This window comes from Juglans regia, chromosome 14, assembly GCF_001411555.2.
Source record: "Juglans regia cultivar Chandler chromosome 14, Walnut 2.0, whole genome shotgun sequence".
Lineage (NCBI taxonomy): Eukaryota > Viridiplantae > Streptophyta > Magnoliopsida > Fagales > Juglandaceae > Juglans > Juglans regia.
The window spans coordinates 17,796,932-17,936,948 of NC_049914.1; the positions used below are offsets into that span (position 1 = coordinate 17,796,932).

At 37.3% G+C, this 140,017-nt stretch overlaps 4 protein-coding genes across 6 annotated transcripts; 1 reads left to right on the forward strand and 3 right to left on the reverse strand.

Annotated features, from left to right (window-relative positions):
- The first annotated feature begins 2,983 nt into the window (after positions 1-2,983).
- LOC109014056 lies at positions 2,984-3,999 on the forward strand. The gene has a single exon (XM_018996361.2). The coding sequence runs from the start codon at positions 3,278-3,280 to the stop codon at positions 3,761-3,763; it is 486 nt and encodes a 161-aa protein (XP_018851906.1). The 5' UTR covers positions 2,984-3,277; the 3' UTR covers positions 3,764-3,999.
- Positions 4,000-10,430: 6,431 nt separating this feature from the next.
- Positions 10,431-35,787, reverse strand: LOC109013998 (E3 ubiquitin-protein ligase RHF2A). 2 transcript variants are annotated; one of them, XM_018996294.2, is made up of 9 exons: positions 35,562-35,787; positions 34,929-35,063; positions 34,789-34,835; positions 22,547-22,609; positions 22,353-22,461; positions 21,890-22,266; positions 21,647-21,751; positions 21,188-21,548; positions 10,431-10,876 (listed from the first exon to the last, which is right to left on the reverse strand). In XM_018996294.2, the coding sequence occupies exons 1-8, from the start codon at positions 35,565-35,567 to the stop codon at positions 21,236-21,238; spliced, it is 1,155 nt and encodes a 384-aa protein (XP_018851839.1). In that variant the 5' UTR covers positions 35,568-35,787; the 3' UTR covers positions 10,431-10,876; positions 21,188-21,235. The 2 variants fall into 2 exon arrangements, with proteins under 2 accessions (XP_018851839.1, XP_018851838.1); XM_018996293.2 differs by having other exon boundaries at positions 21,890-22,269.
- A 12,608-nt stretch (positions 35,788-48,395) lies between these two features.
- Positions 48,396-53,429, reverse strand: LOC109013999 (succinate dehydrogenase subunit 6, mitochondrial). The gene is made up of 3 exons (XM_018996295.2): positions 52,945-53,429; positions 50,294-50,396; positions 48,396-48,814 (listed from the first exon to the last, which is right to left on the reverse strand). The coding sequence occupies exons 1-3, from the start codon at positions 53,137-53,139 to the stop codon at positions 48,660-48,662; spliced, it is 453 nt and encodes a 150-aa protein (XP_018851840.1). The 5' UTR covers positions 53,140-53,429; the 3' UTR covers positions 48,396-48,659.
- A 45,342-nt stretch (positions 53,430-98,771) lies between these two features.
- Positions 98,772-131,014, reverse strand: LOC109014000 (replication factor C subunit 1). Of its 2 annotated transcripts, XM_018996296.2 has the most exons (23): positions 130,710-131,013; positions 130,531-130,593; positions 130,156-130,251; positions 125,984-126,451; positions 125,826-125,893; positions 125,241-125,316; positions 125,100-125,161; positions 124,871-125,004; positions 123,876-124,039; positions 123,575-123,763; positions 123,342-123,463; positions 122,775-122,982; positions 113,297-113,350; positions 112,666-112,835; positions 111,713-111,803; positions 109,634-109,815; positions 109,484-109,523; positions 109,062-109,186; positions 103,847-103,919; positions 103,649-103,741; positions 103,321-103,567; positions 99,331-99,387; positions 98,772-99,185 (listed from the first exon to the last, which is right to left on the reverse strand). In XM_018996296.2, exons 2-23 carry the CDS (start codon positions 130,531-130,533, stop codon positions 99,043-99,045), a joined length of 2,865 nt encoding a protein of 954 aa, XP_018851841.1. In that variant the 5' UTR covers positions 130,534-130,593; positions 130,710-131,013; the 3' UTR covers positions 98,772-99,042. The 2 variants fall into 2 exon arrangements, with proteins under 2 accessions (XP_018851841.1, XP_035541264.1); XM_035685371.1 differs by lacking the exons at positions 98,772-99,185; positions 99,331-99,387 and adding an exon at positions 100,818-100,885 and having other exon boundaries at positions 130,710-131,014.
- Positions 131,015-140,017: the final 9,003 nt, after the last annotated feature.

Below are 140,017 nucleotides of genomic sequence, written 5' to 3' on the forward strand. Positions count from 1 at the left end.
TTGTTAGGATGATTTGACCTCAACTTTGGCCGTAGCGAGGATTTGAGAACCGTGAATGAGTTGATGGCTACACTATTCCGACATCACAAATGACGATGTCATGACCACTTTAAGAAGTTTGAGACGTTGGAAGAGGTTGCGCAGTCTCATTTTCAGCAGATGAAGTTAGATGATTGGAGAAAGTGTTGTGATCTTTTCGCATCTCCAGATTATCAGGTATTTTACATTTATATCTTTTAATTATTTACATTCATATTCGTTCTATATATTATATGTATACATATTACAATTAACATTCTTAATATATTTTGTAGCACTTGAGTTTTACAAATGCACATAATAGATCCGCTCTGACTGTCCACCATCATGCCGGTTCAAGGTCATTCCATCGTCTTGCTGAAAAATGGTAATTAAAAAATTCTAGAATTCATTTATTTTCCTGATATTCTTCTATTTAAGTACTAACATTATCTTTTTAAAATTGCTAATGTTGCTTTGTTAGAAACGTGATGATCCTGAAAATGTTTTTCTCATTTATGTCTGTGCTGCTGCTCATACTAATGAGTATAGTGAGTGGATGGATTCTGTCGCTGTAGATAATTATGTAAGTAGTGTTAATTTTGTTAAATAAATTATTTATATAACATTTGAATATTTTATTTCTTATTTCTATTTCTTTTAATACGCTACTAATTATTTACGATCATTATCTTTTAAATTGCAGGGAAAAATGATGGAGATGCAGTCAGCTTCTGAGGAATCCTCTCCTAGTGACATAGACATATTCAAGCAAGTACTCGGGCCGCAGTCTAGTATGGCAAGAGGTTTGAGACGATCTATCAAGCATAAATGTTCATCCTCATCAACCTCAACGGCTTCACAAATTAATAATTTTACGGTAGATTTAGAAGCTGCACGGCGTGAAAATGAGTATATGAGGTCGAGACAGCAAGAGTTAGAGTCTCTCTTAGAACGACAGTCTCATTTAGAGACACATTTGCAGGACCAACAGAGAGACCAGGAGGAAAGAATATGCAGTGAAGTGCAAGAGCAAGTGCAACGGGTGATGATGGTGCAAATGGAGCGTGTTATGTCGTTGCAACAGAATCACAGTGGGCAAGGGAAAAAGAATAAATAAATTTTATCAGTATTTATGGCTAGTTTTAATATCTAATTTTATGCTTTTATAAGACATTGTTACTTGTTAATTGATGGTATGTAATATGATACAATTGGTATTATGTTTTTAAATTTTATGAAATTAGTATTTCTGATCTGTACATTCGAATGTAAATAAAAATCGTTCGAACGTTGGTTCATATTAGAACAAACGTTCGAACATAAATGCATAAATTGGATCGTTCGAACGTCACTCTACGTTCGAACGTCTTCACACTAAAACGAACAAACCGTTCGAACGATAAAGCGATTAACGTTCGAACAAAGAACTTGCATTCGAACGCTCATTCGTTGACATTCGAAATAACGTCTGAACTTTAAACGCGTTACGTTTGAACATTTACGTTTACGTTCGAACAAATATTCGAACGTTTATTGTAATTAACGTTCAGACGCATTAACATTTGAACGTAAATATAATACGTTTGAACAATAATCAACGAACGTCAAATTCTCTCATTCGAAGGCCAATTGGTCGGGTTAACGTCTAAACGTTTAATTTTATGTCCGAAAGTGACTTTCTGTGACAGTTCTCAATCGTCACAAAAAAAGGAACGTTCAAACATTGTATTGAACGAAACACTTCCAACCGTCACTAAAAATATTTTTTGTGACGGTTGAACAGTAAACCGTTACCAAATATTTTATGTGACACACTTTAGGTGACGGTCGTGGTGACCAAATATCTTTAGTGACGGTTTGCTATGTTTTTGTGACAGTTTCCTCTGTCACAAAAGACACATTTTGTTGTAGTGTCTATTCATGACGAACCTATCCCATACCTACCTACCCAACTGCTCGTTTGGAACTTTTTTGATTATGAAAGATGAATTATATTTGTAATCATAGAGTGCGTAAGTATTGTATACTTTTTTTTTTTTTTATAAAAGTGAGTAAATATGAGATCTACATGAAAATTTTAATTTTTTAATTGTAGATCTCACTCTCTTTTAAAAAAAGTGCACAACACTTGCACAATCAATATTGTATCTAATATAAATAATTCTATATATAACCGTGAAGTGCGTAAACATGACGTAATTGCTTTGAAAAAGCGTGAGGTTCAATGTTAAAAATTTCATTTTTTCATATAATTTTATTCACTTTTTCCAAAATAATTACATGATAGTTGCACAATTAACGATTGCAAATATATTATCTCATTTAACATATATTACCCATAAATGCTACTCGTTATACGACTTTCTCAGTTTGGAAGTTGAAACCGATAAATTCTAATGTGATTTGTTGGATACAATAAAATTACAAAAGAAAAATGATAATTGATCATTAATGGTTGGAGATTTGTTTTACTTCTTTCCAGAAACCAGACAGATCAGACAACAAATATAGTGTGTTTGCATTGAGTAAATTCTTTTAATAATATTAAATAATTAATTAATATTATAAGATACACTTTATATAAATATATATATATATATATTTATATTGTTTCTCAAGAGTACAGGAGATCCAACTCATTTCGAATGGACCATAAGGGTATGATAGAAAAATAAGATGGAGTAGAACTGTAATTTTGTTGAGTAATGGAGCGAGCAGTACCCACAACATTTTCCCTGGAAACAAACAGACGTGTGCGGTGGCCACCTCACAAAATCTGTCTGTACAATAGGTAGGTTTCTGCATGCAATAGAACGTCAGGAATCAGTTACTCTTTTGACACCTCCACACCCTTCCAATGGTCCACAATTAACATCGCTTGCAATCTTTCTTTGTCCTCTACCTTACCCTTTCCTTAAATCCCGGTTGTTCCTCTCTCTCTCTCTCTCTCTCTCATTGTAATTTTATGATCTCCTAATTAAAGGTATTTCCTCTCCATGCTTTCTGTCGTTCTCTCTTCTCGAATCCCATGCCAATTATAGAATTTTCATAGCACGTTCAAAGAAATGAGCTGCCGACTGTATTCTTCCGGGAATATCTGGTTGTTCTTCCAGTTGGAGTTCCCCCTCTAGTTTCCGGCCATGTCCTTCCTCAATTAATCCTAAGTAAATCGGACATCTTTACCGAGACTAATATTGTTTTCCATTTTTGTTTTTATGTCTGGGTGTTGACTCGCTGGCCCTGAGGTCGACTCACAATGAATCGAGAGGTTTTGTGGCGATCTTATGCGGGCCGGAATCGGCAACATCCACTGCTTGCGGATCATAAGGAAAATGAGGGGAAAGAGAGACGACGAGTAGGGGAGGTTGCAGGAGGGACGACAGCTGAATGCGCGGCGATATGTTGTTGTTTTCCATGTACCGTGATGAACCTACTGATATTGGCGGTGTACAAGGTGCCTGCAGGACTGTGCAGGAAAGCTTGGAGAAAGAAAAAACTGCAGCGTTTGAAGAAGAAGAAAACAACGGGGCTATTGACAAATAGTGGAAACAAGCTCGAGGAAGGAGATAATTTAGAGCTGGTGCTGGAGCTGGAGATGGAGACCGTGAAGGGGGGGAGTCTGATAGGGATGAATAATAACGATGCGGTCAACTTGGAGAAGGAAATGTGGGAAAGGTTTTCTCAAGGCGGCTTCTGGAGGAGCCCTTCTGAGAGAGAAGGACCTCCTCGGCCTCTTGTATGAAATATAATCAATTTCCTGCAATTAAATTAACTTTGTTTTCTTACTAAGGATCGGCCATTCGAATTGGATTAAGAGTTCAAGATCATCAGGGCTAGCTGATCCGATCCAGTCTTACATATATAACAATTATATATAATTACAAACTACATACTTACATACGTACTACATTATTTCTCTCATCACCAAACATAAACCTTAATTTTGTTTTTCTTCTTTTGTGCGATCGATTGAGAAATTTTAAAAGCAGCTTCTAGTTTTTTTTTTTCTCTTCTTGGCAATTTCTTTTCATGATATCAAAAGTAGAAAAATCCCCTTCTTGATTATCGATCATTCATAGTTAGACAGTTTATTTTCTACATCATATTGATCTATTTGTAATGTTTTAAATCGATTTTCATGTCAAAATGTATCATATCAATCAATTTGGTTCTAACGAGCAATTTAAAATGAAGAGTAATATTGATCTTAAAATTACAATGATTCACCAGGATGAACTGATCATGATATATTCTCAATTGTGTGATTTTATTTTTTGTGATCAAGGCCTTTTGAGTTACTAGCATTAATTGTTAGTAATATAATTCTTGAAAGAAATTAATGGGGTACCAACTAATTAAGGGAACACTAACAATCATCTAAAGGGTACTAGCTAGGGTTTATTTGAAGTTCTTGATCACTATACTATGTTCTAAGTTGTAGAGTGAGAAAAAGATAGAAACATTACCACATAAAAGGAAATAATGAGACAAATGACTTTTTTGATGAAAAAACCTGATTGTCACAATAGCCCCATCACGTTCAAACAAAATAAAAAAAATGTCCAAATGTAAACATTCATGAGATCTCATAATCGCTGGTAAAAGTGTTTTACCTTGTAGTGAGATGTTTTGGAGTTGACATTAGAATGCTACTATTATTTATGTGTGAACATAACTTAAGACAATATTCGAGCGTATGTGCAATGAAGTTCGAAAGCAGATGTTTACACTCGAATGTTGTGTCACAAATGTGAACGTTGATTCTAGTCGTTCGAATGTTTAACTATGTGTACATATTCAATGGCAAGTTCAAACGCAAAACACTATTTGGATGTAACATTAGCATATTTGAATGAAATGTTTACGATTCAAATATAATTGGAATTTACATTTAAACGTAAAATTAGATATATTTCATTTTAATGAAAAAAGTTATAGAAAAGATAGGTTATATATTCCAAATTGTGCCATAACTTGAAAATAGGAAAGATATAGCCCTCAAAGTCTCTCTCCCTCGTTCTCTCTTCTCTTCTCATTTTCTTTTCTAGTTTATTTTTATTTTCTATATGGTATCATAGAGGACACCATCCTGGTGCCCCTAGTCGCTATTGCATGTGTCCCCTTTTGTAGTAGCCATTGGTATTCCCTTGTTGTTTTCTTGACAGTCCATCACGGTTGCTATGCTGGTTCTATACTTCTATTACACTTGACAATTGTCGCTTCCTCATACTTTTTGCTCCATGTATGCTTATATTTTCGACATAATCAAAGCAACCAATCTCCTAGTGACTCTTGCATCATTTTTTTTTCATTCGTGATAGGTATCGTATTCAACGTGTTATTTGGTGTTCTTTTCCATTCACTACATGTCCTCTAGAGACTTTCTACGCACTTAACAGATCGTTGTTCGTGATAAGTCTTATATTCAACGTGTTATTTGTTGTTTTCTTCCATTCACCACAAGTTCTCCAGAGGCTTCCTACGCACTTAATGGATCGCCGTTTGTGATAAATCTTATATTCATTGTGTTATTTGGTGTTCTTTTCCTTTCACCACACATCTTTTAGAGGCTTCATATGCATTTAACATATTGTTGCCATCCTTTTCATCATCAATCTCATATGTCAATTTGTTTATGCCCACCGTCCACTTGTGCCACACGCCACAAAGACACTTTTGTCAGGTTGTCAATCAGATCCCCAAGTCTCATCTACTTGACCGGCAACGTGATCTTATTTACAAACTCAAGACAACGTCTTCATCATCATCCTAAGATTGAGGGAGGATGTTAGGATATTATGATACTTATTATAGAATATATTCATAATATATTAATATGTATGGTAATATGATTTATTCTCTACCATATTTAGTTTATTGTGTAAATCAATCCGGATCATTAATTTATTTTATTTTCATTATTTCTCTAGCCTTATTCATCAATAAATAGGGACATATATTATGTATTCATGAACAACTTGAGAATAACAAAGACGTAGCCCTCAAAGTCTCTCTCCCTCATTCTCTATTCTCTTTTCATTTTCTTTTCAATTTTATTGTTATTTTCTACAACCAAGTTTTGAAAATGGTGTTTAGATCCATAAAAATAGAGATTGAGATGAATAACCTAGAGAAAATGAATTGAGGCTGAATTTGAAAAGAGGAATGTGGCCGAGTTTCTATTCTGTTGTTGCCTCGACCCTTATTTTAGTATCCAAGAACAAATGCACTTTTCCACCATGAAATCACCATGTGGGATGTAATAATGATTAGAATTGACACAGAAGAGGGTAAGGGCTTACTTGGTTATGGATTGAGGTCCTCACAAGTCTACAATAGCAATGACCAAAGGGGTAAGGAGGTGCAACCTAGGTTTGGGTGGTTCGGATGTGAAGTTGCCGTGGTGATGTAGTTGTGGCCTCTCATGATTGTTGTGTAGTGAGAGAGAGAGAGATGGTGTGAGAGGAAGAACCCAAGTGAAATAACATGCTAGACCGATGGGGCTTAAGGTGGTTGAAAACCTTGTGCGGTGGTGCACAAGAGCGTAACAGAGGACTTACCTCGTGCTTCTTGGCTAACCTGGGAGGAGCTAGGACCATTCTACTAGGTAACTAGAGGTGCACAACTTGATTGAAGTGTGAAAGGGCGGCTGTAGTGGTAACCCTAGATGAGGAAGAAGGAGATGTGTGTGTGTAATAATGCGTGCATGGTTTAGGTTTCAAGTGAACAGAGTCTAGTGTTTTGCACACATTGGTTAGGTCATTTTTGTGGGTTTGACCATTGGGTTCTAAAGTTCTCTTAGGTCTTTGGTTAGTCCATGAGCCTAAACTACTAACTTAACCCAAAGGCTAATTCTAAACCTCAGTTAATTAAGGATCTACTACTCTTTAGGGTCTAATTCTAACCTCCCTTGATTAACCTTAATAACAATAAATTTAAGCCTAATTAACATTTCCAACCAAGCTTGACCTCTTGAATTGAAACCCTAAATAAAATAATCATTATTAGCTCAATAAATAGATATATAAATTAATTAATTAAAAAAATAATAGATCTCTCTAAAATATTTTAGGGTGTTACAAAACCAAATGTGGGTGATGTGTATTGGATACTAATAAGCTCATGTTGACTCAATTTGGACACTCTGTAAATTTAATATATGAGGATGTACACTTAAATGATTGGATGGTATAGTTTCTTTTCCACTAGAACATCTACAACTATGAAGTGGCTGGAAGGTGCAAAATGAAATATTATTTAATTGTGAAAATGCCACGTTAGGTGCACCTATTAGAATCGTCCTATACGAGTAGTAAGTAAAGTACTATAGAGAGCAGTGGTTGCAAGTTGTTGACCAACGAAAAGTATGGGATATTGAAATTTCTAGTAACTTGGAGACCCATGAGGAGATTATTGAGCCGAGGGATGAGGGAATGTCAACTCCGATCAGTGCCAGCAATTTGTCTAATTCCAATGGTATAAAGCCCGCAACAGCCTCTCTTGTACTGAAATTATTCAAAAGATTTAGTAGCACAAGATGACCATAACTAAGGGTTATCAATCCGATGTCTCAACAACCTGGGTAGATACGAAAGAGGGAAGCAAGGGGTGTCACACAACCTCAGCCGCTGCGCACTCCACCATAAGTCAACACCAAGTCCCAACCAATCACTTCCCCTCTCAATGTGGAAACATCAATTGACATCAATATGTACAATCCTATATTTCACAAAACTCACAAACATCTCACCCAATTAGGGTTGCGTGCACATCACCATTAACTATCCATATATTATTCGATTTTACCATCATCTCAAGCACCCTCTACTCCACTCAGTTCACTCATCATTGACTCATTCTTTAGACATGATCCTAGGAATTTTAATGAAGAGGAACAATGCAAAGGATATAGGGGTGTTTTGCACCAAGGGTGTAAACCGAGCAATATATAGGACTCCTTGCTTGGCAATGATGCACTTGGGGCTTGAGGGGTCGGCAACGTGGCGGTGGTGCACGGCAAGGATGAGCAGTAGCTAGCATCCCTTATGGCACAAATCTTAAACTTCTTGTTTGACCAAAATTAAATGGGTTGAAACCTAATAATTTCTAATCCCGGTTAGTTTTCTAGAATTAAAACCCTCTCTTGACATGGTTGCCAATGGGTAGTTGACTACATAAGATAATAATAGAAAGTAGTAATGGTTCCCTAAAGCACGTTGGGGTACTCCTAAGATCTTACAAATAATGTAAAGATAGCGATCGAGTTTTTTCAAATAGTTATCAAGGAGTGTTTACACGCATATTAAAATGAAATATATAATAAATGTGAAAGAGAATCAAATCATTGGTTAAAACTATATCACTTTGTTTCACTTGCTTCTTTTAATTGTATTCTCTTTATTGAATAGGTAGAGCCCTACTCACCTTTTGGGGCTCTCAGTGTTCCTCACCCAGTAGCAAGATTTTGATGAGTTTTCTGTATCCTCTTGATCCGACATAGGAGTTGTAGATTATCCCCATCCAACTGTAGGTTGAAAAGTAATCTTTCCACTCTTCATTTGTCCAGAGAGCCCTATGTTAGTATTGTTTAAATTAATGGACCTACATAGATTAGGAATTTCATATTGTATAATTGCCTAATATAAAGTTTGAATAATGTTTGTAAGGCCAAATAAATGTGATCAATAAAGTGACATAACAAGGCCAACACATCTCTTGTAGCCCATGATTTTGGTCAATTCATGAGCATAAAGTGGTACATGCCCAATTCATGTGTAGAGACCCATTAAGGACCTATGTAATTCCATTGTTTTACAATGGGCAAAACTGGAATTATGGGTGTTATATGTATAAGGTTATGGTCCCCACTCTAGATTCACTTTTTACTTTACACATCCTATCATTGTGAGTTTTTATCAGATAGTGAATATTGGACGTGGAAGATCATACCTTTGTGCTCTTCCATCCAATGGCTACAGGTACACACTTTTATTATGTTTTCTACATGGATTTGACAAGAGATTTTGGAGTTCTCGGATTTTATGAAAAATCCAACACCATACACTATGAATTTCCATCTCCAACTGTTGAGTAAGTTTCATTATTTTGTTCTTTTCATGTAGAGTATTGGAAGTGTCATTCCCAGTGACATGGAATATAAGTAGAAAACTTCTATACAAGAATATTTTTATATGCAATTGATTTATTTCTTTCAAAATATATTGAAATGTTTATTTAAAAAAAAAAAAAAAACTTAATCATGATCAAGAAATGGTCTTACAGTTTTCCCACAAGTGCTTGATAAGTTGTCTCAATCGATCGGCGTGGTGTGTGTAGTAGTTCTCGTACAGGGAGCTAGTGAATCTGAACACGTTATATGTTTTGATAATTAAATTATTTATATACCCTAAACGTTTAGATTTTTACATTCTGCCCAAAAATTTTTTATATTTACACTTTGACAATTAACTTTCGATATTGCCCATAAATTTTCAGGGTTTACATTTTTGAGTGAATCTCTCTTAGATTCATCTGTGTTTTTGGTTTGTTGTATGCACGATTGCTCAGTTTCTCCTAATCGGGTATTACAGTTTGTACAACTCCCACCTATAGTTGATCGATCCTCCGTTATTTTTTGACGTTATTCAACTTATTTTAATCGCCACCACTTTGGCTTCACTGTCATTTGTACTTGTTACCACTGCTATTGAGATGTGCATTAAAATCCGCTTCTTTGTTTTCTCCAAATGCTCTGTTTGTTGCACTTCTATCATTTATCGATTCACAATGTCGATCGTTTCCTTCGTTGAGTGATCGAGGTTGGGATCAATATCGTTTGGGATGGTTTCCAGTGTTCTATTTTGTTTATGTATGTAGGATTAGATATTTATGTACCCACAAAAAAACACCAAGGAATGGCCTATGGTTTGGAGTTTCGGGGTGGTGAGATGGCAAATGGGTCTGCAAACAAAATGAAGAAATTTAAGTAGATGGTTTATATAACGGGGTGTGGTAGCCAAGATCCTTCAAATCAATTGGCAACACCTTGATTTTTCACTAAAAGTAAATTTGTTTTCAAAAAACATTTCATCTCATCTAATCATTACAATTTTCTCAACTTCTAATACAAAATAAAATAAACAATTCAACTTTTTCAAATCTTAAAACAAAAATAATATTAAAAAATATATTCTAACAATATTTTATTCAACTTTTTAACTTTAATTTCAACTCATCTCATTGGTGAAAATAAATGAGGCCGAACCAAGGATCGAATCCCCTCCCCCCTAGTCCATGTTAAAAAAAAAAAAAAAAGTGTGGTAGTCACGAGAGAAGCCATAAAATGATCAAACCGATAAATCAAGGATCATTTGAACTCTTATTGGTCAATGCTAAAAGCAACCCCAGACAACTAAGGTAAGAAAATCCACGGCTTGTAGCCTGCACTAAGACAGTTCAATCCAAATATCAAATACCAAATCGAAGTAGAATTTCTTTCTTCCCCCCAATACAAGTGCATACGATGGAGAATATATTATATCAAATATGTTCCAAAGTGCTCATGTAGGCATAAAACATTGATAACATCCCTAGAATCAGTGCAGCTTTGTAGAATATATCCATGATTAAGTCCTTCTTAATATATATATATATATATATATATATATATATATATATATATATATCGATTTACAAACACATTGACTGCAGGAGCTGTCGATCTGGTGTCTTTATTCCAAACAGGGTATCAATCGCCCTAGGCTCTTTTTCACATATACAGGATAATCAAATGGCCTGAAGAGGAAGGCCAGGCATCATACGCACAGCATCTCATATCAGGGAAAGGGAAGTCTACCTGAAATTAAAGAAGTATGTTCCATCAGAGTTACAATTCTATGCAGAAATTGCAAATGTGAGGTCATAACAAGTAGTTACTATAGAATCAGTGAAAACTAGGATTCTCACAATGGATAGGACCTATATAATAGTGGTTCGCTTCAAGTTTCTGGAAACATGTATCGGCATTGTGTATTTGACAATCCTTGCCACAGATTGAATTTTTCATTGGCAACTAATCCTATCCATGCTCAGTCCACACATACAGAATCTTCATGGGTACTGCTTGAAAAAATTATTTATTTTTCATTTACAATGTTGAACCTCACCAAGGCAGGTCCTTTCGATCCACCCTAGAGGGTAAACCTCATAAACACAAGGAAAATTATATATATAATCCTAGGATGGGCAAGCCACACACAGAGACATTGAAAAAAAGTAGGTCACACTTGGCACTCACATGAAAATTTTCATTTTTCTCAAATGGATTGTGCGGGACTTGCACACTCTAGAATTGTATCTAGTATTACTAACCTTGTATCAGGTAATCCAGAAAACCCTATTGTGGAATCAAACTCGAGATGTCCAAGTCTATAGTTCATCCCAAGCCTACCCTTGGACTACTAAGCTGCACCCTAACAAGTAACTTGAAAATTTTGTTTATGAAGCGTATGAGCCGATGGTGGTCGAGTCAGTGACTACGTTGGCGGTGGCACTAGATCCCAACGGCGATGAGAGATCCAGCAGCAGCGATGCCCTTGGGGCTTCTGAAGTGGTTGCCGGCGCACCTACACCTTAGGAACCTGCACAAAACCACGCGATGGTGGTTGTGGATGCGTTCAAAGCCCTTTGTGAGCCTGAAGTGGTCACCAGCACATCCCCACCTTTAAAACCTGCACAGAACCATGCGATGGTGGTCGTGGATGCATCTGAAGCCCTTTGTGATACTGTAGTGGCTGCCGGCACCTCCCCACTTTCAGAACCACGCGATGGTGGTCGTGGGTGAATCCACGATGTTTTCTCAGATGCGTAGTCCATCGGAATGTGAAGTTCTAGTCAAAGGGGCTGGGCAGAGATGGGATGTAGTCTCGGATCCCCCAACCGACATACTAGACCAGGAAACATCACTGAAAAATGGAGGGGGCAATAAGAGAAATGAGTTGTTCCCTGTGGAGGGGGGGTCAAATGAAGTGGATCTACAGTTGGCTGTTTGTGAAGGGGCTTTGTTTCGATGGGGGGATGCTGACCCAATACGCATGCTCCCTCCTAGCCCCAACCCAGAAAGGTTCATCCCGGAGTGGGTGTTTAAGAAGGTTGAGGAGATGCAAGCTTGCGTTGAGGTCTCTTGCATAGGATTTGAAGAACAATTCAGAGCTCTCCTTGTGGCCATTGAATCTTGTAGATCGAAGTCCGCACAAAGAGAGATAGGGAACTCAAAAGGCTCAAATGTTCTATTAACTACGAAGCAAAGGAGGGAAATGGTGGAAGGGATAGATTGAAAGGGAGGGGGGCCACTACTGTTAATGAAACCTAAGATCCTCTCTTAGAATGTGAGGGGGCTTAATGATCGCAACAAGTGCGTCTGCATTAAATCTTTATTGCGAATGTGGAAGGTTGATGTGTGTTTTCAAGAAACAAAATTGTGAGTCATTGATAGAAGGATAATTCAAAGTTTGTGGGGGTGCTCGTATGTGGGCTGTTCATGTTTGGCTTCGTCCGAAGCATCAGGTGGCATACTCCTAATGTGGGATAAAAGAGGAGTGTGTTGGTACTTTTTTGGTTGCTAGCCGCTTTAAAAATGTGGTAGATGGGTGGGAGTGGGCTTTTGTAGGCATTTATGGGCCATACATGGACAGAGATAGAAGAAGGCTTTGGGATGAATTGGCGGATTTATATTGGTTATGGGAGGTGCCGTGGTGTATGGGTGGGGACTTCAACATCACTCGCTTTTCTAGCGAACGATCGGGGAATCATCGAACCTCCTTAGCCATGGAGGAGTTCTCAGAATTCATTTTTTATCTAGATCTTATGGATCTCCCCATGGTTGGTGGCGAGTTCACTTGGTCTAATAGTTGGGGTTGGTCGCGATTGGATAGATTTCTCGTGTCTCCTTCATGGGAGGCCCACTTTCCGGAATTGTGTCAGAAGAGGCTGCTCCGTATTTGCTCGGATCACTTTCCCATCTTGTTAGATTGCGGGGGAATCCAGGGGGACGCCAGTATTTTAAGTTTGAAAATATGTGGTTAGCAAATGCCGGTTTTGTAGAGAGGGTGCGCCATTGGTGAGCTTCCTATCAATTTACAGACACCCCTAGCTTCATTCTTGCAGGCAAGCTTAAGGCCCTGAAGCTAGATATTAAGAAGTGAAATTTGGAAGTCTTTGGTAACATTGTTAACCAAAAAACTACTCTTACAAAGGAACTGCAAGAGTTAGAGGAGAGAGAGTTGATGGGAGACACCTTGGAGGAGGTATCATTGAGAAAGAGCTCGATAGTGATAGATCTGGAGAGGATACTATTGATGGAGGAGACTTCTTGGCGACAAAAATCCAAGGCCCTTTGGTTGAAAGGCGGCGATGAACATACAAAATTCTTTCATAAGGTGGTTAATTCACATAGGCGCAACAATGCCATTGAGACACTTCTTTCAAGTACTCAAGTGCTTACTTCCACCTCAGAATTAGAAAACTATGTTGTGCATTACTATAAGAATCTCCTCACGGAACCGGCTTGTTGGAGGCCGAAGCTTGATAATCTGTTGTTTGAGTCTATTGATTCGCAGAGTGCGAGTTGGCTGGAAAGACCTTTTGATGAAGATGAGATTTATAAGGTCATTCTTAGCATGGACAAGGACAGAGCACCAGGTCCAGATGGCTTTTCGATGGGATTCTTTCAAGCCTATTGAGATGTTATAAAATGTGATGTATTGCAGGTTTTTGGAGAGTTCCACTCCTATCAAAAATTAGAAAAGTGCCTCAATGCAACATTCATTGCTCTTATTCCAAAGAAACATGGGGCTACAACAATTGAGAAGTTCCATCCTATAAGCCTTGTGGCCTTGTGGGTAGAGTATACAAGATCATTTCTAAGGTTCTTGCTAACCAAGCCTAGTATTGGAACAAATTATCTCTAAGCCTCAAAATGCGTTTGTTTGGAGGAGACAAATTCTAGAATCGGTCCTTATTGCCAATGAGTGCTTGGATCATAGGCTGCGGGAGGGAGTTCCTAGTATTCTATGCAAGCTTGATATGAAAAAGGCTTATGATCACGTGAACTGAGATTTTCTTATATACTTGCTTGGGGGTGTGGCTTTGGTGATAGGTGGATTTCCTGGTTTCCACCGGCCAGTTCTCGGTGTTAGTGAATGGCACCCCTGCTGGTTTTTTTAATAGTTCCTGTGGTTTGAGGCAAGGGGACCCATTATCCCCTTTCTCTTTGTAATAGTTATGGAGGTACTTGGTTGGATGGTAAAGGCAGCTGTTGGAGGTGGCTTTCTTTCAGGATTTTCAGTGGGTGAGGGTATTAATGTTCTATCTTCATCTCACATCTCTTATTTGCAGACAATACTCTTCCTTTTTGTGAAGCGGATCACGGCCAAATTCAATCTCTACGAGCACTCTTATTATGCTTTGAAGCCGTGTCGGGGCTTAAGGTGAATTTGAGAAGTCCGAGATGGTTGCGGTGGGTGCAGTGCCTTGTATCAACAGCTTGGCAAGTCTCTTGGATTGTAAAGTGTCCTCGTTGCCAATGAAATATTTGGGCCTGCCGTTGGGAGCGACTTTTAAGGCTAGAGCCATTTGGGATCGGGTCGTGGAGAAAATAGAGAAAATGTTGGCTGGTTGGAAACAGATCTATTTATCGAAATGTGGTCGACTCACATTACTAAAGAGTACCTTAATGAATCTTCCCACCTATTTTTTATCTATCATTGTTCCCTTTACCTCAGGGGTGGCGAACAAGATGAAGAAATTATTTCGGGCCTTCTTGTGGGGGGGAGTGGGAGAGGAGAAGAAATTCTATCTCGTGCATTGGAATAAAGTTTGTTCCCTAATTTTGAATGGGGGATTGGTAGTGTGCAACTTAAGGACCTTTGATAAAGCTTTGTTGAGGAAATGGTTATGGAGGAATTAGGGGGAGTCGTGGTGGAGGGAGATTATTGATTGTAGACACGAAAGTGCTTTTTTTTTTTTTTTGGGGGGGGGGGGGGGGTACAACGTGGGCTTATGGATATTTATTAGGAAGGGTTGGACAAGCTTTGTAAGTCATATCCATTTCGTGGTTGGAGAGGGTATTAGAGTAAGGTTTTGGCATGATGTTTGGTGTGGGGATTGCGCTCTTAATACAGTTTTTCCAACTCTCTATCATATTGCAGCTAACAATGATGCTACTGTGGCAGAGTTGCGAACATCGTCTCATGGCCCTCCCTAGTGGAATATCCTCTTCAATCGGGATATTCATGATTGGAAATTACCCTCTGTTTCAGATTTTTTCAGATTGATATACTCTATGGGGAACACCACAACACAGGGGAATAAGATGCAGTGGAGGTCTAATGGTAGCAAGAAGTGTACAGTCAAGGAGTATTACAAATTATTGAGATCACAAGCTAATGTTGATTTCCCTTGGAAGAATATATGGAGGTCTCGTGTGCCTTCTAAAGTGACTTTCTTTGTATGGACTGTGGCCCTTGGGAAGATTTTGACCACATACAATTTGAGGAATAGGGGTTGTGTCGTGATGGATTGGTGCTAATTGTGTAAAAAGAATGGGGAATCTATGGACCACCTACTGTTGCATTGTGAGAGAACAAGGGTGTTATGGGATAAGATCTTTAGAAGAGTCGACGTCGCTTGGGTAATGTGCTTCCATATTACAACACCATAAACCCCAAGTACGTCCCTAGAGCACCATCCCCCCACAAGCCTCCATACTTGAAATCAATCACCGACTTCCATAAAGCTTCCTGTTCCATATTATAACGCCAGAACTATTTTCCAAGTAAAGCCCGATTAAACACCCTAAAATTTCTAATTCCCAAACCACCCAAAGAGATTGAGGAGCATATCTTATCCCACTTGACCAGATGAAATTTGAATTCATCCCCAAGTCCACTCCACAAAAAATCACAATGTAATTTCTCAATTCATGTTGCCACACTTGTTGGAATTGGGAACAAGGATAAAAAATAAGTTGGTAGATTTGATAGAGGGCTTTTGATTATGATCATCCTACCACTTTTCGAAAAACACAACTTCTTCCAACCTGCCAATCTACGTTCAGTCTTCTCAATGACTTCATCCCAAATGGGTTAGCCCTAGAGGCAGCCCCCAAAGGAAGACCAAGGTAATTAATTAATAGGGAAAGAGGAGACTTTACATCCGAGTGTTAGCCAACAGCCAGACGTTACAAACGTTGCCAACTAGGTCCAACTCTGACTTAAATAAATTCACTTTCAACCCTAATACAGCCTCAAAGCAAATTAGAAGTACCCTTAGTACCTGAATCTGGTTTTGATCTACCTCAGAAAAAGGTGTTATTTGCGAACAAGTGAGAAATGTTAAGAGTACTGCAGTTTATATCACCAACTGAAAATCCAGCCAAGAAACCATTGTTTGCCATAGCTGTAATCATTCTGCTCAATACCTCCATGACTACCGTTCACCAAAACTGTGAACCTCACTGTCGATATACACCACCTAATCCATGAGCACCACCTCTCCCCAAAACCACACCTCCCAAACAAGTACAACAGGAAATCTCAACTAACATGATCGCAGGCCTTCTCCATATCCAACTTGCATAAAGATCCAGATTGCCAGATTTTAATCTATTATCTAGGCATTCATTGACGATGAGTACTAAGTCCAATATTTGTCTTCCCTGTACGAATGTGTTGTGGGGTTTTGTAATGATCCGCCCCAAAACTTCTCCTAGACAATTTGCAAGCTCTTTGGAAATGATTTTATACACCTCATTCACAAGATTAAGTGTAATAAAAGTGGCACTAGACTTTTCTCAAATTTTCCAACTAAAAAAAATTCATCAAATACCTTCATCAAATCCTCCTTCACCACTTCCTAACAAGATTGGAAGAAACCCAGAGAAAATTCATCTGGACCAAATGCTTTGTCTTTGACCATCTTCTTCACCACTTCATGAACCTAAGTCTCCTCAAATGGCCTCTCCAACCAAGAGGCATTCTACTACTCAGTGGACTCAAATGCTAGCCCATCAATCTTCGGCCTCCACCCCTCTGGCTTGGTAAGCAACTGTTCAAAATAACCAGCAACATGTTCGTGAATCACAGGTATCTCTGTGCAAACAGCTCTATCAAAATTCATCATCTCAATGGCATTAATTCTCCAACGGGAATTGGTCATTCTATAAAAAAATTTTGTGCTTCGATCACCTTCTTTCAACCACAAAGCTCAAGATTTTTGCCGCCAAGATATCTCCTCCAATAAGGTAGCCTTCTCTAGTTTTGAAAGTAGTTTTGTACTCCGAGAGAGTTCCTCCAAAGCAAGGGCCCATCCCTCCTGTGCCCTCTCGACCTCTTGAAGCTCCTCCAATAGTGACTTCTTGCGATTGCCTATATCTCCAAAAAACTTCACATTCCAAAGCTTTAGATCTTTCTTTAAAACTTTCAATTTACCTGCAAGAAAAAAACTAGGCGTGCCTTGGATCTGATAAGAGGACCACCATTGCCTAACCCGTTCCACAAAGCCTTCAGTTGTTAGCCACATATTCTTGAACTTAAAGTATCTCCATCCTCCTTGAATCACAGTCCAATAGGATGGGAAAATGGTCGAAATATAGGCGAGGTAGTCTTTTCTGACATAATTATGGGTAATGAGTTTCCCACTCAGGGAAAACTAAGAATCTGTCCAATCTAGACCACATTTGGTTATTGGACCACCACCCATGAGAGGAATGTCCACGAACCTCAAGTCAAAAATACAGTCCCGATAACTCAACATTGCTGGCCACAACCTGCTATCTCCCGATCTTTCACTTGGGAATCTTATAACATTAAAGTCCCCTCCTATACAACAAGGTAGGTCCCACCAGCTGTGTAATCTGACTAACTCCTCCCATAGAATGTTTCTACTATTGTCCACAATCGGCCCATAAATTCCAGCAAAAGCCCACCTAAAATTATACTCCACATTTTGAAAAGAACAAGCCAGAAATATAGAGATACCCATTTTATCCTCCACATTCCAGTACTACTCCATGTATCTGTTCCAAGCTATCCATCTTCATAAAATCTTGAGGAGCGATCTTAAAGATGGATAACTTGGAACAAAGACATAAAGTAGTAATGGAATGGTGTTGTTCGAGCAAGTTAAATGGGATAAGCATGATCTTCTACTACATTGTGAGTAGGCTAGGAACTTATGGGTTGCTATATTGAGCACTTTTGGAATTGAGTGGGTTATGTCCAAGCTGGTGGATTTGTTGGCATGTTTGTAGAATCCTTCCGAGAGTCATAGAAATGTAAGAGTTCGGAGGATGGTTCCTATATACTTAATGTGGTGTATTTTACAAGAATGCAATGCACAAACTTTTGAAGATTTTGAGAGGAAATTACAGAGTTAAAAACCACAACACTCAAGTCCTATGTTTCCATGGCTGCTCCCAATAGCTCTCAATTCACTAGCTTTCTAGATTTCAATGATTTTCCTCTATTTCTTCTTCTTACTAGTTAGGTGTCCTAATGTATATTCTAGGTGTACTTGGATTGCTGCCCACGTGCTTTTAATAAAAAAAATTTTTACTCACTAAAAAACAAAAGCATCTTTTGCTTTCACTTCACCAGTAGCATCCTGAAAAGTGTTGTGGGATTGTTAAATTTTCTGTAATTACTGTATCGCTTGGAAGTAGTTTATGCTATATTTTTTTTTATCAATAAATAAGAATTTTATTGGAAATAAGCGAAGCCAAATACACAGGACATATACAAGAGCCACACCTAGGCATGACTGTCTAAAGCTACAAGAAAATCATGTACATTCATGCCATTAAAGTCTATTACAATTGACCAATGGAATAAAGTGTGAAGAAAAAAAATTCTAAGCTCGTCCATTGTCCGTTCACGATCCTCAAAACTCCAACTGTTCCTCTCCATCCATATGCACCAACATAGGCAGGTCGGTATCATCTTCCACATAGCTGCAATTTGAGAGTTACCCCATATGCCTTGCCAACTGGCCAAAAAGTCAACAACCCTTCTTGGCATTACCCAAAAGAGTCCCACTCTTGCAAAAATCTTGTTCCACAAGCTCCTGGCTACATCACAATGCAATAATAGGTGGTCCATAGACTCACCACTTTTCTTACACATGCAACACAAATCCAATACAATAAGTCGGCGTTTCCGTAGATTATCTAAGATTCTAATGTGAGAATCTTCCCTAATGAAGTTGTCCATACAAAAAAAGAAGCTTTTGGGGGGCCTTAGTCTTCCATGTGTTCTTCCATGAGAATGTTCTTGTAGAGTGTGTCATAAGAGACTTATGGTACGACTGTACAGTAAATTTCCCCTTCTTGGATGGTAACCACATCATCTTATCCGCTCCTCCAATCACTCTACAATTGTACACAACATTGAAAAAATCTGTAAATTTGTTAATTTCCCAATCTTGGGCAGCTCTAAGGAAAATAATATTCCATTGGGGAGAGCCACTAGAGATATCCACAAGCTCTACTACTGTAGCCACCTTTCTTTGTGCGATGTTGTATAGTATTGGGTAGGCTTCTTTGACGATTTGATCTCCACACCATAAGTCATTCTAGAATTAAATTCTTGAGTCATCCCCAACTACAAACTGTGTTTTCGATGGAGATTGGTCCAGCCTCTTCTTATGTGTTTCCAAAGCCCCACCCCATGTCGTCCGCTCAGCTCATTCAAGCACCATCCTTCCCACAATCCACCATATTTTAAATCTATGATCACCCTCCACAAAGCTCCTCTCTCTTCGTGATATCTCCATAACCATTTACCCAATAAAGTCTTGTTGAAAACCAACAAATTCTGAATTCCCAACCCACTTTCACGTATTGGGTACAGACCATAGTTTATGCTATATATTATTAAGCAAGGAAATCCTAGAAGGATTTTTTTATTGGCACCGGGTGTCCAAAAACAAAGTCCGAACTAATCCCGATGGTGCACAGGCTCTCGGCAAGGAGTTTCACGCAAGTGCACTACGGGAAATTCAAGGGGAAGTTCCCCCAGTCCAACGGCCCCTAGAAATTGTTTGCACCCAAGAGGATTTGAACCTCAGACTTGGAGGGAGCATACCATCAAGACTAAGGCCTTTAACCACTTGAGCCAACCCTTGGGGGTTTCCTAGAAAGAAATTAAAAACTGAAAATTAAAAAAAAGGTGATGGATCCCTACAACCATTGTGGTGGAGGGTACCTTCACACACCGCTCGCAAGGTGAAGGGCTTCCATCCATGACAGTGAGTCCCTCAACGGCAGAAAGGGTAAGACAGCCCATCCACCACTACTCAGCAACCAGAGGTGGGGCATATCTCCCTGCCACTGCACAATGTTGGAGCAAATCTCCCTTGCATTGTGTGCTGGGAGATCTTCCCCCATTGTGTGGCAGTGGTGGCAGGGTGAGTGGAGGCAAATACATGCCCTCTTGGCTCAATATCAATGGATCTGCCACTCGCTACATCAGGAGCAGGTCTGCCAGCTTATGGCATCACATGTCTCCCTTCCGGTGAATTTTTTATATTCAGTATACAGGGTGTGGAAGTTGTTCCTTTTTCAAAATAATTTTAAATTTTTTGTGTTTGGAATTTTTGTTTTGGTCAAATGCACCCTAAGATGCTACTGATTTCGTATAAATCAGTCCAAGTGTCCTTTTGGCACAAAGTCTCTCACGGTCCTAATGCCTTGATGAGCTTTCAGCTTTGAGTACATTGACCAATAGATATCTGAAAAATGGTGATCTTGAAAGCAATCCTGGCATCACGCTCATACTCCAAGCTTCTAAAAAATGTTTTCTAGTATATTTTCTCAATCAACTCCCATTATCATCAAGCAATATATTGAAAGAGAAATAGCTGAAAAAATAGTACTACAAATTATTCGTACTCCAAGCAGTATCACACAATGCCACTAAAAAACGATAAAGCATAAAGAAAAAGACAATAAGCAAGGAAAACCGATTATAAAGTATCAACCATGGGGCAGGATGAGAAATATGCAATGAAAACATGCATATAAAATAACTAAGTGGTTTAATAAAATTTGGATAAAAACTATAAGCATTTGCATATGCAGTTCAGTGCAGAAAAGTTGAACTTCACAACTTACCTTTATAAAAGGAAATTCTTTACGTCGATACAGTTGCAGAACTAATGCTTATGTTGAACTGGAACCAGCAGCATCTGAAACTTGCTTATTTGTGTCCCTCAAAGAATTGTCACCACGAGTCTCTAATGTATACGCATTGTCTAATTCTGCAACTGAATTATTATCTGAACCATTTGACACAGAAGCAGCACTTGTTCTACTATTGTCTCTAGTTTCCAGACGCTCCATCATGCGTGATACAGTTGCAATCCCTGCATTTACCTCTCTTTTAACTTCAGAACCAAGATCTGCCATAGAAGTATTACGTGAGAATAATTTCTCCCTCCACCCTTTCGTGCTTTTCGAAATGGATTCTTTGTATCTGAAATGAATAATGAAATGCAGATATACACCAGCCCTTAGAAAAACTCAGCAGGTTTATTGACCTAGCACAAATGGAATGTTTACTTAAGTTAGTACCTGATTGACACTGCATTTAGTCGAGACTTTATTGATTCTGACAATGATTGGAGGTCTGAAGGTCCAGCTCCGTCTTGACTACTTGGAATTGGTTGAATAGCGGTCCTAGTGGATGGAAATTGATGAAATGCACAGGAAAAAATTCAAAGTCAAAGAAGTATGCATTTATTAGATATTTTAACTAAGGAATGGAATCAGAGAAGGAAGTTAAAGAATGGCATTGATGTAGCATTAAAAAAGTACCTATCTGACCCATGTTGGTTAGCAGCAAGACTACTTGAACCTGATGCTGAGGCAGAAATCAGGTCAGCTTGGGGAGAAGGTACAGCTGAAGTCAGTTGTGAAGGTTGTTCTCCCACAGTCATATTAGGTGAAGAAACAGCAGCCACAGTGGATTCAGGAACATTTTCACCTTCCTCCCTCTGAGCTGGAGCAGGAGCAGCAGGGGGTGCATTATTATGAGTTGAGAATACCAAGAACTGAGGACGACCCTGAGCTGATGACCTATTCCTTTGGCCTTCCCTTCTTGCAATGTGGCGGGCTCGTCCCATCGCAGCAGCAGCAGCTAAATGCTGAATTATACGCTCTTCAAGTTCAGCATCACTTGTGCCCACTGGTAACTGCTATAAACCACAAAAGCAATGCTTTTTATATGAACCATTTAGCATTGACAAGACCAGGAAAGCAGCATAAGTAGAGTACAAACATGTTGTAACTCAAAATCCCCCAGAGTTGGATGATGAAATATAGTTGCATTTCTAGATGGATTGAACCTAAAACTCCTCTCTCGTTCTACTGCTTCGAGCAATTCCTGGCTGAAAAAAAATAAACAAACAAACAAATAAATAAAAACTTTCCACCATAAAAAATTAAATTAATAAATAAATGAGCAGGGAAAACCTGGTGGGATCCTTCAGGCTGATAGATTGCCAACACATGGGACACTGTGAGCTTCTCTGGCACCTACAAGATTGCAATAAAATTTGAAACCCAAGTGCATTTTGGCTTAAAATTTCTAATAGGCTTCAATATACCATGAGAGCCTTAACATGATAATTTTGATCAGAGACTCTGTCAACTAGCAAGATCTTCTAAAGGGAAGTTAGGGTTCCAGGGACAGTTGAAACTAAAAGAGCTTGTACAAAAATCAACATATCTTTAGACATGGAAGAATCCTGACCATGTCAACAATGCAAAAATAGATAAACCTTGACCAAATATGCTTCACTAAACAACTAGGCCTGCAATGAGAAGTTTATGTCTCTTACAAATGGTACCAGTCAACATGACTGAAAGAGAAACTTAGATATCCCTATAATTACTGGAGTCAAATCAGTTTGTAATGCAACAAATTTCAAGAGATGATAAAAATCTCGAGCATGTAACTGATTTAAACCAGACCATGTTTGAAAACAATGCAAGTTCGTCAGCTTGGGATGGACATCAAATAGTGGCATTCCAAAACTAGATGGTCACAATTTCCCCTCCCTTCTACACATGAAACCAATTTGCTAGGAACAACCTCAGACATCTTTCCAAGGCAGCCATCCAAACAAAGTAAAGAGACTTTGGGGACAGACCAAACATGTTTCTGATGAAAAGCATCACTATGAGTTGCAGAAAAAAATAAATACTTGACCTCCGATATCTCAATCCATTGCAAACTCAAAACAAGCACATGTTCCCAAGTTGTCAGGTATCAGCCCCAGAAAAACTCTAAAAATACACAATTAACCTAACTCTCAAAGATTTAGCACCCTCAAGGAGGAGTCCCATTAATATTTTTCCTGCATCCTTCCAAGTAAGAAGCTACTAAAACAGCTATACCATCTGAGATCATAAATGCATCAACATCCTATCCCCACCACCAAAAAACATGCCACGAGAGGGCAAATTGGCTCCTTTCAGCTTTAGATCTGTGAAACTTTAAAGATCCCACCATTTACTTATACCCTTTGTAATGCCCCTAAGAATTGAGAACAATATCCATGTATGATCAATTGATAGGTTTAGCATGTAGAACAAAATGGAATTATTTGTAGGTCCAGATAAGGAAACTGTGCGGAGTAGGAGAGTAGTCCAAGTTAGGTAAGTGTTCAGACAAGTGAAGTACTCGGATTAGGAAATAGGCTATAACAAGTCAAACACTTACAATTAAAGTACTCAGATTAGGGAAATTACAATAAAACGTTATCTTATTCATTTTCCAAATTGAAGTAGGAAAAAGGAGGGTTCCCAAAAATCAAATTTTGGCAGAAATAGGAGAAGAACAAAGGGACTTAAAAAGCCCAAGCTGCCCACCTTGAAGGGACCTAATTCAAGAAGCATACGATATCTATGAGAATTCCCCACCATAAAATTCAGTCTTTTCCCCAAGTTCCAGCCTCAAGAAAACACATTTATGGCCGTCATAATCTGGACTAGCCACCCTCAAGCAGGAGTTGCTGGAATTGTTATAAGTCTTTAGAGGATTCAACTACCTAGGTTTTTAAGAGGTAATACCCTAGGCTTTCTTTATTTTCTTTTGGATTTATTTAATAAGTTTTCATCAGTTGTTTCTCACAGTAATCACATACATATATTAGATTTACAAAGGTGGGGTGAAGAGTCAAAAGTTTGAAGGTTCTTTTTGCAAGGATTCAGACAAGGGAAAGTCTGTATTACTGATTATGATCTGTATTGGGTCCGTTTTCTTGTTGGTTAGGGTAACATAAATGACATTAGCTATGATAACATGGGGCGACAAGTGGATGCATAGCCAACAAACACTTGAGGTAGATAGTGTTGTGGACTGGTTTGCACCTAAAAGTGAATTTGGTTTTGATTGAATCCTAGTGACTGATCTTGATGAGTTGAAGCACAAAATACTATAGTTAACCAAAACTGACATTTTAAAGATGTGAAAAACCTAAAAGGGTATCTGCACAGCCATTTCAAAAGAAATTTTTAGGTCACCAATTGTAGAAGGCATTGCTGAAAATAAGGATGTCCTTTGATAATAGAGACACTGATTTGGGAATGAAAGAACAAGGTTTACCTCTCTTAATGAGGTTTCTAAATCTGGATGGAAGGTAAAATCAAGTCTCAAGAGTCTTGATGATAGAAGAAAATAGCAGTGAAATAATAAGCAAAGAGCGTGTGCACCAGAATAATTTAGTCCCACATTGAGTGAGTGCACCATGATGGGGTTATGACTTTCAAGTCCCCCATTGGTTCTTTACTAACAAATTTCTTTCTTTGACTGAATACCTCCTCCTATTCCTTCTCATTCATTAAGTAGTCAAAAATAGCTTACACCAAATCAGCCATTCGAAATCTGACTTCCTATCCTATAGGGATTCAAATCTTGGATAAGATATATTTCCCATACTAATCTACTTAATCTAAATATTCAACTTACAAATCATATAAATCCTATACAGCTGTACAAATATATCTATACCCGAAATACATAGATAACATAGGAATTAATTCAAATAAATATAATCCACTAATATCCCCCCTCAAATTGATGCCGGTGTATCTACTAGCATCAATTTGCTAACTAGGAATTGATGCCACTGTCTTGTCATTGCATTTGTGAATATATCAGCTACTTGAAGATGAGGAAGAATCATAGACATAGCCTCATAGGCTTGACGAATATAGTGACAATCTACTTCAATATGTTTGGTATGTTCGTGAAATACTGGATTGGCAGCAATTTGAATGGCACTAGTGTTGTCACCATGAAGAGGAGTTGGCTTGTCTTGCGAAAAACCAATCTCTTGAAGAATGCCCCGCAACCACATCACCTCAGAGCACGCTGCTGACATAGCTCTATATTCAGCTTCAATAGAGGATTTAGAAACACACTCTTGCTTCTTGCATTTCCAGGAGATGAGTGAATCTCCAAGAAAGATGCACCACCCAGTTGTAGAACGCCTAGAATCTGGGCAACCAGCCCAATCAGCATCACTATAAGCCATAAGTTGTAGAGAAGTGCCAGCAAGAAAAAATAATCCATCGTTAGGAGTCCCAATCAAGTATTTGATAATACGACGAACAGCCACTAAATGCAAGTGCCTAGGAGTGTCCATAAATTTACTGACAATATGGACAGCATATGAGATATCCGGACATGCGATAGTGAGGTAGATTAGACTACCAACAAGCTTCCTATATAATGTAGGATCAGAAATTAAATCACCCTCATCCTTCCGATACTTCACATTGACTTCCATAGGAGTATCAACTGAAGTAGTCTCCCCCAACCCAGCCAATTGAACAAGGTCCTAGGTGTATTTATGTTGATTAATAAATAACCCATGTGGCTGATTGTGAACTTCCAGCCCCAAGAAATAAGTCAATAGTCCCAAATCTTTCATATGAAAAACCCTATGAAGATGCATCTGAACCCTTTGAATAAATTCAATATCGAATCCAGTAATAATGATATCGTCCACATAGACCAACAGAAAAACAAAACCAGAATCACTCTTATGAAGGAACGAAGAAGCATCATATGCACTCTGAGTGAATTGAAACTCAAGTAAGGTATTGCGGAACTTCTCAAACCAAGCTTTGGGAGCTTGTTTAGACCATACAATGACCTTTTCAGCATACAACATCAGTAGCTGAGGAAAGGGGCATACCAGAAGGAAGTTTCATGTAAATATCTTCTTTTAAATCACCAAGAAGAAAAGCATTCTTCACATCCATCTGATGCAATTGCCAAGACTAAGAAGCGGCAATGGCAAGAAGGAGATGAACAGTCGTCATCTTAGCAACAGGAGCAAACGTCTCGTCATAATCAATCCCATATTCTTGTCTATTTCCCAAAGCTAGCAAACGAGCTTTATATCTTTCAAGGGACCCATCTGATCTAAGCTTCACAGAATGCACCCACTTACTACCAATAGGTGTCACAGAAGAAGGACAAGACACAATATCCCAAGTGTCATTGACCGCTAGTGCATCCATTTATACTTGCATGGCATGCATCCAACACTCATGTTCCATAGCCTGCTTATAAGAGGAGGGAATAACAATAGAAGAAAGTGTAGCAGACATAGAAGAATGAGATGAAAACCATACCAATAAGGGGTTTGGAGACTCTAGAAGTATGCCGACAAGGTGGTGGATCATAAGATGTGTCAAGGTATTTGAAATCTCTAGTTCGAGTTGAAATCTCCTAGTTGCATTATTCTAAGTATACAGCCGCTTGAGATGATTCCACATATCACAAGCATTCTTGAATGAGCATAAATTCAAGATAATAGGGAGATCAACAGATCCAAGAATCCAACAAATGACTCAGGCATCCTTGCTTTCCCAAGAAACCCGCTGATCTTTGTCTTATGGTGCCACACTACTCCCATCAATATGACCCCAAAGTTCCTTTCCTTTCACTAAAAGTTGAAACTGAAAAGACCACGCAGCATAATTCTTTCCATTGAATCGAACCAGAAGAGAATCTCTAATTTCAGAAGACATGATAGACAAGAAACCCTAGCCGCAACAAACCTCGCCGAGAAGCACCAAATTGCTCCAGATAAAGCCGATAGTCTGAGAAATTATCACCCACACGCAATACAATGTATCACAGCCCAAAAATCATTCATAGAATGCGCCGACAACCTCAAAAATCCACAATACACTCTGAAACAGAGTGTCGATAATCACCTCTATAGATGGATTTTTTTTTTTGAAACAGACTCCAAAAATCGACGCAGACAACGCTGATAATGCACAAGAAACACTCAAGAGGTTGCCGAAAGTCACAAGGAACCCCAGCCTTCAACTCAGACAACACCGATAGTCTCACGAGAGGCCAAGAACAAACAATGAAGGCACCGAGAAGCACATGGAAGGCCAAACACGAACTCAGCCAGCGCCGAGAAAGGAAAAAAATTCGTAGAAACAAAAAAAATTATGAACCTGCTCTTGATACCATAACAAATTTCTTTCTTTGACTGAATACCTCCTCCTATTCCTTCTCATTCATTAAGTAGTCAAAAATAGATTACACCAAATCAACCATTCGAAATCTGACTTCCTATCATAAAGGGATTCAAATGTTGGATAAGATATGTTTCCCATACTTATATATTTAATCTAAATATTCAACTTACAAATCATATAAATCATATACAACTGTACAAATATATCCATACCCGAAATACATAGATAACATAGGAATTAATTCAAATAAATATAATCCACTAATATTTGCCAGGTGTCATAGAGCTATATAATGATTCCTGGGAGATTGAATTGTAATCTTGGAAAACATAGTTTCTAAGTCCTGGTACACTTTCTCTCCGTACACTTTAGCCATTCTCTCCATAAACTTTTATTATGGGTAGTCTGTTCCGGTGACTCCTTGCCGGAATAAGTCCCCTTTAGTCTATTTTTGTGTTTAGCATGAGGTTCCTTAAGCATCCCTTAATATAGGCAAGTTTTTGTTTTGTCATTGGAGGGAGGAACCTTTTGCAGAATCACGGCGAGGGGGAGGAAGGTTACTAAGGAGCTATTGCTCAATCTTGCTAGTGCACGGTGGCTGGCAAACTCTGTACAAGATTGTTTATTTTCAGGGGGGAGGAAGGTTTTTTATAAGATGTATAGGGATGGAGCCAAAGCTCTCTTTGCTCATAGGCGCTCTTAACACATACGGGCAATTCTTGGAAGTTACAGATTATGATAGTGGCACCGGTGGTCATGGGCTGTTAGCAATCCCGGAAGGGATGGAAGGCAAGGGCTGGAAGTTGCTGGCCATGGAGCTGAAGTCTGCTTTGTCAATGGGGGCTGCCTCTAAGCGGGCTCCTCTTTTGACCCCATGGCTAGACAGAAAGGAAGGCAAGGGTAAGGAGAAGGAGAGGTTGTCATATGTAGAGCGTTGGGTGGTGCAGGTAGCAGAATGGAAGATCATGGAAAAAACAAAAAGGGGTGCTTGGTAGGGGAACACTCAGACGAAAATGCAAAGGATGGCAGAAACGTGGTACCTAAAATGGATAGTGGGTCACTGTCAAACATCTATGTAGTGGAAAGTAAAATGCAAAGGCTCTGTTTTATTTGAAAGAGGAAGTTAGTGGGGTAAAGGAGGAACTGAAAACTCTTAGGAAGGAACTGAAAACTCAGTTTAGAGAAAGGCTAGACTATGGGCTTGGGCCACGGCTTTGGGTCTCAAAAAGGGAAGAAGCCCTTTAGGCCTGTTATAGGAAAGACCAAAGTGGGGATGGGCTAGAGAGGCCAAAGTCGGGTGAGCTGGAAGATGAAACAGGTTGGGCCCTGTTTTGAAATGGGCTCAACTTCTGGGCCCATTACGCCTGAAGTGAGGTCTGAGGCCCCTCTGGGAGTGAGGCCACATAACCCACCTGTTGTGTCGAGGGGGCCAGTGACCGTGCCTGGACCCGTGACTGTGACTGGGCCCATGGACCCACCCCCGAAACTCAGGCCGAAGGACATACTCACCTCGACGACGGCAACCCCTCAAGCCGGCAACGCCTTCGATGCAACTGGGCTTCACATACGCAGATCTACCCTTTGGAGCACGGGGAGCAAATGGTTTGGCCGTCGGCCCTTGTGGTGGCGCAGACTTCGTCGCCGGCTTTTCTGGCCTACCTCCCACCTCCCTAATGGCGACAAGGCTCCCGGAGTCGACACAGACTTTCACGCTGTCGACGACTGCAGATTTGGGTGGGCTTTCAGGGCTCGTGGTGTCACAGGTTTTGTCGTCGGCATCTACTAGGCTGTCTCCTGCTACCACGGCGACAAAGGAGGCGGTCCTGGCGCCGGAGCAAGTTGTGGGTCTGGTTTCTGAGGACATTAGTGTTTTCGAACATGCTAGGAATGTGCAGCAAACAGTGACGAGCCTAGAAGGTGATATGGCTGGATCTTTGGTATTGTTTTCAAATAACAGGGATGGGGAGGATGATCCGACTCCCCTCAACTCTTTTCATCCCAAAGCGTCAGATTGGGTTATCAAGAAAGCAATGGATATTAGGCACTTGGTAGGGATTTCTTATGGGGGTTTCGAAGCTGAATTTATGGCCTTACTAACAGCCATAGAGGTTGTGTATGATCAATCCAAAACCGATAAATCCTTGAGTCTGGGAAAAAAAAAAAAAAAAAAAGAGAACTCAGAAAGCTAGCTTGGGCAATGAAAGAGGATGGGGGCGAGAAGAGCTCCAATCGGGAGCATTGCAAGGGGAGGGGTAAAATGGTTGTCCCATGAAGCCAAAAATATTATCTTGGAACGTGAGGAGGCTGCATGATCTTAATAAGCGGCTCCAAGTCAGAAACATACTTTGCCAATGGAAGGAGGATATCATATATTTACAAGAGACTAAGTTGGAATCTATTACTAGACAAATCATTCACAACCTATGGAGAGGGCAACATGTCAGGTGGTCTTACCTTCCATCAAAAGGAGCATCTGGGGGAGTTCTAATTATGTTTGACAAAAGGGTGGTGGAAATGGTGGAGTATGTGGGTGATCTTACTGTTGCATGCTCTTTTGTAAATCTAGAAGATGGCTTCAAATGGGCATTTGTTGGTATTTATGGCCCAAATATTGATTTGGAGAGAAGGTTTTATGGGAAGAATTGGCGGGAGTTCTTAGTTGGTGGGAGCTACCAAGTTGCATTGGGGGAGGGGGGGGCTTTTAACACCTCGCGCTTTCCAAGCGAAAGGTCGGGTGTATCTCGTATCACTCCACCCATGAGAGATTCTTCTGACTTTATTTCAGAATAGGAACTTGTGGACATTCCACTATCAGGAGGCACGTTTACTTAGTCCAATAACCGAGAATCTCCATCTTGGTCGAGGATTGATAGATTTTTTATAACTCCTGATTGGGAGTCTCACTTCCCGGATGTAGTTCAAAGAAGGTTGCCCCGGCTATGCTCGGATTATTTTCCCATTATTTTAGACTGTGGAGGCATCCAAGGAAGCAAAAGGTATTTTAAATTTAAGCATATGTGGCTTAAAAATTACAGTTTTGTAGACAGGGTCAAACTATGGTGGACTTCTTACAGTTTCTACGACTCCCCAAGTTTCATTATGACAAAGAAGTTGAAAGCCTTGAAACAAGATCTGAAGCAATGGAATGAACAAGTCTTTGGCAATGTGTTTCGGCAGAGGTGTGCTCTTGTAGAGAGCTACAGGGCCTGGAAGGAGAGGAGGAGGCCAGATTTCTTTCTGAACTTGAAAAAACTCGCAAGAGTCAAGTAGTAGCAGAACTTGAAAGAGTAACCTTGATGGAGGAGATTTCGTGGCGACAGAAACAAGGGAGCTTTGGCTTAAGGGGGGGATAAGTGCACGAAATCTTTTCATAGGATGGCTAATTCCCACAAGAGGAACAATGCTATTGATACACTGATGGTAGATGGGGCAATTTCCTCGGATTAGATGGTAATCAACAACCACATTAAACGATATTATCAACAACTCCTATCGGAAGAGCACAATTGGCGACCGAAAGTGGATGGTTTGTCTTTCTCTTCATTAGACCAACAGAGTGCAGGGTGGCTAGAGAGGCCATTTGAAGAAGAGAAAGTGTATAGCGTAATTAGAGGTATGGCAAGTGACAAGGCTCCCGGTCCGGACGGGTTTACCTTGGGTTTCTTTCAAGCTTGTTGGGAGGTGGTCAAGGAGGATCTTATGCAAGTTTTTCACGAATTTCATACTGACACTAGATTTGAAAAGAGTATCAACGCCACCTTTCTAGCCCTCGTTCCCAAAAAGGTGGGGTCTAGGGACATGAAAGACTATCACCCCATTAGTCTTGTGAATGAGGTGTATAAGATTTTGTCCAAAGTGCTAGCAAATAGATTGAGCATTAGTAGTGGAAAAACTAATCTCAAAGCTGCAAAATGCATTTGTCAAAGTAGACAAATCCTAGATTCGGTACTTATTGCAAATGAGGTTTTGAACTGTTGATTGAAGTCTAGAGAACCTAGGTTACTTTGTAAGCTAGACATGGAGAAAGCTTATAACCATATCAACTAGAAGTTCTTACTTTACTTACTTGACAGATGTGGTTTTAGGGGGAGATGGCAGAAATGGATAGAATTTTGCATCTCTTCAGTTCATTTCTCTATCTTGGTAAATGGTTCACCAGTAGGTTTCTTTAACTCCTCTCGCGGCTTGAGGCAAGGAGACCCGCTTTCTCCTCTCCTCTTTTTATTTGTCATGGAAACTCTCAGTAAAATGATTGAGGGCCTGGTGGACGGAGGGTTACTCTATGGATTTCTGGTGGGGAATGGCGAGCTCAACATTTCGCACCTGCTTTTTGCCGATGACACTCATCTTTTGTGGTGCACACCTTGGTCAGGTTCAAGCCTTGAGGGTGCTACTCCTTGTTTTGTTATAGTATCAGGGTTGAGCATCAACCTTGCAAAGTCGGAAATAGTGCCAGTGGGGGTTGTCCCCAATGTGGAGACGTTAGCTACTACCTTGGTATGCAAGATATCTTCGCTTCCTATGAAGTATCTTGACTTACCTTTGGGTGCCTACTTTAAATCTGAAAGGATTTGGAATGATGTGGTCGAAACGGTAGAGAGCAGATTGGCTACTTGGAAGAGGCTATACCTGTCAAAATGCAGTAGGTTGACTTTGATTAAAAGCACTCTTTCAAACTTACCCACCTATTATTTGTCTTTGTTCTCGTTTCTTACAAAAGTGGCTAACCGCATCGAGAAGTTACAAAGGAATCTCTTATGGGGTGGTTTGGGGGAAGAGTTCAAATTTCACCTGATTAATTGGTCAATAGTTTGTACCCCAATCACTGGGGGAGGGCTAGAGATTCGCCACTTGATGAAATTCAATCAAGCTCTTTTGGGTAAGTGGCTGTGGAGGTACCAAAACGAGAGGAAGGCCTTATGGAAATCTGTTATTGAATTCACAGTTCGGGGAAGCTTGGGGAGGTTGGTGCTCGAATGAGATACGAGGCACTCATGGAGTGGGGTTGTGGAAATACATTAGGAGCCTTTGGGGGACCTTTCGAGGACATGAACATTTTGTTGTGGGCGATGCTTCGCGTGTCCGTTTTTGGTTTGATGTATGGTGTGGTAACCATTGTCTACAAGATACTTTCCCTGCTATCTTTGCGCTCGCTAGAGAAAAGGAGGCATCGATAGCCGAACTTCTTGTTTTTTTAAACGGTACCCCTCAATAGAATATTGACTTTATTAGAGCAACCCAAGATTGGGAGTTGGAGTCTATCACGGAGCTCTTTGCTGCTTTATATTCCCCAAGTATTTTAGGGGGCACCGGTGACAAGATGCATTGGAATCATTCTAATAAAGGTACTTTCTCTGTCAATTCTTTCTACCAAAAGCTTACGAACTCCGGAATGCCTATGTTTCCGTGGAAGAGCATTTGGCAGACGAAAGCTCCTTCAAAAGCAGCTTTTTTTGTTTGGATAGCATCTTTGGACAAGATCCTCACTGTAGATAACTTGAGGAAACGACGGGTTATTGTCCTAGATTGGTGTTGTATGTGTAAGAAGCATAGAGAGTCAGTTGATCATCTGTTTTTACACTGTGAGGTGTCCAAGGTTATGTGGGATGATTTTTTCTCAAGAGTTGGTTTGTTTTGGGTTATGACTTGTAGATTAGTGGATTTCCTAGCAAGTTGAAAAAGACTACACGGCGATTCTCAGGTAGCGGCAATTTGGAGATTGGTACTAATATGCATGTTTTGGTGTATTTGGAGGGAGAGAAATGCAAGAAGTTTCAAAGATCAAGCGAGAACAATGGATGAGGTAAAACTTTTCTTTTTTAAGTCATTGTTCTTATGGGCGGGGGCTATAGTTTGTAATGGACTTAGTGTCCATGATCTTCTTCTTTCTATTGTAACCTCTAGCTAGGCATTCTTCATGTATACTTCCTGTGTACCTAGGCTTTGCCTATTTCTATGAATATATTATCTTTGTTTACCTATTAAAAAAAAAAAGAATTGTAATCTTGACTAGGCTTGCTTGAGGACACGAAAAAATATGGCAAGCACTTCCCTTTGGTCATTACAGTTGGTATTAGAGCCACTTTAGTTACTTCCTATGGCATTGGGACCCTACCAGAGCGACAAGAGCCCTGATAAGAACACCTGGGTATTGAGTATGCGCAATTGTCACGCCCTAAAATGATTTAGTCTCACATTGGGTGAGCAAATGATGATAGAGGAATATAAGTCTTAAGTCCCAAGTAAGTTCTTCAAAGTGCAATCAGGCTTTATGACTAGTGCTTTATGACTAGTGCATATATGACTAGTGCTTCCCTTGGATCGTTACAGATCAGGGAGCTGTGAGATACTACGCTTGTAATATAATTGTTATTTTGTTGAATTAATTTAGCAATACTCAAGGAGCACAAAAAATTAGTAGAACTTAGCAAACAAGAAAGGTAAGTGGGCTGATTAATTCTTCAAACATCATAAATAAACTAATAATTCATTTCAAAGCTCTATCTAAGGAACAAGAGGCAATCATGGCACCTAGAACCTTAAAAACGCATATTATAGACTTCATTGCAATCACTTGATTTATATTAGAGTGGCACAGTACAACTATCATTATGGAGTCATGAGTCAACATTCCCATCTCAACTCAAGACCATCCAAACCCTTGGTCATTACCAGCAATCACAATAGTGGAAAAAGAAAATAAATTGATGCTCTAGTAACTGAGCTCATATGCAGCATAATTCTTCAAAAAATTAGAGAGAAATGCTTAGTCTACAAAATGAATTACAAAAACCTTTTGCAAACTAATGTATCTTGATGTAGTACGTGACATTGTAAAACTCTTTATTGTAAAGTAAATTTGATGTACCATATCAAACCAGATCATTTTGTAAGTTTTCTTCTCATAATTGTCTTTGTAGACATATCACTTCTGAAAAATAAATGTCAAAGCCATGACTAAGGAGCTAGAGGCAAGGCCAGCACCAAACACCTTACAAAGGCGTAACAAGGGATCCCAAATCTTACCTTCATGTCCATCACTTCACACTTATTTATGTAGTTTCGAAGCCCAATTATTATCTTATATATAAACACTCCCATCTCAGCACCAGACCATCTAACCCTTGATTATTACTAATGATTACAATAGTACAAAAGCAGATAATTTGATGCTTTTGAATTGCAGTCGTAGGCAATACCATTCAAGTATACATTGCAAATGAAACTCGTGCTTGCAACTGGTCACCTGTGTAAAGAATAAAGACAAGGTGTATTAAATCAGCATATGAATACTAGCTCAAGAGAAGATAGGTACAGAAATGCAATAGGTATATAATACCGTCGAAGGATCACTATCACAGAAGGATTCAAGGCAAATGCTGCAAGCATCATCGCAGGCTTCCTGGATTCCACCCTCCACAAAAGCTGCAGCGGATGTCAAATGGGCCTCAGACTTATTGGTCTCCTCCTGAACCTAAAAAATCACATCCCTAAAATTACTTGTATGATCATTCAAAAATTGTCATAACTAGAAACAAACAATTAAACTATTATATCTTTTCTGGGTTGAGACCCATCATTGGAAAAGACAATAAGACCTACTGCAATGTGTTGATTTGTGTAAATACAGATGATAAACACACTACAGGCATGCAAACCTATAAACCATCCACGAAATCGGATCATATTTACAACAGCCAAATCAAAACTAAGCAGCAAAATAACCAGAAAATGAAAGGGCATAACTAAAAGAGGAAAAAATGTTGGAAACAAAACCCCACTGGGAACCGAAGGTTTGACCAGAAACTCTGTTGCTGAGAAACTTGTATGCAGGAATATGAGAAATCGGAACCTCAAAAATAAAATTTTAAAATTTTTAGAATTTCCTTCACGTCCGACGATTCTCTGAGCAATCCAACGATAAAATTTTGAATAAAAACTAAACACAACCATCAAATCCCAGCGAAATTACCTCCATAAAACAGTTGCGACAGATTACGCGTAACAGATCGTCGTGAAAAAGGACACACGATCGTGCTCAAATTCGAAGAACCAAAGATTACATACAGAAAGGGAGCGAGGCTGCGAAGACTAGACTTTGGTGAGGCAACCAGTAAAGGGCAGGGAAGCGAACCATAGCTTGGTCTTCCACTCACTACAGTTCGACCACGTGGCGTTCTTAGGGAATATCTTTCAGCTTTGACCATCCAGTCGGTCTCCCCGCCCCGTTACATTATACTATTTAATATTTTTTGTTGGCGGAAAATATATATGTTAAATTATTTATAAAAATAAATAAATACGAAATTTATATAAAAAAAAATATTATTTTTTAATAATAAATATTACTCTTTTACAAAATAACTATCAAATATTTATACACTCCATGATTATATATAATATTATTTTATTACATTATTTGACTTAAAAGATAAACTAATATATATGTTGTAAAATTAATGACAAATAGTAAGAGAATTAAAAATTATTAATATATGAAACTTATTTTTTTAAAATTGAATATTATTTATCTCAAATTCTTTGTTTGTTATAAATTATGATTTTTATGACCCTTTTATAAGTAAGTATGAGAGGATAAGAAATATAATACGGTAATACAATACATTATTCAATTAAATTTAGGAATATCAATGATTGTTACCTGAATGAGCAAAATTTAATGTAGTAACTCCGTCCAATATTAATAAAGTCAAAATATAGATAATTTTATTGATCTCAAATTAGGTTGAATAAACCATTTTGAATAAGCTGATAAGCTATTATTTATTGATTTTGGTTATGAATTTTAATTAGACTGATGGGCCCAAAAATTTTAAGGCTTCTCGAGGTTTAGTGGATGGTATTAATGGGTCAACATTGTTGTCAAGCCAAGTTGAGATTTATTAAGAGATTTTGAATAGGTCATAATCCCAAAATTTATTAAGAAGAATTAAGGATTTTCATTAGACTCAATAATTGAGGTAAAGCCTATTTATTATTTATAGAGCAAATGAGCCTATATTTATTGAGTAATAATCCTGGAAATTTATTAAAAAGTTCAAAAGGTTTTTATTAGACGAGTAGACTATTTTTAAAATTTAATAATAGCCCATTAAAGTTGTTAATTGAATTGGCCCATAAAATTATAGGCTAGCCCTATAATATAGTTGAACCCATTAAATAAAGCAATCCATTTGTTAGAGCCCAGACAAGGACCTAAGAGAAAACCCCATGGGTTTAGCATATAAAATGGCCCTTGAAACTCAGCCCACACATGAAACCAATCTTCATTGTATATGTTAGTGAAATTCACAATAATAAAATGAAAAAATTACAATAAAATAAAAAATTTAAACGAAATCAGTTTGGACTGAGGCACTAAAATCTCGTTTTATTTAAAGATATTCAAGCCCTCTGTAGCATGTAAAGTTTCAATTGAACCGGTGCAACAAATCTTCTCTTGACTTGTCTCCTCCAAAATATAATAGTTCAACTGATTGTCATATAGCTCAAATAAACTCTGCACAAGATATTGAGCTCAAATCTCCTCTAAAAATAACACATCTCTTTTGTCTAGAAACTCTCAATATCTCAAAACACTATCTTATTTTCTTTTCTTTCTCTCTATACGTAGCAAGTTGAAAGAATAGCTTCAAGCCTTTTTATTTTTTCTCTCTACCTTGTCGTGCAACCCAAGCCACCTTTATATAGAATTTTTTTTAAAAGGCAAAAACTAAACGTTGGTGACCTAGTCTTCTGAATAACAAACATTTGGCTTTATTACGGAACCTACTAGTAGAAGTTGCATTCCAAAATATGCTCCTAGATTCCAAAAATTGAAGAGATACAAAACGACTACTTTTTCATCCGTTAAAGCCGATTTGACTAGGATTATCAGCACGGGGGTTGATGGAGTCAAAGATATCAAATCCAGGTTATGCCCTATTTCAAAAGTTCAAAACTTGAATGGAAAAAACGAAAAAACAGAAGAGACGGATGAAAGACAAAAACTAATATTATCTATTAAAAAATATCAACAATATATACGTTCACGCACAACAGCCATATGCGCACGACCGTCATCACTACAACAGCTCCTTGGTATCTCTCCAACAAGTCAGCCACAACCATAACGCTGCCAGCCTCTCCCCTTCATCAACCATCACATCCTCCGCCCACCTCTTGTAGTCCAAGTCGTAGCAAACTTCTCTCTCACTACTCAGAGCCATATATGCACTAAGGGAACCAACAAAGACCACTACCAACTCCATGAGAGAGAAATCACAAGTCCAAATAAAAGCATGTTGCACCACCATGAAACTCGATATCGCCACGCCCAGTTGAAGGAATGATGGAAGCCACCGCGACACCAAGCAAGTTGCTGTCTCACACCCCTTTCGGCCACCATGCATCACTACAACAGAAATTAGTTTTTGTGACAGTTTGTAAATTGTGACAGTGTCTAAACTATCACAAAAAAATATTTACTGTAATGGTTTGTTGAAACCGTCACTAAAGGTAGATGAGAAATTACATTAGATTCGAACGTATACATATTTACGCTAGAACGTGCCTTGGACATTCGAACATGGAGGCTATTTATGTGTGAACGTGGATATTTTTTGCGCCAACGTTCGAACATTATTAATTCTCACGTGTGAATATTAATTGATTTAATATTAAAATTGGATATTTCAAATTAAAAAAGATTGACAATTGAAATGTAGTGATTTAATATTAAAATTGTATAAGTTAACATTAAAAAAGATTGAGAATTGAAATTAAAAAACAGTAGATATATTAAATAATATTGTCCATTACATATGATAAAAATAAAGTATAAAATACTCAAGAACGTGTTGGTTATATATTTATTAAAATCGTCAGTCAATGCGTTGATGTTTGTGTTTAGGATATTTATCCGATGGAGAACATTGGTGACAAGATCTCCAACACTTTGTTCTACTAACGCGATCTTTGGGTAGATGTGCGCAGTAATATTTGAGATCATCGCATCAACTCAAGCAGGTCGCGCATCTCTCATAGATGTACCCGTCAACGACTGACTAGCACTCCCAACACCGGGCTCAGACTGGGTCGGAGGAACAAGATCTGGTACAGGACCAGGCTGATGTCGAGCATGCCCCCTCCCCTATCCAATGCTCAGACGATGCGTGGTCATATCGATGGGGCTCATCTGGTCTGTCGTCCACTCCTCCATCTTAGGTTGCACACTCTAGGCCAATAGTAACTTGTTAATGAGGATTCCATATGGGAGGTTGTCCTGGAGACGACGCTCACCTAGTAACAAATCCTCTAAAAAATATGAAGTGACAAGTTAATGGGTTCTCCATGTGCCATTCGTATAAGGAACTGTGTGCGAGTTTGGCTAAATGTGGTCTTATGTCCCACATAATTTATATTTGTTGCAACAATAAGATGCAACATGTGAAAAAAACGGAGGAGTTGTACCTGGCTGAAGGAGTTCTTACTATCGATTCGGCCTCGGTCACTCCCAGTAAGGATGTAGAAATCCTCATCTCGACCACCATCCTCCTCATTAGTATACCCAGCATCCGACTGGTCAACTAGGCTAGTAGATGATGCATAAGTGCCTACATCTGCATCTAATCGGGATCCATCCAAGCTGAGCATCTCCTGCAGTCGATATCTCAGCTACGCGACAGATCCCCAGAAGCTCTATGATGACATCCGCCGAGACCTCAAACTGAACGCCGCGTACTGTCACGGTGTGAGATGATGTATCCTTAAGCATGGAGCACATCCCATATAAAACTCCTGAACCATTGAGGGGTATACTCATAGATGTGCAGATACCCATCTAGCCTCTCGTAACGAACAAGTCTCGAACATTATTTTGCTCCCATATGAGTTCCTGAAAGTGGTTGATCATGATTTCTCATTCAGACATCACTGTTTGAGCCCCGATTCGAGACGTGTCCTCGCTTGTTCCTTCTCTTCCTCTTTTCCTGGTCATCAGAAGATGAGCTATATTCTGAAAGAAAAAAAAAATCGAGCAATATTAATATTATGATGCATGTTATGTACTGTAATCTAAATTATTTCAAGAACACGTTCGAACGTAACATATCACGTTCAGACGTTAAGCTTAAACGTGCGAACGTTTTGGTTTTTACGTGCAAGCAGCGGTATGTGATGGAGGCTATGGATGGATATTTGAGAAAAATTGATTTTGTGCTGTTTCGCATTATGACTTAAGCTCTTAAACACATAACTTTCGAACATTTAAGTGGTAACGTGCGAACGTCAAGGGATGAGTAAGAAAGGCATCCGAATGTTTCAATTCTAACATTTGAACGTTCAATTACTAAATTCTCGTGACATGCGAACGTTATGTCATTACGTGCGAATGTTTGTCACTTAATGTCCAAAACATGTGAATATTATTAGTACATTCGAACATCTCTAGAATAAATTTTAAATAATTTATACTAAATAATATATTATATATACACTATACTTATGCACTATGTACTAGTATATGTACTATATATACTCTAGTCTAGTGTTTTTATTTAGTTTAATAAAGTGTAATTAACAATTGATGTTATGTACTAACATATTATAAGCTAATAATATATGTTATACTAATAACATTATATACTAGTATATAAGTTATACTAGTACATAGTACGTTAGTATAGTATATATACTATATATACTAGTCTAGTGTTCTTATTTAGTTTAATAACATTGAAATTAACAATTAATGTTATGTACTAACATATTATAAGTTAATAATATATAAATATATAAACCACTATTGTTTAAAAAATATATAAATATGTGAATCATGTTCTAACAATACAAATTTATGTTCGCACGTTTTATTATGACGTGCAAACGTGTTTAAAAATTTGGCGGGATCTTTTCCCGCGTTAATTGTTAGAGAAACTGAGCGATATTTATGTTCGAACGTGTAGAATGTAACTTTCTAACGTAAATGCGTGGACGTGTGAACGTGAATGGAAAAATTGGTGAGATCTTTCCCGCATGAATTATGGGTCACCTCACCTGTGAAATCATCAACAAAACGTCAGAACGTTTTGAATGATACGTTTGAACTTAATCCGCATGATATGTGCTTGCTATAGGGATTATTAACGTTCGCACATTAACTATTGTACATTCAAACGTTTATAAGTATTAAAAATTAGGCGGTTCTTTTAGTGGGAACCAAGATTTTACGTAACGTGCGAACGTATATTGTGTGACATTCGAACTGACCGCTATTTTGATGCAGTGACTTTTCATTTAAAATGTCGTTACAATAACTTGAAGACGCCTTTAAAACACTGTTGTTCGAGTAAGGAAGACCTATTAATTCCAAAAAATTTGAAAAAAAAAATACAGACATCCAAGACAAGTCTGGGGCATCTTTAATTGCATGGGTTGAAGGCAATTTATCCCATTTGCCTTCAACCCGTGCCTAGTAGTGAATATTAGAGTGAGAGAGAGAGTGATTGTGCGTAAGAGCGAGAGAGAGTTAGAGGGAAAAGAGCTTAATATTGTGAGGTTAGTATTATGTATATATATTTTTTATTTTGAATTATGTTGTGATTTTTCTATGTATTATTTAGTTTGAACTAACTAGTATTGTGTTTTTATTTGAAGGATTATTTGTTGGAGATTTTTTAAACTTGTCATTTGTAAAGGGATATTGCTAGGCATATTTCTAAATTTTGTTAGAATATTGTTGTGAAAATGTGAGTATGTGAATATGTTTGGGATATGTGAATATGTTTGGGTGTTGTGAATATGTTGGATGATAATTGATTGTGAATATGTTTGGATATTGTGAATATATTAGATAATTGATTTTGAATATGTTTGGATATTTATAATAGTATGTTAAGTATGTATCTTTTTCAATTATGGATGTAATATGCATGGATAATTAAATTGTTTATGCTTATTGCTTCATGTACAAAATGTAAAAAGTTGTATATGGCTCATTATGCATTAACTTAGAACTATTATAATACATTGACATACTCTAAATTAGTAATAAAGTAATAATTAACATCATCAATATAATTATAACTAAACTAAATCACTATAACTATAATTATAATTTATAACTAAATCACTATAAGTCTATAACTATAAGTCTACTATCTATATATAGTATTAATATCACTATTAGTATAGTATATTGTATTAATAATAATCTAGTATCAATGTATTATTATATAATATATAGTATTAGTATCACTATATCATTATAATATATATATATACACACATATACTATATGTAGTAGTAACACTATAATAGTATAATATATAGTATTAGTATATATTAATATATTATAAAAGTTATAGGCTTATAGCATAATATATGTATAATAGTATAGTATTAATATCACTATAACTATATATACCTAATACAATGATTTATTAATCATATACAAATGTAAAAACTTAAAAGTTTAACATATTGACAATTATCATAGATTCATAATACATTGACATACTCTAAGTTAGTAACAAATTAGCAATTAACATTTAACATTATAAATATAATTATCATTAATTATTTTTTTAATGAGTTAATGAAATAATTCACATTAAATAGTTTACTTAATTTTAATTTTACTAATTTAAATAATTTGTTTTAATAATTTATGTGTCAAAAAGATAAAAGAATCACAAGTAGATAACACATTATTTGCCAAACAAGAAACGACGCCGTTTAGTACAAAATTGGACTAAACGGCGTCGTTTAAGTCACCGTAGGATGAATTATGAAACTGGGTTGCATGAAACGGCGTCGTTTCTCGTAACCCAGTTATTTTTTTAAAATTAACGTCCTTGAAACGACGCCATTTGGGTCCAATTTCAATCCAAGCGGCGTCGTTTCATTCCACTCCCCAAACTTCGTCTCTCGCGGTCAATCCCCAAAATCAATTGATTCATTTCCCAATTCCCCCCTTCCGTAAGAAAACCCTAGCGCCTCATCCCCCCTCTCCAGCCCTTCCGTCGTAGGCTCGCAGCATCGTCGCAGCCCCCAGGTTGTCCTCTCCAACCCCTCCATTTAACTCTCTCTCTCTCTTGCTTTTTTCTTGATTTTAAAGTGTACTTCTCAAGAGATACATTTTCAAGATGCGATTCATGTCTTGATTTTGTTGGCATTTATAATTTTGTTTTGTGTATTATGACCTCGTTGCAAATTTGTTATATTGTGGAATGTGGATGCAGTGATGTAAGAAAGAAATCAAGTAAATGTAATGAAAGGATTTAGATATGGAATAAGAGCAATGCAGGGGAAGTGTTTGACATAATTCCTCAACTAAATGTTTGACAGATTCCATAATGTCCTTTTCAACTACCCCCTTCCCTCTATATACTTGAAGACACCCCTCCTATAAATTATAATCGCGAGCCACTAAACTTACATTTGGAAATGATTGAAATATTACACAACTTTCAATAATATGAGATTTCTTTATTTTATTTATTCTTGTGAATTCCACATAAATTATTTGTATTTCAAAATATATCTTACAATTTTCTTTTACTGATTTTCTACTTGTTGAGATAAAAATAAATCGCTCACCCCCACCCCCACCCCCACCCCCTCTTAGTAAATGCTTGGTTGTTTATTTTTCTATATGGAGTCCTCTACAAATGACGTGCAAGAGTCAACACAAAGTGGTAGAGTTAGGTCACTGGATTGAGATCACTTTACAAGAATATCAAAAGATGATCTCACTAAACCTAGGGCTGCATGTAATTATTATGGTGCTCGTATGTAAGTGCTACGAAGACCAACAGTACGAAACTCATGAAGTATCACATTGAGAAGTAATGTAAGAAATGTCAGTTTAAGAAGACGGATAAGTTCCAGACGATTCTAGGTTGGAAGGTGGATGAAGGAAGTGGTAGTGGGGGACTTGTGCCCATTGCATTTAGTGTTGAGGCTTGCCAACAAGCCTTAGTAGAGATGATTATTCTTGATGAGTTGCCCTTTAGGCATGTTGAAGGTGAGGGTTTTAAGAAATTTATGCTTGTGGTTTGCCCTAAGCGGGTAGGGATTCCATCCTGTATGACGATTGCCAAGGATTGCTTTAGTCTGTTTATGAGGGAAAAAAAACTTGAGAAATGCTCTTTTTAGGGCAATGAATTTCTCTTACCACGGATACATGGAAATTCGTACAAAATTTCAACTATGTGTCTCACAATACACTTTATTGATGATGATTGGAAGCTACACAAGAGGACTCTTTCTTTTTTTTTTGTTGAAAATCACAAGGGTGATACACTTGGTAAGGACATAGAAATGTGTTTGTATGATTGGGGGTGACAAAAAATACTTGCACTCATTCTTAGTAATACTAGTTCTAATAATGAGGCTGTTTCTTATTTGTAAAAAAAAAAATCAAGTATAGGAGGGACACAGTTTTGGAACATGAATTCTTGCATGTTCGATGTTGTGCCCACATTTTGAACTTAATCGTCTGAGAGGGGTTGAAAGAATCTGAGGAGTCTATTGCGATGTGATGAGTGTTGTGAAATATGTTAAATCCTCTCCTTAAAGGTGGAGTACATTTAAAAAATATGTGGGGTTAGAAGTGATTCAATCCAAAAGTCATGTTTGCTTAGATGTACCGACTAGGTGGAACTCCACCTATTTTATATTGGAGTGGGCTTCAAAATTTAGAAATGCTTTTGATCGGTTGGAGAAAGAAGATCCGGGCTTCCTTGATAGTATTGAAGATGATGATGATGATGACAATGTCGATGATGAAGATGTGATGAATAGGAGAAAGTCAAAGAAGTTAGAGCCTCCCAATGCATCTGATTAGGAGAAGGTAAAGTTGTTTGTGAGGTTTTTTCAATTATTTCATAATGCAATTTTGTGCTTCTTGGGGAGTGAATATGTAACTTGCAATGTTTTTTTTTTTTCTTCTTTCGGAGTTGGTTACTATTAAAGATACCATTAACATAGAGTGTGAAGAAGGAAGCCCCTTGGTGGGATTAATGGCCACAAATATGAAGAGAAAGTTTGAATAATATTGGGAGAACTTGAATAATCAGAATATATTGTTGTATGTTGGGATTCTTTTTTATCCTCGCTACAAGATGCGATATCTTGAGTTTGGATTGGGACAAATGTATGCACATGATTATACAAAAACCATTGATTTCAGTTGGAAGGTGAAAAATACATTTATCCGCATGTATGAGGCATACATGGAAAATGAAGAAGGAAGTTGTCCTCAGTGCACAAGTTCCCCACATGAAGATGTAAGTCATTCAGCTAACAAGATTGCATGTAGAAAGGCACAGTTGATGGCCTGATTTAAGCAATAGTTATAGTCAAAAGATAGTTTGGAAAGCAAGTCAGAGGTTGATAGATATCTAACTGAAAGATGTGAAGAACAAGATAATAGTTTTGACCTTTTAAATTGGTGGAAGGTGAATCAATTAGATATCGCGTACTTTCAAATGTTGCACGCGATGTACTTGCAATACCGGTATCTACTGTGGCCTTTGAATCTACATTTAACACTACGAGTCGTGTACTTGACCATTTTTTACTAGTTTAAATCCGATGATGGTTGAGGGTCTCATTTGTGTACAAAATTGGCTTCATTGTTCTTCTACTCCAATAGTCTTAAGATTTTAATGGATGAAGTGGAGTAATTTGAAAAGCAGCTGGATAAATGTATGTAATAAATTTACTTTTGATATCTTTTGTAGTTTATTTTGTTTCATCTTCTATGTTATATAACTTTATTTAACTTATTTTATTTTAAATTTTTATGGATAGAACTTGTTGGGGACTTTCCTGATTCTATGGAGGCGTCAAATTTAATGCCTACTGGCCCTACACCCAATGTTAATTAAAGACTAAAGAACTGAGAAGATTGTTGGTTATGATTTCTGATATTGTTGGTTTTTTAATCCATTATGATTACCTTTATCCCTGGTTTTAAAACTCTACTCATATGTATTGAATCATCATTATTTATACAGCTTATAGATTTATTTTGCTTTTACTCATTGAATCTGACTTGGCTTGGTTTTTAGCATTTTGCAGATAGGTTGCTAAGAGACTTGACTTTTAGCATTTGAATTTGCTTCGATCATCCTATAACTGTTTTATTCTTAGTTGTTAATTATGTTAAGTTGTTAACTCATCTTATTTAATATTAGTATCTACATGTGGACACTGCAATATCTTAGAGAGAATGTTTTGGATTGTCATTTGTAATAACTTTTGTGTTATTCTTTTTTTTTGGGTTTTATAACTTCTTCTTTTTTTTTTTTTTTTTTTGGACTCTTGTAATCTACTCTTGCAAATTGCATTATTATTATTTTTTTTTCTACTTCTTTTTTATATAGATTATTTTTCTTTTATCATTTTTTTTTTCAAGATCAAGTTTTTTTAATATTGTTTAGTTTAAAAATGTACAAAATGTGAATTGGGCCAAAAATAATTAAAATTGGGCAAAAAAAAAAAAAAAAAAAAGATTTGGATTAGACTGAGTGGCCCATTTTGGGCATGGTCTAGACCAAATGAATCGATCGAACCACACCAGACCGAAAGGGACCAGTCTGGTCCGGTCCTATGCAGTACTCGGTCCGGTTCAGGATAGAAAAATCTTGAACCGAATAGGTCCAATCCGGTCCACAAAACCCCCTAGGAACCGACCGAACCGAATCGAGATTACCCCTAGTTGTCAGCTATCTTTGATTATAAATAAATCACACTTTTCTCATATGTGTTAAGTTACTGATTAACTAAATTCATTCACATGTTATTTCATAAATTGCAATAATTTCTTTGTGATTAAAAGAAATAGTAACTAATGTTTGCTTAATAGATCTCTTTAAAATAGCAATACCACCACATATAAATAGATATACCATTTTTAAGCTTTCTTGGTGTGGACCAAAAAGGTAACTCGAATATGCATAACGAACTAATTGCAACTTCAATCGTTTTGGATAAAATATCAGGTTGATTGCAATTAGCAAAATACATCTTTATGCACCAAACTTACGCAATAACTTGATTTATGTAATATGTTTTGGTCAGCCTGGTTACCAATAAAATACACCCTTCTTATTAAAAAGGTTACTTTCAATTTACATGCATAACATAATACCAAATTAGATAGAAGGTAACACGCTTGACCGATTGAATAATATTACTTGTCATCTCAATTCTCATCATCCTCCTATCATCCTATGATGTGTCATTAGATGATTAAAGACTATTTATTATATTTCACTTATGAACTTATCATCTAATGCCACATAATGAAATGATAAAAATTAAGATGAATAAATTTTTTCTTTAGTATTAAGGATAAAGTTTCCTTCCATTAATGATGTCAATCCAATGCAACATGATTTGTTTCGAGAAGTATGGGACCAATTAAGTGAAAAACTACCAAATGCAGAACTTGAGGTGGCAGGCTCAATTGCTAGACTTATATGGAATAGAAGAAATGAGGTAATGCATGGCAAGGAATTCAGACACTCTAACTCTATCCTCTATAAGGCCTACGAAGACACAAGACTGTTCAAAGTTGCAAAGGCCCAGGTTAATCCTCTTGGGGTGAATTCCTGCCCTGAAGATAAACTCTCTTGGAAAAAGCTTCCTAATGGTAAGTACAAATTAACTGAGATGCTGCTATAAATGTGTCTTTGGGTGTGCTAGGAATCGGTGCCATTATCAGAGACATCCAAGGCATGGTCTTAGGTACTATCAGAGCGAGAAGATTTACAAAAGTCTCCCCTTTTGAAGCCGAAGCTTATGCAATGCTGATGGCAATCATTTTGCAAGGATACGAGAGTTACTAATATAATGCTTGAAAGGGATTCACTACAGGTGGTCAAACAGATGCAAAAACCTGTCAAGGATTGGAGCTAGGATGGTCTTATAATTGAAGATGCCAAAGCTATACTGAAGTCCTTTCCTGACTGGAGCATTGGTCACACATAAGAAGGGATGCTAACATAGGAGCTCATGTGCTGGCCAAAGACGCCCTCAATAGTGTTGAAGATTTGGTTTCCCTTGAAAGCTTTCCAATATGTATTGAGCATATCATTTGTAAGGAACTCGTGTAACCGTTTGGTGTAGCAATACGAATATGACCTTTGATTTCAAAAAAAAAAAAAAAATGATGCCAATCTATGGCATTGGAGATTGGGTAAAATTTTGAACTTTTGGGCCCGTAAGAACATGAAGAGTTCTTAATCTGCGAATCATATCTCAAGGACAATACGACCAAATCGCCTTTTAATGCAAAGCGATATATATATAGATTTATGATTCCCAGCGTCTAGGCACGTAACTTCGACTTACCAATCTTAGAAAATATACAAAATAATAAATGAAATTTAAAGTTATTAAAACAAAAGGAAAAAAAGTAAATAGTGAATTTATTATATATTAAAATGATTTCCAATATACTCTAATTTTACCGTTACGTTATGCCGAAGTCACCAATTTCATTATTATACATAGATCAAAGCTGAGATGTTAATGATATAAAGATAAAATACCCAACTTTATCGACATTAATGGACTTATAATTAAAAGTTAATTCCAAAAAGTCACTGAATTTTCAGACGATTAATTCGAGCAATTAGCTCCTTGAGTTTTAACACCTTTGCAATTAACTCCTGCCAATTTTACTAATGGAATGATGCATATAAAAATAGTAATAAATTAAAAAAAAAAAATTTTACTAATGGAATGATGCATATAAAAATAGTAATAAATTAAAAAAAATAAACAAGAAATATAAACAAAGATAAAGAGCTATTAAAACAAAAGGGCTATAGCAGAAAAGCAGCATCAACTTCAACATGTTAAAAGAGAAATAGATGCAGCAGAGAAAAGGCTGCAACAAAGTCACTTTGGACTGTTGTTTTATGAAAGATAAAAGATGAAATACCTCACTTCTATGGAAAAGCGAAGGTACTTCAATCGACAGTTACGTTTGTACCTTTGGATTCTTATTGTAGAAAAGGGAACAAACTTGCGCATCTTCCTTCGCAAAATTCAGTTAAGACCGTCCCTCACACTTCCTTTCCCACCACTCCATAAACTTAACCTGTGCAGCCATGGTGTCCAACCTGTAAAGTTGCAGCCAGTGGTTTGCAACTTCGTGTCCAAATGTCCAACCAAACACACCTCCGGCTAGAAAGGATAGCCCAGCACCTGTCAAAAAGAAAAGAGGTAAGAAGCTTAAAACATAGATAGATTACAAAAAATTCTTCTCAGGTAGTCTTGACAATAGCCGGCATTGTGCTCATTTCAAATAGTCCAAATTAATCACAATGGAGCCATTCTCCATGCATCTAGGCACAAATTGCCTCCTGGTGTACCTCTCCACACCGCCATTAACTCCATTATGACATCACCCGCTCAATCCAAAGGAGGTGAAAAAGTGACCCCACAAGGCCGTAGCCACATCACAATGAAGCAACAAATGACCGGAAGTTTCCATATTCTTGCTGCACACAGAACACCAGTCCATCACCACAAGACAACATTATCCTGAGTCAAAATCTTCCATAGAGCTATCATCCATATAAAAGAGACAGAAATGGATTCCGCAGCATGCATCATGCTATATATGAATTCTGGATCCATTTCCCAAATCATATTTAACTTGAAAAATTATGCCCATCCTAGATGAATGTTCTTCCAAACCCTTAAATCATGAGATCCATTTACTGCATTGGATAACCATCCGCTCCACGTATTCCCATATTTAATATCCACCACATAAGCCCCTCTCCATTACCTAATGTCACAACCACTTGTCCAATAATGCCCGGTTAAGACCAAAGATCCATCTACACCACCCCACGAGAAATCCCTCTAAAGCTTCTCAATCTGCTTGGCCAAGCTGAATGGGGAAAAGGGAAATAAAATATATAGGCAATTTAGAGAGGGTGCTCTTGATCAATGTAATTTGACCTTTTTTAGACAAATTGAACAGGTTCCATCCTGCCATATTGACTTGCTTTGATTGGCACCCTCAGAAGTAAACCCAGATACTTCATGAGCAAAGATGCCATCCTACATCCAAGAATGCAAGCCAATACCCTAATGTTTGCCACGCCACCGATAGAGGCCATTTCTAATTTGGCCAAGTCAACCCTAAAATGGCCTAAAAAGCCATTTCTAATTTGGCCAAGTCAACATCCAAACCTGAAACGGCCTAAAAGCATAGTAGCAAACATCACAAGTGCTGAAGGTGCTCAAGATCAACATCACAAAATGTCTAATTTAGTACTTGCTATAATTTAGTAACAGTATATGCAAAAAGAGCAATCTTTTGTGTAATCTTATGATTCCTCAACAAAGCTAGGTTTTGGTGAAACGTGACTGTAAAAGTCATTCTTACCCTGCAAAAAATGCAAAAGCTTATATAGTTCATCTTTAAAACAAAAAATAGCTTTTGACAAGTATAAATATTGTCATTTTAAAGATCAACTACAAAAGCTTTTGCATTTTTTGCAGAGTAATTATTAATCTTTTTCCAGAGAAACAAAGCTTTAAACAACTAAAATCAATGACTTATTTCAGTAAATAGATCTGAAATAATGCACAGCAAGAAACAAACTCATCCTTAGGCAATACTTTGGTACAAATAGGTTCAACAATATTATAAAGAGGCAGCAGACTTGCCATGTAAGCTCCTCGAATATTTCCAGGTAACACCTGCAGTAGATACAGCTCCAATAACACTTCCAGTGAGGCCAAAGTTAACGGCTTCCCTAGCAGTTTGCAGCTGAAGAAGGAAAAGATGTAAATCAAACCTTTTGAAGCAAACTACATGGTGGTACAAACACCATGGAACCATCAGAACTGAACAAAGATCCTATTAGAAAATATCTTCCCTCTAAAGATCCAATATTTAACAACCAATGACTCAACAAAAGTATTATACAGTCAATAAAACTTAAAAAAATTACCAAAGTTCAGGAAAAACAGACACAAGCTCGGTGAATATTAACAAGAAACTTCATGACTCATCATGTAAAGGAAAGATCAAAATGGCAAAAGGGCCCATCATGCGCTATGTTATCATTTTTTCTATCTGCTATGCAGTTCATTATGTTTGGCTTCCAAAAAGCCATCAATAGAAGTAATTTCATGTTGTTACTTAGTTGAGATGGGGGACAATCAATAATACATTTGGAGAGTCATTGATCTTATTTATCTGTAAGAAGAGATAAGATATGTCTTCCATATGCATGCACTAAGGGCACATTTGGCAAACATGAGAATTTCGAAAATCCTTAAAATTCCTCATAACTTTATTCCCAAACATCATTCAAACACAAAACACTATTCAATTTTAAACTTTCAACTTCATAACTTCAACACAAAACATTATTCAATTTCTCATAACTTCATTTCCAAACATCACTCAAACACAAAAATCTACCTATAAAAAAAGCAAAAAACTCAATCCAACTTTTACAAACTTCAAAATAAAAAAAATATTAAAAAATTACACTTAATTTTTTTTAACTTTATCTATTTACTTTCACAACTCCAATACAATATTTATTTTAAACTATACTTTTATTCAACTTTTGCTCTCTTATTTCCCAAAACCCAATAAAACAAAACATCTTCACTAAAACCATTTTACTACCATTCAAAAAATTTTGAGATACTTTAAGCATCAAAACAAGCCCTTAATCGTCCCCAATTAAGAATTCTAAGGTTCCTTGTAATTTGAGTATCGTAAGAGCAGACAAAAAACTGCAAATTTAAATCAATGTCATAGAAATACTAGCGTTACAAGGTGGGAGAAGGTCCTAAATGTTAGCCATGGATGGCTGGTGGATTACATGAAGGAACAAATCATTGTTAGTAGGCCCTCCAATTATAAAGACAACAAAAAGGAGCAGGCATCCTAATTTTGCCTGCTCTTTCCTCATTCTCTTCGTTCAACCAATGCAAAATGAGTGCAGTCCAATGGCATCACAGAGTGAAATAAGTTCACGAGTTCTCCACTTTGATACAATTTAAATTATAAGAGCTCGAGCACTGTCTTGAACAATACCAGAAAAACTCAGAACATTATCCCCTTTACGACTCCTGAGGGAGGACTGAACCTTATTTACAAAAAAAGTCAGTATAGATAGCAATTACAGACATACAGGAAACTGACGCTAGGGATAATTACTATTCCAGGTTTTACTTTTAGTTCTTTCTGATATGTAGCTTTAACTTCTAATTATATGCCCGGTAAGCCACCTACGGGTCCTCTCGCTTATTGTCATTGCTGATGATTTTGAAGAGACTCTGAAACAACTGAAGACAGAAGGAAGAGAATGCCAGAGGGAACGGGAAAAGTAAAAGGTGCACTTAAGCACCACTAAAGTCTCCAAGTGCATGGCATAAGTGAGGTCTGTGCTTAAATAAGCCAATAACATGTTTCAAAGGTACCAAGAAAATCAACTTACATGAGCATGAGTGATTACATATTTACGTAGACTCACCCGGAAAAACATCGCACACATTTTAGTAAATAACATACAGCAGTATCAACATTGGAGGAAATGTCGGTTAGTGCCCATCTCTCTCTCCCCCCCATTTTTACCAAATACAATTCTTCATACTTCTCCCTCAACTATTAATACTCAAACCCGACTTAAAACCAATTACAAACACGTCAAGATAGCATGGGTCAAAAAACTTAAGATGCCATGAGCAACACCAGAACTAGTCATTCATCATCAAAGACCATTGCCAACTTAGAAACGTGGAATGGAACGAAAGCCAGAAAATAAGTTATACTCACATGAACTTTTCTTATTCTGCAATCAGTTAAATTACAACAATCACTAACAAACGAGTAAGGATAAAGAGAATACCAAAATAAACATCTCCCGCAAAAATAACTTATAAAGATCACCATAAATAATATAAAAAAAACTAGGTATAACCATCAGTTATGGTGAAAACAAACAGTAAGGCATAAAATAAAAAGGAAAAGGCCTAAAACGATCTACCCACAAGAATATTCTCTACTCAAAAACCAAACTCTACCAGAGATCATAAAAAAGAAAAAACAAAGAATAGATCGAGAGAAACTAAAATAAAACAAATTAACGGTGTGAAAACTAAATCAAACGCGGAGCAAAATAAGCCATACCCAGACGGACATCCTAGAGCAAAAGCCAAAAACAATCTCCGACAAGAAAGAGATGAATAACGAGAACAAACAAAGCGGATCCACAAAGTGAAGACAAAACATCAAATCAAAGAAAAGCCGAAACTGAAGAATTCCAAAAACGATTGAGAGAGAGAGAGAGCGCTACAGTGGGGCCGTGAACAGGGTCGGAAGCAATGAACTCTTGGACATCGAAGGAGGACCACGAGGGGAGGGGCTTATCACGCTTGATGAACCTGGAATAGTTGTCCAAGAAGGAAAACCTCTCTGCCCAGAACTCCTTGTAGCCCTCCCAGTGCCTCCTGAAGAACGATTGCTGCAAGTCTTCTGAAGATTCCCCCATTATTCTTCAATCAAACACTCCAACTTGTAATTTTGCTCTTTATCTCCCTAACCAATCTAATCCAACTCTGTCCCTCTCTCTTTCTCTCGTGGATTCCCCTCCGCTTTTCTGAAACTAATGGGGCGATGAGGGCTGGAATTTATCTCAGTGACCTCAGCGGCGCCATGTCCGATTGTCAATCACATGCTACCGCGTGGCAGCATTATTCAAATAATTTAATTAAAAAATGAACCCTCAGTTTTACCCCCTTGCAACGAGTTTTTTAAGTTGAGTTTTACTTAATGGAAAATGATTTACCTATAACACCTTATACAACACCTTAATGGAAAATGATTTACCTCACCCCGTATGGAGCGAGGGATGGGGTTTTCACCCCCATCTCCCGCCTCGGAGATACGGGGGTGGGGTGCGAGGCGGATTTCCAATCCATCCTGTCTCTTTTCACTTAAAACAAAACATTATATTTATTTTATTTAAAAATTATTTATAAGTATAAAAATAATTAAAAATATATTTTTAGATTCAAATTATATATTTAAATTTTGTAAGTATGACTATAATTTAAAAATTATGTAATTTTTAAATTTGTTAGTATATATTTTGTGTAAATTGTAGTATATTAATTTTTAAACTATGTAATTTTTAAATTTGTCAATGCATATTTTGTGAACAAATCTAACAAATTGTAATATATATTTATATATACAAAATTTGTAAAATATAAATAGATATTTATGTTTATATATATGTATATAATATATATATATATATATATAAATGGGGACAGGGGCGGAGCGGGGGAAATGCGGGGTGGGGTTGGGCCCTCCCCGTCACCCGCCCTGGCTAGGGCCCCTAGATGCGGGGTGGGGGGCCCCGCCCCCGCATGGGCGGAGCGGGGTTGCCAGCCCTGCCATGCTGGGGCGGAGCAGAAGCGGGTCAGGGCAGCGAGGGTGGGGCCTCGTTGCCCACCCCTAACTCTATTTATTTTTAAATTTTTTAATATTGTTTTTAAAATTATTTCAAATTTTCTATTCATTATTTATATAATAAATATTTGATAAAAGAAAAAAAATTAAAAAATATAAAGTATAGAGTGTGAGAAGAATGTAAAGATTTATTGTTTTAAATTAAATATTTTTTAAATTAAATATTGAAAGATTTCTTGTACTTGTAAGTACGCTCAAATACTCCCATTGAAATCAAATTGGTCCCAACCTTCAATGAGAGTATTGGTATTTACTTCATCAAAAGTTTAGTCAAATATAAAATATAATAAATTTCATCAAAAGAAAGCTGCATTGGATTAGCCAAAGAGATAAATGTGAAATTTTGAGTTACAGTAAATGAATATGTTTCTTCAAATTTGAAGGGCTACTGTTCACTAATCAAATCTATTTTTTATTCACGTTTAATATCCAACCATCTTATAATAATAATGTAAGAATCAAATTAAATTATTAATTAATATAATAATATATGATTAATTAGTATAATTATAAAATATGAAAAAAATAATTATTATTAAAAAAATAATATTATATTATTATTTTGATGAATTCAATAGCTAATTCAATTTGGAGTTATAGAGAAAGAAGTTTTAGATATATGAAAAATATGTATTTTTCATCAAATTTTAAAAATAAATTTGATGAGTTCAATGCTAGTGCTCTAAGTCTTCCATCGCCAAATAGTTATTAATTTTTCATCAAAATCAATGATTGTTTGACACATATTAATTGATAGGTCAAATGTGCACCGATATTTAAAATTTTAGAAAAATATTTTAACTTTAAAGAGATTATATAAAAATAAATTTATAAATTAATGTGTCTTGATGTAATACGTTAGTTATAAAGTTATTTTTATTATAAAATAGATCTAACAGATTTTATAAAATTACATTAGTTTGTGAGTTTATATTATATAATCTTTTTGTATCTATAACAGTTTTCAAAATTTTAAGACAGTACGAAAATTTTGAGAAATATTTGAAATTCAAACAAAAAGAAATTAGCTAAGAAAAAAACCTTAAAAAACTATAAAAGTATTAAAACAAGAAAATGAAACTTATTAACTTAAAACCCAAAAAGAATGAAAATAAAAGAAATTATAAAAACATTAAAATCGTAAACTAAAAAATGCACTTTTAGCAAAGCAGTAGAATTTAGAAATGGAAAATACTAGTACGACTTCTAATTTTTTAATTTCTTTTTAATTTTTTAATTTTTTTAAAGGTTAAAAAAATGACTATTAATAAATTTGTATTTTGTTTAATGGTAAAAAAATGTTTAAAATGCTTAAAAGAAAATAAAAGAAAAAATGAAAACTATTTACATTAGTGTGCATATTTGGGTGTGGACCCTAACATTGTTCTTTAGAAATTATTACTATAGAAGGGACATTATTTATAACCAAATACCATTCCATAAAAAGAAAAAAGAAATATAATATTTTTTAAATTTTTCTTTACATAAGAATGTATTATATTTTTCAAATTCTATTACTTATTACTTCAATTTAAATCCATTATTTCTCAAATTTATATATATATATATATATATATATTTTCTTTTTACTTCTCTTAACCTATTGAAGGATATTTCCAAAATATTATGATTAAGGGTGTAAATTTAAACCGGTAAACCGGAAAATCGGTCCGGACCGGACCGGTTTTACCGGTTTTGAATTGGTCCGGTCCGGGACCGGTTCTTAGAATGTGAAAACCGGCCAATTCCGATCTGATTCAGGTTTAGAGATTTTTTGGACCGGACCGGATTGAACTGGACCCGTTGATAAAAAAAATATTTTTATATATAAATTTTATATATAAATTATATATATATTAAATATTAATATATATAAGTTTTATATATAATGTATAATTATAAATTTATACATTAAATGTTAATTTATAATTTCATATAGGAAATAATTTCATATTATAATTTATAAATTATTACATTAAATATTAATACAATATATAAGTTTATAAATAATACTAATAGTCTAATATAGACTATAGACTATAGACTATAGACTATAGTTATACTTATAATTAATACTAAAATTTTTTACTAAAAGTTTATAACTAATACTAATATTAAATATATAATTTATAACTAATACTAATATATAATTTATAACTATACCAATAGTTTTAAAAAAACCGGAAAACCGGATCGGACCGGACCGGACCGGACCAGAAGTACCGGTTTGGGAGGATAATCGGTGCGTAATCGGTTTTGGTAAATACAAAACCGGTATATACCGGTTCAATCTTAGATTTTATCTAAAACCAGACCGGACCGGACCGGTTACACCCCTAATTATGATGTAATTCCAGTTTATCACGAAACGTTTTGCCAGTAGTTTTTATTTTAGTATTTTTGCCAGATTTGCAAATATTGCTCTATTTTTCTGCTTACCTATATTTAATGAAGGAGCATTTATTTATGATTTAATTCTAAAAAATATACCACCTCTTGTAACTGCAACCCCATTTGTCTCCTTTTTTTTTGCTTTTTTTTTTTTAATTTTTTTTTTGATCGAAGCTTCAATTAAAGAGCTCAACCCCTTAGTACAAAGAATAAATATGGAGATATGTGATCCTCTTACCTTATATCTCTTGTAGGCATAATGGTCTCCACAGACTGTCCATTAAAGAGAACCGAGTATGTCACTAGATAACACACTCCATGATAAGTGAAATCTACCTATTTCCAAATCCAACATTTTTCATAATTTATTCCAAAAATTTTCACTCAATTTGGTCGTATGCCTTTGACATATCAAAGTGCCACACTTCTTTGCCTTTCTTTCTAGTCTTCATGGTGAGCAAAGCTTCATAAGTAATCATCATCTTGTCAATGATGAGTCTCCTAGATACAAATGCACTTTGGTTGTTGGATATAATGGAGGGCAATACTTTTTTCAACTTGTTTGCTAGCACTTTTGATACAAGCTTATAAAATACATTACATAAGCTAATTGATCTAAAATCACTGACAATAGCTGGATTATTCACATTTGGAATTAAAGCAATATAAGTGAAATTAATGCATGGATCTAAGTTCCCCAATTTAGAAAGCTTAAGATCGCTTGGCATACCTCATCTTCCACTGTGTGCTAGTAAGTTTGATTAAAGCAGGCTCCAAATCCATAAGGACTTGGGGACTTTAATGGTGCTATCTGCTGCAATGCTGCCTCTGTCTCTTCAGTTGTGAATTCCTTTTGCAAATCCATATTCATTTCACTGGTCACTTTATGCTCTACAGGGGCAAGGCACTCTGCTATGGCCTCTTAAGATGAGTTTGATGAACTGGATATGTTCCAAAAGTACTAATTAAAAGTTGCATCAATCCCTCCCTGCTTAGTCATTGTTCTTCCTTGTAGATCTTTAACTTGCTAGATATAATTCTTTTTCCTTTTTTTTGACTAGCACAAACATGAAAATACTTTGTATTTTTATCACTAAGCTGATACCAATTCCTTTTAGCTCTTTGTTTCCAATTGATATTTTCCTACTCAAGAAGAATACCAGCTTAATCTTGTAAGGCTTTGATGGTGGCAACATTGTGGGGCCCCTCATTCAACTGTTCTTGTTTGAATTTTTTGGTAATCACACCAATATCTCTCTCATTTGATCTTACTTTCTGGAGGTTCCACTTGGATAAAGCCCCCTTCATGCCTGAAGTTTGCTTTGCACTATTTTGAAAGGATCTTGTCCAACAACATTTCTTTCCCAAGTTTCATTTATAACAACCCACTATCATCTTCCAATGCCCATTTAGCTTCATACCTGAAAGTACTCTTCCTTTTTCTCTTTAACACACTCTTCATTCAATGTTAAAAGTAGTAGCTTATGATCAGAACATCTGGCAGTTAAGACTTCTATCTCCCCATTTCCAATTAGTTTTGACCATTTTAAGTTAGCCACACCCCTTTCTAATCTCTTCTTATTAAAGGTTTCATCCTCATGTCTATTGCTCCATGTGAACTTCTCACCCTTCTATCCCAAATCAACAAGGTTGTTTGCCTCAAGAGAATTTTTGAAATCTTCCATTTGACCTTCAGGCCTTTGTCTTCTAGAATTTTTCTCAGCTTGGGAGGTAATTTCATTGAAATCACTTATCACACATCATGTTTGGTCTGGTTATGGCCTTAACATTGATAACAGATCCCATGTTGATTTTCTCTTATTACTATCAAGGTGTCCATATATGCCTGTGAGGAACCAGCTAGTGTTTTTTTTTTCTTTTATTTCGCATAAGGGATTCTGGCATGTATATGGTACTAAGAAAAAATTATGATTTCAACTTCAACTTCTCCATTCCACAATAATGCCAAACCCACACTTCTGCCTATCGGATCAACAACAAAACAGCCCTAAAATTGCAACTTCTTTTTCTCTAAATCAAACTTTCTTGCAGGTAATTTTGTCTTAAAGAGGAAAATTACTTTGTGTTTCTTTTCCTTCACCAAGTGGTAAAGTTCATGAACTGCTCGAGGGTTCACAAGTCCTCGACAATTCCAGCATAAGGTATTTGTAATGATTAGCGAGGCTGACACTTAGCCACCACCATTGGTACAGAGTTTTTAGTGTTCTGTTCCACCCCATTTCCTCTTCTCTTTTTAACAGGTCTTTCTTCACTACTCTTAGCTTTAGGACTGTAAATGAACCAGTCTATTCGATAGCCCGCTCAGTACTCACCCGGTTAAACTCGAATCAAACTCGACTAGTAAAAAAAAAAGTCCGCCCATGAAAGCAGATACCTGCTCGATTAGTAAATGACATACCCAACAAAACTCGACTTGACTCGGCTAAGGCTCGTTTAAGCCCCATTGTTTATGCCCGAGTTGACTTGTTAGCTCGACTCAATTAAAGCCCATTCTTATATTGATATAAATATATATACACCTATGTATATATACATATATATATGTATTAGCTAATAATATAAGCATAGCACTTTTATAATTAAATATATAATATGTAATCTAATTACTTATGTTTATATATTGAATATACTTCATAACTATATTTTATAATGTGTATAATAATTAGTCAATAAGATTTAATATTTTCATGTACTAGTACGTAGGAACTATAAATGAAATAGATATAAGCTATCATCGTATGTGTATGTACTAATAATTTATGTAGGCATATAATATATTGTTATTATGGATAGATATAAAGTAGTTAAATATTAATTATTTATAAATTTTTAAAATCTTATAACTCAATAGATGTTCTACTTGTTAGTTGCACAAATTCAATATTAGGCTTTTTATTTATCTAATTTATTAATTATTAAATCTTATTCAAAAAAAAAAAAAATAAACAACTCGAGTTGACTCGACTAGAGCTCGTTTTTGGGACGAGCTTGAGATCGAGCTAGAGTTGGGGATTTAGCTTATTGAGTCGAGATCGAACAAAGATTATTAAATAAGAATCTCGAACTCAAGCTCGAGTTTTTTAAGTCAAGCCGAACTCGGCAAGTCAAAAACTGGCTCAGCTTCGCTTGATTACAACGCCACTTAACCTCAATCCTATCACCATTTCTTTTATTCACTTTGCCAAAAGAAAATTCAGAATAATTACCTTTTAGCCGAGATCTTCTTTTCCAGGTTCCATTAACTATATTCCTTCTCTCTCTGTGTTCCTCAACATTTTCTACAAGGCACCTGTTCATTCTTGTCATGAGAGATATCTGTGTTTGGATTAATGAGCCTCTGAATTATTCCCCTTTCCTCTTGCCCCTTTCCTCCACAGTTTCAAGATTTAGATAGTTTCCAACCATTTCTTCCCTGATCATCACCTCCATATTACTCGCCTGATCATGACTTTTCAAATTCGAAAGTAGCATATCTTCCAAAAGACTAGCACTAACAGAACACAATCTTGAACTTCCACCATCTTCATAGTCAGTTATTCTCCTCTCAGTGGACTCTCCACTCTTTGTTCCACCGTCTGTCGTCATCGTGGATTTAGTTGGCAGCCCACCACACCCTACCTTGCTCTAGTGTGAATCCTCACCACACTCTGTAGATGGCTCTTGTTCTTCTTTGTGTTCAAAGTTCCTCTTTTTATGAAACTTTTAAGCTCGCAACCATGCCCCAAATTGATTCTTTCATGTCATATTCTATGGATCCTTTGAAGTTGAGTTGTTGCAACCTTCTTCCCCAAGGACCAGTCATCCACATTACAAAAAAACTCTGAGGAGTTTTTCACATTGTAATAGTACCCATCGATTAGTTCCCCACAAATTAATTGTTCTTCCCTTAGATATAGGCTTTCTCGAGTCAATTTCAATCTTGACTTTGAGGTAGTTGTTGGGTTTGCTCCTTTCCTAAGTTCCACCTCGATGGGGAGTGAGGGAAGAGTCAGGGCCCATGGCCTATAAATAAGAGGGCTTAGCCTCTAGATAAAGTAAACCAAGTCATAAGCTTAATTAGTAACTTGTAACTCTAAGAAAATTCCTCTATTAGCTTTTTCTTGTAAAAAGGAAAGATGTGAGAGTTAAAGTTTTACTAGTGGGGAAGTTTTGTTGGTGTCATTTGGGATGAGGAGAAAAATAGTGTGATTGTAATAATTTTTTACATAGTGTATTTTCTTCTCTAGGTTTGGTGGTTTTTTCTCCTGTTTTTGAGAGTTTCCACGTAAATTCTTGTGTTGTAATTATTTCTCTATTTTTCTTCATATTTCACAAAAAAAGTGGATTCTAAGAGTGAATTTGGGAGGTCCAAATTCCTAACAAGTGGTATTAGAGCCACTAGGTTCTTTTTGGTAGGTGGAGCTTTGGTGGGGTAGTGTGGATACGTACAGTTTAAGGAGGTTCTGTCTAGGAGATTGGTATTTAAGTGGTCCAGTGTGATCCTCCAATCTTTCCTGGGAATCTTGAAGTTTTGTCTAGGAAAGAAGAATCTTTCCTGGGAACTTACTTAGTGAGTACCATTCATTTCTATAGTAAAATTCATTGAGGCAATGTCAGGAAGTAAAACTTCAAATCCTATCAGATATGAGGTGGAGAAATTTGATGGCAGAATCAATTTTGGCTTGTGGCAAATTCAAGTCAAGGATGTTTTGATTCAATCAGGATTACACAAGGCGCTGAAGGGCAGACCAACCCCTGAAGTCAGCAGTGATACTAGCGTGACTGATGAAACAAAGAGCAGATCTATAATGAGCAATGAAGATTTGGAAGATCTGGATTTGAAAGCAACAAGTTCGATACGTCTGTGCTTGGCCAATAATCTTCTTGCAAATATACATGGAATATCTACGGCAAAAGAACTCTGGGAAAAGTTACAAGAGTTGTATCAGATGAAAGACGTCTCAAATCGGGTGTACCTGAAGGAGCAGTTTCATATACTGCAGATGAGTGAAGATACGACTATTTCAGATCATTTAAGTGTTCTCAATGGCATTGTCTCTGAGTTAGAATCTATTGGAGTTAAAATTGATGATGATGATCAAGCCTTGAGACTCATCTGGTCTCTTCCACCTTCCTATGAGCATATGAAGCCTATTTTGATACATGGGAAGGAGAAAATAATTTTTTTAGAGGTTACCAATAAACTCTTTTCTGAAGAAAGAAGACTAGGTGGTGGAAGAAATGGTCCACTTGGGAACTTTGCATTGGTAGTAGCTGGTAATGGGAATAAGAATAACTCCATGAAGATGAAAGTAGTCTATTGGGGGTGTGGACAATCTGGGCACGTCAAGAAAAATTGTCTAAGAGCTGGAGCAGGTTCGGCAAGTGGCTCTAAGTCAGTAAATGGAGATACTGGTAATGAAACTAACGTTGTGTCTCTCTCCATGGAAGACGATGTCTGTTAAAGGGACATGTACATCCTCATGGCATGCCGCTAATTCCCAAAGTTGTCATGATAGAAGATGTGTTAATGTTAGCAGGTCCACAAGTTTGTACACAGGCATTGGTTTGGCATTAATGCAGGATGTGGTGGAAATTTATGTTGATGGTTGATGAACTTCCAAGAAAGCCAAACGTGGAAGTTGCACCATAATTTTTCAGCAAGGTTATTTTTGACATGGGCCGAAATTGAAATGCTTGGAATTGGTTTATTCTGAGTGGGTATGCTTTTATGGTGGAGCATGATAGTAAAAGCTATGAAGATCTTTATTGCGGTTGAGCGTGGTTGTGGGATCAGCCAAAGTCGCAAGGTAGAGATTATTGGGTTTGCTCCTTTCCTGAGTCCCACATCGATGAGGAGTGAGCAAAGAGCCAAGGCCCATAGCCTATAATAAGAGGGCTTAGCCACTAGATAAAGTATACCAAGTCATAAGCTTAATTAGTAGCTTGTGACTCTAAGAAAATTCCTCTATTAGCATTTTCTTGTAAAAAGGAAAGAGGTGAGAGTTAAAGTTTCGCTAGTGAGGAAGCTTTGTGGGTGTCATTTGGGGTGAGGAGAAAAATAGTGTGATTGTAATAATTTTTTACATAGTGTATTTTCTTCTCTGGGTCTGGTGGTTTTTTCTCCTATTTTTTGGAGTTTCCACGTAAATTCTTGTGTTGTTATTATTTCTTTGTTTTTCTTTAAATTATACCAAAAAGTGGATTCTTGGAGTGAATTTGGGAGGCCCAAATTCCTAACAGTAGTGTCCACATCCATCCCTATAACACCTCGTTCCCGGAGATCCGGAGAGTTAACTCTTAATACCTCAAATCAACTTAAATAGTACAACTATAAAATCTGGAAAATCCAATAAAATATTAATCAATTTAATCAATCCAAATATCTAAATTCCTCCATGGGGACAATAAAGAAAATCTCAATAACATAAATTAAAAACTCTCCAAAACTCGAAATTATTCTTAACTCATCAAATCAAAATACCCGAAAAATAAAATCAGTTTACTAACTACGACTCTCAAATAAACACTTGTACCTTCGGACACTTATTTCACTCTGATCATCACACCTGCTAAAACTTCCTACTCTTGTTCTCTAGCTGAACTATAAAAAATATCTGAAAAATATATGGAGATAAGGGGTGAGTTATCAACAACTCAGTAAGTAGAGAACATATACCAGTGTGTAAATATGATCATTTACAGAAATTAGAATGTAGAACAAAATATTTTCATTTTGAGAGTGTGGAAGCAAAACATGTTATCAAAATATCAGAGCGAAGATTTAGAAATAATTTCATTCAAAAATATTCTTTGGCATAGCATAAATGATGATGATGATCATCAGAACATCATATCAGAACATAGGCCATGTATAACACCCGTGGTAGGGTTGTGCATCTGCGGATAGCCAAGCAGAACATAAATCACTTTGTCATCAATGTGTGCACTCAAAACAGAGACCACTACTATAACCCGTGGCAGGGCCGTACCCACTATTATTACCCGTGGTTGGGCCGTATCTACTATTATTACCCGTGGTTGGGCCGTATCCACTATTGTAACCCGTGGTTGGGCCGTATGCCACTATTATCACCTGTGGCAGGGCCGTAACTGAACAGAGTGGAAACAAAATCAAATTCAGAATCAGAGAGTCATGCCAAAGGTTTTCAGAAATCACGTCTTATCCAAACAGAGTACTGAACAAAATCTTCAGAATAGAACAAAATCATATCACAACATAATTTATGCACAAATTTCATATTCGATCTCTTTTTCAAAGTTCAAAAATATAATGTAAAAAATAAGCTCATGTCTACACCAGTCATGATAGAAAATACTTTCTTCTTAAACAGAATCTCATGAGTAATGCAGAACAAATAACTGAGATAGTTCAAATTTCTTTTCATAATCTGATATATATATTTTTCAGATATAACCTCAGCTCATTTTATTTTAATGCAAAGTCTAGCATAGGAACCCCACTTACCTGGACTTCTTAACTTTTCAGGAATTTCCTCAAAATGCTGAACAATTATTAATTGTCACCTAAAACATAAAACATAATTCTCATAAATTTTCAATCGAACACAATTTCAATATTTAAGCCTAAGATGCTAAAATAACATATTTTAATTCTTCAAAAACCTAACTTCATGTAACTCTAAAATATCGTCACATTTTCTAAATTCATCAATGTCCCAATAATCAGTCTGAACAAAACATAAAACTAACTTATTTACTAATGAGATCAAATTATAAAATTTAATTCTAGCTAATATATTTATACCAAAATATTTTAAAAATTAAATAGTTAAAATTATAATAAGCAATATCATAAAAATAAACACAACATTATTGTTTACTCTTTGAAAGAAAACCTTGTTTAATACTAATTTAATTTACTTAAAAGGGTTTATGTAAACATAAATAAATTTGAGAGTATTAATACATAATAAAAGTTTAAAAGCACATTAATACAACAATTAGTAAAGGGTACTAATGTAATTTCATATAATTCTTTGAAACAAAAACATAACCTGCGTGAAAAAAAAAACTTTGCATGGCAGGGGCTTACGCAAGGAGAAATCACGTGGCAGCGTGCGACGGCTGGACTGGGTAGGCAATGGCGACGCGGTTGGAGAGCAGGCGAGCGGTGGAGATGCTGTCTACATAGGGCTGTGAGAGCGAGAGAAATGCGAGAGAACGAAGGGTGAGTGCGCGAGAGGAAAGAAAAAAATAAAAAGAGCAACATGAGAGTGACTCACCGAGTGGGACAAGGCGGAACTGAGGCGGCTCGAGGCTGATGGAAAAGTGACAACCAGCAGATTCTGTGGCTGGTCCGATAGTTTTCCTGTCGTACGGTGGTGATCAACCGGATTTGTGGTGATGCTCTGTTTTCAGTATGGAAAATAGAGGATTTTAACTCGGTAAAAGCCGTGGGTTGCTGTTTCCCGTGGCTATCGAAAGTGTTTTCCGATGGTTGCTCTAGGCGTCGGTTTTACGTGGAGATGGAGGTTGGGGGAGGACAAACCGGGCAGTAGGGGTGACGAACACGTTTGGGTTTTCGTGAGGGTGTTGGAAGGCAACGGGGATGGCTGAAAGGTGCAAAGACGATTGTGGGAAACCGAGAGGAGAGGAAGAGAGAGAAAAATCACAAGAAGCGGCTATTATAGGTTTTTCGTCATGCACACTAGTGGTTGGCTACGAGTGCAAGGTTGACGAGTGCTAAGTCGAGGGCTACGGGTTGCTGTTTGTGAAGGAAGGAGTTGCTAGCAGCGGCAGTGAATCGTAACGAAGGTGTTCTCTACGCATGGCTATTGTGTGCATATAAATATGATGCGAAAACCCTAGAGATAAGAGAGATGTGTGTGCGGATGGAAGGCTAAGTCGTGTGAGTGCATGCATGCTGTGGACAGACGGATGCGAACGTGCAGAAACGTGGAGTCTGAAATTATTTACGGGGTATGGCACTTTAACCCAAAAACAATTGTCCCACGACTTGGATCTTGAATGAGGTTAATGCATGGCCTTTTGTTTCTAAGTTTTAGACCTCAACTCAACCTAAAAAAAATTACAGTAGCCCCATAAATTTTTCGAGTGAAATTCTAATTGGTCCATTAAAAGATTTTAAACCTATCAAAAAAAGAAAAATTATAATCCGCCAAAAATAGTTTTGGCCCATACTCTGTTCCAAAAAATTTTACTCGAAATTTCAAATTGACTTTTCATACCTATAAACTCAAAACTTTTGTAAAGCAACTTGGCTGGGCCCGGGTGTTACAATCCCCATCCAATGCAATCTTCCTTTACATCAACTTCATAAACCTTACTGATCATCTTTCCAATTCGCATTCCAATTTCACTCGTCATACACATTAAGGGGAGATTACGAACCTGGGTCCAGAAAACTTCTGAATCGAAGTTCATTAGCTTCGATGGGGTTAGACCATCGAATGTCTTGATTATGAACAACATATTATCAAACAACTGTTCAAACCAGTGAAACAAGAGTGTAACACAGGTGCTTGTAAGAATGCCCCAAAGAGAAATTATATTAATAAAAGTGTTCTTCATTTCATTACATGTACTACAGTAGCACTAGTATTTATAGCAGAAATATACACAAGAGATTTATTCTAGAAGGATCTATATTATTTCATAAGAGCCAGAATCGGTTATAGCATGCTATTGAGAATGAGCAGTAGAGGAAATGGAGGTGGCATTCTGTTGAGGGTGCGCTGCGGATGCATTGGACTTGGCTTGTGAGGAGTTATCCTCTAAGGCAGGTACACATGCTCTAACATCCCCTCGTGATTCAAGCGGTACCGATAAGATGGTGAGGCTTGAATGTAGGAGTGCAAATCGTGCCGAGGAGAGCGGCTTAGTGAAAATATTTGCAATTTGTTCTTTACTTGGGACAAAAGAAATAGTAAGAGTTTTGTTAGTAACACGGTCTCGTACAAAGTGATAATAAAGATCCACATGTTTAGTCTGTGAGTGTAAAACTGGATTCGCCGAAAGATAAGTTGCATCAATATTATCACATAACAAGTGGGGTGCTTCAGAAATAAAAATTTCCAATTCTTTTAATAAGGCTTGTATCCATAGAAGTTCACAAACAATATTTTTAACTGATTTATATTCTGCTTCAGTAGAGGATCTAGCTATTGTCGATTGTTTCTTGGAGCCCCAAGACACTGGGTGAGACCCAAAATAGACACAAAAACCACCCGTTGATTTCCGATCATCCAGGCAACCAGCTCAATCAACATCTGAAAATGCTGTTAGTTTAAGGGAAGAGACAGAAGAAAAAAATAGGCCAAGATGGATGGTGAGTTTGAGATAACACAATATGCGTTTGACAGCTTGCCAGTGAGAGTGGCGAGGACAGTGCATATATTGACAAACTTTATTGACAACAAAGGAGATATCTGGGTGAGTGAAGGAAAGATATTGGAAACTACCAACGACACTTCGATAAAGCTGAGGATCCTTAAAGGAGGATCCATCAAGAGCTGAAATTTTTGCAGATGTTGACATTGGCGTTGACATAGTTTTAGACTCATTCATATTAGTCTTTTTCAATAGATCAGAGATGTAACGGGACTAAGATAAAAAAAAAAGTCCTTTAGCCGTGCGACAGACATGGATTCCTAAAAAAAAATGAAGTGAACCTAGGTCTTTGATAGGGAAAGATGCAGATAGAGATGAGATAAAATCAGTAATGATAGAAGAATCAGAGGCTGTAACAACTATGTCATCAACATAAATGAGAACATATACAGAGTCAATAGTAGATGTGAATATAAAAAGAGATGAGTCAGAAATGGAAGCATGAAATCCGAGTGAAATCAATTTCGAACTAAGCTTAGCAAACCAAGCCCTAGAGACTTGTTTCAAGCCATAGATAGATTTTTTCAATTTACAAACAAAATGAGGAAAATCAGAATGAACAAACTCGGTAGGTTGCTGCATAAAGACATCTTCTTCTAAGTCCCCGCGCAAGAATGCGTTTTGTATATCCAATTGATGAAGGGGCCAGTTCCGAGACACTGCAATAGAGATCAAAAGTCGTATAGTAATAGGCTTGACTACCGGACTAAAGGTCTTAGAATAGTCAAGTCTGACTTGTTGATGGAACCCTTTGGCAACAAGACGAGCCTTGCGTCGCTCAATGGTTCCATTAGCAAGCCGTTTGGTCTTAAGAACCCATTTTGAACCAAGAAGAATTTGAGAAGGATAGGGAGGGACGAGAGGCCATATTTCATTTTGGAGGAGAGCTTCAAATTCACTGGCCATGGCAGCAAGCCAGGCAGGGAATTTTGAAGCTTTTGTGTAGGAAGTGGGTTCGTAAGGGACGGAGGAAGATGTGGAGAGAGCAGCACTGTGTTTCAGTGGAGGCCATAAAATGGTGCCATCTTGTCGATGAAGGGGTCGGGTTATGAGTGATTTGGACTGAGTAGTCATGGAATGAGTATTGATGGAGGTCGAATGAGTGTTATCTGAGAGAGAGGAGGGCTGGTTTGAGGAAGATAGCGCAGGAGAGGACATTGAAGAAAGCGGCGAAGGAGGGGTCTGGGAGATATTTTCGGAAGGAGTGGAGAGAATAGAATTAGGGTTTCAGTTTGTGGGCTCATGGGTTGAAATATTATGATTGGGAGGAGATAGAGGGATAGATTGAGGCGGGTTGGGCTAGATGAAAAGGTGAGTATATGAGGTTGGGGTCGGATTAGATAATGAGGGAGAAAAGGAATTGGAGGGAGCGGGCTGGGCTGGGCTGAGGAGGGGGCCTGGGTGGATATTTGTTGAGCATAAGAGAATGGGAAATGAGTTTCATCAAAGCGTATATCACGAAAAATGTAGATTCTACCAGATGGAATATGTAAACAATTGTACCCTTTGTGATCAGGAGTGTATCCTAAAAAGATACAGAGCTTAGATCTCATGTCTAATTTGTGATGATTGAAAGGACGAAGATTGGGCCAACAGGTTGAGCCAAAAACAGGTAAAAAATTATAATCAGGTGGAGAATTAAAAAGAGACTGAAAAAGAGAGAAATGATGAAGAATGGGTGTGGGCATTCTATTTATGAGAAAAACTGTTGTTTTAAAAGCATCAACCCAATATTTGGGAGGAGCCGAAAATTGGGCTAGAAGAGAGAGCCTAGTTTCAACAATGTGGCGATGACGCCGTTTAATGCTACCATTTTGAGCATGAGAGTATGGACAAGAAATTCTATGGGAAATGCCAAGTTTTTGTAAAATAACATGAAAGGGATGGAACTCACCCCCCCAGTCTGATTGAACAACTATAATTTTTTTAGAAAAAGTATTGCGAACAAATGTAACAAAATTTAGAAAAATTTGAGAAACATCAGATTTTGCATATAAAGGAAAAAGCCAAACATACTTCGTAAAGTTGTGAACAATAGAAAAATAAAATCTAAAACCACTGGAGGATAGCACAGGCGCAGGTCCCCAGACATTTAAAAATAACAGCTGAAAAGGAAATTGCGATTTAGAGGGTGAGAGTGGATGAGGAAGAGCATGAGACTTGGCTTGAAGACAGGCCGAGCAAGGTGACGAAGTGGATGTGGAAGTGATTGGAAGATTATGATGTCGTATGGTAAAGGAGGTGATCCGAGGAGATGGGTGACCAAGACAAGCATGCCATATGTTTGGTGAGGTCCGTTCGCCAATGAAAGCATGCCGTGGGGGAAGAGTGACATCCGCATTATCAGTTGGAAGGACGTACAAGCCATTCTTAACGGGGCCATGAATAAGTACTTCCTAGGAACATAAATCATTCACAAAAAAATCAGAAGAATTAAATTCAAAGAAAACAAAATTATCCAAACAAAATTGTCGAACATATAATAAATTTTGAGGAATTAAAGGAACATGAAGTAGTTGATGGAGAAGAAAATTTCCAAAAGGTGTTGGAAGCAAGTGAGAGCTAGAATTTTGAATAGCAAGGGATGATCCATCTCTAATTGTTACTTGATCTGGCCCTTGATAGGGTGAGGACTCGAGATTAAGTTTGGAAAAATTAGTGGTGAAGTGAGTGGAAGCAGCAGTGTCTGGAAACCAGTTTGAAGATGGTGTGGACGGATTTGAAAAATTGGTGAAATTAGCTGAGAGAGAAGGAGGGGGTGGAGACTGATAGCATGATCAAACCTATGACAACAGGAAATAACTATGTGACCAATTCGATTACAGAGCTGACATGTAGGTTGATTGGTCTGAGAAGGAGAAAAAAAAATTAGAGGGAGATGGAGAAAAACTTCGACCACCCCGTCCACGCCAAAAACCACGGCCACGGCTTCGGTTTGGAGGAGTAAACGAGCCACGCACAATGGTGGAGTTGGCAGTGAAGGAATTGTGTGGGAGAGGAGAGATAGTGTTTGATGAGCAAGACGTGATTCATGATTTACAAGAAAACTATAGACCTGAGAAATGGAGAGAGAGGATCGGGAGGTATAGTGATGGAAGACACAACAAACTCGAAATCGGATCCTAAACCAGTCAAAAAATAGATGATGAACTCAGACTCAGGGAGAGGATGACCTGTGGCATTGAGAGACGTAGAGAGTGCTTTGGCTTTGTGAAAATAAGTGGAAATTGAATCGGGCCCTTTTTTGAGAGTTGCAAGTTGAAATTTAGTGTACATGAGGTGGGCGGTGGATTGAGCCGAGTATAATTCATGAAGGGTTTTCCATATTTGCTGGGAGGTGGAACAATCGAGAATTTGAAAGAGGACAGTCTCGGTAAGGGAGGAATAAATAGCCGACATGATGAGTTGGTCTTGAGTACGCCAGGAGATATAGTTTGGATTAGGAGCATTGTCAATGATGGAGGGAGGCATAGGAGTGGATCCATCGACATAGCCAAACAGTTGGTTGCCGCAGAGGTGATTTGAGCTTGCCAGAGTAAGTAATTTTCGGTAGAAAGTTTAATGGTGATGAGTTGTGCAGCGGAGTTGGTGATAGAGGGATTCGAAGAAGGGTATTTGGGTGGTGCCATGATGATCGAAGAAAGAAAAGTGGGCGTTGGCCCTATTTAGGCTCTCGATACCATGTTCAAACCAGTGAAACAAGACTGTAACACAGGTGCTCGTAAGAATGCCTCAAAGAGCAAGTATATTAATAAAAGTGTTCTTCATTTCATTACATGTCCTCAGTACAGTAGCACTAGTATTTATAGCAGAAATATACACAAGAGATTTATTCTAGAAGGATCTATATTATTCCATAAGAGCCAGAATCGGTTATAGCATGCTGTTGAGAATGAGCAGTAGAGGAAATGGAGGTGGCATTCTGTTAAGGGTGCTGCAGATGCATTGGACTTGCCTTGTGAGGAGTTATCCTCTAAGGCAGGTACACATGCTTTAACAACAACCATGGCTTCCCAGCTAGAACTCTTTCTCGATCCATCGCCTTCTCAAAAGTTATGACAAATAAATTTGGGTTTATCTCTTAAAAAGAGAAAGGTTTGCTCGATCTCCAAACTTTGGCCGTAGTAGATCGAACCACTTCACTTCCAATCACCCTATCCGAACATAATTTAACAACCAAACTCTGCTCCACCTTCCTAATTACCTCACCCATGTGCTCTATTTTCAAATCTGTCACTGAATTCTCTTCCTCCAAAAGTCTTAGTTGCTTCCATTTTTTTTCTAAATCATCCATCTTCCACACAGTCTTGTAATTACTAGGGATCTTACCTCTCTTAATCTGATGAGTAAGAACAGACAATTAACACTCCACCTTTCCTTTTCTCTTGGGAAAAAAATGTTAGAGGAGACTCACTACACTCTGCAAATGATTGTGTTATATTTGAAAGGGCAACAACAAGTGAATGGAAAAAGATATAAGATATCCTAAACAAGTATGAGATGACATCGGGGAAGCTTCTAAACAAATAGAAAACCACCATATTGTTTTTAGCTCAAATGCTGCAATGAATGTTAAAGAACAAATTTTGTAAGTGGTGAGAATATCAGTTTGTGGTAGCTATGAAAAATACTTAGGTTTATCATCTATGGTAGGTAAATCAAAGTATTACACTTTCACCTTATTAAAAGAGAAAGTCTGAAAGATAATCAATAGTTGGAAAAATACATTCCTCTCTCAAGCAGGAAAAGAAGTGATGATAAAAGCTATGTTGCAAGCAGTTCCCACTTATTCAATGAGTGTGTTCAAGCTTCCTTAGAGATTGTGTACTGAAATATCTTCTATGCTGCTGAGATTCTGGTGGGGTAAAAAGAAAATAGTGAAAAGAAGATTATATGAAGGAGTTGGACAAAGATGAGTGAAGCAAAGAAAAGATAAGGATTAGGATTTAGAGACCTGGAAAATTTTAACTTGGCATTATTGGCCAAAATAGTGCTAGAGGTTGATGAAGAATCTTAATTCTATGGTTGCTATCATTATGAGGGAGAAATATTTTAAGCAAAAGAAGCTGCTAGAAGCAAAGCTGGGATCAAGGCCTTCATTAATTTAGAGAAGTTTATACTCGTCTCTAGATCTGGTGAAAGCATGTATGGTGTAGAGAGTTGGGAATGAAAACCAAGTTAAAATCTGGAAGGATAAATGGTTGCCAATACCAACTTCTTATAGAGTTGAATCACCTGTTAGAATCCTAGACAGTAGACAATGACTCCAAAGTTAGTGAATTGATAGAGGAAGGGTGTGGTCAATGGAAGGAGGACCTAGTGAATGAAGTATTTTGCAATGAAGAGGCTGCTATGGTTAAAAGAATCCCATTGAGTAGTTTGAATGCAGATGACAGAATAATTTGGGGACCAACAAATACAAGAATTTTTACAGTTAATAGTGCTTATCACATACAATATTCTAGAATGAGAACAAGGAAGAGGGAATCTTCTGATTCATCAAAAAAAGGAAGTGAATGGGAGTCGATCTGGAGGCTAAGAGTGCAAAATACAGTGAATCAATTTTTATGGAAGGCAGCACTTGATATACTTCCAACTAGAGAAAATCTTTTTAAGAAAAAGATAACAAGAACATATTTGTGCCCAATTTGAGAGAGGGAAACATAATCTATAATTTATGCATTATGGAGTCGCCCTGCATCAAATGATGTCTGGATTGAAACAAATAGTCCAGTTCAAAAATAGTCCAGTATGAAGGTACATTTCTTAGAGTTATGAAAGAGATTAAATGATGGATTACACATAGAAGATATTGAATTGGTGGCTCATACAATGAGGAGGATCTGGTTTAGAAGAAATTCCCTTTTGTTTGAAAACAAGTTTGAACACCCAAGGCAGCTATTCTAGTCAGCAAAACAAAGTTTGGAAAAATTTGTTCTAGCACAGAGAAACAATAAGGTAGGAAACCACTTAGGAGGATCAAGGAGACAACATACCACTTGGAAGAAACAACTGAGATGATGTACATGACAAATTGGGATATTGCAGTGGACAATAGAAATAAAAAAGGGGGAAGTGGGGTTGTCATCAGAAATAATGAAGGTGAGCTCATGGCCTCTCTTTGTCAAAAAATTAATCACTCAATGAAACTTGTAATAGCTGAAGCATGTGGACTTAGAAGGGCAATAACTCTGTGTCAAAACTGGGACTATCTAATGTTTGTTTTAGAAGATGACTCAAATGTGGTGGTAACAGCTACAAATAGCCTAGAGGAAAATAATGCAAATTATGGTATTGTGATTGAGGGTGTACGCAGTATAATTGCAGAAAGACACAATTAGAGCATTTGTTTTACTTTTAGAGAGGCAAACAATGTTGCTCATATGCTAACTTGCTGTTTCCATTTCAAGTGAAAGGGTGTGGGTTGAGGATGGACCTATGCAAATTATTCCTTTAGTTTTGAAGGAAAAATATTGTAATGATTGATTATTTCATTCAAGAAAAGTACTGTGCTTTTGAGATTCAAAAAAAAAAAAAGAAGTCAAAAATATTTGACCATCGTTTTTTATTTTTATTTTTATTTCCAAAATGTCATTTCTTATTTTTATTTTTTATTGTCCTCTTCATTGCATTTAAGCTTGGTCGTTGTTTGAAAAGATAAAGAAAAAGTGGCTGGCGTTTGGCATGTCAATATGTACTTACAGTTTTACTTTATAATTTTATTTATAAACTTATTTTGTTATATATATTTTTTTAAATTTAAATTTAAAATTTCATAATTTTTACCATATCAATAACTCATACGTAAAGAAGTAAGTTTTTTTTATAAATTTTTATTAAAAACATTTAGCATTTCTATTTTTTAAACAAGTCTTTTTTTTGTATGGCTGGCTTTATTGGTGTATCCTGGCACTGAGCTAATAGGGCAATTTCGTCTATTAAAGAGAACTCTCTAAATACTTGAAGGAGAATGTAAGGGAAATTCAAATGTTATAACTCTATTACCTGATTCATTTACAACAAGGGTGCTGCTACTTACTCCCTCAACTTGTTCCCTCAAACGTACTACTAGTACATTTTGATTTTTTTTTACTGTTGAAAAAAAATACAAATTCTTTAGTGATAATATTTTTAAACATTAAAAAAAATAAATATACTAAAAGTACACTTGAGGGGACAAATTAAGAAGACAACCTAGCATTTTCCTGACGACAATAGGCCCACTATGTTTCCAAAACGTCTGAGCCATCATAACGCTATTTATTGGATAGATAAATTATAATTGTTGTACCTTTTCTCCTTATTTTTCAAACGTTATTCACATCTTGATGTTGCCTTAACTTATTTATTGCATTGTCGTGTGCCGCTCCTGTATTTAAAATGTTCGACGTTTTGAAATTTTTTACCCAATATACATATTAGTGAATGCTCAACCTTTATCGACAAAAAAAAAAGAGGTTTTTACCTAATAATTACGACTGTTCGTTTAGATAGGATTTTTTTTTGGCCTAGTCCAGGTCGAAAATTGGGTTGCAAAACTTGAATATACTCAGCGGTAATCCGAATTTACAACCCAGTACTTTTTTTTTTTTTTTTTTCAATTCAGTTTGAATGTTTTGATTTGAAAATTATTGTCCATCTCTCCTTTATCTTTCATTGTTTGAATTTTAAGTATCAGGAATTCCTATCATTTTCACTTATGAGACATGGGTCTATATTAAATATAATATAATCATCTAGCAGGTACTATGCAAGCTATACTTCCACTTTTGACATGCATACTAGTTATTAGAATTGTTTATCCGGGTTTTGGCCAGGGAAATCGGGTATACCCAGACCGGAACCTGGGTTTCAAACCCGGGCCGGAACCCAATTGAATCCGGATTGGAAATTTGGAACCTGAGTTTACGACCCGATACCTGGTTTTTTTCCCCACTTTGCGTCATGCTGTTATCCAGGATGAGCCTCTCTGGATTGTGTTCAAGCGGGTGAGACATGGTTTAATTGCCAGAAGAGCAATAGTTTCATCTTTCCATCTCTAAAAATGATGAGGTTTGGGGTTTTCTAAATCTTACCATGTACAGAGAGTTGTATGCTTCTGCGTTGAATCTTGCAATATGTATTCTCTAGACGCAATTTCATGGTTGCATTGTTTAGTTCTCATGAATAGATTCAATGCTGTAGTGCTTTTGATACCACCGCTTTGACATAGGTTAAAAGAAGGAAGCTGTTATGGGCACTTTACGTTATGAGAGACCCTTTCTTCAGCAAGTATACCAGATGCGCATCTCATCTTTAATATATTTAGATTATTTTTTTATATTTTTGTAAGGAGTAGAAACAGTAGGGAACTGTACTATGATTATCATATCTATGGTTGTGATGTTTCAGGCAAAGACTCGAAAGCACCAAGAACATTTCGGAACCTGTACCGATTATTAGGCTTCTTATTGGTGTGTTTGATATAGTTTTTCAATTCTAAAAATCTTTCTACTTTCAAGTTTGCGAGATTGATAGTATGTTTGATATGTTAACATTCAAACTTTAAATAAAAAAAAAGAAAAAAAAATCGGCTACCGGGTTGTAAATTAAGAACCCGGGCCAGAACTTGGAACCAAAATCTGGTTTTTGGAGTTCCGGACCGGGCTAGGGAAAAACCTAGCTCGGATGAACAGTCCTACTAGTTACTACTTCATTTTTAATTACCAATGTTTTTGAAAGTTTTTACCATCTTTTTTGGAAGCTTTCTATCTTCTGCATTCCTAATAGGTAGAAGTTTACTTTCTAGTACATTTGCATTTAAAGAATTTCCAGATAAAAAAAAAAAAAAAAACACTTAAAGGAACAAAAAAAAAAAAAAAAATCAAAACATTCAAACTGAAAAAAAAAACCGAGTATCGGGTTGTAAATCTAGGTTCCTGATTTGAAATCTGGATTCATCCAGGTTCCGGCTCAGGTCTGACCCGGGCTAACCTGGTCCGGATTTTAGCTCGAGTTTGAAACCCGGATTCCAGTTCGGGTATACTAGGATTTCCGGGCCGGATCCCGGATGAACAGTCTTACTAATAATAACATTGTTCATGAAGTCAATTCTATCCACATTCACATACTTCATACATATAAGATACGTAAAAATGAGCTATCAATTAATAGGTTTTACATACAATAATACTTTGTAAAGCATGACATGAATAATGAGCATTCGTTTATAAAATATATTCAACATTTTCCCTAAAAAATATGCAATTTGAAAGACATGATCATAATTTGTGAGGACCACACTGAAGTAAGGGAAGAGGTCCCCTCCCAAGGATAAAAGGCGAGCGACAAGGAAGTTGCCGGGTGAACAAAGTGCAACTAGTCTAGGAGAAGGGCGAGCAACATTATGTAGAAAGCCTGGTAGATATGATTCAACATTGGGCAATAAAAAACTTTTTGCCCCACGCTAGGCGAGCAAATGATGTGCTAACCGTACTGAGGTGAGCAATGGGCAAGGACAAGCTTGACTCAGGCATGAAAGCTCTTTGAGATAACACATTGGTGCTCAGAGGGCAGCATGTGTCATACACAAAGGCCTATACTCTATAAGAGATTTCATATTTGGAGTAAGCCTGCAAAAAAAAAACAAAAAAGATCATGAACCTGCTGGCCAAATCGTCTGATCTCAGGTTATGGTCCAGTGTCGCGTGGAAGACCCTTATTAGGGGAAGGACTATAGGATGGGACCCACGGCAAGTCGCAGGGACGTGCATGCCTTGTTCCCATTAGTCTCTGCCATCCTTCAAGGATAGAGGGCAAATGGATGGTTGAGATCGAAGGTCCCTCATTAAAGCATATTTGAAGTCGGACGAATGTCAAAACTAGGATTGACAGTCCCACAGTATAAAAGGCATTGGAGAAAATCCAAAATCTCACTTTCAAGATCGTTAAGTGTTTACCATTTTCTCTACTTGGAGTCTTAAAAAAAAGCAAGTGATTCAAAGCTTGCGACGGAAGGATCAATATCTACACTATTATAATATTTGAAGTACTGTTCAAGTAGGTTAGCTCCTACGACCATACTAGGAATGTGGAGTAAAAGTTTATGAGTATGTTGTAAGTTCAGGATTTGCATATTCTGTAATTCACTTCCTTCTTACATGAAAGTACATTTTTCTTCATTATGTTTATCGATTACCTTTATCTTGTGATTTTGAGAAGATGATTTTTAATTATATGAATTGATGATGATGTGATTTTCGAGTATTGAGTCTTACCGTGTGTCTATAATCATGGATGGGTTAAGGAGTTCCCGCGCCATTCCTACAACATGTTTCTACTAGTTTCATATGTGTAGAGTGATTCCCCATGACGATCAGGGTGGAACGTCTTTGTATTGGCCTTATTTGATAACACGGGTAGAGAGAGTCCCTGGGTTGATCATGCATGGTGTCCTTGTGTGTGTTGACCGGGTAGAGTGATTCCCTGTGTCGAACAGGTAGAGCAATTTCCTATTGGTACTTATATGATGAGATCTTGTGGATTTTATGTGAATTAATAAGAGGGTGGTTCCTCGCCTTAATAATGACTATGCATATATGAGATTTGCTTAGAGGGTGATTGATTGCAATGATTCAGGCTAACAATTCCTTTTCGTAGGTAGATAAGAGTAGATTGTTCCCATTTAAAGCTTTGTTCAAATAGGCAATGAGCCTCCCTTCCTGCATGAGGGCAACTCCAATTTCTCCAAAGGGATCCAATTCAATCACAAAAGATTTGGTAAAATTTAGTATGACAAATACAGTGGGTTGGCCATAGTTGTCTTAAAGGCTTGCAAGGCGTGTTGAGATTTTTATTTCCAGGTAAAGGAGTCATTTCTTAGGGGTTCAGCTAGAGGGATTGCTATGCTACTATAACTCTTTGTGAATTCTATAATACCCTTTTAGCCCTAAGAACCCTCAAAGTGGTTTTAAGGAACTTGGAGTTTGCTAATTTTTCATGCATTCAATTCCAAAGTTGTCTATTTGTACTCCATCTTTAGAAATGAGGTGCCCTAACTAATCTACTTCAATAAATCCGGCCCTAAACTTAAAGATTTTTATGTAGAGTAGGTTATCTTTCACCATTGTTAGGGCATCCATAAATGTTCAAAGAGTTCTAGAAGGCTTCTACTATAAATTAGAATGTCGTCAAAGAATACTAACTTTTAAGGTAGGGTGTAAAAATCTAGTTCATGGGGCTTTAGAAGGTAGATGGGGCATTTGTGAGACAAAAGGGCATAATGAGGAATTCATAGCATCCTTCATGGGTTCTAACAACTGTTTTAGCCACATCCTTTGGGTAGACTTTACAAATAGTCTCTAAGTCCCATTAGCCTTACTTAAAGACAGAGGATGGGAAAGGGACTTGGCTAGCTCGGATTATCCCAAATCTTAGCATATTCCATGTACCAACTTCTTAATTTCCTCCTTCTAGTGGTATGGGTACCTATAGGGTCTCACACAAGTGGGTAAAGTTCCTTCCTTATGGTTGATTTGTGGTCATGGGTTCTAATAGGTTGATTTATGGTCATGGGTTCTAATATGGGAAGGCTTGTGGGTTCTTCGAATAAATCATGAAATTCCTTCAATGATTGTTGGATTGCAAACTCTTTGGGAGAATTAGCCAAGGAAGGTTTAGTACACGTTAGGTGTAAAAGAATCCTTTTGGTCTTAGTGAGTTTAAGCATATTTCTATCATCTACCAAGGTGTGAGTGGTAAAATGTAATCCATTTAATGAGATTTTGTTGCCCTTCCAATCAAAGGTCATGGTCAACTTAAGCTAGTTTATTATTAAAATAAAAGTAATAACTCTCTGGGTAAAGCCATAAGTCCTTAGGAGATAGTATCGGAATTTAGGAATGGAATGTTTGTACTTTATTAGGTTTGAATTTTTGAAGTATTGGGTTAAGCACGTGAATCTGATACACGTGAACATGTGTTTCACGATGTAACATAGGTGCATGCCAGAGCACACAAAAACCCTGGTGGGGACAACAATCAAGAGGAATAGAATCCTCCAATGGACGGAGGACAAGGCATGATGGAAGGTTGCTGACTGAGGTGCTCAAATAGCACTAGCAACAAGTATTGAGGCATTGATAGGAAGTTAGAGGATGCTCCTATGAGAAATTCTTGGTGTACCATTATCGAAACTTCTTGAGCAATAAAGGGCCCATGAGGATAGATTAGTGGATGATCGACCTAGATTGGACATACAAGATCTGTGGAATCATCAAAGATCTGAATAATAGTATGTCAGGAATTATCTACAATGTGAAGCCGGTATATGGTGGGATACCCGAAGGCAGCTTCTAGTGAGATAGTTGGGAACCCTAGCTGCCTTCCTGGAGAAGATTTCGGGAGGAGATCGACTACAAATTCTTCCTAGAATCAATGAAGCAACAAAAGGCACAGGAGTTCGCGTCTTTGGTGCACAACAACATGTCGCTGGAGCAGTATGCTGCTAGATTCATAGCATTGGGGAGGTTCACACCTCACCTGATCTCAATTGAGAAGTTGCAGGCCCATAAGTTCCAAGGAGGGATGTAACCAAGTGGCTTGCTTTAGGCTCGAGAATTACCAGGAATTGGCCAATGTAACTACAATTCCAGAAGCTGAACATAAATAAAGGCTTGGATGCTCAAATTAATTCTGAATGTAAGAGAGCTTTTCTATATGCAACTGGCAGAAGTGCAGAGAAGAAAAGCCCCCAACATCCAATTGGGATGGAATGAAGACTTGAAGCGTCAGGACATGCAACAGATGATTACATACCCCCATTCATGACAGTTAATATGTAATGCATCTTAGTATGCAACTAGCAATATGCAATAATCGTAGCAAAAAAAGAGTGACTTCTAAAATTCTTGTGTCAAAATGAACTAAACATCCCAATATTCAAGTTAAACATAAGTAGTGCCTTACTTAAAGAGGTTCAGTTCATAAGGTATAAGTTCAAACACAAAATGGGAGATAGAATCTCCTTATTACAGATAACTTCAAGATAGCTTAAATCTTTTTTCTAAGGCATTGCATGGTAATCAAGACCATCTCTAAAAAAATTACAATCAATGCCTCCACATCTTCACGACTACTAGTTCTAGGTTGTGGGTGGGGTAATTCTGTTTGTGGTTCTTTAATTGACGAGAAGTGTTGGCGACAACTCATCCTACTTGCATAAGCACACATCCAAGTCCTAATTTAGATGCATCACTACAAACCACATAAGGCTTATGAGGTTATGAAAATGCTAGTATTGGTGCATATGTCAAATTCTTCTTAAGTTCCATAAAACTTTGCTCACACTTCTCTGTCCAAACATATTTGACAATGTTTTTGGTTAAAGTAGTGAGCGGCCTCGAGAGTTTGGAAAATCCCTCCACAAACCTTTTATAATATCCGGCCAGTCCTAAGAAAATACGAATTTCATGCACATCGGTAGGGTGCTACCAATTCATCACTGCTTCAATCTTACTAGGATTGACTGTGACTCCTTTATTCGAAATCACATGCCTTAAAGATTTCACTTCATGGAGCCAGAACTCACATTTACTAAGCTTGGAACACAACCTATGCTCATTTAACTTCTACTAAGGTGTTTCTTATGTTTCTCATCACTTTTTTTAATATATTAGTATGTCATCAATGAATACGACTGCAAAGCTATCTAGATCAGGTATGAATCTCAGTTCATCATATCCATGAATTCTACAGGAGCATTAGTTAACCTAAAAGGCATCACTAGGAACTCGTAGTGCCCATATCGTGTCTGAAAAGTAGTCTTAGAGATAGTTTGTTCCCTAAACTTAAGCTGATGGTATCCTAATCGAAGATCTATTTTTTAGAATACTGATGCTCCCTACAACTGATATAATAGGTCATCAATACGTGGTAAAGGGTATTTGTTCTTTATCGTTACCTTGTTCAATTCCCTATAATCAATACACATCCTCATCAACTCATCTTTCTTCTTTACAAACAACACTAGTGCACACCAAGGTGAAGAAATAGGATGAATAAATCATTTTTTCAACAATTCTTGGATCTGATTTCAATTCCTTTAACTCGGATTGAGCCATAGGGTACGATGCTCTATGGATGGGAATTGTGGCAGGTCCCAACTCTATAATAAACTCTGTTTCCCTATTAGGAGGCAATCCTGGTAAGTCGTCTGTGAATACTTCATGAAAACCCTTAACCACAGGTATTCCCTGATTTTCCTTATTCCTATTGGACTCCTCAACAATCAAGGCCAAATAAGCTACAACACCATCAACAATGCAATTCCTAACTTGCAAACTGGAGAGTATTGAGGGAACAACCTTTACAGTTCCTCCCACATAACGAATCCTATCAACATCAGGTGAGTTGAACATAATATCCTTCTTCTGACAATCTATCTTGGCATAATGTTTGGATGACCAGTCCATTCCCAATATCAAATCAAACCTCAATAGCAAAAGACAATAAGATCTGTTCCTATAGTTTGCCCTTCCAAACTTATACAACAATCTCTAATCACTCGAGTACACCTAGTTGCACTTCCATCAGGAATTGTCACTACTACGGTCGAAGGTAGTAATTCTATTGACAGGTTACACATTCGTGCAAACGTTGCTATACTTAGTGGTGAATCCAAAGAAACTAAACGTTTATTAATAATGAGGGGCTTTTAGAGTAAATACCAGTAATGACTTATGTTTCCTCAACCTCCGGTGTATCGATATTGAAACCTCCTGGGGTAATAGCATAAACTCGGGCCTAAGCAGGTGGTCTCTGATTTGGTTTGTTATTATTGGAATCTCCTCCTCCTTGCATATTCATACGACAATCCCAAATCATATGGCTTGGTTGACCACATTTGAAGCACGTTCCTAGCCTCTATCTGCATTCTCCACCATGAGCCCTTCCACACGTGTGACATGTGACAGAGGGAGCGGACATCACATGATTTCCTTTATTTGCTTCTCGCACTATTATCTTTTTATTACCAATTTTGCCAACAGTGAAAGGGGAAGCCCTCTTCCTTTCCAGATTAATCTGAGTTGCCACACTCCTTTGCTCAATTTCGGTAATGGCAGCCACAAGAACCAGTTCTTGAAAAGTTTCGATACGAAAGCAAGTTACGTGACTATGAATTCAAGGCTGCAAACCTCCTTGGAATTTCTGGACTTGCAATTTCTCAGTGGCTATTAAGTGTGGAGTGAACCTTTTCCAAGTTCCATGAACTTTGCAACATATTGCTCAACAGTGGAATTCCCTTGCACCAAAGTCGTGAACTCCTGTACTTTTTGCTATTTAGTTGTTTCTAGGAAGAAGAAATTATCAAACTCTTCTTTGAATATCTCCCATGTTAAGGTAGCTATGTTACGTAGTTTTCTTATTAGTAACTACATTTTGCTATCCCACCAAATACCAGCTTCTCCTTGTAGTACATGCCTATCATACTACACCTTTTGTTCTTCAATGCAACCCCTAATCTTGAATGTCCTTTCGAGGTCAAGTAACCACTTATTAGATCTTATAGGTCTTTTAGTACCCATAAAACTAGGGTATCTATACACCAAAAATCTTTCATAGGAGAAACCCCTAGTCTCCACTCCTTTTTGACTTTTTGCTTGGTATTGCTGCTGCTGATGATGATTTTGTCTTGAGAATCAACTCCTCCTATTGTCTCAGTGTTTCTGTCATCTGATAAATTGCTTCAGGTAAAGCATGTCCCTTATCCAATGGGTGGTCTTACTCTTTCTCGGTATTCGAACCTTTGTTGTTCCTTTCTCGTCCGTCATGTGCGATTTTACTTTAAACTTCCAATTCCTGAGATGCATGTGTATATTAGAACAAGTTCCAACTTCCAGATTCAATAAACTAATGATTCAAACCTATATTCTAGCACAACATTCCTAGGGACATGTGATTTTTCCCAGAGACATAATTGCTCTAATACCACCCCTGTGACGCCCGCAACCTCTATTTGGGATGAAACAAAAACTTGGAGTGTCAGGATGTGCAATACATGGTTGCATAGCTACTTTCATGATAGTTAATACACAATGCATACTGGTATGCAATAATCGCAATAGAAAAATGGTGACTTCTAAAATTTTTGGGCCAAAATGAACTAAACATCCCAATATTCAAATTAAACATAAGTAGTGCCTTACTTAAATTGGCCCAATCCGTAAGACATAAGTTCAAACACAAACTAGAAGATAGAATCTCCTTATTACATATAACTTCAAGATAGTTCATTTCTCTAACACGTTGCATGGTAATCAGGATCAACTCTAAAAACATCACAATCAATTCCAACTTGTGGTCAGGGTCGGGCTCATCCTCAATCATCCATATACAGGGGTTGGAGTTCATCACCATCTTGATTGCCGAGTTTGGTCCTGCTACAAATTCTACCATTTCGGAGGGAATGGTAGTTGAGACTACCACAGTGATAATCCTTGAAATCTCAGTAAGTTAAATAACCAACTTGGAGAGAAATAAGATATGCATGACATATGATAAATACAAGATGTATGCATGATATAAAGAAAACTGTATTTGCCTTTCATCCAGATTCCTCAACATCTTTAAGAAAAATCTGACACATTTTTTAACAGAGAACATCTTTTTAAAATATACTTCTTGTTATTCGATCCATTATCACATAACATAAATAAGATATTATCACAATTCCTCATTTTTGCCGAGAGTACCTGCTGGTGATCGTAGCATAACTTATGTTGAGACTACGTTATTTGCGCAGATATATCTTTCGATTCATTGACATTAAAAATTTCATCATCATCATAACATATCATCATAATCATAACACATGCACCCACCAATATTAGATGCCATATACAACTGCGCTCCAGAATTCTTTACAAAGAATCCATTTGAAGCCTGTTAACGACTCATTGTCAACCCAGGGTTATCACTCCATTTTTATTCACTCCAGAGTGGATAGAGGAGTTCCACTAGAATATCCCCATCCTAGCATTAGGTCTTGATAAAACATTTACATGCTGTGCTTCATGACAAAATACTTCATGACATGTGTTCATTTCGTACATTGACACTACACATGCCATCTATGCATGTAGCCAAATGTTCAATGATGTATCATATGACGTTTCATGATCAAAATAATATTTATAACATAAATGTGACGTTTACACAAGAATCATAGATAAATTATTCAAGAGTAAGTTAGAAGCTAACTTACGAACTTCCTGAGTTTTAATAATCGCGGCTGAAATAAACTACGTACTAGTGTTAGGAAGTATGAAATTTTCAGAATTAATAAACTAGAATTAGTATTTGTAAAATTGCCCCTTAACTTTTCCGAATTGTTATTTGGGCCCTAAACATTGACTATTTGTATTGTGGCCCAACATTCTACCAAATTGCACAAACTTCACATAATCCATATTCTTATTCCATATATGACCTTAGAATTTTAAACATCCACCATGGGAATCTCATGCAACTTGTGGCATGCATATGGCTTGATTTACACCATATGTGATTTTAAGTCTATAATTCCTATTAGCTCTTTATAACCAAACATTGGATATGAATTTATTAACATGCCAACAAATTGGATTTAAACTATATGGAATCAAATCAACACCCATGTGATGAACAAAATCAAACCATCATGAATTCACCAAAACCGAGTACTTAGCATAATGTATCTAACTTCTCTTTAACATATGAACCCTTATAGCTCTAAAGTATCATGCATTCTAACTCATAACATGATTATAATAGGCTTCTAGATGCTTATAACATATGCTTTGGGAAACATAATCATGATATCAGAAGATAACCTCCAAACATTAGCTAAGCTTAGGGCATCATATCAAGCCATGTCATGGCTAAAATTTCACATAAAAACAATTTATGCATGAACAACTCCAATCTGAATCAAAACATTCTTCCCAAAGATTAAATTCATATAAGTCAATCCAAATTTCATTCTCATACCATAAATCAAAGCCTAATATGTGATTCTAACATTCAACAAAGCGATATGGTAGAGTTACTCACCAATCCGTGGCTTGTGGATGTGGAGCGCTCAAGATCAAACTCACTCGAAAGACTTCACTCTCACTACTTGATTTCGCTCACCTCTATGGATGTTTTGATCTCAAGGAAGCTAAGGAAATACTTGAGATTGGCGTGGCAGGAAGTGAGGGAATGGGAGTGCTATTTAAAGAGTTTGTGTGAGGAATCAAAAGGTGCAAGTGGGTGAAGAGGTGCAAGGAAGCAAGAAGAACGAAGAAATCTATGGGATACCCGTAGTTGAGGACATTCCTGAGGTTTTCGCTGACGAGTTACCTAGATTGTCGCTCAATAGAAAGACTAGATTTGGAATTGAGTTGGAACCTGCGATAGCTCCAACACACAAGACACCTTATCACATTGCTCCCATGGAATTGAAGGAGCTAAAGGCACAGTTGGAAAAGCTATTGGAGAAAGGATTTATTCATCCGAGTTCTTTGTCGTGGGGTGCACTTGTGATGTTCTTGAAGAAGAAAGATGGATTGATGGGGATGTGCATTGACTATAGGGAGTAGAACAAGGTGACGATAAAGAACAAGTAGTCATTACCGTGAATCGATGACCTATTAGATCAACTACAAGGAGCATCAGTATTTCCAAAGATCTTCGATCAGGATACCATCAGCTGAAGATCAAAGAACAGGATGTACCAAAGACTGCCTTCAGGACAAGGTACGACCATTATGAGTTTGGTGATGCCATTTGGGTTAGCCAATGCTCCAGCAGCGTTTATGTTTCTGATGAACAAAATATTCAGACCTTACATGGATAGTTTTGTTGTCGTGTTCATTAATGACATCCTGATTTATTCGAATAGAGAAAAGGAACATCAAAGTCCCCTAAGTATGGCTCTGACCATACTCAGAGATCAGAAGTTGTATGCGAAGCTCATGCAAATTCTGGCTTTGTAAAGTGAAGTTCGTGGGTCACATTATTTCCAGTAAAGGAGTAGTAGTTGATCCTAGTAAGATTGAGGCAGTGATGAATTGGCAGAGATTGACCAACATGCATGAGATTCGGAGTTTCTTGGTATTGGTCGGTTACCATAGGAGGTTTGTGGAGGGATAAGTGCGAGACTAGTTTTCTCAAGCTAAATAATAGATTGACAACGACACCAGTACTGACACTACCAGAGCCCTATAAGTCTTATGTGGTGTATAGTGATGCATCCAAAGCAAGACGGGTACGTATTGATGTAGGAAAGATGGGTAGTCGCTTATGCTTCATATCAATTGAAGGACCATGAGTAGAATTATCTTACCCAAGATTTGGAGCTAGTTGTCGTGGTTTTTGCTTTGAAGAGTTGGAGACACTACTTGTACTGGGGCATTGATGTTGTCGACACACCAAGGACATCTTCTCATGCAAGGGCAAGTACTCGATAGTGACGAGGAGGAGGAGGAGGAGGAGGAGGTTGGGCAGTAGGTTGACCATGTGCATTTTGCTAACATGATCTATGACTCCAACAACAATGCACTATACTATCTACCTTAGAATACAACCCTAATGGATTCCGACTTACCTCCACCTTCATCACCCAACGATTCTACAGCCAGCGATGGGCAGAGTAGCTTTGTGAGTATTATTCCTTCTTTTGTTGTGGTAGTTAGTTATAATTTTTGTATGCGCACAAGGATTTCAATGACAAAGTCTTCTTTTTAGGAGGGTAGGATGTAACTTCCTAAAGGAAATTTGATAGATGAATTTCTTTAGACCTTACAAACTTCATAAAATCTGGAAAGGGTTTCACGAATCTATCGATCTATTGGGACCTAGTAGAGGAGCTAGGCTTAGTAAAGGAAGAAGTGCCCCCGTCAAACGAAGATTAACCGTGAAGAGTTATGGCCCGCCACAAGGGCTGAGATTTGCCCAAGGCCAAACCCCCAATAAGGCATTTTCTTTACCACCACTGATCGACCCCTTAACGAAAAGCCGCTTAACAATAGGCCTTTAACAACAAGCCTTGAATGGAGGCCTAATGAAAAGGACCTAGAAGAAACCAAACAACTTGGGTCAGGAAGAGCCAAGCCAGTGAAGAACCCAAGCCTAGATTCCCTTTGGAAAGAAGATGGTTGATCTTTTCCTTCACCTTGAGCAACCCAGTTCTCATTACCAAAAGTGTGCTCTTCTAATGATTCTCAGGCACATCACCTTCAGGAAGGAAAATGCCAACAACTATAGCCAGATGACGTGCAACCTGATTGGTTAAAGGGCCAGACCCCGTAAAAGATGACTCACCACTTTTCCATAATCACCCAGATGGCCACAATTAGCCTGAGAAGTTGAAATAAACACTTGCTTAACCAATACAGCCTTATACAACAACACCTGACCTAAGGAAGAGCTAAACTATGGCCTTCTAACTTGGGCTTGCTCCCCTTTCGTATCGAGTCACCCTCTGATAGATGATTCTAAACCTATTTTTCCATTCAGTAGGATTGGGGATGGTAGATGACAGAAATCCCTCAATGTATGTGCAAAGCCTACCCACTCTCCACCTTGATTTCTTCATGTAGGACCATAACACTATGTCTTCCACCTCCTCCATATACCTCTAATGACAAGAAATGATTGTAAGAGTTCACCCAACACTAGGCTAAAAAGGTACGGTTTCCTTCATGAATGGTTTTGAGAAATTCCTTTTGGTCTCCCATCGAAACTTTGCCTTCACTAAATTGACCAACCAAGTCGCCACTCTATTTCTAAGAGAAATGAACTTTGTCAATCGCTTGCCTTTCTTAGTGATTCTGAAAAACCCCTTATCCTCAACGGAAAATAAAAACAACTCAGCATCCACCTGTAAACTCCACATCATTCCCCCATGCTACTTAGAGAACAAAAATGATAATAAAATAGACAGAAATAGAAACGAGCAAAAAAGAGGAAGAATTTAAAAAGTCATTTGAAAGTGAACCGCAAAATAAGGTTATTTCCGTCGAAAAGCATTGGAGATTGATTGGTGTGTGAAGAAAAAATCACTAAACAATATTTTTGAAGTCTTAATATTAATCTTAAAACTTAATTTTAAACTTCTCTTACGAATCAAATATTGTCATGCCAACGGTGTGAAAGATGTGTTACGCCGATTCACAAATAGGAGGAATCCACCCACAAATGATCTGAGCTAGGATGCGGTATCCAGCAGGAGCACATGACCCTTGGGTTGTCATGGAGTAGATAAGTGGATGATCAACCTAGATCGAACATTCGAGATCTGTGGGTGCATAAAAACTCAGAAAATATTGTATGCCGAATATATGTTGCAAGGAGAAGCCAGTATATGGTGGGATACCTAAATGCAACTTCTAGCAAGGGAGTTGGGAACCCTAGCTACCTTAACCTGTGGAAGATTCTGGGAGGAGTTCAACAATAGATTCTTCACAGAATCAGTGAAGCAACAGAAGGAGAAGAAGTTCGCGTCTCTGGTGCAATGCAACATGTCTGTGGAGCAATATGCTGCCAGATTCATGGAATTAGAGAGGTTCACACCTCACCTAATTTCAATTGAGAAGTTTAATACCCAGAAGTTCCAAGGAGGGCTACAATCGGGAATCCACAGTCAAGGGTTTGCTTTAGGATTAAGAATTACCAGGAATTGGTAAATGTAATTGCTATTTCTTAAACAGAACATAAAGGCTTGGCCGCTCAGATTAATTCTTAACGTAAGAGAGTTTTTTGGTATGCAACTGGCAGAAGTGCAGAGAAGAAGAGGCCACTTACTGGGCCAGTCAAAGACAAGGGCGTCATTATCAGAAGACAGATACCGACCTCAAACCCATAGTGTGTGAAGTGTGGCAAGTTTCACGCTGAGGAATGCCGTTTTGGAATCGGGGCATGTTTCAAGTGCGGACAGCCCGGTCATATGATTAAAGAGTGCCTTAATGCAGCTCAGGGTGGTGGAGTCGCTTCCAACACTAATAAGAAGCCGAAATCGAGACCCGACATATTAACACGAGTGTATGTTGTCGATTGGGTTTTAGTTTGTTAGAATATTCGGATCCTGATCCACTTTAGTGACAGACTTATCTTTTTAATTAATTGTGGCATTTAGGAGTATAACTTTATGAAACAAATTGAAACAATGGACTCATATGAATATTTAAGATTTTATAATGCAATAAAAAGTTTCGAGTTTTTAGGGTGAATAGTAACCCTTTGGGAGGGTGCCACGGGGCATCTATTTTCAAACAATTGTCAAATATTCATGTAGGATGTCCAAATCCACTTAGGATCACTAGAAAAATTTTTCTTGGATACATGGCACAATCCTAGCCATCCACATAGAAATCTTAGGGCACTTGTTAAGATGAGTGTCAATCAAGCTTGTCATCATGTTCTCTTACACCATTCACTATTCCATCTAACAAAATATTAGTTTGCCAACCAAAAGAAAGTTTCAATCCTAACAAAACCACAAAAATTTGGAGGTAAACTAAAACCCCAAACGTGGAAGACGAAACCCCAAATCCTCCCAAACCCTAAACATGGCCAATTTGTAGGTAAGTGTTTTCCCACTTGGTAAAGTCACTTTCACAAGCAACCAAAAACTCAAGTACACACTCTTAAGCCCTCATCTGCTCTCTTACACCTTGGTAATTATATCTAACCAAGAAAACTTAGATTGGAACCAAACCTTAAGTGAGACCCCAAATGAATGCATTCGGTTAGCCCCATCTTAGTCCCACCGAAACTAGCTATTCCAACCAAGCTTCTTTAACATGTTTCCACCATCTTACAAGGCCATCCCTCGGCTTCCATGCAACCTCATTTGCTGCCACAAAATAGTGCCATTTATGTTAACTCAAACAAGCAACCAAATCAGCACCTCACCCACTCGGCAGTAGTAGCAGGACAGTAGGCCACTTCAGCCTTTTCTCCTCGCTTTTCACAAACCAACCCCACCTCAGTTGTCGTTCATTCAACCACCAAATCAGCCCCATTCAGCCCCCTTCCTATAGCCCATGCCACCCTCACTTTCCTTCCTCACTTATTGCTTTTCTTCATCCATTTCCAGGAGCAAATCGAGAGAGCTAGAGAGAATATTTTATGGGCAGCTTTGCTTCTTGCTTGGTTCCAACTTTTGTAAGTATTTTCCTTAGCTCAAATATCTTTCATTTTGTTTAGTAATGAGTCTAGCTTACTTGGGAGTGTGTTGGTTAATTTTCCTTGGAGATTTGTTGGATGAAACTTGATGTTGGTGGTGGAAGGGTTTGGCTTGGATGATTATTGATGAACCTGGAGAGTTTTGTGTTATTTTGATGAAAAATTGTACAGATCTTGGTTTTATGAAGTGTTAATATGATTATATGCAAGTTTATGGCTTCATTTTCAGCATTGTAGACTTTGATAAAATGTTTTTTCATGATCTTTGAAGTGGTAGAAATCGATTGGTTTAAAATAAGTTTTGCTTGGCTTATATTGTTATTTTAGCTTCAGGATTTTGATTCAATAGTTATTATTTTTTAAATATTATTTTAAAAGCCTTGATCTATGGATTAATAATGAATTTTGAAGATTTATAACTTAGTTCTTTGATTGGATTGTTGAAGAACATGCCATAGTTTGATTTTAAGCATGAACTAGAGGCTCTTGGGTGTAATGTTTGTTTTGATGGATTATTTGCTATGACATACTGGATTTGATGGTTAGATCAAGTTAGAACTTGAAAGTGATGTACATGATGGTATTCTATCAAGATTTATTGCATGAGAATTAAGGATATAATCACTATGTTTCAAGCCAGAAAGCATGCAAGATTTGGTTTCATTGTTTTCATGCAAACCAAATTGTCATATGTTGTGTTTTATGATTTTTGAAGTTAGTCAAACATGCTATTACATAAGTTTGTTTGATGAACATATTAGAAGTATTATTTATGGACTTTTGTAGTCCTTGGAGTTAATACGAAAGTGTTAGACCAAGAACACCAAAATTTAGTTTTATTTGACTATATCATGAACTGGGGTATATGACCTTATGTTATATGTTTTGACGCTTCAAACTCCATCAAATCTCAAACGGAGTTTGGGGGCGTCACAGATATTGTTGTCAAGTTTGTGGAAATAGCCAAATAGATAGAATTCTTTGTAATCCCAAACTGTCAAGTTTGTACAGTTTATATAATATATATAAACTGTACAAAGAATTCTATACATGGAAAGAACTACATATATGCTAATTCTATCCCTATACAATCTGTCAAATATTAAGCTAATTATTCTGAAGAGTAAATCAACGAAACAAATATGGAAACAAGTATGGAAACAAATATGGACAGCTTTGCTGTCCATTGACAATTGCATTCACTGTTAACAAGCTTTTTCATTCTTGCATTGGCTTAAGCTCAGTTATTGGCAGTATGCCAAGCGATTACTGCGCTATCCCAAACAAACTCTGGCCTATTGACTTGAAATTCACAAATGTGACTGCTCCTTGCTGCAAGCCTTTTTAGACTTGACCAGGCTAGGTCTCAAGACCGCAAGCACTTTACTAGAAGATTTTGTAGTTTTCTATGTAAAGATCTTATATCTTGGAAATGGGAAAAACAAGTAAAAGTCGATAGCTCAAACATGGAGGTGGAGTACAAAGCCTTGGCTAACAGAGCAAGTGAAATTCAGTGGTTACTTTCTCTCACACGTGATTTGGGTGTTTCAGTCTCTAAACCATTCTTTTTATGACGTGATGATAACATTGGCGTCACATTGGGGCATGTCAAGGATATCCCAAGTTTAGTCACTCACAAACAACTACTACATCTTCAGGAAATAATGGCTTAGCACGTCACGACCAAAGCACTAGGAGATAAGTGTTCAAGGAGTATGAGAATTTTTTTTTTATTATTATTTTGTACGTGAGATTATGTATTATAGTGTGTTCTAGTCAAAACTTTGTAATTATAATCTACTAATAAACATAAGTCCACAACAGCACCGTGATTGATCAGGTGAACTGAAATCATTCAAACCTAAACATCTTTTATTGATACCTGAATATGCTGTTTTGTACACCTTCATATTAAGTAATATTTGCATGATGCTACCCCGTGAAAAAGTAAACGAGTGATTTTATTTTATTTTATTATTATTTAAATGAGACATGCCATTGCATCCTGATTCTAAGAGAAATAGAAATCGGTTAATACCCGATATCTGAACCAATAATTTTGAAACCACATAGAATGTTCCGAATACTGACCCGACACTTTTTCAGGTCGAGTCAATTCGGTTCGGAATAGTTGGGTTGGGTAGCGAGTTTTTATTTATTTATTTAAAAAGAATTATATTTACAAATATGAACACGCTTTTTAGAAGAATGATATTTAAAAATATGAACATGCTGTCTACCTCCACACCACTTACATAGCATGATTAATTTGGTTTAGAACAAAACTGATTTTTTCTATTAGTAAAAGGCATAGCCCAAGTATATAGAGAGTACACAAAATATGCTTAAGTACCACTAAGCACTAGTGATGGATACAATCAAATTATGAAAATTGTTCTCATTACAAATAATAACCGAAGTCCAAGAAAAGAGTGTATTATAAAAGATTCTCGTCTGCTCTTCCAAGGAATGCTCCTGTTATCTCCACCCACAAACACCACATAATACAATGAGAGATCACTTTTCACACAGTGGCAATATGAACATTTCCGCTAATACTTGTCCAACATTTAAAAATATCCAAAACTCTTCAAAGCATAACTCATGCCACACCAACCCGATGAAGGATCTCATTCTAGAAAAATCGAACCACCTCACAATGTAACAATAGGTGATCCACGGATTTCTCATTTTTCTTACACAAGAAGGACCAATCCATAATGATGAGTCCATGTTTCCTCAAATTGTCAGCGATAAAGATTTTTCCAAGGGATGCAGTCCATATAAAGAAAGCAAAGCAATCTTATGAGGGACTTTACAACTCCAAATAGTCTGAAAACAATGATCATTATGCAATCTGTAGAGGGCCTTATAATTGGAACGTACCAAGAACCTCTTATCGCCTCCCCTCCCCCCACCAAAGGAAGTCCAAGTCAAGCTATCCTCCATCATATTACCAAACGACAACATATATATAAAAAAAAAGGTTCCAAGTTGCCAATTATGAGCCGTTATAAAAAAACTAACATTCTAATGGAAAGAACTATTGGATTCTTTACTGAAGATCCTCAAATTACGCACCCCCAAACCATTACGAGGCACCGGAGAACAAACTTTATCCCAACCAACAACTTGAAACTTGGCTTCCTCCCCAATACCTCCCAAAAACAAATTACAAAAGGTTTTTTCAATACGAGAGACCACACTTGCAGGTAATGGAAATAACGAAAGAAAGTATGTGTTGATATTAGATAAAGTACTTTTGATAAGAGAATCTACAACCCTTTGACAAACAAATTATTTTCCAATCTGCCAACTTTCTATCAATTATTTCTAAGACACCCTCTCAAATAGATTTCGCCTTAAAAGCAGCTCCCAATAGGAGACCGAATGTATTTCAATGGAAGCGACGAACCATTACAACCCAAAATGTTTGCCAATCCTTTAACATTATTCACATTACCTGCAAGAACATAGTAATAAAGCCCTAAAAAGTTGAATATGACCACGATCCAGCTCACAAAAAAGTAAAGTATCATCAGCAAAGAGAATGTGATAAATATTAATACCTCCCACTGAAAAGCCAAAAAGAAAACCTCCATTAACAACTACTCCCATCATACGATAAAGGGCATCCATAACAATGACAAACAGAAAAGGTGATAGGGTGTCCCCTTGTCTAATCTATGAAATCCATCTTCCCCAAGACCACATCTCCCAAGTAAATAACACAAAAAATATCAATAGACATGATCAATGTCTAGACATTTATTGGCAATAAAAACTGACTCCAAATTTGATTTCTCTTCACAAAAGCATTTTGGGGGTTTTGATATAATGCTACTTGTAACAGCACTAATATGATTGGCAATGACCTTTGAAATTACCTTGTACACCCCATTAACGAGAATAATGGGTCAAAATTTTCACCTCCACTACCCCGACTCTCTTAGGGATAAAGGTAATAAAAGCCACATTTAGGCTTTTTTTGAATTTTCCAAATGAATGAAGTTCGTGAAAAACCTTCATAAGATCCTCCTCCTCCCCAACCACATCCCAACAATCATGATAGAAAGCCATAGAGAACCCATCTGGACCCGGGCTTTATCCATAGCCATCCAACGAATCACCTCAAAAATCTCATCCACCTCAAAATGTCTCTTCAACCAAATAAAGCTTGACTAATCGATAGTCTCGAAGGGCAAGCCATCCAGTTTGAGTCTCCAAGGGAATTTTTCTATAAGAAGGTTTTCATTGAAGTTGACAATATGACCCTTAATAGCATCATGATCCGAGCAAACCAATCCATCAGCCTGAAGCATCTCAATTGCATTATTCCTACAATGACAATTAGCCACCCAATGGAAGAATTTAGTGCATATTTCCCCTTCTTTCAACCAAAGAAGTCACAATTTCTCCATGAGATTTCTTCCATTAAAAGCACATTTTCAATCTTTGAAGTGATAGCTAGTTTCTTGCAAGATTCATCCTCAAAAAGAGGAGCGCTCACCTCACTACCCTCCAAAACTTAGAAATCCTCAAGAAGGAATTATTTTTTACTATCAATATGCCCAAAGACATTTCCATTCCACATCTTCAAATTCCTCTACGATGCTTTGAGTTTCCCAACCAAAATAAAACTTGGTGAGCCCTCGAAGAGATACGAGAACCACCACAACCTTATTTGCTCTACAAAACCTTCAACTTTCAGTCACATATTTTCAAACTTGAAATACCTATTATCCTCATGAATGCCTCCACAATCAAATACGATGGAAAAATTGTCCGAACAAACACTAGCCATCTCTTTTGGAGCAGAGTAGTGAGCCTCCCATGATAGAGACACCAAAAATCTATCCAAATATGACCAGGCCCGATTATTGGACCAAGTATGCATACACCAACAAGTGGTAGATCCACCAAATCCATATCGAAGATAAAATTAGAAAACTCATTCATTGCAAGGTTTCGCCGAACTTCTCCCAATCTTTCACTAGGTAACTAAGTGATATTAAAGTCTCCACCAATGCACCAATGTATGTTCAACCAATGGCCCAAACCATCAAGCTCATCCCATAAATCCTTCCTATTATTGTCCACAATTGGCCCATACACACCAACAAAGGCCCAACTAAAACCAACCAGAATGCTCTTAAAAAAACAAGCCCCATCTAACTTCCAAACACTCCTCAATAAACTCAACCACTCTCGTATCCCACATAATAAGAATACGGAAGCAAAGTACACCTGACCCATAAACAGACAGCCCCAGAGATTAGTAATGATCCTTAGATCAATGAACTCGAGTTTGGTTTCCTGCAAACAAACAATATCCAATTTTCAATGACGTTAAAGATTTTTAGCTTGAAGATGCTTATTGGGATCATTAAGATCCCAAATATTGCAAGAAAGGGTTTTAGGCTTTATGGGAAGCTACAACATTTCCCTTAGATCTTCCTTTCCTAGTACTCCCCTCCAGGCCATCACAATTAATCGAACAAGTGAGATGCTTTAGCTCTTTGTATTTTCTAGAGGCGGATTTAGGGGATAGAGTACGACTTGCCTCAATGGCAATGAGTAATGCCCTAAATTGCTCCTCAAAGCCCTCACAAGAAATCCCCCACACAGTCCTGAATATCCTTCACTTTTTGAATCACCCAATTCGAAAGTAATCCACCCATTGTAGGCAAAGGAGACAATGTGCATAACGGTATTGGATCCACCTCATCCTCCCTAAACACCATTTGAAGATCACAATCAACCCCCTCAGACTCAGTCAAAGTGTATAAAGGCACTAACTTCTCCCCACAAAATTCCAAACTACTTTTGACACCACCTTCCCCTTGGATCAGCTGAAGTTCCTCCTTAGAGTCAACATTGTTGGCCGCCATAGCATGCAAAAAAACAGAGCAAAGAAAATCCCTATAACCAGGTGCCATAATATCCTTCTAAGGAACAGCCTTAGACAAGGGCCTAGCAGTGATGATGGGAAAATCACTAAAAGAAGGCAAAGAAAAATCAAGACCTACGTGGGGAAAGTCAACTTCGACACCCTTTAGAACCGTGAGGCACTAGAGGCACAATAGCAGTCACCTCCATCCTTGATACATTCGATGCCCTAGAAATTGGAGGGAAAACCCCTCGCTGCACGTTAATGCCACCCTCACACTGCAACGACACCACATAATGGGAGGCCGAATAAAAATCAGCCAAGATAGAAGCATCCTGCAACACTTCTTCGACAATCTCATTCACCAGCGACAGAATCGACAGGATAACGATGGGCAAACGTTCGAAGGCAATTGTCGGCTAGGTCTGGGTCAGACTCGGTGGCAGTGGACTATCCATTGACGAGCTAGGCCTAGCAGAGGAAGAAGAGCCTCCGTCAAATGAAGATGAACCGTGAAGAGTTTAAGGACTCGTTTGGATTCGTAAGTGATCTCAGCTCATCTCAACTCATCTCAGCTCATCTCAGCTCATCTCAACTCATCTCACTACTATTCAGCAACTTTAACTCATAAATCTCACTACTATTCACAACTCATCTCATTACTATTCACAATCCATCTCAGCTCATCTCAGCTCATCTCAAGTCATCTTAAGTCATCTTCGAATCCAATCATCTTAAGCCTGCCATACGGGCCGAGAATTTACCCTAAGCCAAACCTAAGGCATTATCTTTACCACCACCAATCGACCCCTTAACAACATGCCCCTAAACAACAAGCCCTGAATGGAGGCCCAGTGAAAGCGCCCAGATGAAGCCAAACAACTTGGGTCATGAAGAGCCGAGCCCAATGAAGAACCCAAGCCCAGGTTCACTTTGAAAAGAAGAGCCCAAGTTCACTTTGGAAAGAAGACGGTTAATCTTCTCCTTCACCTTGAGCAGCTCAGTTCTCATTGCCAAAAATACACTCGTGATTCTCAGGCACAACACCCCCAGGAAGGAAAACGCCACCGACCATAGCTAGAGGACGTTCAACCTGATTGGTTGAAGGGCCAGACCCTATAAGACACGACTCGCTGCTTTTCCCATAATCGCCCCAATGAAGACAATCACCATAAAAAGTCGAAATAGACACTAGCTTAACCAATGCTACCTTATACAATGACCACTAACCTAAGGAAGAGCCCAACATTGGCCTTCTAACTTGGGGTTGCTCCCTTTTCCTATCAAGTGTCCCCCTAATAGATGATTCTAAACCTTTGTTTTCATTCACTGAGACAAGGGATTGTAGACAATAGAAATCCCTCAACGTACGTGCAAAGCAGACCCACCTTGCCTTGATTTCCTTATGGTAGGAACATAACACTACCATAAGGATTGTGAATAGTAGTGAAATTATTGAGATGAGTTGAGGTGAGATGGTTTTTAGATTAAGCCTCTTTGTTTTGGGAAAACATCTCATCTCATCTCATATAATCATTACAACTTTCCCAACTTCCAATACAAAATAAAATAAACAATTCAACTTTTTCAAATCCCAAAACAAAAATAATATTAAAAAATATACTCTAACAATATTTTATTCAACTTTTTAACTTTAATCTCATCTCATCTCCGAAAACAAACGAGGCCTAGAAGTGAGTTGAGATGATTTTAACTTTTTGGAGATGAGATAGATGTGGGTCTCACAAATTATTGCATAGTATTTTTAATAAATTTGTTTTATTTATAAATATATTTATTCCTTAAGTAATAATAATTTATAAATTATCTACCCAATTTTTTATTTTTTATAATATATTTTATAATAATATTTTCTGGATTACAATATTTTTTTTCTAACGAAATTTGTTTGTAAAATATTAAATACAAATTGATTACAAAAAATTGTTTTAAAAATGATTTTTAAATTGTTTCCAAAATTGTTAAATAATAATTTTAACTATTATATATAAAATAATTTTTTATTTTACACCCGTGTGAAGGAGGGCTGGGTGAAGGCGTGGGTCTTCATTTGCATTCATTACACTGGTTGCATAGAAAAGTAAAACACAACATAAGCTATTTTGTCCTATATGAAAACAAATAAAAAGTTTGGAGAGAATTTGCTGGGAAGAGTTGAAATGTTCTGAAGTGATCTTCGAATCCAAACCACGCCGTACATCTTCCACCTCCTCCATACACCTCCAATGACAAGAAACGACCATAAGAGTTCGCCCAACACTGGACTAAAAAGATATGTTTCGTTCACGAATGGTTTTGAGAAATTCCTTTTGGTCTCCCATCGAAACATTACCTCCATTGTATTGACCAACCAAGTCGCCACTCCATTTCTTAAAGAAATGAACTTTGTCAATCGCTTGCCCTTTTCAATGATTCTGAAAAAGCCCTTATCCTCAACGGAAAATACAAACTTAGCATACACCATAAACTCCTCCACATCATCCCCCACACTACTCAGAACAAAAAATGATAATAAAATGGACAGAAATGAAAACGAGGAAAAAAGAGGAAGAATTTGATGTCCTTTGAAAGTGAACCATAAAAGGTCATTTCCGACGAAAAGCACTGGAAATAGGTTGGTGTCATGAAAAACTCACTAGACATTATTTTTGAAGTCTTAATATTAATCTAAAAACTTAATTGTGCGAAAGATATATCTACACCAACCACAAATGATCCTAGCCAGGAAGGTAATATCCCCGGAACAACAGGATCTTCTAATCAAGCTCAATGAACGGGTAATTAATCATAATCTTAGTTTTACTCACAAAGACTATTCCATGTGTTTAAATCGATGACAAAAATAGCATTTTTTGAAAATTAAGTAATAGCAGGTAACGCCTTCCAACGCTCACATGAACCCACAAAAACAGTGCAAAGGAGGAAAATCTACAATTCTTTTTCAAATTACTACGCGGCAAAATGAGGTAAACCTACCTACAACGATTATGAACAAAGCAAAAACTTATCCAAGCCTCAAATTTCTTTATTTTTTCATCTCTTTCTCTTGGCACCAGCCCCTGCAGCTCGCCCACCTTTCTTCTCTGTAGGTCCGGAACCACCTTTTCCTCTGCCAACTGGTGTTTTCTTAGCACCTGAGTTTCCTGTGCTCTTCAGATCCAATTCTACTTGCACTCCTGAAATATGACATAACGCACAGACAGCATAACTAATTACTTATTCTCATCCATTCAAGAAAACCAATCCAGAATAATTCAAAATGAAATTAGTATTTAGGTGAATACTCAAGACATCAAGTGCAAGTGGGGTACTATTACCAACCTTTGGAATTCAAACTTTGAAGTTCCAACTGCAACTTCTCACCATTGGCAGTACTGTCTGACATAATCAAAAGGAAAATAAAAGACGTTAACCATTATTCCATGATCAAACAAGCAGTTAATATACTAGGAACCAGGAAGAATTATTTCCATAAATAAATAGATGAGACAAAAAAAAAAACATATGGCACATTTTCTTAAATGTCTAGAAAAAACTTCCTAAATTAATATAGATAAGGGATAACTTCAACTCTTTTCATAAATAAGGAACCCAGAAAATTTCAATCTACATAAATAAAGAATTTGACAAGAATTTGATAAATTGTAATTTTTTCATATTTCTAGCAAAGAACTGAAAAAAAGGAAAACTGAGAATCAGTTCCATGATTCCAAAAGACAGGCGGCAAAAGCAAACAGGTCCCCAAGTTAGTTTGAGGCATGGACTAACAGTTTGCAAAGAACTCACATATGCGCTAGGCGCACTTAAGCACAAGGGCCATTTAGAGCCTAGGCACAAAGCACAGAGCTCAAGCACACGCCTGATTGAAGTAAAGCACATATTTTTAAAGTTTACATACAGTAACAAAAAATCCACAAAATGCAATAACAAAAGGTTTAGAAAACAAGATGATAATATATTTAACCTATTAACTCAATTTATTAGAGTATTCTGCAATATGAAAACCATGTAATCAACTAATTAAATAAAATTTAGGGAATATTAGTGAAACACCCTTGTGCTATAGGGTACTTAGATTTATGATATTGTAACTTTTCTTTTTTGAGAAATAACCCATATAGTATGAGTTAATTAGAGAGGACCCTCTATTAATTTTGTGTCCATCAAAGTTAATTGAAAACATATCACCTTTAAATTTTTCTTAAATAATTTAATTAATTTTCTAAAAAAAAATAATAACAATTAGTAAATTCTTCATATAAATAAAAACAATTTATTATTTTAAAATATCAAACTTAAAAAAACGGAATGACCACCCACGTGGTGGCCAAGTTTTACTTAAACATAACATTTTATGTAATTCTCATGTGCTTTACTTAATATCAACATGATACTTGATAGCCACTCATAAAAAAACTTATTTGATAGCCATAATCAAATTAAAGTACATGGCTAAATTAAATTAAAATATACCAAAATGGCCACGACCAAAAAGCTCAAGAATTGTAGGCATTGACTTCCATGCTAACATAAGCAATTAAATACCAATCCATCCAGAAAGCCAACTTGGACTTTTATATCGAGTTCAAAGCATATACATCATGTATGACAATGTGTGGCACCATAGTACATAAATAACCTTCAATATCAACTAAATACTTGAGAATAGGGTCTTAAAATGATATTTTAAATTTTTATTAAAAATAATAATAAAAGTGTGCTTTGTTGCACTTTAAGCTAACACAAAATGCCCCAAAAAGCACGCTTAAAGCTCACTTTTGTAAATGCTCTTCGACCTTGGGGCTTTGTGCTTAAGTGCACCTTTAACAACACTGGCTAAAAAGGTACCTCACATGTCTGGGCTCATACTTCAGATCTATACCAAAACGAGAGTTTCAGTAGACCATCTAACAATGATGGTTTAAGCGCAAAGTGCCAAAAGCAAAGCATAGTTACACTAGAGGACTTTTAGCGTGTGCTTAAAGTGCCATAAAAGTGCGCTTTTGCAATTTGAAATAAAAAACTATAAACATTAGTTCAAGACCCAAAAAATGATACAAACAAATATTCTTACGTATTTAGTTGATATTGAAGATGATTTACGTATATCATGAAGCCACATGCTGCCATATGTGATGTATATGCTTTGATTGAACCATCATTCTTGAGCTTTTTTTGGTCACTTTGACTGAACCATGTACTACTTAATTATGGCTATCAAATATAAAAGATGTAAATTTAGTAAAGCACAAGAGAATTTAGAAAAGGTAAATTTGGTCATACACCCCCTATGCAATGGCTCACAAGACGGGCGTAGCAGAGGGGGTGTATAACCAAATTACCTTTAGAAAATCTGGTTTTGGTTTAAATAGAAAAATAGTCCTTCTGGTTTGCCTCAAAATCAAATTGCTCCCTCGGCTTTTCAACTTGGCCCCTTCATTAAAATCAGTTAGTAAACTGCTAATCATGCTGTCGTGGCATAACACGTGAAAGAATATTAACAAAAAATGTCAAAAAAATTGTAAAACGTAGGTTAAAAATTAACAAAAAATGTGCGCGAGGGGAGCATCCCCTCCTGCCGCCGACCACCCTGTGGTGACCACAAACTACTGTGACATGGAGGGAAAAAATCACCATGAGAATATCAAATTTTATTTAGGACTATGACAAAAAAAAAAAAGGTGCAAGTATGGGAGAATTGTTAAGAAAACAAAACAAATCTTGAAATTTGAATAAATAATGATAATTATTATTTTTATAACAACAATAAAAGCAAAGAATGCCGAGGCACAGGAAAATTGTTAACAAAACAAAAATACAGAAAGTTGTGCCTTTGGGGGGGGGGGGGCAGATTACCATGTACTTAGTACATGGTAAGGTTTTTTAAAACTTTTTGCGGGGGCCCATCTATATGGTTCCACCCCTGCCCATCGGGGGGGCTTGGGGCTTTCCTTCATTTTGTATTTTCTAATTTCTTTTCAGTTTTATTTTATGATTTGAAGTTCTTGTATCACTCGACACTCATGCTTAGGTGTCGCTCTTGTATACCCGTGTGCATGGGCTATGCCTACCTTTATCATTAATAGAACTCTTTGTTTACTGATAAAAATAAATATTTATGATTTGAAGTTTTATAATTATTCAGATAACTAAATTTTTAATTTAACTTTATTTTTAGTTTTTTTCTTTATTGATATTTTTATTATTATTTTTTAAGTTTAAATTAATTTTTTATTTTTTGGCATGTGGCATGCCATGCCAGGCTGCCAGCACGAGTTAGTGAGTTACTAACTGAGAAGTAAAATATGATGTGGAGTGAGAAGTTTTAGGGTTTTTAAGTAATATACCACGGGCGGGCGGAGCAGATAGGATACCCCCCGTGTCCCATCCACTTATATGTATTTTAAGTATTGATCAGCCTACCTGCCCAGTACAGTGCGGGCTGAGCAAATATGCCGGGTGGACTGGGTTATGGGGGCCCGCTTAACACCCCTGGGCCATCTTCCCTACCGTATGTGACAGTATTTAACCCTCGTCCACTAGGGATTTTCAACCAGCCAAATAAATAGCAAACTACACAAGCAGAAAAGTGAAGGTAAGGGATGCAACTTCAACCATATTCCCCCTCATCATTTCCCATTGCACGTCATGTTTTGTATGCCTTACTACTTTTCGTTTCCTTTCTTTTCTGTTCCCTTTTTGAGGCTGTGCAGGGAGAATGAAATATAGACACACTAGATAAGAATGACTGCTATTAAAAGATCTAGAGTTTACTGTTTGTTTATAAGATGAGAAGACCTGTACATAAATAACTCAGACAGAGACCCTTAGAATAAAAATTTGAGCAACATCAATCAGTTTTTCCCCTTTTTGCCTCTTGTCGTGGGTGGTTGAGATGAATTAAGTTGACTTTTGATTTTTCCATCACTTTAGTACTCGAAAATAAGTTTTTTTTCCTGACAAGTATAGAGTGAACTCTATTGGCATACCTCAAAGTAGTGTTAGAAAGCCAAAAGAAACATAAAAAAGAAAAGAAAAAGAAAGTATCAATTTTATCGGTCTTTAAATCTAGGTGTATTTGTTTTTTCCTCTTTTCCTTTTCTCTCTCTTCCTGGAACCCAAGGGCTGCCAATCATACTTCCCTCTTTTTTTTTTGTCAAAGCATGTGGCACGTTTTAATTCGAAGGGATTATATATTTCAGCGCGGGTGTGGAAGGGGTGTTGCCCTTGTTTATCTGTATACTAAGAATGAAAAGCATTGACCATGTGAGGGAAGATCGATCAAATCCTGCATTAAGTGAGGAAGCTTACCTAAATCCTCTGTATCTGAAGAGTTTTCTTCTTCATTTTCTGCCAATGTGTCAGCATTGACATCAGCAAATCCATCACCAGATGGCTCTAGCATTGCTGCGATTCGCTTTTTAGGAGCTTTTCTCATTCCAGGAAGCATAACCAAATCAGCGGCTCGTACCATTCTTGACTTGCTTCCTTCTTTGTAAGCCTTGGTGAGAGCAGCTTTCACAGCAGGCTGTATACCATCCAGTGGATTTGGATGTCCCTGATGCATAAAGATAATCATGAAATAATACCGTTATAGCAGTTATGATAATCATGGTGCAAGCAAAGCAGGTAGGGGTACCCGAAATTTTGATAGCTCCACAATAGTATCAAAATCCTCCTGGGTTATTGAGTAAATATTCATAAACTCAACAACCTTTTGAACAGCTTCATCCTGGTCATCATTTCACATTGAATGGATGTACACTCAACAAATATTCCATTTAAACTTCACCAGCTTTTTGTAAATTAAATATAGTAGAGAAATAGTACTTCCAACCTTATGCAGCACTCGCAGTGGCTCAGTCAACTGTTTAAGAAGAAGAGTAAGGTATTCTACTCGTAGGTTTTCCCTGTAACATTTAGACGAAGGGGCAATTAGACAGCTAGCAATGGGAGAAAACGAGATTTACCAGCATAAACAACCACCAGAAAGACTAATAATACAAATTTCACATTGAAACAGAGAGAAAGGGTCAGGGGCATGGAGAAAAAAATACAATAAATATTCTCTTATGTTAAAATACTTTTTTACTAGTAATGATCATTTCATATAAAAACGCTAAAAGGTGCATTCCACTTACAATGAGATGTGTACAAGAAAATCATCTAACTAGAAATAGAAAGAGAGAGATACAAGATAATCATTAAGAGTAAGACCATTAAAGTTCATGTATGTTGCCCAAAGTGTTCAAAAGGAAAGTCTTGAGCTCCTCTATTGTCTGTTCCCGATCCTTTTCTTACATTATTCCATGATTGTATCACATATGGTCCTGACCTCATTAGAACAACACCCACCACACAAACATCCCTACTTAGCATCTGCAATCATTCTCCACAAGGCCTCTTTCACATTCTGATCGTGCCAAAGCCACTTCCCCAAGAGTGCATGATTAAATAAAATCAAGTTCCAAACTTCTAACCCACCTCGGGGATCAGGGAACATACTTTGGCCCAACTTACCATGTGAGATTTTCAACTCTTCTCCTAATCCAACCCAAAGGAAATCCCCCTACAACTTTTCCAGGCGTTTAGCAACGGCAAAGGCAGATTGGAGAGAGTAGTCTTCAATTAGTAATTTTCAGTCAGTAAAGTACACGTCAAGTCAAATGAATTAGAGATCCTCATTTTTTTTTTTGATAATTAATAAGAAATTTATTACCAAGAATAGGCATAACCCAAGTACACAAGAGGTATACAAGAGGAAATACCTACATACAGTAGCTAAAAAGACAGAACAGACTAAAATAAATCCAATTGGGTATACAAGAGGAAATACCTACATACACATCAAGTCAAATGAATTAGATATCCTCGTACTAACACAAGAAAAGTGATTTCTGAACCCTATGGAATCTACTTCAAGTTTGAATCTAACAAACAGGAGATGAAACACATAAGATATTAACTAGATAACTTGAGTACCATTTAAGCTTCCATGTTGAAGAAAGCACCACAATAAATTTTACATACAAAATTTTATATAGAACAATAACTGCTTGAGCAGTAGCAAATTGTATAGTGAATGCCTCAGGTTGAAGCCAAACAGCATTATAAAGTGCCTACATATTTTGTACGGTTAGCATCCACTCTGAAAGATACACCAACGGTAACTTCTTTATGTGAACTGAGAAAACAGGAATTTGCTACTTCATTGTATGATTGCTAACGATCTTTAGCCCATTGGCTTAACATAATTTTGGGATCAAATTGGTAATTGATTTGTACTTTTCTTTGAAAGAAAGTAATTGATTTGAACTTGTAAATTCTCATTTCTAAGGACATAGTAGTGCTCCGATGCATTTGGCAATGTTTCTTCTCATAATTTGCAGAACTCATTGACTGTATTTGATAGTTTACAGGATTTCACCAGCATTCCAACTTTATGTTTTCCTGTATTCTTTGGTTCTCCTCTTATTAATATAATTCTCTTACTAATCAAAACTAAAACAGGAATCTTACAGCCATTCCAACCTCAAACAATTATAAAATTCCGAAGTTTATTTTCCTCAATCCATCTCCTCAGTAACTAAGCAGTATACATAGGAAACAGATGTGTTCCAATTCATAATGAGGTAAGTGGCCCTCGTGGGGCGGACCTTTGGAAGTTTAGAAGAGGTTGGGATACATATTTAGATATACCCGTTTTAAGGTGGGTGATGACACGGTGCTCAAGGAAGTTTACTTAGAAATCTTCAGTATAACGAGAATGCAAGAAGCCTTGATTGCAAACCTTGTAGACCTATCCAATGGTGTCCTCCAGTGGAAAATTACATTCTCTAGAGATGCGCAAGATTGGAACGTTGACGCTTCTTGGAGTTCTACTATATAGTGTATTATATTCAAATGAAATGGGGAAGTTGAAGATAAGATTTCTTGGCATCCTACTAAGAAAGGTAAGTTCACCGTCCGCTTATTTTACCAGTCGCTTTCTACACATAATGCAAGTCCATTTCTGTGGAAGAATATATGAAAGACTACAGATCCTCTAAAGGAAATATTCTTTGTATGGATGGCTTCCTTTGGGGAAGATCCTCACCTTAGATAACTTAAGGAAACGTCAGATCATTGGGTGTTGTATGTGCAAAGTTGTGCACGAGATTGAAGAAATCTGTAAATGTTTCCCAATCTTGGGCAGCTCTAGGGAAAATGATGTTCCATTGGGGAGAGCCATTAGAGAAATCCCCATAAACTAAGGCCGCCTATCTGTGTGCAATGTTGTATGGTATTGGGAAGGCTTCTTTGAGGATTCGGTCTCAACACCATAAGTCATTCCAGAATTTAATTCTAGAGCCATCCCCAACTACAAAACGTGTTGATCGATGGAGATTGGTCCAGCCTCTTCTTATGTGTTTCCAAAGCCCAACCCCATGTGGTTCACTCACCTCATTCGAGCACCATCCTCCCCACAATCCACCATATTTTAAATCTATGATCACTCTCCATAAAGCTCCCCTCTATTCATGATATCTCCATAATCATTTACCCAATAAAGCCTTGTTGAAAACCAACAAATTCTGAATTCCCAACCAGCCTTCACGTATAGGGGTACAAACCTTAGCCTAATTCACCAAATGAAACTTGAATTCTTCATCTATTCCCCCCCATAGGAAATCTATTTGCAATTTCTCTAACTGGTGAGCCACCTTGCATGGCATTGGAAACAAAGATAAGAAGTAGGCAGGCTAGATAGAGTACTTTTGATCAACGTAACTCTACCACCTTTGGACAAATAAAGCCTCTTCCAACTCACTAGTTTGCGCTCCATTTTTTCCAACACCCCATTCCAAATAGACTGCGACTTAAGGAGGCACGCAATGGAAGACCAAGATACTGCATTGGCCGAGTGGAGACTTTGCATCCCAGGATATTAGCCAAGCTTAAAACACTTGAAACATTTCCAACCGAAACTAATTTTGACTTGGTAAGATTCACTTTCAAGCCCGATGCCGCTTGAAAGCAAAGTAAAAGAGCCTACAAAGCTTGAATGTGATTATGACTAGCCCCACAGAATACAAGAGTGTCATCAACAAATAAGAGGTGGGTCATCTCAAGTGTGCCGATTCTTGCATCCCCAACAATAAAGCCAATCAGAAATCCCCCTTACATGAGACTTGTGATCATTTTACCAAAAGCTTCCATTATGAAAACAAATAGTAATGGAGATAAGGGAAACCATTGGGTACCATTTACCAAAATAGAGAAACATACAGTGGAGATGAAAAATTTGGTCCAAGAACACCATCGCTCCAAGTCCACACCTCTCAAGCATGTGTAACAAAAAGTTCCAGTTTACACGATCATATGCCTTCTCCATGTCAAGTTTGCAGAATAATCTCAGTTCACCCGACTTGATGCGACTCTCCAAACATTCATTGACAATGAGCACCAAGTCAAGAATTTGCCAACCTCATATGAATGCATATTGGGGCTTGGATATGATCTTCTCCAATACCATACTCAACCTATTAGGATTTTGTACATACCGCTTACCAAGTTAATAGGACAAAAGTCCTTAATCTCCACCACCCCCGACTTCTTTGGAATAAGAGCAATGAAGGTAGCATTTAGGCTTTTTACAAACTTACCTCATTCATGAAACTATGGAAGAAGCTCATGATGTCATCTTTAACTACCTCTCAACATGGCTTAAAGAAGGTCATAGTGAACCCGTCTGGACCTAGAGCTTTGTCACCTGGCATACTTCTTACCACCTTGCAAATCTCGGCCTCCTCAAATGGCCTCTCTAGCCAACTTGCTTCTTGCCGGCCAATCGACTCAAAAACAAGGCCATCCAGACATGGTCTCCAAGAAAACTGCTTCGAAAGTAGTTGTGCATGGTAATTGATAATGTGATTCGTGATCTCAGTCGGATTCGTTGTAATCCTCCCCATCTACCAATAAGGACTCAATGATATTGTGTCTTCTATGTGAATTTGACATGCGATGGAAGAACTTGGTGCATTTATTCCCTTCTTTTAACCATAAAGCCCTCGATTTTTGTCTCCCTGAAGTATCTTCCATTAAAGCCAACTTTTCAATATCCAAGATGAGATGCTTTTTATGAGCCTTTTCTTCTTCTAAAAGCCCCCTCTCCACGCCCTCAAAGCCCTGCAATTCGTCGAAGAGGGGCTTTTTTCGGTGTTCCACATTCCCAAAAATCTGTTCATTCCACTTCTTCGAGTCAACTTTGAGAGCCTTAGCTTACAAGCCAGCACATAACTCGGGTTGCCCTATATGAGATAGGAAGACCACCGTTTTCTAACTCTCTCAGCAAAGCCTTTTGATTTCAGCCACATGTTCTCAAACTTAAAATATCTTTACCTCCCTGGATGCCTTCACAATCAATGAGAATGGGGAAGTGATCCGAACATAACCTTGGAAGCCGTTTTTGGATTAGGTTCGGAAAACATGCTTCCCAATCGGGCGAAATAAGGAATCTATCAAGTCTTGACCAAGCTGGATGTTCTCTATTACTGGACCATATGAATGTGCCACCCATTAGAGGAATGTCCAGGAGTTCTTGCTCACAAATAAATTCAGAAAAACCCATCATTGTTGAGCTAGAGCTAGGACCTCCTATTTGTTTGCTTGGAAAGCGAGTGACATCAAAATCTCCCCCAATACACCAAGGCTCCATAAATCACTAAATCATCAAGCATAGGTGATACTCTTGTATATGTCCCTTGTACTTGGGTTATTGCCTACTTATTATCATTAAAATTTTGTTTACCGATAAAAAACAATATCATTGAAAAACCCAAATGACTATGCATGTGCTTGTGTACATCATCATAAAGCCTTGAGTTGTAGACAATGATGGGGAAGCAATTAATCGCTAAGTCAGTCCCCATTCTTATAAAATAACAAATACTAGGAAAGCCTCAAGAATAATATGAAAGTATGGTGCAGGTGCCTTTATGTGAAAGTATCAGAAAACACTTCCGGCCCAAGATTATAATAAGCAGCAGTTGAAATATGGAATGGAGATTCACCTCCCGGAACTAGATTCACGAGAAGCAAGAAGATGAATGTGCAAATCCTCTAAAAGCCTCCGGTTTTTGCCCATTGTTGAATTCTTTCCCAGCCACCCCCCAAATCTGTTGAAATTCCTCTCACCCTGCAGACATGATTCCAACTTGAGATATCAAGCAAGAGTCCGAAGACTCAAAACTAAATAGGGCATGCTCACAAAAGAATGTACGTATGAGGAGAAAATTAAGAGCAAAATGCTGAATACTATGTAGAATCAGCAGCTAGCACCAGGACTTCATTCATCCTCATCAAGTGCAGATAAAAGCAACCCAACCAAATCTAGTAAACTCAAGTTGTTCCTTGCACACAGCAATGATTAACACCAATGCTATATATAATACAGATCCAATCATATTACTCGCTTCAAATAGATGTCGCTTACCAATTCAAGTGTTTCCCTCTGTCCATGCAACAATGCAGCACTGATCATGAATAACAATGAAAAAATAAATAATTGACACCAATTAAAAATTACAAAATGGTGACCAAGCAACAAAATCTTGTAATTGCAAGAACCGAATTAGGCTCGTACGGAATTATAGATGATGCAAGGGAACCACTTTGAGAGAGTTGCCATTGTCGATATCGTCGAATCTGTACATTGATTATATCCCCATCACCAATAGACTCAGCAGCACGGGCAATCAAGTTCATTCGTTTGATTCCATTGTCATCCTTACCAACCGAACTTGGCCTATAATTCATATAATTTTCCTGTCACATCAAAACAAAAGGGGAAGTAATTGACGTTTTACATCCCTTCATAAGGTCTAAGCATCAAACAGATGAACAAGGAAAAATATAATCATATGCTGAAACAAGAATAGAAAAAAAAAAAAAATTGATGAAGAGAAACATAGATTTGGGAAAAAAAATACAAAATTCAATTCATATAAAGAAGTGCATAAACATTTCTTATATATATATATGCACTTATAAATATATATATATATTTATAGACACACACATATAAGCATGCAAGGAGAATATGAACCAAATGAATGAAGATTGACAACCAGCACTGGTGAAAGCCCTTGGCGCACTTAAGCACAACTGCTGCATGAATCAAGCAATCAACTAAATACCTAGATTAACAACTTAAATAATTCTCTTATGCTTAATTAAATATGCATATTTATGCCAGTTGATAGCAATTATCAAATTAAAGTACATGGTTGAATCAAAATATACAAAATAGGCCATGCACCAAAAAGCACAAAAATTGTAGAAATTGACTTCTATGCTAATATAAGGCTATAAGCAATCACTTATAAATCCATCTAGAAAGCCATAGCCCAAAATTTCTTAATCAGGTTTTTCCCTTGTATGCGTCCTGTGTACTTGGGCATTGCCTAAATTTCTATCAATAAAATTCTTATAGAAAAAAACTATTGGGTTCAAAGCATATACATTACAAATGTGAACATGTGGCGATATTTACTAAATACTTAAGAATATTTGGTTAGATCAGTTTTGTGTCTTGTACTAATATTTTACAATTTTATAAAAATGAAAAAGGCACACTTTTCTAAGCTTTAAGCTCACACAAAGAGCTCTAAAAAGTGGGGTTTTGTAAATGTGCTTAGACAAAATGCGTTGCAGCCTTGGCGCTCTGTGAGTAAGCATGCTTTTACCAACACTACTGCCAATGTACATTAAAACTAAGTATAAATAAACGGGAAGAAATTGGTAGAGAACCAAGGGGCTAGGAACCTTAGACATATATGACAGTAAATGGATTTGAAAAGCAGCAAAAGGGAGGGAGTAGAGGGGTCATTTTAAGAGTGAACTAGCATGTTAGGGCGAGAACTTGAAAGCATGACAGAATTGCAAGTGTAAACCAAGCATTTCTTTTTGTTCTATTTATTAGAAGATTTTCCATATCCATCTTGGTTGTTTCTTACCCAATCAGGACATAACCTTAAAAAATAAATAAAAAGAATTACAAGGGCACACGGAGCATTTCTCTGTGTTCTATTTGCCGATTTTATTTCTTGTAGACTTAACAAGGCATGCTTCCTCAGGTATCGTTCTGACAACTTTATTTCTTGAAGGCTTGGACACGACTCTTGAATCAAGAGCATATACTCTGTCAATAAACTAGAAAAATTATATTTCGATGCAAGTTTTTCAAATGAATTATTTCCAGCAAACATTCCTCAGAAAATGATTTCCACCCAAAAATTCCCTATAGATTGTATTTTTTTTTTTATAACCATGGGTGTCTGGGCCAGCTTGCGCGCACCTCGACTAATCCCATGGGGCCCTGAAGTTAATGACAAGTAAACCTCCAGTGGCCCTAAGGGGACTTGAACTGGTGACCACTGGGGAGCCCAAGGCCGGACTAGCTGAGCTACCCCTCAGGGTTTTCCCTATAGATTTTAAAATACAACGAATATGTGTTTCTCAGAATATTTCATCATTCCAAGTACTTGTGATACATAGCACAAATGTACAACAACCAAGTTGAGCAACTAACATGGTGACTGAACCTGCCGAACAGGCTACAATTCATGTTAGCTGCAGAAGTCATTATTTTCCTGCAATAATTTTTTTATAGGTAATTGTACTATAATAAATTTCAAACCCAACAAAAGTGCAAGAAAAGAACCTGAATAAGAAGAGGGACTAGATCAGGATCACTCATGCTCAGGTCCATCCGCTCATCCATCCTCAATTTCCCCGCATTAAAACCAAACAGCCTACAAGCCCATGAAAAGGATGAAATGTATGTCAAAACATGAAAAAGGATGGTGTATAAAGCCTACAAATTAGCAATTACGTACACATAAGTGACAATTTACTTGACGAAGGATCAAACATAACCATGTAAGCCACTTTTCTATTTTCCACCCAGTCAACCAACAATTTTTTTTTTTTTTTTATAAGCAGTCAACCAAAAGAAACATCAAAATGGAGCATAAAAAAATTCATATTCTAGAAGCTCACCATGGATAGGTTAATCAATGGTTAATTATAAACGAGCTAAGTCACAAATACCAATTTATTGAGTTGGATAATCATTCTAGACACATCCCCTGCCTGCAGCACAAGTACAGATAAAGGCCCACTTTCATGAAGAGGATCAATTCCGCAAAGATGAGGGGATAATTATAGGAATCATGACATGTATTTGCTTTGCATGACAATGCAGAACATAATTGTGGGGTGGTCATATTGCTATCTGAGACATTTTTTGATGACGAAGAATCCCAGGGACCATGCAAATGCAACTTGTCCAAACTCTGGACCCATGTAATGCACTCACATCACATGAATCAGATAAATTATTGGCTTTTCAAACTGAAACGCGGTGCCTAGAAATTGTTCAAGGGTTTGAACCTTAGACTTGGGGTGAGCACACCCCCAAGACCGAGGCCTTTACCACTTGAGCCAACCCCTAGGGGTTACCGCTAGTCTGAAAATATTACATAGCACTTTTAGTCAAACAAGAAACTAGATGCAGCATAGAAAAATTTCTCGTAAAAACTTTTGTATAGCACGTAAAGGAACTAGACCAGTGAGCTTTATTTCAGAGGTAAATTCGAATAATTCGTTTCATACTTATCAACGGCAGTGAATGGTGAAATATCTTCATCCTTTGCACTACTAAGAAGACGCTGCCTAATGTCATCATATTTAATGACCGACATGGAGAGGCTCATGTACTGCAATTGGTTTAGTGCCATTCGCATATCTCCATTAACTCTTTCTGCAAGTTCCTCAACAGCAATCTAAAATCATATATAGGGAACATTAGTGGATTAACTATTTGTTAACATTAAGAGGACATTACTTATAAAAAAAAAACATTAAGAGGACATTACACTTTTCACTTACAAACTGCCACCTATTTTTCACATTAGATGCTAAACTACCAATAAGTTTCTCTTTGCACTCTTCTTTAATGACTGTTAAGATTGTGCCATGTGACCAATTTTTGGTTAAGATACAGCCATATCTTATTCATTAACATCCGAAAGTTACAATTGTGCCTTGTGGCCCTTTTTGGTAAGATACAGTCATATCTTAAGTGATTAGGGTGCAAACTTAAACTTTTTCTAGTTTAGGTTGCAAAATGAGAAATGGTGGTAGTTTGTGGGCGAAAGTGGATATTACCATACCTTTTATTTTCAGGATCATAAAGCACAAAAAGAAAAAGTACAAATCACAAAGCAGAACATCGAGTATTTACTTCATTAACTTGAAGGCCTTCGGCATTTGCAACATGCATTAACCTCTTTGCCATCTGCATAAACCAAATTTAGTATTAGTACCATCCCTAATCTGCAGTAATGGGTTTTGAATGTAAAACAAATCACAGTCAACAACAGCAAATAGCTCATTTTTTATCACAATCATGTGCATCCAGGCACACCTGCACACATACATCAGAGTCAAGGCATGCCCAATATTAAGTATGAAATTGATTTCACATTGATGGGCTTCATGTATTCTTTGATACAATATATCTTCAGGTGAAACCTATAATAAAGCGACACAGATAGGCTTCCACTATTGCTTCCTCCAAGCAAGAAACAAGTACACAAATGTGTGTTATTATTCTTGATGGCAATAAATACATTTTTAGCCACTATTGTTGCTACTCGTTTCAATTTGGTCCCTATGACAGTGATTTTTTCAATCAACTACTTTGATTGTTCAAATTTACAACCAAATCCTTTGCAGATAGTGCAACTAAGGTCATGGTTTTCTCCTACATGACACCTTTTATGCATGGTAGACTCATTTGTCTACATGGCATCAATGAGTGTCTAACATGGTTGTCATTACTTACACCAGATCTGGACACATGGCCAAATTTGTCCCATTCAACCAACATGGAGTGCACATGTGCTGCAGCTGGGGGTACTAATATGTTAGTTCCTCAAAACCATATATAAATAATGAAAGAAAAAAATATTTCCTCCAACGATGTTAGTTCTCCTTTAAGATTTAACTTCTCCTTTAAGATTTAAGATTGTTACTCTGTTAAAAAATCCCAACAATATAATAGGCTAAGTGGGAGGACTTTGTTCCAAAGTTAGTTGAAAGGAAAACTTTGTCCATAAATATATAAAGAGAAGTAATTTCAAAGCATAACCCCTAGTTTTATTTTCCTTGAATTAGTCAAGATTCGATCATTTTCAAGCCCAATTGCAGTTTTTAAGAAATTAATCAAGCTCTCCAATTTCACAACTTATGGTTCAGTTGGAAGAGAGAGAGAGAGAGAGAGTCTAAATCTCCTTCAACTCAATATCCTTACTCATTTCTCCTTAAATTTCATACAAAATCAAGCAATGTGATGAAAAATAACTTCAAATCCTAGGAAAAGGAGTCCAAATTCTTGTAGTGAAAGGCTGCATTCGTGAAATTCACACAAAATTAAGGTGGGTTTGATTTGGGTTTGAGGTGAAGCATTTCCAAGTAAGTTGGTGGTTTTCTTTCTGGTGATTATTGGTGGCACCATCCTTCATAGTTTCCATATAGCATGATGCACTCATGTGAGGCTGACCAGGCTTTTGAGTGGATTAGCTCGAGGTTAAATCAATCCTGGGTATGTCATCATGGCAACACCCTCACTCCATCTACACAGTCATCATTTCACAACCCCTCCAATGACACAAGGTGCCTCTCACCTTCTATTACAACAAATTTCTTCTCATCTCTCCTTCCCCAACCACTATTCGCCCGTATCAGGATAAGGGGAGACACTCCCCTCCCGTTTCCTCCAATAATATCACAGATATATTACACGCATGCAAAAATGAATTCAAGGATCAGTTTCTTGACATGTCACTGCACTAGCTCAATCCAAACTATTTTTGTTCTCTGACGAGTTACCCAAATTAACATTAACAGCAAGGGTGCTGTTACTCAGCCCCATGAATTTGCCCCCTCAAAGTTACCACTAGTGCAATTGCACTTTTTTTTCATTTTCTTTCAGGAAAAAAAAATACACAACTTCACTATAGTCACTTCCTTAACCACTAACTAAGGAAAATAAAATAAAATAAAATACCCAAGCAGTAACTTTGAGGGGGCAAATTCATGGGGCCAAGTATCATTTTCCTTAACAGCAATACAAGTTAACAACACTTGAGTGTCCCTGGAGATTCCTATGAACAGAGGTTTCCATGGCCACGGGCCACGAGAAAATGTAACTGGAAAAACAGATATCGATGAAAATGAAACAAAATAAGCTACATATAACCTAAAAAATTGATATACATCAGTTAGCTCCAAAACCATATCATAACACAGATCTTTTTTTTTCATAAGTATATCATAACACAGATCTATTCAATAAACAAACCAGAACATGTCACACACTTAGACTCTCACTTCTCTTATGTTTTTCTACAATCCCACACCATGCGCCCCCCCTAACTTTAGTAGAGCACCAACCCCCCCGAATGCTCCCATACTTAGACTCTATCACTTCTCTCCATACCCCTACGCCCTCTCCTTCCCTATGATACCTCCACAACCATTTCCCTAAAAGTGCTTTGTTGAAGACCCTTACATTACGCACCCCCAGCCCACCACACATTATTGGTGAGCAAATTTTATCCCAACCCACAAGATGGAACTTGGTTTCATCCCCCATTCCTCCCCAAAGAAGCTTACGGAAAATTTTCTCAATACGAGAAGCCACATTTGCTGGTATCGGAAATAAGGAGAAAAAAAAAGTAGAAAGATTAGATAAGGTGCTCTTAATGAGAGTCAATCTACCACCCTTGGACAAATATATCCGTTTCCACCCAGCCAATCTTCTTTTAATTTTTTCTAACACACCATCCCAAATAAATTTTGTCTTGAACGCAGACCCCAATCAAAGACCGAGATAGTTCAAGGGCAGCGAGGCAATCTTACAACCCAAGATAGTTGTCAAGCCCTGAATATTGTTCACACCACCCACAAGAACCATTTGACTTCGAGAGATTTACCTTCAAGCCTGAAACTACTTCAAAACAAAGTAATACAGCCCTCAAGTACTGCATATGATCGTTGTCCGGCTCACAAAACAGCAACATGTCATCAGCAAATAGTAAGTGAGATATAGTGACACCTCCCACTGAGAATCCAACAATAAAAACTCTATTAACAGCTGCACTCAACATACGACTCAAAGCATCCATAACAACGACAAACAGCAAAGGGGAGAGAGGATCCCCTTGTCTTAATCCCCTAGAGCTGTTAAAGAATCCTTCAGGTGCTCCATTCACCAAAACCGAGTAGCAAACCGTAGTTATACAATACCTAATCCATGAAATCCATCTCTCCCCGAAGCTGCACCTCCCCAGGAGATAACACAAAAAATCCCAATTAACGTGGTCGTTGGCCTTCTCCATGTCCAGCTTACACAAGAGTCTAGGTGTACCCTCCTTAAGTCTACAATCTAGGCATACGTTGGCAATCAACACTGAATCCAAGATTTGTCTCCCCTTCACAAACACATTTTGGGGTTTTAATATAATACTACTCAAAACCTTACTGATGCGATTGGCAAGCACCTTTGAAATTATCTTATACACCCCATTAATGAGACTAATAGGCTGAAAGTCTTTTACCTCCATTGCCCCAACTTTCTTAGGGATAAGAGCAATGAAAGGCGCATTAATGCTCTTTTCAAATTTACCAAAAGTGTATTACTCCCGAAAAACCTGCAATATCCTCCCCCACCACATCCCGACAATCATGATAAAAGGCCATCGAAAAACCATCTGGCCCCGAGGCTATATCCTTGGCCATCCCGCGAAGCACCCAAAGAACCTCCTCTACTTCAAAATGTCTCTCCAACCACCCAAAGCTTACTTGATCAATATTCTCAAAAGGTATGCCATCCAATTTGGGTCTCCACGGGGATTTTTCAGCAAGTAAATCTTCATAGTAAGTGATAATATGGTTCTTAATAGCATCATGATCAGAGTATACCTGCCCCTCAACTTGAAGCACCTCGATGGCATTATTCCGATGGTGAGAATTAGCCAACTAGTGGAAAAGTTTCGTACAACAGTCCCATTCCTTCAACCAAAGGGTTGTTGACTTTTGTTCCACGAAATTTCCTCCATTAGTAACACCTTCTCCAACTCCGAAGTGATAGCTAGTTTCCTGCAAGAGTCCTCTTCGGAAAGAGGAGCGCTCCCCTCTCTTTCCTCCAAGTCCTGTACATCCTCCATAAGAGACCTTTTTTTACTATTAATGTGTTCGAAGACTTTAGCATTCCACCTCTTCAAATCCCTATTCAATGCTTTCAATTTCCCAACTAAGATAAAGCTAGGTGAACCCTCAAAAGAGTACAAGGTCCACCACAACCTCACTTTATCCACAAAACTCTCGACTTTCAGTCATATATTTTCAAACTTAAAGAATCATTTACCCTCGTGAATGCCTCCACAATCCAGTACAATAGGGAAATGGTCCAAGCAAACTGTTTTTTTTTTTGTGAGTAAAAAAAATTTATATATCAAAAGGAGAACCAAGTACATTGAATGTATACAAGAAAATACCTTACCCAAAATAACCCAACAAGCCCCCAATGATCCAAAAAGCCCATAAAAAAAAAAAAAAAAACCAAAATACATCAGCCCCGACCCCAAGCCCTTGTTTCCCGCAGAACTAAAACTCTACCCGAACACCAACCCAACACCTTGATTCCTGTCTCACAATGCCCTCCCTTTAGACTTCTCTCTAGTTGAGCTACCACCCTTAGCATAGTAGTTGATTGCTGAAAAAAGACGTTGTAACTCCCTGGTTTTCTTGAAACTTGATTTGGTTTTAAGCGCGCGGCTTGCCTCAATCACAGTAATTAGTTCTTTAAATTGGTCTTCACATCCTCTATGTGAAATTTCCACAAATTGTTGAATTTTGTTAACTTTAGGCAGAATCAAATCCCCTATTGGAGGAAGAGAGACCAGGGGAGCCACAATCCTCAGACACAGTATCCAACTACACTCCCAACTCTAGACATTCTTCTACAAAATATGAACAACGTCATTACCTCTCTCCGTACGTAAAACCCTAAGGAAACCGCCGCCACTCTTGCTGGTGAGTGACCTCTCATCGACGTCATAGACAAAGCCGACGGGCCCCGGAAACTTCACTGAGGGTCATTCGGCGTCGGTCCTACGGAGAGAGAAAACACCACAAAGTGTGAAAACCCTAAGGAACCAGATCTGCCGCCACTCACCCTTGCCGGCAAGAGACACTGCACAGTCATCACAGATAAAGCCGACAGACCTCGGCGACTTCACTAAGGGCGGTCCAGCGTCGGTCCAACCTCCAGCGACCTAGATCTCGTTGTATTGTCTCTCAGAGTACTCCGGCAATCCTCCCGAAGCCTCTGTTGGTCATGTTGTCGACAAAAGGCTTCGGTGAGGGCTCCAGCATCTCTTGTGAGCACTATCTCAGTATTGCAACTGGAGTCCAAGACAACTCTGCAGTGCTTGCAGTGAGCACGACCTGGAGTCCAGACAATTCTGCAGTGTTTGCAGCTCCCAACGGATTTCTGATCTGGTTTCTTTGAGATGACGAATGGTTGTTGAAGAAGGGGAGTGGGTCAGTATGGGTTCTTCTATGGAGTTGGTCATAAAATATAAATCCTTTACACTAGTGAAGGAGGGGAGTATGTTGGCCATTACTAAAAAGAGTCGAAGGGTGATATCTAAGTTGGTTCTGGGTTCGACAACAATACAGTGGTTGGCCAAGGCCATGGAAGGGTGCACTAAGGATAAGAAACAAAATTTTTTCTCCACTGTCCAGTAAGGTTGACACAGTTTCACGACGCATCGTTGCTTGAATGCTCGAGGACGTTATATGACGGTGGAGGAGTACGGTGGTGGTGGGAGGAGAAATTTTATTTTCAATCCTGAAGAGGGGGGCAGTGGCTGGAGAAGGATAGTGGAGGTGCTACGTCATTTTTCCTTCAGCAAGAAAGGGAGTGATGGCTTGGAAGGACAAGGTGCTGCAGGACATGACTTTGTCAGGGAGTCGCATACTAGACATGTAGGTGGTGTGGCAGAGAGGGAGAATTTGGAGGTGCACAAAGACCCAAGTACATCCTCGGTGGCAAGGCGATCCTATGCGGCAACTCTAAAGATGGGTCATGCTTTGGGGGTTCAGAGTGTGGGGGGTCTGTAAATCATGCCTCAGGACCAACTTGTCGACATGCACAATTCTTTAAAGGAGATGGAAACCCAACTTGTCGAGTTGAAGGCAGCGATAACTTTCTTGTCTACACCGGCTTTCAGCTGGAGGCAACAGGGTGGTAAGAAACATGATAGACCCGAATCCTTTAAACTCAGAAAAAAGAAAACGGAAGATCGGATTCGGCCCTGTCCTAATAACCAGATCCAGGAGAGTATGGCAAGTCAAAAGAAAATCTGGGTTATTTGAAGCCTACATCAGGTATTGGCGTAGAGACATCAGTAATGGAATGTCATTCGCCTCGTGTAACACAGGATAGATCAATAGTCGGTATTACACCCTTGATCCCTGAAGAAACTATGGCTCCCTCATCAGAGTTGAAGGAAAGGGGTATACTGCCAAGGTCTGAAGGAAATGTAGGATCTGTGATCACCCCAGAGGTGAAGGGACTTGTTGTCACCCTAGAATCTCCAATGGAGACCCCGATACCATTGGAGAGAACCAATGAAGTTACTGGGATCCAGTCTCTTCTGTAACACAGTAATGTGCCACCCATGAAGAAGACACCAAAAATCTGTCCAAACGAGACCACGACCGATTATTAGACCAAGTGTGCACACCACCCACAAGTGGTAAGTCCACCAACTCCATATCAAGAATGAATTCAGAAAACTCATTCATTGTCTGGCTATGCCGGACTTCTCCTGATCTTTCACTAGGAAATCTAGTGACATTAAAGTCTCCACCAATACACCATGGTAAGTTCCACCAACTACTCAAACCCGTTAACTCCTCCCATAGGACCTTCTTATATGTGTCCACGTTTGGCCCTTACACACCAACGAAAGCCCAACAAAAGTCGTCTACATTTCTAAACGAACACGCTATCATATAATTTTTAACACACTCCTCAATAGACTCAACCACCCTCAAATCCCACATAATAAGGATGCCCCCGGATGCTCCCATTGAGGCAAGATACACCCATCTCACAAATGGACACCCTCAACAAAAGCCCCACTGTCTCCAAGTTTCAAGACTATTTTGGTGTTTTTCTCTGTTTCTTTGGCTTTCTTTGAAGAGTTTTCTTCTTTCTATAGTTCTGAATCTCTAGGCTATTTTGAGGGTGTTTCTTTACTTCGTATTTCATGGAAATTATCCTTCGGTGGTGATCACTACAATTGTCTTGTAGGTGGATTTCCTTTCGGTGGTGGGTTATATCTATGTGTTGGATGTTTTCTTCTCAGTTTGCTTATTTAGCTTCTCTCTACATTTCTTCTTGTTTTTCTTGTTGATAAGTACATTTTTTCTTGTTTAGGCATCAAATGCACTAATGTAGACATAGGCACAGGTCTTTTTCAACCAGGGATCAAGACATATTTATATAGTTAATTTTTTCTGTTGCTTTTTTCTTCAAGTACAGTACTTTGTCTCCAAGTTACAAGTTTATTTTGGTGTTTATCTTTCACTTTCTCTCCACATTTTGTGGTATTCTTGTAATTTTACATTGCTTGGAGATCAATTCAAACTTAAACATGAAAAATGAATATGATCACACATCCAGTGATAAAGGGTCTTAAGGAAGAAATCTTTAATTGTCCTCAAAGCTCTGGATCAATTCCCTCTCCCCATAGATATCATAACCAACAAACTGGCATAATCTTCCACAGAGCGAAAGTAAATTTTCCTTTCCAGCATGCCCAAAAGATTCACCACACTGGAAGGCATAACCCAATCTAAACCGAACAAACAAAGAATAACATTCCAAAGAGCACTAGTCACCTCAAAATACAACAATAGATTGTCTATTGATTTTCCAGTCCTCCTACACACCAATCCATCACAACGATATTTCTTTTCTTTGAATTATCCAAGGTAAAGGTCATCCCGAAACCAACTGCCCATACAAAAAAAAAGTGACCTCAAAGGTGCCTTGTTCGGCCAAATAGCCTTCCTAGGGAATGGATTATTGTCATGCGGGTCGAGCATAGTATAAATTGATTTTTAACATCAAACATCATAGACTGCAAAAAAACTTTTTACGTGAACAAGACCCAAGCAGAGTCTGTTATAAAGGGTTTGGCAGGACATGAAAGCTAAAAAAAAAATTGGAGAAGAGAGGGAAAAGGGAAGTAGGAGTATTTTTTTACTTTAATTTTCTGAATTCATTTTATATTTCCTTTTTGTAGAGGCCATGACCACCACTTGTATTTCCAAGTTTTTCTGTTGAAGTTAGTTTGCGCTGAGCTACGGTAGTGAAGAGGCAAAAAATGATCCTTAGATTTCTTTTTGAAAGCGTCATATATCGCGTAATTATGGGAGGAAACTAAGTGAGAGTGTAATTATGGGAGCAAACAGGAGTGTTTGTAATGCTGGGGGGAGCTACTCACTGCAAGCATTAATCCGCAAAGCCCACCATGAATTTATTCTAAATAAATAAAGAAAACGCAACTAAATGGTGAACCTTATTCCAACAGCCCAACACAGACCCACAGGAAAGATTAGAAGGAAACAAATATGAACAAAAGGGCAGACAAGTTAGCACACTAATGCCACATATAAATGTGCAAGATAATAAAAAATGTCCCAAGCATGATAAAGTCCTATCTCAGTTGCTCTGTTGTCAGAAATTGACATCGCTCAAAGTATTCAAAATTATGAAGGATTAGATTGATAAGATGAGTAACAGAGGGACCAAATTAAAATACCACCAAATTAGAGAGGCCAAGAGAATATTCATCTGTTCTTTTTATATGACACCAACCAGGTTCTCATTATCCATGACTTCAACCAAGTCTATAGCATGAATGGCGATTGCGTCAAAAGATTCACAATAATCTTGTAATCAGAAAATGTCAGCTGCAGATAGGATGCAAAATCTAGCAAATTTTAAAATTTCTATCATTAATGATAGCGATAATAATGACAGAATGTCAGAGTAAGAAATATACTCCTTGAAGCTCATACATTTTGTCAATTTCAAAATTAAAAAAGCATTTGTGACTCAAAGTGAAGTAATCCAAATGTCATTCAAAGTTACATTTTGGTATCAATGGGTTACTCATGTAACAACAACAAATGTAATTACATTAAAGCCCGCAGGACATATTCTATAAATAAACATGATTCAAGAGTCCATCCCCCCCCCCCCCCCCCAAAAAAAAAAAAAAAAAAACCCCAAAATAAGCCCTGGCTTTTAATTTGTCTCTGCACCTATTTTTTTCGTATTTGCCTACAAAATCAGAGTATTATATCCGCATATAACAGTAAATACAACTATTAGACCATGAGTCCATGACACAGACTTGCCCAAAAAGGCCCATCCAAACTAAACAGAACTTGGAATGTGTATTTTGGTTATCTGACTAACCTAGTCTTCTAAACATTAGCAGATAAACTAATGACTGGAGAATATCAATTCACAATGCCAGATGAAAGGACTAGATAATAAATATACTAATAAACTTCACAAGTAATAGAAAAAGTAAGAAAGAAAGAACAATAACAGAATCAGCATACTAAACCTGTTGTTTTGTAGGTTTCCGAAAGCTAAGAAGCAAACAGTAGTTAACAAGACTTTTCAGTTTCTGACTGTATCGGTCATTGCAAATGCAGATAATCGGAATTTTGGAAATTTTGATGCTGGCAATAAGGTCAGCAATCCCACCCCTATCTCCAGCAGACATCCCATCAACCTCATCCATAATCAGTACAGTTTTTGGCTGCTTTGAACTGAAATTAAATGATTAACTTCAGCAGAAAATTCAACCAATTTAATTCTAGGAACTTTTTTTTTTTTTTTTTTTTTTATGTCGGGAAACCTCTCCAAGGCAGGGCCCTTCGGACCCACCCCTGCAGAGTAAACCCCGGTCCCGTGCACCGCACCCTCGGAAGTTTCCCTACAGGGAACTGGTTAAATCGCTGGCTTTTCACCAGGGGGTGTGGCACCTAGAGATTGTTTGCACCCAAGGAGATTTGAACCTTGGACCTGGGGGGAGCATACCCCCAAGCCCAAGGCCTTTACCACTTGAGCCAACCCCTAGGGGTTTTCTAGGAACTTCTATGAGATATTATAAGTATTTCTGACCAACCGATCCATGTTAACACTCAGGGCCTCATTGCTGACAAGTTCCTTTATAGAATTTGCATTGCTTCCACCAATTCCTTTTTCAATTTTGGCATCAGCCTTCCCACGACTGTCACTAGCATTTACCTAGATGACATGTAAGGGAGAACGTGAGGACAGGTGAAAGATCATACTGTTATTTCGCAATGAACCAATGATCATTTTAGAAATATTTGACTTCGTATAACATCATGCCACCTCTATTGCCTGGAAACCGAGCATCTGACTGACCAACTTTGCTGAAGTTGTTTTTCCAATGCCTGGTGTTCCACTCAAGAGGACAGCTTTTTTGGCACCAGAATCATTTTGTTTTTTGCCCTTTTTATTAGTTCCAGTATCAAGAAATTGCTCCTTCCAATGTGCCAACCAGTCATGAAGCTGCTTAACCTGCACATCAACACATAGGAGATCCTTACGATAATTCTGGCCAAGAGTTAGATAAAAGAAGTAGATTTAATTCCAAATGCAATGGCAAAAAGATGGAAGCTGAGACAAATACCAGCGACTGATTTCCAACAATCTCATTTGGGATCTTCGGCCTATACTTTTCTGCCCATGTCAAAGTATTTTTCTCAACAGTTTGATTTTTTCGCTTAGCTGGAGATGCCCTTGGGGTCAATCCTCTGCTGGCTTTCATTTCCACAGAATTGCTGACACTATCTTCTATAGTAACAAAATTCCAACACATGCAAGAGGAAACCAAGGAATAATGCAATTACATGGTTAAGTCCAAACAGGAAGAACTGAATGTGGCATCCATTGCTTCCAAAATTGTAAAGGTCAGGCTCTCTTGCAAGCAAGTACAATCCATAGGGAAAGAAATATAAGTATACCACAGCTAATGAACACCAATTGGCTTCACATATGGCTGATCTTTAACAATGGCATTGAAAAGTCCAACGAATCAAAGAAATGCATTCTGATGTCACGTTTTCCTATGATTCAATAAAAACAAAAGCATACATTCTAAAACACCACAAAAGCCATTTATCAGAACTGACAAATATGGTCTTTGCTAAAATGAGAAGATAGTTTTTACTTTTGGAATTGTGAGACTTAAGTTCAAGGAAGAGATAAACCTCTGAAGGTAAGGCAAGTCATCAACACCCAGCCTCCAAAGACAAAATTACATAGGAAAAAGGTCTCATGGGGGGAGAATCTTCAACCAATTGAAACGTAACAAAATCATATAAACTTATGCTATTCTTAAATGGTCAGATCTCTACGCCACCTTCAGATTTGCCTTACAAATGTCAATTTACAGGAGTTGTTTTACGCATGATGAAACAATGTAGTGGATGTTTTGTTTGTGTGTGTGTGTGTTAATATAAACCATAGAAATGAAGGCTTTTGATCAATACCCTGGACCCAGAGCCACAACTAGATAGGTACAAACCAATGAGATATTCATCTAATGTTACAATGATTTTTTAATAAGATATGCCACAATAATTTTATTGTTGCAAAAATACAAGAAAAGCAGATGGGGCATACTGTTTGCTTCTGTTTTCTGTGGACTTTTCTTTGGTAAAGGTGCAGCCTTATATACTGGTCTCTTTGATTCTTCTTGTGCAGGTTTTGATGCACGGATCATATCAAACAACCCATCCTCAGTGAGCATCGTGGTACTGTATAAGGATTTGAAAAGGCAATTAACTGTTGAAGTATAACAAAAGAAGGAATGCATAAGCAAATCTACATGTATGGATCTAAGACTACAAACCCCAGCTCTTTGGCTTTAGCAGACTTCCGTCCTCCAATATCTTCATCACATAAAAGATAATTCTGCAAACAGAAGATATTTATCACAAGCTGGTAGTGCTATGCCAATGCAAGCATAAACAAGATAGAAGTATGAGATAACTGTTTTCTTGCTGACGGATCCAGTGACACGACCACCATGTCTTTTAATCAAATCTTCTGCTTCTTCACGCTCCAGACTGTAAACCCAGTCAAAGTTCAGTATACAACCTCAAGCCACCAAAATATAACAATTACAAAAGACATAAGTGATCACCACAACTAGGCCAATGTCACAGATGAAACAAAAATCACAAAGAATTATGAAATTTAAAAGCAACAGTTATTTTTAACTTCTTGGAGCAAAATATGATCTTTTTAAATAGGAGTTTTACAAAGAAAGTAGAGGTCAGGTACACAAAATTCTACAAGGGTCCTTAAAAAGTTACATATTCAAATTCATGAAGACCGTTAAACCAAGAAAACAAAAGGAAGCAAATGGATCACTGGCTAAGGCACCCATCCAATCATGCAATGCCATCAAAAAAGTAAATTTCATCCTCGTGATAAAACATTCATGCATTAAAAGACTGATGGTTTAAAGGTGATCTAATCTACAAAGAGAAGAAAAAGTATACAAAAGAATTATCGTGTTTAATTCCATAAAAGATTAGCATGTGAACATCATGATAAAGATGAAAATAAATACCTGTCAAGTGTTCCACTAATTACAAAAGTTAAACCAGCTAAGCAATTGGGAGTGCCCTCAGGGACTTCCTGATACACAAAGGAAGATTTTGGTACCAACATTGAGAATAGTACGATCCTATGAATTAATTAATAAAATAAAATTTAACATTTTTTCACCTTTTCTCCTTTATGAGGAGGATCTTTCCTTTCTCCAAAGTTCATAAATCCACCCCGCCCGCCACCTCTGCCTCTTCCACCAGCCGGTGCTGCTGATGAACCTCTTCTACCACGACCCCTTCCGCCAGACTTTTGAGTTTCAGTATCTTTATCATCTTCCTCATCACCTTCTTCAACATCCACAGGTTTCTGTGAAATTCCCCTACCCAATCCACTCTTCAGCTTCTTGCTAGGAGTCACATCAACCAAATTCTTCCTTGAACTAGGCAAGACAAAGTCGTCATCATCATCTTCAACTTTATGAGCTTTTTTAGAGGGCTTGGGTTTCAATGATTCAATGCTATCCTTTTGAGTCTTTCTTTTTGCTGGAAGTTCCTTTGTTTCCTCTTCGTCTTCTGGCTTTTGTTTGTCAGTTGCAAAATACTTGCTAGTTCTCCTCCTGACTGAACTTTCTTGGCCTCCATGTACCTGCATTCACCATGATTGAAGTAAATCAGCAGATATGTTATCAACTTACTACACCTCCTTCAAGACTAGTAAAGAAAGGGAGAGAATAGAAGAAAATCATATCTAGTTCAATGTTGGTGAAAAAGCTAGGTGGACTTAAGCACAAACACTGTCTAGAGTCTAGGCACTAGGCGTAACCATGCGCCTGATTGAAATAATTTGCACATTTTTAAAATTATGTATGCTAACAAAAAAAAACATAAAATACAATGAAAAAAGGTTTAAAAAGTAAGATGGCAATATCTTTAGTCTCTTAAATCAAGCTATTAGAGTATTACACAACATGACAATCAAGTAATAATCTATTTACATAAAACTTAAACATGGTATTCATATAATTCACTTGTGCTTTATTTTTTTTAATCATATCTATGATTTATTTTTTTAAGTATACAATTATATGGTACTTGATACCCACAATAAAATGGAAGTCATTCTGTTTTTTTATTGCTAAGTAAAAAAAAAAAAGGCCATAACCAAAACAGCTCATGAAATGCAGCTATTGACTTCTATGCTAACATAAGCAATCAAATATCAACCCATCCAAAAAGCCAACATGGACTATGACGTCAGATTCCGAGCATATGCACCACATATGACAACATATGGGGCTATGGTACACTTGGCAAAAATAAAATGGAAAACAAAAAGTAGGGCTATGGTACGTGAATGATCTTCAATACCAACTAATACTTGAGAATATTTGTTTACATCATTTTCTGTGTTTTAAACAGATATTTACTATTTTTTTCAAAAACAATTACTAAAGCAGACTTTTTCAAGCTTGCTTCGCTTTTGGTAAGCAAAGCGCTTCATCCTTCGCATTTTACTCTTTTCACTTAAACGCACTTTGTTTTCTTTTCGCATTTTACTCTTTTTTGTTGCAAATGTTTTATATAATCTAATTTTCCAACACACTTTTCTGTGTTCAAATGAGGTAAGGTGGGCCATATGGGGTGGGGCTTTGGAAGCACATAAAAAGAGGACGGGATACATACTTTAGAAATACCCGCTTTGAGGTGGGTGACGGATTCCAAATCAAATTGTGGCATGACATATGGTGTGGCGACATGTCCACTCAAGGAAACTTATCCAGAAGTCTAAGGTACAGCAAGAATGAAAGAATCCTTGATTGCGGACCTTTTGCTTACATCAAATGGTGCTCCTCAATGGAATATTACTTTCTTTAAAAATGCACATGATTGGGAAGCCGACACAATTTCGAAGTTTTATGACCTCATATACTCGACTCGCATGAGGGGGGAAGTTGATGACAAGATTTTCTGGAGTCACTCCAAGAAAGGGAAGTTTTTTTTATTCGCACCGAGTGTCTAAAAACAATGTCCCGACTAATCCCGAGTGCACAGACCTTCGGCAAGGAATTTCCAACAAGTGAACCTCGGGTAATTAAAGGGAAAAACACCCCCAGTCCGATGGCCCCAAAAGATTGTTTGCACCTAAGAGGATTCAAAATTTAGACCTTATACAGTGCATACCACCAAGAGTAAGGACTTTACCACTTGAGCCAACCCCTAGGTGTTCACTCCAAGAAAGGGAAGTTCACAGTCCACTCCTTCTATCAAGCCATGAACACGCATAATACAAATCCATTCCCATGGAAGAGTATTTGGAAGACAAATGCACCCTTAAAGGCACTCTTCTTTGTATGGACCACTTCCTTGGGAAAGATACTCACATTTGAATATTTAAGGATACGTCGATTCATTGTCATGGAGTGGTCTTGCATGTGCAAAAAGAGTGGGGAGTTCATTGATCATTTACTACTTCATTGCGAGATTGCCATGACCTTATGAAATGACTTCTTCACTCGGGTGTTACTAACTTGGGTAATGCCAAAAAGGGTGATCGATCTCCTAGCTTCTTGGAGAGGCCTTCAAGGTGATTCTCATATTGAAGCAATATGGAAGATGTTCCCAATATGCTTATGGTGGTGCATTTGGAGGGAAATGAACGATAAAAGCTTTGAAGATCAAGAGTGGTCAATGGAAGAGCTTAGGAATTTGTTTTTCAATAATTTATTCCATTGGTCGGTTGTAATTTATTTCAATGGAATAAATTTCCATGAATTTCTTACATCACTGAACTAGCATGCTTAGGCGATGCTCTTGCTTATGTCTCGTATACCAGGGTTTTTGCCTATTCTTAAGATCAATAAAATTTGTTTACCAATAAAAAAAATATATATATATAATTTAGTTGTCCAACAACCTTCAAGTGTAGCAAACTATACATAATCAGTACCTTCTATACCCAGCTACTTAATTTTTTTTATTGGCACCGGGTGTTTGAGAACAAAGTCCCGACTAATCTCGAGGGTGCACAAGTCCTCGACAAGAAGTTTCCCGCAAGTGCATCTTGGATAATTCAAGGGGAAGTTCCCCCAGTTTGATGGCCCCTAGAAATTGTTTGCACCCAAGAGGATTCATGCCTTAGACCTAGAAGGAGCATACCGCCAAGACCAAGGCCTTTACCACTTGAGCCAACCCCTAGGAGTTAATTCCCAGCTACTTAATATCAAACAATAATGCAAAAATGCTTCCTCTAAACAATAACCCAGCAATGATTCCCTTGGAGTATTCATATAAAAATCTATTGACTAATCTTTTGCTAATCAAATTGTCAGAAGAAACGGAAAAGCAAAGAACCAAAACTAATTCTAATGATTACAACTTCCATTGTTTGGACACCAAGGAAAAACAGAGCCTCCATTGAATACAAACTAATAAAACCATGAGGCTTAGTTATGCAAAGTTGTTCATTTATCAAACACAAAAGGCTGTTAAGGAAACCAAACAAATAAGTGATCACCTCCTCTCATTTTTGTTTGTCTTCATGTTTTCTTCTATGTCTAATTCTCACAGATGGTGATTGTGAGGATGCAGAGATGGAGGGCCAGGAATAGATTTAGTGCAAAGACTTAGAAAGGAATAAGTGTTATTTACACAAAAATTAGTTTAGTTTATGTTTTTACTTTATGTTTTCAGTTTCATGATTCGAAGACATTTATGTTCACTTTAGTTGACGTTTTTTTGAGTAAATGAGGTATTTTTCATGACTTCAAACCTCTTCACCGGGCATTATGTTATGAATGTTAGTAACATCCCTATCCTACGGGAATGCGGTGTTACACATTTCCTTTGTTTTCTCAACAAACAAACAAACAAACTGAGCACTAGTCCACCTCATGTAACAAACAAAACAGCAGCAAGTTACAAAAGGATCATTTTTTTTTATATAAGTAGCAGCAAGTTACAAAAGGACCATTGCACAGATAGCAACCTGAGCCATCGAAATGTTGGGATTATAATATTCTTCAAAATGTTAGGCCATGGGAAGCAAAATTTCAAGCTTAATTATACATTATTTAACACTTGCACTTTTACGTACATAAATAGATATAACTTTTTTTTTCAGCTAAATGCATAACAATATATCAAGCTGTTGGATGTTCATTCAATCTTTCAAATTTTTACCCAAAACCCGGATACCAAAAAGTTAATTCAGGCTTAATGCAGTCGCACACACTATACAAAATATTATATCTCATTTTACTTTTTTCCAATAAAGCTGAAATTAAGCTTACACGCCCATACACACTCATATATGTTTTATCAGCCAGAATATAAAAATTTAAGTATACCCACCAGGGTCTCCGAATTGCTTGGGGCAGGATTTGCAGGCTTTGATTCCCCACCATTGCCCTTGACATGGGATTTCATGAACCACTTCCTTATATCTGACTGCAATTACAACAAAAAGAATCCAACAATCCCATATTACATTAATGGCACCGCAGAACAAACCCTGACCCTCTGTAGGTTTATACACACAATTAAAAATTAAAAATTAATTTAAAAGAGAGAGCGAGAGAGAGAGAGAGAAGAAGAAGAAAGAAAGAAAGAAAGAAGAGGAGGAGATATCATTAAATCGGTTGAAGCGGTTTGTCTTTCTTTCTCTCACTCAACCAAGAGCCCAATGGCTTTTCCTAACAGGGGAAAAGATTATAAGCCCTAACTCACCATCTTTGAGTACAAAATGCTAACTCGCGAACTTTGCTTTCGACTTCGCGTTACAAACACAACCTGGGAAACAAAACGAGCAAGATTTTGGGTTACAAAACGTGATTACTACAGAAAGTGATAGAATTACCACCACCGTGGCATATTCATGAGTTGTCATGCAAAAGGGAGCTTTGTACCCAGATTACTCCAGACTGAAGAAGTTTCCGTCGTCGCCGTCGAGTGATGGTTTGGTACGGTTTGAGGAAATCGCCGTCGAGGGACCTAGCCTTGAAGTGATGTGTTTTTTTTGTCTGAAGACCGAATGCCGTCGAATGAGGAAGTCGCCGTCGAGTGAAGGGTTGCGGAAAGCTGAAGGAGTCGCCGTCGTCCAAACCTCGCCGTCGAACGGAGGGTGAGAGCAGAGTTATGTTTTGAAATGAAGTTGTTTGTCGAGGAAGGCTGGGTCACGGGGTAGAGAAGATGATCAGCATTACAATTTATGGCCTTTTGGTCATTTCAAATACTACCAGCGTGGAAGTGCCGGGCGAATAGAATTTTCCGGATATAAGAAAAGAATAAATCTGCTTCACTACTGTGTGAAGCAGCCCCAGCACACTAACGTGCTGGGGTGAAAAAAAAAATTATGTGAAGTGTGTGGAGAGTGTGATGAATAGTAAAGTGTGATATAGCAATACTCATAAGAAAATTGGAAAAATCTTAATAGCAGCCACCTTTGAGAGCATCCATAGCACACCTGACATGTCAGACTGTATTTACTAACAACGAACTGGTTTCTTGCCTCAACCTCCTCATGTTTCATGAAATATAAAATATGAAATATGAGGATAAAAGAGTAAAATCACATATTTTTTAAGTGGTGTGCAGAGTGTGAGGTTTGTGTATAGTATAACTCCTCTTTGAAACCCTCAGTCTCCTTGTGAATTTGAAGGTGTGCTTCGACAGAAACCCCAAACTGCTTCTGGATTTCAACCCTCAATCCCCTCACTTTTCTAATCCAACTTCTTCACTGTAAATCCCTCAACTTTCCTCACAAAGCCCTAAACTTTCTTCTTCTTCTATGTGAATCGCAAAAAATCTCCTGACAATTTTGAAAACCCCATATTCACTAAGTCTTCTGCTTCTCAATCGCAGAATATGTTTTCGACGGCGAGACCTTCTTCTTCTTCTTCTTCTTCTTCTTCTTCTTTGTGATTCTCTCAGTCCCCTCACATGCATTGTGATTTCCCCCTCCCTTCATTCCCTTACACTATGATTTTCCCACGATGTGATTTCCTCTATCTCAATCTCGTGACCTTTCATCTCATTTCCACGATAGTGTGAGTCCAGACACTACAAAACCCCGTCTAGAAATCTGTGTGAAAGGTAATCTTCTTCAAACTGACCCCTTCTTACTCCTTGTTTCTCTGTGATGCTAGGGTTTAGGAATACATTTCTGGACTTCTGTGTGTTTACTCCTCAGTTTTTATCTCAAGGGTTTAGATCAACTACAAATTGTTTTGCTTTTCGTGTTGTGAAAATTATTTGGGTTTTCTTTATTTCCAATTATATAGGACTCGAGTACGAATAAGGAACATTTGTACATTTTCAACAATTGGGTTTTCTTTATTTCCAATTATTGGATGATGACCAGAATAATTTCCTTATTCACATTTTCCATTGCCAATCTCATCACCTACGGTTTCTTAGAGAGTTTCTTCTCAAGCCTAGAGTAACTATTTCCATCTTTTCTCTCAGCAAAAAAATAAAACTATTTCCATCTTTTCTTTTGTTAAATTATTTATGGTATGCAAGTTATGATGTACTGGGTATGTTATAACAAAAGGTTCATAAAGTTTGTGTTGCTCATGAAGATAGAAACCCTAGTTTCTCATAAATGTTTTGTTTGTGTGTTTCCCTTGCATGCATCCCAGTTTCCTTGGTGTTTAATTTACTTCTTTTTTTTTTTAATTTGAAAATGAACTTCTTCATTATAACATTCATAAAATATAATCAAGAATATAAGCGGGAATACTACCTACATCAATAGAGGATGTAGAAGACAAGAGAGCCTTCTTGGCAAGCACATGAGCTGCCTTATTACCCTTTCTTCGAATGTGTAAGACTGACCATGAGTCATAAACATTTAACTAGCCCTTAATATCATCAATAATCATACCAGCTGCAGACTAGTTTTCTACTTTGCCTTTAATAGCTTGAGTAACTAGGAGTGAATCCCCTTTTAGTATTATCCTTTTTAGTCCCAGGTGAGCACCAAAACAAGTAGCTTCCAAAGCCCCAACAGATTCAGCTAGAAAAGGATCTGGATAGAGTGACCTAAATTGTCTTGATGTTGCCAACACCAACCCATTCCAATCTCTTATGATTATATGTATTAATGTATTTGCCTTTATGGATAATATTTTCCCCTAATTAATGTAGACCAGCTCTTTGTGTGCTGTCTGCTTATTGCTCTTTGTTACTCTCCAAAATACTGAGTGCAAAATCTCCCTTCCTAAACTCAAAGTAGTTTGAAACAGTGATACAACTTTCGTATTTATTTTAATATGAAGATAATGTTTGTTGAAATCATGAACGATAAATAATCCTGCATTTAATTACCTAGGATGATTGCAATGGACCACACTCATGTTATGTAGAACTCCTTTAAGCCATACATACATTTTATATACATTTATGTGTATATGTGTGTCCAGGTGTACATATTCCATGCATTAACAATGAATAATCATGTATTTAACTGCATATAATGATTGCAATTAGGCCGCACTGCATTTAATTACATTGCAAATGGATATATAAATATATTAGAACCTTTCAATTAAAAAAGATCCTATATTGAATGATATATTGTGTTTTTAATTAATTAGGGTTTCCTGCTTATAAAAAAAATTGTTAAATTAACATTTCCTTCCTCATAGTTCATGTTGCATATCAGGGACGTATCTCCCCTTTTTTACTTCCTTGTTATTCTCTTTCTATATGGTTTGCAGTTGCAAATTTCTGCTTGTGACACAAACAACCACATTGACATTTAATTGTCCATTCTCAGCATTTTCACAAGGCCATGGGAGGTATGTAACATTGCAGTAAAAAATGCATTTTCAATTTTGTAATTATATTTTGGGAGCTTGCTCCCAAAAGGGAAGAAAAGCTTCCACTGGATTTTGGTAAAGATGCATATAATTTTGTTTGATTTGTATTGGTGATTTAGCTAAGAGCTGCAAGGTTTGAAGGTCCTGATGGTGGACCATTTTACTAGATAAGGCTCTTATAAGCCTGTAGTTATATTATGTTGATCTGCCTCTCTTATCTTCATCACCATCTACTATAGCCATTTTTACAAAACTTTGTAGGGCTTATTTATCAACTTAAGCATTAATATATTTTTAAATGCCCAAAACATAAGCTTTGTAATTTAGCACTTGTAGTACTTGTAATTAAATAGTCTTCTTATGATTGGTATTTACAAATCTGAAATGAAAAGATTTTGTTTTAGTATTTACAAATCTGAACTTATGATTAGTTTTTCAGAATAACGCATGGCATCAACCCAATCATCATCGAACAAGAGAGAATAAAGTTTGGAAGATGTGAGATGGCGTATTGCTTCACGAGCATTAAGTTCGTAAAATGGAAGATAAAGTACGAGAGAGAGAGAGAGAGACAACTCAATGAAATGAAAAACAAAATTATTGCGTTTGTACTGGATTGTCACAATTGTAATAGTTTTGACTTCGTTATGATAAACTGTATGTAAATAGTACATTGGAGTATATTGTTTTTTAATAGATCAATTGTAATGATACTCTCCCTATGTAGGTTCATTAAATTAACCTTTGTAATGAAAAGTTGTGTAATGAAAACAACTTGTGACATGAAGCTTGAGTGTGAGTGTTGTTGCAACAGCCAAAGTCATTTTTGCTAAGCAATAACAAGATTAATATTTCTGCATCATAAAAAGGAAAGGAAATCCAACTCCAACATTGAACCAAATTGGTCAATTCTTAATAATTAAATTGAGAATGGAAGTGAATATTTTTTTCACATCTCGCGGTGAACAATCTGTTAACAGAAACAAAAACTAAGAAGGGAAGTGAACATATTTCACTACAAAAATAAAATTCTTAATAATGTCCAAAATAGAGATCTGAGCATATCCTGAGATTATGTCATCTAGCAAAATAATCATTGTTATACGATTTATATTGAATCATCAAATAATCATTATCATCAAATAATCACAATGCCATCAAATAATCATCCTTGGATTAAGTCATCTAGTAAAAAATTGAATCATAATATTCATCCACTATACAAAACATCAAACCCACTAGAAAATATCACAAGAAAATGTAAATAAACCTTAAAATTCATAAAATATTACATTTACTACAAGGATTATTAATGTACCATAAGGCACAAACATTACTTACTACATGCTTACTATTCATTCCCATGCCACCAACTGTTACAATCTTAAGTAAGGTATCAAAACCTTCTTGCCTAGCAAAGCTTCTCTCTTGCCTCTATTGTAGCTTCTCTCTTGCCTATCTCTTAAATGAGAAGTCACGGAATAGAAGCAACTCTAAAAAAGATGATCAAGTACAATCAATATAACCACACACCAGATTATTCCACCAAATAAAAGACGACAACATATCTTATTTGGGAGTATCTTATCTTGCAAGATAAAAACTGATCAGTCGGGTCAGTCAAAAGGATATGGTTATGTACAATTTGATAATGAAGATTCTGCTAAAAGCAGGAAAGAGATTCTACTTCAGATAGGAACAAATTTAACAATGTTTATGTTAATTGTTTAGTACTCATTAAATTCAACAAATTCTACTCACAAAAATACTCTCGATGTTGTTTGGTGAGGAAGTTCTGATCATTAAATGCCAAAGTGAGGTGCTTGACTTTCCACAACACAAAAGGGTACCAACTACCATCATACCATAAAGAAAACTTCAGTTTTGACTCAATAATCTATACAAATAATCTATAAAGAAAGTTAGGGGTCCGGAGAACCTTAAAGATAACATACAAACTAGGAAAGTCAAAACTATCATGATTGATAAAACCTACTATGCAAATGAAGCAGTTCTTTTGTCATCTCACCAAAAGTGATCATATCCCAACATGAAATTTCAAGAACCTTAAAATCCAACATGATCACGAATTTGATTTAAAATCTTTTGTGCATGGCCAAATTTAATCCATGTACAAAAATTATTACAGCAAATGAATATAGTACAGAACAAAGAATATAAAGGGCAATTAGAGCAAAATAATGATGGGAAAATGAAATAGTTACTAACTAGACCATGTAAGCACTTTGAGGAAACGACCACGATTAATCACAAAATGGAAAAAAATGCTCATTTTATATTTGTCAAAGTTAGTCCTGACCAAATATTTAAGAAGTGATTGAATTAAAAAATTAGTAATAGGGCCATATATGGGATGTGAAAGGCTTTATCCGAAATAGTGCTTCATGAATAGATTGCCCATAGAGAGTGAAGAAAATAGAAATTTTCAACTTCAAGTTGCAATAGCAGGTTCAACCGAAGCAGAAGGTTTTCTTAAAAAAAGGTCAATATCATACTAAGTACTTGATCGAGATTGTCTTCAAATGTATAATCAGAGGATATCGACTCAATTTCAAGAGAGTTTCACAACATAAATGCAATAAAACTCATCTTTATAATTCAAGGGATACTAACTTTGACAAACAGAAGATGAGCAAATCCAGACCCATATACATATGCCTCAGATTTGTGAGTTCAAAACTTTCATTTTGAGAAAAAAAAAAAAAAAAGCAGCCTCATTCCAGCCTCATTCTATGACTGAGGGAGGGAAGAGAGGCGCACAAAACTAGGATACTTACCAACAGTGGCGTCGCGGAGGGCGTTTGCTTGAGAATTCAAATTTAGGGTAAAAATGTTTTCGATAGCCACTTTGCACACTAAGTACATCTTTAGAGTTAAAAAAATAGAACTTTCCATACCCATAAATGGAGTTCCATATCTCCATGCCCTAAGCCCAATACCCATCTCTAAAAGAAAAAATCTGCCCCAAACTTTACCTCTCTTCATACAAGCAAAACTTAATAAGACAGAAGTAGATATGCATTACTGTGGAGTTACCTCTTGTTTCTGAGCAAATGGGCGGCGAAATAGAGCTAGGAGTCATGAGTGCTGGGTTGCAATGGGTAGAGGGAGGCCGGCGAGTCGTAGGTGCTAGGCGACGAGTCAAGGGTGCATTGCGGGGTGGCTCTGGTGGAGGGAGGGCGACGCGAGTGCTGGGCAACGAGGGGTTCCCGTGAATGCAAACCTCTTGTTCAAAATAGTCTATAGGGAAAACAGGTTGTGTGGCGATAGGCAGAGGCAGGCTGACGAGTTGCGGGTGCTAGGCGACGAGAGGGACGACGATGAGAGGGAGGGGGACGATGGATGGGAACGAGGGATGGGTTCAAATTGAAATGGGGTCAATGGGTATTCAAAATGCTAGTTTCACGGGCCAAATTCGAATTGGGGAAGAAAACATTGTCCACCAACAAAAAGCACATTTTGCATTGGGAAAAAAAAAAGATTGCCACGTAGGGTGTGCAATGTGTGCACCGCTACTGTGGCTGCTCCCTAGAAGATCTCAAGAAAATTTATGGTCGGTGAGGGTTCTTGGCTGGGGGAGAGGGCTGGAGCAGGGGAGTTTGGATATAAGAAATGTTCGATTTTATCACATCTTATTATTATAATTTTTTTAAATTTTTATATAAAATATGATAAAGAATTCAATTTTTTTTTTTTTTGTATCTAGTAATAAAAAACAAAATTCATTCAAATAAAATATAAAATGAGACATGTACAACATAATATAATTACATTGCAGTATCTAATAATCCTCAAGGCATAAAAAAATCAAGACATTGATTCCACCATTGAATTGTATATTTCACAAGCCTAGCATGTCGACCTCGTTTGTTTTTTCAATTCCTCTTAACTTATCTTATCTAATCATTACAACTTTTTTAAATTCTCACAAAAAAAAATATAGCTTTTTCAAATCTCAAAATAAAAATAATATTAAAAAATATATATTCTAACAATATTTTATTCAACTTTTAACATTCATCTTAACTCATCTCATCTCATCTGCGAAACCAAACGAGACCAGAACCTTATAATCCTAAAATCCTTTAAGCAAAATCTGAATTTCCATAATCAAATAACCCAGCTAGTGAGGTTCGGTTCTCTAGAATTTAGAGCTTCAATAATAGAGAAATAGTCACCTTCCAAAACTAAACTAGTTATACCAAGATAAAGAATCATTTGCAAATCCCATAAAGTAACTAGAGCTTCAATCTTATCCACTTGAAATTCACCCACTTCCCTCCTACTCAATGCCATCAACACTTAACCCTTAATGTCCATAATGGTGTCTGAAACTCTATACTAACATGCAAGAACTGAAAAAGAGAAGAACAACAAAGTTCCCATATCTGCTGAGAATGTGAACATCCCCAAATAACATGACCACAACTCTCATCTTCCAACTTATAGCGATCACACATCGCAATAGATAGAACACCTCTTCGCTGCAAAGCATTTTGGTGAGCAAATTATTAGTATATGCTCTCCTTGTAAAATTCTTCACTTTATTTGATAAATTCAAATTCCACAACCTTTGCCAAAAATCAGCATTGACTGGTGCAAGGGAACTTTTTGTTCTATTCTCTTTAGTCAGCAAATTAATAGCAAATGGATAATCTGATTTCACAGAATACACACCAATTTTATTTCCACCCCACACAAACTGATCATCAATTCTCAAAGTTAAACGAATCTTTAGTATCTAGTTAGCAACATATGGAGGAAAAATAGTTCGGATTAGGGCCTCATTCCAAGTACAAAAAATGCTATCAAACAAGGCATTGACAGTGGAATCTTCTTGTAAATTTTGTTCAAGCAACTAGGAGATAAGATACTAAGTTTGTTGTAAGCCATTTGCCATGCTAAATGTTAATGCAATCACCTCGTTCAACTCTCCAAATACACCCCTAAGAGAATGTTCTTAGCAGCCAAAATATTTCTCCAAATATAGGAAAGATTGTTGCCCAAAGTCATGTAGAATGAAGAAAATACTTCACCTTAAAAACTCAAAAAATTAATGAAGTAGAATCATGCATAAGTTGTCATCCTTGTTTTGCTAACAATGCTAAATTAAAGATTTCTAAGTTTTTAAAACCCAAACCATCTTCAAACTTGGAGGTACACAATTTTTTCCAACACACCCAATGCATCTTCCGCTCCATACCACATTGACCCCACCAAAATAGAGTAAACATCTTTTTCAATTCCTAACAAAATGATTTAGGTAACTGAAAACAACTCATTGTGTAGGTTGGTAATGCCTACACAACCGTCTTGATTAGGATTTCCCTACAAGCTTGTGAAAGTAACTTCTCTATCTAACGTTCCAACTTATTCCAAATCCGTATCTTCGGGTTCCTAAAAGTATTATTTTTGTTTCGACCAACAAATGAGAGAAGACCCAAATACTTTGCAAGATGTTGGACAGATTGTATATCCCAAATCGACTTAATATCACTTACTTTCTCTTGACTCACATTTTTACTAAACAACAACTTTTTTTTTTCTAAATTCAGCTGTTGCCTGGAAGCATATTCATATGTGCATAAAAGCAACTAGAGGCACTCATTTTCAGACTTTGTAGCTTGACAAAAAAGCAAACTATCATCAACAAAAAATAGGTGGCTAATGATTAATGTACCATTACAAATCTTCATGCCTCTAAGCAAACGTCAACGCTCAGCATCTTTAATTAACGAAGACAATGCTTAAGCATATAACATAAATAAATAGGGAGATAACGGATCCCCTTATTGCAATCCTCTCGATGCACCAAAAGAAGAAATAGGAGTACCGTTAAGCAGAACTTTATATGAACTGAATTAATACAAGATAACACCATACCACCCATTTTGTATCAAAACCCAATTTAAGTATGACTTTTTTAAGAAAACACCATTCTACCTTATCATAAGCCTTGCTCATATCAAGGTTTAATAATACCCATTTTACCTCTCTTTTGCTTTCGAGTAGAATGTACAGGCTCAAAGGCAACCAAAACATTGTCAGTAATAAGCCTACCCAGAACAAAAGCACATTGTTTTTCACTAATCACTTGTGGCAAAATAAGCTTCAGCCTATTAGCAATAACTTTGCTATGATCTTATAAACTATATTACACAAACTAATGGTCTATAATCAGTAACCTTCATAGACTTTTCCTTCTTTGGAATTAGAACAAGAAATGTCACATTTAATTCATGAGGTATCTTACCTAAATGAGGACAAGACATCACTACTTTGACAACAACATCCCCACTATTGCCCAATATTTTTTAAAAAAGACAAGCGGAATACCATCCAGACCAAGAGTTTTTATAGATTGCATTTGG

Excerpts from the sequence above, each read along its gene's own strand:
- LOC109014000 (XM_018996296.2), bottom strand. Across the intron at positions 124,040-124,870 it reads ACAGAAAACAGAAGCAAACA|AAGATAGTGTCAGCAATTCT; the intron begins GTATGCCCCATC and ends TTGTTACTATAG. Across the intron at positions 103,568-103,648 it reads TGGAGCTATCAAAATTTCGG|GGACATCCAAATCCACTGGA; the intron begins GTACCCCTACCT and ends TTTATGCATCAG.
- LOC109013998 (XM_018996293.2), bottom strand. Across the intron at positions 22,610-34,788 it reads TTGCAATGTATACTTGAATG|GTGCCAGAGAAGCTCACAGT; the intron begins GTATTGCCTACG and ends GCAATCTTGTAG. Across the intron at positions 21,752-21,889 it reads AACCAACATGGGTCAGATAG|GACCGCTATTCAACCAATTC; the intron begins GTACTTTTTTAA and ends TCCATCCACTAG.
- LOC109013999 (XM_018996295.2), bottom strand. The coding sequence starts at position 53,139 with ATGGGGGAATCTTCAGAAGACTTGCAGCAATCGTTCTTCAGGAGGCAC. Across the intron at positions 50,397-52,944 it reads ACCCTGTTCACGGCCCCACT|CTGCAAACTGCTAGGGAAGC; the intron begins GTAGCGCTCTCT and ends TTCCTTCTTCAG. Across the intron at positions 48,815-50,293 it reads ATATTCGAGGAGCTTACATG|GTGCTGGGCTATCCTTTCTA; the intron begins GCAAGTCTGCTG and ends TCTTTTTGACAG.
- LOC109014056 (XM_018996361.2), top strand. The coding sequence starts at position 3,278 with ATGAATCGAGAGGTTTTGTGGCGATCTTATGCGGGCCGGAATCGGCAA.